The following is a 144,179-nucleotide window of genomic DNA, read 5'->3' on the forward strand; positions in this document are numbered from 1 at the left end:
GGTAGAGATGTGCCGTTGAAGGCCTGGTCATGACGTCATAGGCGGGGCTTACTGATTGTTCAGCTCCCCTGCAAGATTTGTTTATCCCATGGAACCATGGAAGAACCTTGTTTGTCAGAGAGTGCGGCCAACTTGCTCTGTCAAGGGTAAATTTGTCATTTGGAGATGACAAAGATATTTTTCAACCTCCCGTGTACTTATTCTTTCGTCATTTCTTATTTGGTTGTACATGCACACATTTACGTCGGGTGTGGTGCGAGGCCCTTACTGGTTACTAGTAGCGTTTGTTGCGCTGGACTATCTTGAACTGGACTAATTTTAAAGATTAAGCTGGATTGGCTTAAACTAGACTAAGTTGGACTAACTTAGTAAAGCGTTTGGTGCAGTGTTGAACTAAGAAGCTGGATAATAACAAATTCTAATATTATATTATTTAATATATAAATTATTAATATTTTATTATGATCTAGGTGACTGGAAATGACGAGGAGTCTATCGGGAGTGGTTGTTGAGCATGACGAGGACGAGAGAAGATAGTCTTAGCTAGTCCCATGGTTATTGGGAGGTCTCGCTAGGACCTCTTAGTGAAGGGTTTTGTCTATGCTAGTCCCCTTTAGTCTCATTAATGTTAGTCCCAGCATGCAACAAACACAGTATTGAACTAACAACTAATCCAGTCCAGTCCCACTTAGTGAGGGCAAACAAACACCTCTAGTAGTACTACAAAGTCTTATACGTCATGTGAGTCAACGGTGGTCCAAAATTATTAGGTTAAATATGACTTTTCCACAATGCTTGCCCATGCAGCTGTGCTGGGGGTTGTTTGCATGCATGAGCTATCACAACCGTTGAATATATATAATGGGTAGAACTTAATTGTGCATTCACAATCATCAATTGTTGTCTTATCTCAGCAGCATAATCAATGCGTAGAACTCAATTGTACATTCACTATCATCAATTGTTGTGTTATCTCAGCAGCATAATCAATCGACAACCACCACCATAGGGATGTTCTCGTCGCTCTTAACTAGGAATGGACAACAGTTACGACAACGGTAACTAACATCGGTTATTTATCTATAACCGTTTAAGCCTTTACTGCATAACTGTTTATCTGTTCGATAATTATATAAATTGTTATATACATATCCATAACTGTTTATAAACGGTTACTCATACTCATAATCCCATACTTATTTAACCGGTTACCTATTTACCCGTTTTTAACCCGTTTACCATTTTTATCCATTTACTCCTGTTTTACCTATTTACATGTTTTTTTACTCATTTGTAAGTACATTTAATATGCATTACCGTGTTTCAATCTCTTAAGTTTTCATACCACTGCAATAATTGAAATTATAGAGCGAACAATATTTGCAACTACATCCACCTTTACGCTTGGTCCAAGCAATTCAAGATCTTATTAATTGCTGCAAGTTACTTTCTTTCTTTTTTTTCTTTTTTCTGAAACATTCCCCTTAAGCTTACGAAACTTATTTGCCCTTTCCTGTGAAGGTTAGTTGAAGGGAACTTTATATGTGCCCTACAATTTGCACATTATACCTCACAACTTATTGGAATAAGATGGGAATGTCGTGAGTTTGTAGGGTATGCTACAAGTTACTTAAGAAAAGTGAATTAGTAAGAAATCAAATGCTATTGGCCTGGCGTGTAGTCTGGATTATAATAACCATGTTTAATGCCCTTATTCAAGTAAAGTTCTGAACAAGTCATTTGACTCCGTTGGAAGTAACTCTCAACAGCATATCCATGATCGGATTTCGTTTTCTACTTGATCCTCTAAGTTTTATCAAATCATGTAATATTTCGGGATCACACTAAGTATATTTGGATTGAGCTCGATCCCACCAATGCGTAGGCGAAAACCATTCGTAAATTGAAATTATAACGAATGAGATATAAGGAGTGAAGGCAAGGGTAAAATGTTCATTTGAACCAATAAGCGGTTAAACGGGTATCCGTTTATAACCGCAGGTGATACCCATAACCACCTATTTAAATTTCACAGGTAAATAGTTATACCCTTAACCGTTTATTTGTTTAAACGGTTACCCATAACCGTAACCGTGAATTTTAAATGGACGGGTAACTATAATTACCCATACCCATAAGTATTTTTCCTATCTTAACCCACTCACACTTCTACCCACTTATACATAGTGTCTATCAACCATTGATGTATCGGATGCCGTATCTAGTTCAAAGACTAGGATTCACCCACGCACTTATGAGCAATACTATTATGAACAATTCTCTGATGTAAATTTGGACTAACTTTTAAATTCACGTGATAAATCACATACAAATAAAATAACTGTATTTTATGTGTAAAGATGTATGAATTAGTGATAATGTTCTTTAAACTCTCAAATATGGGCTTGATTTGGAATTAATTCTCACAATTGTCTGCATATCTCCCACCTACACCATTATTTGGCAAATGGAACCAAAGTATCAGTGGTATTCGAAGGTGACTCTCATTTCAAATAATGTAATTAACTACTTATGTATAAATCAAATTGTAATCTTATGTGTAAGCTTATTCTTTTGCAATATAGTTGTTATCAAAATTTATGATCACAACAACTAAATATGCTATCCAGTAGTAGAAAATTGTCTGTATGCTAAATAAGAGGTGTAGATGTTCGGGCCAATACTTCAGGTATAGTGGGAAAAGAGAATTAACATTAGGATAGATTATTGGTTTGATATCAAGAGATCAAGATTGTAGGTTGTAGTATCACAAACATGATATTGGAAACCAAATAAACGTTAGAAGACTCCACTTGCATAAGTTAGGAAGTAGACTGATGAACAAAATGATCCCTAACCATTCCACAGAAGAGATAGAGAGAGACATCTAATTAGCATATTTTAATAAAGTATAGTGGAAGACAGAAAGAGATATAAAGCGAAGAAAATAAAGTGACAGTGATGTGAATTTTAACATCCAATTTATGTGATGGGGATTACAAGCATATGGGTGGTAGTCAAAATATAGACCGCAAGATCGAAAGCAAACAACCAAATCAAACTCAGGCCGTATAATCCTCTAACACCCTATGGGAGAAATCTGTATCTTTTATCTCATTGCATCCTCCAATAAGAATGGGAGGATGTTAACAAGTGGCAACCACCTCATTTTCATTTCTAAAGTCTGTTTAGGGCTGGTTGTAATTTAAGTGATTATGAACATGTACTCTCCGATTTCAGGTGTCATGCATACACAGTGAGCTTGAAGAGAAAGGTTTTTTTTTTGGAGGGGGCGGGGTGTTCGAACAATAAATCTATCAAACTCCTATCTTATCCACCATCTATCACCAAGCTAACCCCAATAGTTTTAGAACAAAAAGTATTTTATCCTTCAATATCTTTGTTTTGCTAAATTCCTACATTATCTTCGTGTTATTTTTGTCGGCTTACAATCATATCACACACATATTCTGGATTTAACTGGGATTGTTGTTACATTTCAAAGTGATGAGATAAAGTCAAAATCATAGTTTGCTTTATAAGATTTGCACAATAATGTATTTCAATCTCATATGAATATTCCCAAAAAAAATCTCATATGAATATGTCAATTTTACAAGTTTAAATGTCTGATATATCCTTAAATATTAATTGTTTAGCAACCATTGGAACATAATGCTTGAGTGATAACAATAAAAATTGCTTTAGATTTCCCATTTGATTATATGTATGATTAGATTAAAATAATGTTCTCCTCCTACGCACCAAATTATTTTAAATCTTTTCTTTATAGCTCAGTTGGTCAAAAGCATTTGCCTTTACATCGGAGGTGTTGATTCGAATCTTCTCCTTATAGTTCAAATGAATTTAAATTAAATTATCTTAACGTTTGTTAAAAAAAAACTAAAATATCGCTAAAAAAATGGTATGAACTAACCCAAGTAAGAATAATACTTGTGTTTTTTCATTGGGGGAATACACATATCTCACATTTTACGAATAACATACGGGCCAAACTTCAGGTAGAGTGGGAAAAGAGAATTAACATTAGGATAAATTATTGGTTTGATATCGAGAGGTCGAGATTGTATGTTGTAGATTGTCACAAACATGATATTGGAAACCAAATAAACGTTAGAAGACTCCACTTGCATAAGTTAAGAAGTAGACTGATGAACAAAATGATCCCTAACCATTCCACAGAAGAGATAGAGGGAGACATCTAATTAGCATATTTTTATAAAGTATGAAAGAGATATAAAGCGAAGAAAATAGAGTGACAGAGATTTGAATTTTAATATCCAATTTGTGTGATGGGGATTACATGCATATGGGTGGTAGTCAAAATATACACCTCAAGATCGAAAGCAGACAACTAAATCAAACTCAGGCCGTAATATAATCCTCTAACACCCTATGGGAGAAATCTATATCTTTCATCTCATTGCATCCTCCAATAAGAATGGGAGGATGTTGCCAAGTGGCAACCACCTCATTTTCATTTCTAAAGTCTGTTTAGGGCTGGTTGTAATTTAAGTGATTACGAGCATGTACTTTCCGATTTCAGGTGTCATGCATACATGGTTTGCTTCAAGTGAAGGTTTTTTATTTTATTTTTTTATATTTTTGTGATTCTGGAATATTTCGAACAATAAATCTATCAAACTCATACCTTATCCACCATCTATCACCAGGCTAACCCCAATATTTTGAGAACAAAAAGTATTTTATTTTATCCTTCATTATCTTTGTTGTGCTAAATTCCTACATTATCTTCATGTTATTTTTGTTGGCTTACAATCATATCACATACATATTTTGGATTTAATTGGATTGTTGTTACATTTCAAAGTGATGAGATAAAGTCAACATCATAGTTTGCTTTATAAGATTTGCACAATAATGAAAAAAATATCTCATATGAATATGTCAATATTACAAGTTTAAATGTCTGATATATCCTTAATTAAATATTAATTGTTTAGCATGACACACCCCGACTCAGAGGATCAAGGCGTGCTGGCCGTCACGTGAGCGTGACGTAACCAAAAGTACGACGCGGAAGCAAGATATAACAGAAAATGAAGGAATTCAACCAATCTCTAGTAGAACCACCTACTAGAATAAAAGGATGAGTTATAAGGTAAACACATAAATTCAGAGCATAGGTTTAAGTGCAGTCAAGTAGGACCAAAATAAAAGTACATCACCCGCAGGTGAGTCCTACATGCAGAACGTCTGTCAGAATGCTGAAAAAGACCTTGAGAGCCACCAACCGCTAACTAGAACCTGGAGGGGCGCAAAACAAAGATGAGTGGGTCAGTAAAATCAAAGATTTTCCAAAACATTTCATTTAAAACATTTCTAACCCCTTACCGTAAAACCTGTATACTTTCCCAGAAAAATAGTATATAAACATATATATACACATATCAAACTCAGCTCATATCCATCAACATAACATATCAGAAATAATATGTCATGCCATGCCAAATATAGTCTGAAATGCATCAATATCAATAAGGTGAAACAATAAATCAACCGGAGACCCTACAATGGTCCTATACGGCTGATTCTAAAGCTCAACATCCCACTCAGCCGGAGTCACCACAGTGACCTATACGGCCCTGCCGGAGTCATCAACTGTGACCTGTACGGCACTACACTGCACATCACTCGGAACTACGTATAGTAGTCTGTACGATGAAAGGTGTATAAATACGCTCTAGTGCTTCTCTCATCAATCATCAGCGCGCATAACTAAGGTCACCCACTAGTCAGAATCACATCTAGTGATCTATACGACTAGCATGTCGGAACCCTCACATGGTCTGTACGACATCCACCTACTTGGATCCAAGACGAGCGTGCGGTGTGGTGAATAATAATATAAGCACTAACACCTAAGGTGCAGGTTATGAGCTTTCAATGCAATTCTCATAAAATAACTCATCTGAATAATATAAAAACTCACATGTGCGTCCACCGCGTCAATTAACATATATATGCATCGATTATCAAACTAGATATCTCAACATTTGCATGCATGGCAATTTAAATCATAATTTTCATATAAACGCATTTTCTGGGAAAAACAGTTGTATATAGGTAATACGAAAACAAAACTGCCCACTCACTGATAAGTCGATGGGTCGTAACCCCCGTGACGTCCCTGGATGCGCTCGTCCTCGGGATAAGTGTCACCTATATGCGAAACAACTATAAAAACGTTAATTTAAACATATAACCAACAATTCGAAATAACTTCTCATACGATGCTCAATTTGGGTATATGAATTTACCACATCGACCTACTCGACGTCACGGACGTCGAGTAATTTTTAGAAAAAAATTTGGAGGCCGCACGCGCCCCCACGCGCACCATCTTCAACCTCGGGCTCGCCGGACTGAACTTTCCGGCGGCCGGTTTCCGGCCAAACTTTGAACGTCTTGTTCTCCTTCGTTTCTCAACCATTTTCTTCGTATTTTATACCAAAATGAAGCCCCAAACAAGTAGAATCACGATACACTACTTTTAAGCTTCAAAAACAACTAAATCTCATCGGAAAAATCCAAGCAAAACCGGCCAAACTTAACCCTCGTGATCCCGACGTCCAAATCCTTCAAACGAAGCACTCCGAGCTTCCTTGGGACCTCACTAAGCTCACTATAAGCTTAGAATTCCCTGAAACACAACATTTTACGTGTGCATGAACAGTGACCAAAAATGGGGGTTTCGGATTCATGTGAAATCGAAGGTTCTACGTCCTAAAACCAGTACCAATCAACTCAAAACATCTCAAGGATGAAGATTCTTACCTTGGTTACCTCGATCCACTGAGTTTTGGGGGATTTTGGGTGAGGCCGTACGATATGGGTGTGAGAGAGGGTGCGTCGAGATGGAGGAGAGAGAGAGGGCTACGGGATAGAGAAAGGGAGAGTGTGAGGGTTTAGATGCCCACATTCAATCCACACCATCCATTTTTCCATATCCCTAACCAAATTAACACGAACCAAATTAATAAGCCAACTTATCTTATTTATTTTCTTCCAAAACATATCTAAGATTAGACCAAATATTGTCACACACCCACGTACCTTAATGCCCGTTAAGGGCAATTCCGTCATTTCACGTCCTGAATAAGAAAATCTCGGGACGGGCTGTGACATAGCAACCATTGGAACATCATGCTTGAGTGATAACAATAAAAATTCCTTTAGATTTCCCATTTGATTATATATATGATTAGATTAAAATAATGTTCTACTCCTACGCACCAAATTATTTTAAATTTCTTTTCTTTATAGCTCAATTGGTAAAAAATATTTGTTTTTGCATCTGAGGTGTTGATTCGAATCTTTTCCTCATAGTTCAGATGAATTTAAATTAAATTATTATAGCGTTTGTTAAAAAAAAACTAAAATATCACTAAAAAAATGGTATGAACTAATAACCTAAGTAAGAATAATACTTGTGTTCTCCCATTGGGGGAATACACATATCCTCCAATTGGGGGAAATACACATATCTCACATTTTGTGAATAACATATCTTTTCCTTATAAACTCCATAATCGGAATCTTTCAATTCTTAATCTTCATTTCAAGATCATCCCTATACAAAAATTATTCAAATCGAATGTCATTTAGTCATTCAAATGTGTCAAATAAATGGACTGTTCATTATGAATATGTTACTTTGGTGCTAACACCCTTAATTTATTTCATAAATTTAGATGACTAAACAATCTCTGATTCGAATGATTTTTTATAAGAATGATCCTCAAATGAAGATTAAAAAGTTAAACAGTTTCAATTATAAAATTTGTATAATAGTTAAGAAGAATATGCGTCTTCTCCAAGAACAGTAGTATCACAAATAAAGAAGCCCGAGTGCCCCAAAAATGAAGGGGAAAAATTATTCAAATCGAATGTCATTTAGTCATTCAAATGTGTCAAATAAATACACCATTATTTGTCAAATGGAACCAAAGTATCAGTGGTATTCGAAGGTGACTCTCATTTCAAATAATGTAATTAACTACTTCTGTATAAATCAAATTGTAACCTTATGTGTTAGCTTATTCTTTTGCAATACAGTTGTTAATAAAATTTATGATCACAACAACTAAATATGCTATCCAGTATGAGAAAATTGTTTGTATGCTAAACGAGAGGTGTAGATGTTCGGGCCAATACTTCAGGTAGAGTGGGAAAAGAGAATTAACATTAGGATAGATTATTGGCTTGATATCGAGAGGTCAAGATTGTAGGTTGTAGATTGTCACAAACATGATATTTGAAACCAAATAAACGTTAGAAGACTCCACTTGCATAAGTTAGGAAGTAGACTGATGAACAAAATGATCCCAACCATTCCACAGAAGAAATAGAGAGACATCTAATTAGCATATTTTTTATAAAGTATAGTGAAAGAGATACAAAGCGGAGAAAATAGAGTGACAGAGATGTGAATTTTAAGATCCAATTTATGTGATGGGGATTACATGCATATGGGTGGTAGTCAAAATATAGACCTCAAGATCGAAAGCAAACAACCAAATCAAACTCAGGCCGTATAATCCTCTAACACCCTATGGGAGAAATCTGTATATCTTTCATCTCATTGAATCCTCCAATAAGAATGGGAGGATGTTGCCAAGTGGCAACCACCTCATTTTCATTTCTAAAGTCTGTTTAGGGCTGGTTGTAATTTAAGTGATTACGAGCATGTACTTTCCGATTTCAGGTGTCATGCATACATGGTTTGCTTCAAGCGAAGGTTTTTTATTTTATTTTTTTATATTTTTGTGATTCTGGAATATTTCGAACAATAAATCTATCAAACTCATACCTTATCCACCATCTATCACCAGGCTAACCCCAATAGTTTTAGAACAAAATGTATTTTTTATCCTTCATTATCTTTGTTTTGCTAAATTCCTACATTATCTTCATGTTATTTTTGTTGGCTTACAATCATATCACATACATATTTTGGATTTAACTGGGATTGTTGTTACATTTCAAAGTGATGAAATAATTTCAAAATCATAGTTTGCTTTATAAGATTTGCACAATTACAAGTTTAAATGTCTGATATATCCTTAATAAAATATTAATTGTTTGAGTGATAACAATAAAAATTGCTTTAGATTTCCCATTTGATTATATATATGATTGGATTAAAATAATGTTCTACTTCCTACGCACCAAATTATTTTAAATTTCTCTTCTTTATAGTTCAGTTGGTCAAAAACATTTGTCTTTGCATCTAAGATGTTGATTCGAATCTTCTCCTCATAGTTCAAATGAATTTAAATTAAATTATATTAGCGTTTGTTTAAAAAAAAAAAAACTAAAATATCGCTAAAAAAATGGTATGAACTAACCTAAGTAAGAATAATACTTGTGTTCTCCCATTGGGGGAATACACATATCTCACATTTTGCGAATAACGTATCTTTTCCTTATAAACTCCATAATCGGAATCTTTCAATTCTTAATCTTCATTTCAAGATCATCCCTATACAAAAATTATTCAAATCGAATGTCATTTAGTCATTCAAATGTGCCAAATAAATGGATTGTTCATTATGAATATATTACTTGGTGCTAACACCCTTAATTTATTTCATAAATTTATATGACTAAACGATATCTGATTCAAATAAGTTTTTTATAAGGATGACCCTCAAATAAAGATTAAAAAGTTACAGTTTCAATTATAAAATTTGTATAATAGTTAAGAAGTAGAATATGTCTCTTCTCCAAGAACAGAAGTAGTATCACAAATAAAGAAGCCCGAATGCACCAAAAATGAAGGGGGAAAATTTCTTGTGATTGTGTTGGGCCAGGGCTGAACTAATCCAATTAAAACTACACGTGTCCCGGCCCAAAGGATCAAGCTTATTCCCTCGCTGACTTCCGAGATGCTCAAGGAAAAAGGCCCCCCCCCCCCCGTCTGTTTACCGACCCAGAGACATGCATAAAATATCGCGCAGGTTGCGACGTTGTTTGAAATCTACTTAACCTCGTCATCTTTGTTTATTCAAGAGCTTAATTATAAACGATAATTAAGCTCGAATTAGTGATTAATCAATCTCACAAGTTGAAGTTGCGACCATGACATGTCTATGAGTAGGAGGGGAAATTCGACAAAAAAAAAAAAAAGAGTAGGAGGGAAAAACTTTCGTAATTAGCTGGTTAGGTAACTTTCACAACGTTTGTTGTTAATGTGAAAAATAAAGCTGAAGGAACATTCTCTTTTTGAAAGTGCGTAACAATTAAATTATCCAACTAGTTAGGTTGTCATATTCAAGTTTTAAAAAAAATTAGCCACTTGCCATACCACGCCCATGTGTCAATTGGTCATTTTTATTGTTTTGTTTTTTTAATTTTGGGAATCCTAATTAAATGCTCCTGATATTGTTCACTTTTAACATTAATGATATTTTTACCTTGAAAAGTCACTTATGGTACTATTCACTTACACCTTTATTGTGTCCTTTTGTCTTGAGTTTTATTTTTTTATTTTTAGTTTTCATCTTCTTTGAAAAGTAAATACCAAACAAGATTTCAGTTAAAACAAAAGTGAAAATTAAATGGTTGTCAAATAGTTGCTAGACCCACCTCTTGTCTTATTTATCCAACCACACCATAAAAAGTACAAAAAACCTAATCATCTTTTCCCATCCACTGTTATTCCTAAATATTCCTATGTTTGAAATTTAAAACAAAAATTGAAGAAGGAGAAAAAAGCACAATTCAACAACTACGTAGCGGCAGAACTCATTAGCCAACAACAACCAAACTCACCACCGCACCCCCCGTGGTTCTCCTCGCCATCAACCAAATTTTTTTCCTCCCATTTTCTTCTTCTCTTTCTCTCTTCCCATGATCCAAATATAAAGACCGTGAATATCAAGAACTATATTCAAACTTTTTGAGATTATTGCTAAGAATTGAAGCCCCTCACCATATATGTGACATCCCACATCGTCTAGGGGAGTAGATCTTGTAAGGCTTATATGTATATTCCTATCTCTACCTAGCACGAGGTCTTTTGAGAATTCACTGGCTTTGGAGTTCATAAGAACTATGAAGTTAAGCGAGTTCGTGCGAGAGCAATCCCACGATGGGTGACCCACTGGGACGTTCTCGTGTGAGTTCCCATAAACAAAACCGTGAGGGGGTGGTCGGGTCCCAAAGAAGACAATATCGTGCTACGGCAGAGTCGAGCCTGGGATGTGGTGGGGGTCTGGGGCGGGATGTGACAATTTGGTATCAGAGCCAATCCCAGGCTGGAAGTGTGTCGACGAGGACGTCGGGCCCCTAAGGGGGGGTGGATTGTGACATCCCACATCGCCCAGGGGAGTGGATCCTGTAAGCTTTATATGTATATTCCCATCTTTACCTAGCACGATGCCTTGTCGGAGCTCATTGGCTTCGGAGTTCATCGGAACTCCGAAGTTAAGTGAGTTCGTGCGAGAGCAGTCCGAGAATGGGTGACCCACTGGGAAGTTCTCGTGTGAGTTCCCAAAAACAAAACCGTGATGACGTGGTCGGGGCCCAAAACGGACAATATCATGCTACGGCGGAGTTGAGTCCTGGATATGGTGGGGGCTCGGGCCGAGATGTGACAATATCAGTTGCAAATCTTTCTCTATCAATAATAGAGAATTAGAGATAGATCTGATTTGGAAATACATGTTAAATATGTCGTTAGAATTTGTTCTTATGGTTTTTTATTAGGACTTAAAAGTCATTTTACAAAAAAAATTAAACATGTTTTTAAAATTTTCATAAAAAAAAAACAGGTGAGAAAATATGACATGTGAGTTGCTTGAGCAGCACTCTTCATTAATCTAGTTGTCTGGACTAATCCTGAAATTAAGATCAATAATCTAGCTATTAGAAAATTAGAAATAAACACCACGTGGTAAGCTCATGAGATTCTACAGTATCATTATTCCATCGTGGTAGCGAAATAGTTTTGCTTGTAGTCCTCAAATTACTGTTTTAATTACCTCAAGCTATTTATTTTATTAACAATTAAAAACCTGCAAGTCTTTCTAATTACTTGTTCACCTTAACTTACATAATTTCACCAAGTCAAAACACTAAAATAATCTCGATTGAGAAGAAAAATCAAACTACATACCTTCAGCTGTGTACATCAATATAACTTTACATATGTGACAAGTAGTTTCTCATCTTTGTCAGCCCCATTACTTTTTTATTTTTTTTAAAGAGAATAACCGGTGATTAAGTCATCATAATTTTTTTTTTGAATCAGAAAAACTCATAGAAACATTTTAGAATTTCCTTAATTATCATTGTGTGATTCTAGTACTAAAAATCAAATTCAAAACGAATAGTGTGAAATACGAATTTGAAATTTATCCCAACTGCTGAGCCATTTCGTGATGACTTTTTTTATCAGCTCCATTTTAAAGTTATATGTTTGTTTAGATTATTTGACAAATTGTTTAATCCAAAACAAGTAGCCAAACTAAAACGCAACGACTTTTTCTATGAACAAAACGAAAAAGGTTACGACTTTTTTGGAAACTAGCCAAATTATTCTTCGTTCGATTACATCCAGCTTAACATTTCTACAAATAAAACAAAATAAAATCGATGTTTTCATTTTCTGAATTGTATTATGTCAAGTTAAATAAGCGTTTATCTCATTAAGTGTTTTTTGTATGTATAATTTCCTTTTTTTGAGTCACAAGGAGGCTCAAAGTGACACACCCCGTCCCGAAGGAGGGCATGCTGGCCGTCACGTGAGAGTGACGTAACCATTTGCACAGTACGGAAGCTTTAATTATACAATTTATAAGTTGATACACCCGAAGGTGAGTCCTAATTTTTGTCCAATCTGTCAGAACACCGTCGAATTCCTCGTAGTCACCACACCTTTGTGATTCCTGAACCTGGAGGGGCGCAAAACCAAAATTGAGTGGGTCAGTAAAACAATTCTTTTCCAAGTCCAAACATTTCTCAAAACGTTGTAACCCCTCTCCGTAAAACCTGTATACTTTCCCAGAAATGTAAAATATAAATATACATATATATTCTCAAAACTTCATTTTTACTATCTCAACATTATCTCTTTATCAATCATGCCATGCCATGTCATCTCAACATTTCTCATATTAATTATGCCATGCCACATCATCTCAACAGTAATAAGGTATGAATGCATCAACATAATCATATCAGGTGCAAGAAAGTAATCAACCGTAGGCCCTCTAATAGCCCTATACGGTTGAACCTAGAGCTCAAAATCTATCATTATCACTCTACCGGAGTCACCTCTGTGACCCGTCCGGCCTTCTGCACACAAGTTACGCTCTAGTGCTTCTCATAAATCATCTGTGCACATAATCTAAGGTCACCCACCAGTCGGAATCTCACTAACACTCTCGCGACTGGTCTGTCGTACCCACTCCGCGTGGACTGTACGACTAGCATCTACTTGGATCCAAGGCGAGCGTGCGATGCGGTGAATACTATAAGCACTAAACCATGGTGCAGGATTTGAGCTCAATATATATCATCATCATCATAACAGTAATTAAATACTCATCTGTGCGTCCACCGCACCATTTCATACATATGCATCATAAATCAATTCTTACCTGTGCGTCCACCGCACCAATTCATACATATGCATCATAAATCAATTCTTACCTGTGCGTCCACCGCACCAATTCATACATATGCATCATATATTAATTCATGCATGGCATTTCAACTCACATTTCTATATACTTTTCATATCAATTCTATGCATGGTATTTCACTTCCCGTTTTTCCACATAACTCATATGCATTTCATTTTAAACATAATTTCATGCATTTTCAATTTCTGGGAAAACGTTAAGTATATATATATATATACGGAAAACAAAACTGCCCACTCACCTGGAGTTCGTCCAACAACTCCCTAGCACCACACATCAAGGCGTCATGACGATCGCCGCCTAGAATAGTAATCAAATCCAACCTCAGAATTCATATCGATAGAATACATAACTCATATAAAATATGTCACTACGTTGATCGATCCGGAAGATCTGCCACTCAGATTTTAAATCCATAACTTCCAGAGGTCCACAATATATCTCTAGGATAACATCCTAAAATTTCATTACCATCCAACGGTTGGATCTCCGTCAATTTCCAAAACTAAGTGACGGTTAACATTTTATATTATGGACTTACAATTCCAATTCCGGAAGATCCGTAACTCGGATTCCCAATCCGTAAGTTCCAATAATCCTCAAATATTACGTATTATAACGTATCAAAGTTTGGTGATGATCCAACGGTTGGATCATCAATTCACATTTTCACCTAAATGTGAAAACTATAAAACGTTATTTGAACACCTAACCAACAATCCTCAATAACTTTCTCATACGGTGTTCAATTTAGGTATATGAATATACCACAGTGATCTACTCGATGTCACGGACGTCGACATATTTTTAAAATAATTTTATTTTTATTTTTTATTTTTACTGTAGCACCTTCTTCTTCCTTGGGTCGCCGGACTGGTTTTTCCGGCGGCCGTTTTCTGGGCAGTTTTTCAAATTGCCATAACTTTGTCATTTCTCAACTAAATCAAGTGATTCAAAAACGAAAGTTGTAGCCCTTGAAGAGAAAAAGATAATGGTACCTTGAACAACACCTAGTTCGCCGTGGTTTGGCCGGAAACTGCCTCGAAAGCCTCGGAGGTCGCCGGAAACTGGGTATTTTTCAAATGAGTATAACTTCTTCAATACTCAACGAAATTGAGTGAAACAAAAAGGAAAGTTGTAGTACTTGACGAGACGAAGAGATTGATACCTACCTCGACTCCTAACTCGCCGGAGATTCGCCGGAAAACGCCTCGAAAGCTCCGGCCAAATTTTGAACTTGTCGATCTCCGTGTTCTTACGTCCAAAAACTTCCAACGAAGCACTCCGAGCTTCCTTGGGACCTCACTAAGCTCACTATGAGCTTGGATTGTCCTAAAAATCAACCAATTCAAAGCTCATGAACAGTACACTTTCATGGGGAGTTTAGAATCTAGGTTTTCCGAAGTAAAACTTACCTGAAATGGATACCAACGTGATCGTGAAGTCCTCAGGATTCCAATGGTGGTCTCAAACTTGACGTTGGTATAGATTTAGGGTGGTTTTGGTGGTGGTCCGTGTGAGTTCGAAGGAGAGGGAGAGAGAACTGAGAGTAATCGTGAGGGAGGAGAGAGAGAGAGTGTGAAGGACAGTATACGGGAAATGGGGAGGGAAATAAGGAATGGGGATCCCACGTGGTCCTTTTCCAATCCCCAACTCTAAACCACAAAATTTTAACCTAAAAATCTAAGTTCCATCCTTATTAAATTCCATTTTATTTTCAAAACTTAGGAACTTAGATAATTATCAACTTGAGCTTCACATACTTAGTATTTCTTAAGGGCAATTTCGTCCATTCACAGCCACGAATGTAATATTTTGGAACGGGCTGTGACAATCTCCCCTCCTTATAGAATTTCGTCCCCGAAATTCCAGCAACCAACTAAATCAACCATACTCCAACAATAGCTTCGGGTAAATCTCTCTCATCCGATTCTCTTTCTCCCACATACTTTTCTACTGAATGATTTCCTTCACAAAGCTTTTACTACTTACTCTGTCTTAATTCTCAGGACCTTCTTTTTCCAATCCAAAGTCGTCCTTGGTTCCTTATCAAGTCGAATCCAATTTAATTCTCAATAGTTACACCATAATCCCATGTGACAAATCTGCCACCTAGTGACAACGCATCAAACACAAAATACATTATGTGCCTTAGCCAATTCTGAAGGCATCACAAACTTGTATGCAACTTCGTCGATTCCTTTAATGATCAAAACGGACTGATGTGTTCAAGACTTATCTTGTCTCCCTTTCTGAATCTTACTATTTCTGTTCATGGTGAAATTTCCAAAAATATTAAACCATTTACCTTACACACTTGATTAGTGGCATATCCATCTGTTGATCTCTTTTGCCATTCCTGGTTACTTCAGGTTAACTTAATCACCTGAATACTTTGAGGAGACTCATCCATAGTCTCAGGGTCTACTAAAACTCTTTCTCGATCGAATCTTTCTCTACCCAGAAACATTCCATTCACAAGTCATCAAAAACCGACTCACGTGACACATTTCATGGTCCTTATGGCGTTACTTCGGAAACTGCACAACCAACATACTTAAGAAACTTAGCAGTTCCGTAATCCAATTCTCTTTTCCATAAAACAAATAAGTAGTGTTGCACTGTCTGGGAAAGGTTGTTACTCAACACTGGGGTAAATGTACTAACTTGTTACTTAACAAGTATAACTTCTTCTCGATCTTCCATTCTTAATTTTTCTTCCGTTGGTTTTCAATCCACAAGATGATACTCTTGGCAAACATGCCAGATATTAATCTTACTGTAGTCTTCTCACCAAGTGCTTCAGCTAGAACAAACTTTACGATCACCCTGATCGTACAATCATGTTCATTAAGCAATACAATTCACTTTCGCTACCTCATATCAAATTCCTTCCAAGTAATGGATATTGAAGACTTTTTTTGGATTCGAAAAAAAAAAATCTTGCATTCCCACTAAAATATAATGTCTCCATAACTTCACAGCAAGAATGGTAATCGTGACTTCCAAATCACCAGTAGGGTAATTCATCTTATGAGATTCCATTTATCGTGAAACGTATGCAATCACCCTAACATTTGCATTAGTACATATCCAAGAACATTTAATGTAACATCACCATATACCGATAATTATCGCTATCTTCTGGGAATATTAAAATACGTGCATGAGTGAGGAAATACTTCAGTTGTTGAATCCTTTGCTTACAATTCCTTCCCACTCATACATAACCTCTTTTCTCATCAGTCTCGTTAATGACAACGCAATGACTGAAAAATCTTTCACAACCATCCAAGATAGCCTGGTAAGCTAAGAAATTCCAAATCTCAATTACGACTCGTGGTTGTTCCAAATTTTAATTTCTGTTACCTTTTAAGGATTCACTTGAATACCTTAAGAATATATAACATATCCCAGAAATGCTGCTTGATTCATCCAACATTCGCATTTGCTAAACTTAGCATACAACCAACGTTCTCTCAATCTTTGCTTCATTGACTTAATACGTTTACATACTCTGCTCTGGCTCAGAATATGCCAGAATATCTTCAATGAAAATGATATCTATTTATCAAGGCATTATTGGAATACTTCATCCAATAACTCATAAAACAGCATGAGTATCCATATAGCATCACCAAACTTCATAAAGACTATAACGAGTCCAGAAAACCATCTTATGATCAATGTCACTTATAATATTCAATTGGTAGTAACCAGATCTCAATTCAATCTTTGAATCTTCGCAATTACTTTTGAGCTGGTTAAATAAACATCAGTACATCACCATGGATAACGGTTCTCAATCGTTACCCGACTCCATTGTCTATAATCAATGAACAGTCTCAAGATCCATTTTTCTTCCTCACCAACAAACTGGGGCTCCTCAAAAGTGTTGTACTAGGTTGAATAAAACTTTTATCAACCAATTCCCTCAACTGAATTTCCAATTCCCTTAACTCATCATGAACCAATCTCCAATATAAATTTATACCTGGCAACAAATCAATAGTGAACCTCATATCTCTGCCTGAAGGCAATCCAGGTATACTTTCAGGGAAGACATCAAGAAAAGTCTAACTCTTTCGACATTATTCACACTACTCCAAACAACATCATTTAGCACCACATGAGCTAAGTATTTTTGACAGCCTTTCGAAAACAATCTCTTTGCTCTCACAGCATAAATAATGGCTGAACTTAATCCACTTTGCATACTTACAAAAGTAATCTCTGGTCATCCAGATCGATGGAAAGTACTGGTTTCCCTTAACATTCCGTCTTGTCACAATTATAACCAACCAATCTAATGGAACAGAATTAACTGATACAATATATATTCTATTACTACTAAGCATTCCAAATAAGTACAATACTAACATAAAATAATCTACCGGTTTGCTTGCTTAACGAATCCACGAATGAGTTATTAATATTACGGTCTGCAGCCCGCAATACTGATAAATCATCGTTGTCTCGATAAGTAGGCAACCACTCACAAAGATATAACATTACTATTTTGTCACTCAATGCAAAATACATACACTCGTCTCAACTACATTTATTTACTACTCTCTAGGTAATAACATACATCATAAGAAATATATCAGCCGAAGTCAACTAGAATGACCAATACGGTTGATTCAACTCTTATCTCAATAATACGTCGGCCGGATCCACTCCGCGTGGTCGGCACGGCCGAGCCTATAACTCACCAATTTCTCATGTGTCAGTCAAATCCATTTCTCATGGTCCGTACGGCTGAACATATAACTCATCAAATATCTCTGTACTCACGGTCAATCCGACCAAACTACTAAATCCATAACTCTGCTGAATCGACACTATGATTTCATGGAAAATTGTTGAGTACAACTGATTCTAGGGACGATTCACAACTCTGTGTCCCTTCTGTTCACATAAACACATTCATTAATTTCACATTTCCCAAAGTGTTAATTTTTGTACCTGCAGCACAAGGTACATTTCCTTTACTCGAGACACCTTGTCTCAAATATCTGGGATTACCAGTATATCCATCACTTTTATTCTGACCAGCGACATTAAAACCTCAGCTGGAAAAATTAACTCTAGCTTCACTTCTTTCGAAGCTCTAAATCTTTCTATATCCTTGATATGACGAATCATTAACTTTATCGTCTTCTTTTAATTCCCATTCTTTTCTTATTCTTCTTTATTCTCGTTGCTCATGTTCTCAGAGTCCTCAAGATTCAACAACATCTAGCATACTCCTGATAAGAACTACAATGGATAGTGGTCACCCCAAATACCACTTCCCTTTTTGCCACCCAGCTTAAAACAACATAACACCTCCACCAAATTAACAACAATATCTGGATGGAACGAGGCAAGTCTGAAAACTTTCTATAATATCCCTCGATCATCACCTTCCTTGTCTCATATTTGTAAACTCTTGTTTACTACCATCGATAAATGCCGGAGGGATAAACTTTTCCTTTAAACAAGTCCTTAAACAATTTTAAATCAGCTGTTCCTCCGGTGACAACACATCATACTCCTGTTTCCACCAGGATACAAATTCATACCCAAAACCAGGTAGTCGTCTCGACCCCCTGTCAGAAGGAAATTTCCTTTGACTTGCATAATCTGAAACATCTTTTCCAATTGGTTAATCTGTCACTTTGTTCCCTCAGGTTCATCATTTCTCTTAAGTGATTCAAATTCAACTCATAACCCGTCTTAAAATGTCCATTTTTCTAATATACTGAATCACCATAAGAATAGTTTCCCCCAACCCGCTAAATCAGGGAGACTAAGTTCCTCTAACTACGTGGTTTGCTACGAGGCGGTGTAGTTCTGACAGAATTCACTAGAAACTTCTCAAGATGTCCAAGATTGCAACCATGCTCTGATACCAACTGACACACCCCGTCCCGAAGGAGGGCATGCTGGCCGTCACGTGAGAGTGACGTAACCATTTGCACAGTACGGAAGCTTTAATTATACAATTTATAAGTTGATACACCCGAAGGTGAGTCCTAATTTTTGTCCAATCTGTCAGAACACCGTCGAATTCCTCGTAGTCACCACACCTTTGTGATTCCTGAACCTGGAGGGGCGCAAAACCAAAATTGAGTGGGTCAGTAAAACAATTCTTTTCCAAGTCCAAACATTTCTCAAAACGTTGTAACCCCTCTCCGTAAAACCTGTATACTTTCCCAGAAATGTAAAATATAAATATACATATATATTCTCAAAACTTCATTTTTACTATCTCAACATTATCTCTTTATCAATCATGCCATGCCATGTCATCTCAACATTTCTCATATTAATTATGCCATGCCACATCATCTCAACAGTAATAAGGTATGAATGCATCAACATAATCATATCAGGTGCAAGAAAGTAATCAACCGTAGGCCCTCTAATAGCCCTATACGGTTGAACCTAGAGCTCAAAATCTATCATTATCACTCTACCGGAGTCACCTCTGTGACCCGTCCGGCCTTCTGCACACAAGTTACGCTCTAGTGCTTCTCATAAATCATCTGTGCACATAATCTAAGGTCACCCACCAGTCGGAATCTCACTAACACTCTCGCGACTGGTCTGTCGTACCCACTCCGCGTGGACTGTACGACTAGCATCTACTTGGATCCAAGGCGAGCGTGCGATGCGGTGAATACTATAAGCACTAAACCATGGTGCAGGATTTGAGCTCAATATATATCATCATCATCATAACAGTAATTAAATACTCATCTGTGCGTCCACCGCACCATTTCATACATATGCATCATAAATCAATTCTTACCTGTGCGTCCACCGCACCAATTCATACATATGCATCATAAATCAATTCTTACCTGTGCGTCCACCGCACCAATTCATACATATGCATCATATATTAATTCATGCATGGCATTTCAACTCACATTTCTATATACTTTTCATATCAATTCTATGCATGGTATTTCACTTCCCGTTTTTCCACATAACTCATATGCATTTCATTTTAAACATAATTTCATGCATTTTCAATTTCTGGGAAAACGTTAAGTATATATATATATATACGGAAAACAAAACTGCCCACTCACCTGGAGTTCGTCCAACAACTCCCTAGCACCACACATCAAGGCGTCATGACGATCGCCGCCTAGAATAGTAATCAAATCCAACCTCAGAATTCATATCGATAGAATACATAACTTATATAAAATATGTCACTACGTTGATCGATCCGGAAGATCTGCCACTCAGATTTTAAATCCATAACTTCCAGAGGTCCACAATATATCTCTAGGATAACATCCTAAAATTTCATTACCATCCAACGGTTGGATCTCCGTCAATTTCCAAAACTAAGTGACGGTTAACATTTTATATTATGGACTTACAATTCCAATTCCGGAAGATCCGTAACTCGGATTCCCAATCCGTAAGTTCCAATAATCCTCAAATATTACGTATTATAACGTATCAAAGTTTGGTGATGATCCAACGGTTGGATCATCAATTCACATTTTCACCTAAATGTGAAAACTATAAAACGTTATTTGAACACCTAACCAACAATCCTCAATAACTTTCTCATACGGTGTTCAATTTAGGTATATGAATATACCACAGTGATCTACTCGATGTCACGGACGTCGACATATTTTTAAAATAATTTTATTTTTATTTTTTATTTTTACTGTAGCACCTTCTTCTTCCTTGGGTCGCCGGACTGGTTTTTCCGGCGGCCGTTTTCTGGGCAGTTTTTCAAATTGCCATAACTTTGTCATTTCTCAACGAAATCAAGTGATTCAAAAACGAAAGTTGTAGCCCTTGAAGAGAAAAAGATAATGGTACCTTGAACAACACCTAGTTCGCCGTGGTTTGGCCGGAAACTGCCTCGAAAGCCTCGGAGGTCGCCGGAAACTGGGTATTTTTCAAATGAGTATAACTTCTTCAATACTCAACGAAATTGAGTGAAACAAAAAGGAAAGTTGTAGTACTTGACGAGACGAAGAGATTGATACCTACCTCGACTCCTAACTCGCCGGAGATTCGCCGGAAAACGCCTCGAAAGCTCCGGCCAAATTTTGAACTTGTCGATCTCCGTGTTCTTACGTCCAAAAACTTCCAACGAAGCACTCCGAGCTTCCTTGGGACCTCACTAAGCTCACTATGAGCTTGGATTGTCCTAAAAATCAACCAATTCAAAGCTCATGAACAGTACACTTTCATGGGGAGTTTAGAATCTAGGTTTTCCGAAGTAAAACTTACCTGAAATGGATACCAACGTGATCGTGAAGTCCTCAGGATTCCAATGGTGGTCTCAAACTTGACGTTGGTATAGATTTAGGGTGGTTTTGGTGGTGGTCCGTGTGAGTTCGAAGGAGAGGGAGAGAGAACTGAGAGTAATCGTGAGGGAGGAGAGAGAGAGAGTGTGAAGGACAGTATACGGGAAATGGGGAGGGAAATAAGGAATGGGGATCCCACGTGGTCCTTTTCCAATCCCCAACTCTAAACCACAAAATTTTAACCTAAAAATCTAAGTTCCATCCTTATTAAATTCCATTTTATTTTCAAAACTTAGGAACTTAGATAATTATCAACTTGAGCTTCACATACTTAGTATTTCTTAAGGGCAATTTCGTCCATTCACAGCCACGAATGTAATATTTTGGAACGGGCTGTGACACAAAGGCCGAGCAAAACGCTAAACAAAAAAAACAAAAAATTCATCAACTAAAATGATTTACACAAATAGCAGAATTCCTAGCAACCCTAATTGAATAGTTGGATGAGGAGGTTCATCAAACACAACACATCCAAAGTTCAACAATAAAACTTATTTGAAACTACTTTTAAAATATCTAAAAGGGTTTTTGGTGAAAATATCTTTATAATCAATTCTTAATAAAAATATGAGTGAATCTTGAAAAAACACTCCTAATACTTTAAAACCCAAAAATATTTTTAAAGCATTTTCATTTATTTTAAAAATATTTTCAAACGAAACCAGCCTCATCAAACCATCATCCACCAAATTTCTTTCTGTCTGACTCAGTTCACATTGATCAAACCAAGAGACACGTCAGATGACAAATAATGATGATCCAATTCCATTTTTATTGTTTGGTTTCATTAAAACATCACAAAATAATGATGATCCAATTCCATTTTTATTGTTTGGTTTCATTAAAACATCACATGTATTTTTCTTTTTAATTATAGGAAGTTTAGAGTGCTAAATAAAGAGCTCGTTTATATGTGCTTTTAAAATAATTGAAAACGCTTTTGATGAAAATACTTTCGAAAACTATCCTTAGTAAAAATATTAGTAAATCCTGAAAAATCACTTAAAGTGCTTCATAGGAGAATCACATAACTGGTGCTTCTTGTAGAAATCACTTAAAGTACTTTTGGAACTCAAAAATATTTTTCTTTAAAAACGATTTCAGTCATTTTAAAAGTATATCCAAATGAATCCAAAAATTTTAAAATGCTAATAACAATTCTTAAAAAATATTATATTACAAAACAAGTGATATATAATATATATATATACACACACTTGGTGAGCCATGAATTACAAAACTTTCATAAGCACGTCACGTCATCTGCAACATTCATAAAACAAAGACGAGAGTCACGAGACACATTAATCGGAGCACCCGGAGGAACCTGAAAGCCCGACGGCGTCTATCCACGACAATATTCTCGTTCTCCGGTAATTGCCTCGCCGGAATGTGCTATATCACTCCGGTTCTCCACCTCCCGATTAATTTGGTGAATTTTAATTGCCGCAAATCACAGCCACGCGAATTGAATTTCCCAATTTTCGATTTCTGTTTATGCTCCATGATCCATCACTGATCACTCAGCACCCAAACAATGTCTTAGGGTTCATCAGTTACGTGTTAATTGGATTTAATTGAAAAAAGATTCGATTTTCATGCTTAATTAAGAGTACTGGAACTTGGGTTGATTGAGTTTTCTTCTAATTTGGTGTTATTTTTGAAAATTTTGGAGAAATTGAAGCTGAAATTGTGTTGCTTGATCGTGAAAGTTTGAATTTTCCGGGAATCGGAAAGTTTGGTTCTGTGATTTTTGTGGAAAATGAGCTCAGAGAGACGACAATGAACAAGTCGAGAAAGGTAGGGAAGTATGAGGTGGGGCGGATGGTTGGCGAAGGGACATTCGGCAAGGTTAAGTTTGCGAGGAACTGCGAGACCGGCGAAAGCGTGGCCATGAAGATTTTGGCCAAAAGCACCATTCTCAAGCACAGAATGGTTGATCAGGTGATTCACCTTTTTGTCTTCCCTTAAATAATTGTGTCTTGGATTGCGGATATGAGCGTAGCCACATTGGATAGAACAGATGCGCTCTCCATATGCACCGAGTTCAAATCCCCATATCCGCAGTTGAGATAGGTTTTTTTAGATTAGTGTATATTACAAAAATCGTTGTGTTTATGGAGTAGGCTAACTTCTATTCATGTTTCAGATTAAAAGAGAGATATCAATAATGAAGATTGTCAGGCATCCTAATATAGTAAGGCTGCATGAGGTATGGTTATGACATTCTGAATTAATGCCTCATTTCCGAGGACTTGTGTGAATATTTGGAAATTTGTATGCTATATTTGCGTCTTGGCATCTCCGCTGATGTGCATTTTTTTCTTTGGCCCTGTTCCTCTATGCCTTCTCCCTTCGAAATACTAGGTTTTGGCTGGTCGAGCGAAGATATTTATAATTCTCGAGTTTGTAACTGGAGGAGAATTGTTTGATAAAATTGTAAGGCTACTTCTTCAAGATTCGGACCATCATTATAATCAATACACTTACATTCCTATAGGCGTGTCGTTATTTTAGAAAATTTTAACGTTTAAATTTTTATCTACAGGTTCACCGAGGAAAGCTTCCTGAAAATGAATCCAGGAAATACTTTCAACAGCTTGTGGATGCAGTTGCCCACTGTCACAGTAAGGGTGTGTACCACAGAGACCTGAAGGTGCAAACCAATATTCTGTTGGAGCTAATTTCCACTTGCTTTTGTGGCTTCTATACGGTGCTGTGGTTCTAATGGTTTCCCTTTCTTTTCCTTGTGATGTACATTTACAGCCCGAAAATCTTCTCCTTGATGCTTATGGAAATTTGAAGGTTTCTGATTTTGGACTAAGTGCATTGCCCCTGCAAGTAAGGATGATCTTGTTATGTTAATATTCAATCACGCTTGAGAATTTTAATTTTATGCGTATGATTTTCTTGTACTTTACCCTTTCGTCTTTTCTCCTCATCTATCTCTCTGACCATTGCTCCTGTGTTGCCTAATCCTTGAGCAGGGGGACGGTCTTCTTCGCACCACATGTGGAACCCCAAACTATGTTGCTCCTGAGGTACAATTTCTAGAAACTTCACTGCTGTATTCACCCCTTCCACTTGCTGAGATAGCTATCTTGTCAATTCATAATTTGTGCAAAAAAAAAAAAACAATAATTATAGGAGTCAGCTGGAGAGAACAAAATCTTATGCTAAATATTTTTTGTTACCAATGCCCAACAGGTGCTCGGCGATCAGGGTTACGATGGAGCTGCTGCTGATATTTGGTCATGTGGGGTCATCCTGTATGTTCTGATGGCTGGATACCTCCCATTTGATGAGACAAATCTATATACCCTCTATAGCAAAGTATGTTTCCATTGTTCGACTTAGTAAGAATTATATCAAGTTATACAATGTTTGGAATGTTCATGTCTAACACAATGGTTTCCTTCACTATTTCAAACATTTTGCACAGGAACTTAACTTTTTTCTATTTTGTGCCTTTGAGAGGTCTTGTATATTGTAACTATCCTATTGCATGCCTACTCACATACTTGGAAATGCTGTATCACAGTATCAGCAATGCAACCAAGATAGGCTCCAGAACACATTTATACTTTTATGACCCTTGGGAATGCGGATTTGATCCCTCCTGTCATTCCTTCAATGTTTTTATATATGGACTCTGTGGATATTGCTAGATAGTATGAGATCTAACTCTTTTGTTGTCTTGTCTGTAGATTACTGCAGCAGAGTTCTCCTGTCCATATTGGTTTTCTCCCGAGGCAAATAAATTGATACAAAAGATACTTGATCCCAATCCTAAAACTGTGAGTATATTCAGATATTAGTTATTTTTTTGCCAATTGATTAAAGGTCTATACGATTAACTTCACACTGTATTTTATTGATCAAATTCAGCATCATTATACAAGTATTAATAAAATTAATTCTAATTTTTTGGAAGCCATACGGCGATAGAGTATGTGTTATAATCGAGAGAAAAACTGGTTTCTACAATCAGTTAAAGGAAAAGAAAAGATAAAAAGAAAATCTACATTTTTTGGAGTGTTAAGGATTTTCCTAACTTTGTTTAACTGGTCCATGTTTTAATGCAGCGAATTCGGATTGATGGTATCAGAAATGATCCATGGTTTAAGAAAAATTATGCTCCTGTCAAATATAGAGAAGATGAGGAAGTAAGCTTGGATGATGTTCGTGCAGTCTTTGAGGATATTGAGGTTGGTTAATGCATAGTTGTGTTATACACTTTTTAAGAATTCTTCTAATGCATAGTTGTAAAGTTTTGTGATTTACGTTATGGTGAAGTACAGATTAGTAGGATGCGGTAAACTAGTGATAACCTAATGTCTGCAGAGACTTATTTAATTGGCATAGTTTATGCATTTCTAAGTCTATTTCATAACTAAAGAAGAAAGTATTTCTACACTATTGGTATTATGTCACAGGATCAATATATAGCGGAGCGGTCAGAAATTAAGGATGGTGGTCCTTTGTTAATGAATGCGTTCGAGATGATTACCCTATCCCAAGGGCTAAATCTATCTGCATTGTTTGACCGAAGACAGGTATGGTTGTATACTTTCAGCACTTGTGCTGCCACATATTTGCTCCCTTGCCCAATTATTGGCCTGCCCTTAACTTGTTATTTTGTTAAAACTTATAAAGCTCTTACCTTTTGCAGGATTATGTAAATCGGCAAACCCGGTTTGTTTCCCGCAAACCAGCTCAAGTTATAATTTCAAATGTAGAAGCTGTTGCAGAATCAATGAGTCTCAAAGTCCATACGCGCAATTACAAGGTATTATTGCACCTCGGCTTCAGCCGTCCAACATTGACTAATGTTCTTAGTTGAGGGTTGAGTATGATTGGTTGGGTTACCCTAGTACTTTGTATTGGAAACTAATATGTACTCTGGATGATGCTACCTGAAAATCATTTGGTTCCTTTTTCTCCTTTTATTTAATATCATGTTCTGATTTCGTGTTTGAATTTTTGCACCGCAGACAAGACTTGAAGGAATATCAGCAAATAGGACGGGACAATTTGCAGTTGTCCTCGAGGTAATCTTTAAGATTCTCAGCATAACCACTGTAATTATGTTCCCAAAGGAAGATTGGATTTCAGTACAACTACTATTTAACATGATCGTTATCTTTTGCATATAGGTTTATGAAGTTGCACCATCCCTTTTCATGGTAGATGTTCGGAAGGCCGCAGGAGATACTCTTGAATATCATAAGGTTAGCTTCTAGTGAATTCAATTCTAGTTCGTTGTTGTTTGCCTATCATATTTGGCTGCTACAATATGTGATCGTTTGACGAGTCTCAAGTACTCATAAAAGCATTCCGTGATTCGGATTTTGTTTCTCCTTGTACAATATTTCTTTGAAGATTGCGTGCTCGCATCAGTTAATTTATCTTTCCTGTGATTCTTTACGGTTCGTTTTGCAGTTTTACAAGAATTTCTGTGCCAAATTAGAAGATATTATTTGGAACCCAATAGAGGGTACGGGGTAGTTCGAACCATCTTAGAACAAGGACTTGCTGATCCATTTCCTTGGGTGTGAAGCAAATCAGCGAGCAGACCAACAAAGGAAGGCTATTTCTCTAGGGACATTTTCTGAAGCTAGTGTGTCCTTCACATGTTGTATTTGCTTGTAATTTTGTTCTGTAAGTCTGTCGTTTCGATATTATTAACCCTGAAAACATGAAGAAGAAAAATGTAGCTGATTTCCGTTGAGAGATATCGCCATGTATTTAGTATCTGCCGAACATGATTCGCAGAATGTATAAATCGTGAAGATTGTTCATTTAGTCCACCATTATAGCAGTTTCTTAATGTTTTCAACAAGTTTTCTCTCTTGCATCGACATTTTCACTTTAGAAAGTATGTCCTATCACTAAATGTATATATGTATCTACGTGTCTATTTCTCATCACAGCACGTGTTTATATACAATTGGTGGCACCTGAGAATCTCTCTCTCTAAGTGTCATCTATTGAGTTACGTTGCGATATGGGTATTGACGAGAGCCACCAACATATGATTATGTACACCGACGAGACTCAAAGAATCTCGTCGAGTTATATTGTAATGATTTTAAAGGAAATCCAACCCAAAATTCTGCAAATGAATGTTTTCAAGTAATCACAATGAAAACAGCAACAATCCGAAGGGCTTCCCTGCCTCAATATTAAAGAGCAATCCATGGAAGGACTTTAGAGCTCATAAGTCTTTGTATCAACATCATAGCTGCTTGAGTACATAGGAAGCAGGGACTCCTTGCCGACAAAGTAAATGCTCTTAATCACTTGAGCTACATGCTGCTTGCAGAAACATCGTTACATTAAACTAAAATCTAATATATTCAAGGATGGAACAACTTGTTCCTGCATCTGCATTTCCAAGAGAGGAGATAATAGTTCTCATCTCCCTGATAAGTTGTTGCCTCGAGATTACTGCTCTTGTGGTGTGAAGAAGCAACCAGAGTGGCCGTACAAGGCCTGCAACTCATGCATTTGTTCGCACATTGCGGCGGCCTCGATCCCAGCACCGTCTTCATTTGATTTTTTAATCGTTGATCACCATCTCTCTTCAACATGGACTCAGCTACATTTCAAAGGAGAAAATAATTAGAAGAACCAAGATACATATTCAGTAGGAACAATTATTCACACGCCAAAAAAATTGTAATGATGGAGACGGAGTCCACGACAACTAATTTGAAGGGCTAATAACAATTCTTTTTTAACAGAGCGATGTCTTGACTTAAATGGGTTCGTTTCGGTTACCTGAAATGGAAGGAAAGAATGTGAGAAACAAGATAATGACAGTGATTTTTAACCCATTTGGGCATTTTCTTAAAGAAGCCATCAATGGAAAAGGAAAAGAAGAAGAAGAAGAAGCAGCAGCTATGGTTTATGAGTGTGACTTTGATCACTGGCTGAAGCAATGCATCTTCTGAGTTTTGATGGATGGATGATATTGTTTTTTAAGCTTTATTCTGGAGCAAACTGGCAGTTTATCTGACTTTAGGTTTCAGTGTGAATGACCGAAGTTACAAGTTTTTCTGCCTAAATTGACTTTTCCTTGCCTGCTTTTTCTAATTATTGGTGTACAAATGCCCCTCCACCTTTTCGTCATGCAAATCCTTTTATCCCCATTTGCTTTCTTCTCTGTTAAATAACATATATGAGCTTCAATTTCGTAAAATATTTCAGTAGAACAGTCTGACTACATTATTTGTAAAACAACTCTTGTAAGAAGATTAATATATTCTACCCCATATTAATTATACTAGTGTAAAATATGATATGTCAGCAACCTTGCCGAAATTTCTGTGCTAAATGTTGACCCCATGTGAATGGAAAGTAGCTAAAGATATACAACTCCACATAGAGTTGGAAGATAGTAGGTTTTAAAACCTAAAAGCATTTTCTACAGGGTGTTACCAAGTTTTCTTAAGTTGTAAACTTTGCATTAATTGCCATGCCAACCACCATGATCACATTGATTGATGAGGAACTGTGTACCAACTCAAAAGTGAAGAGCTCATGCTCATGCTTCCAGGAGTTGTACAGATAAACTTACATTTTGCAGTGGTGTGTCATAGAATTTTTTAAGTTTTTTATTTTTTGTGATAGACGACGATCTTCTAGTATGCTCTAGTGTACTTACAGACGACATGGACCATACCATAAATTTTTATTTTAGTGAGGGCGAAAGAGAAACAACAATTTGCTCAAAAGGCCTCATCAATCCATGTGTTTTCTTATAAGATTAAGAATGGCATGAGTGGAATTCTAATATTTTTCTTTTTCTAGAAACAGGGAAGATTCTGTGCACAGAGACAGTCTAACTGCTCAACATCTGAGGCTTCAGAAGAACCACATGCTGAGAGGACGCAGCAATAGTGGGCTATCAAACCCCCTACCACAAATCACGCATTTAAACGTATCTTATAAAAGCATGAGATTATTTTATGTTCTAGTCTTACTGACTGCGTGTGATTTTATTCAATTTGATTGCATTAGTTAAAATAGTCTTACTAAAGTTTCTTTTAGTAAAGATATATTTTAATCTCATTCGATCACACGTGATCCCATCTAATTACGCTAGTTGAACATTCTTACCAAAGTTTCGCTTAGAGATACATAAGGACAAAGAGTCATTCAGATGATAAAAGAATCAACACTGTAGCCATATGCCATTCTTTCACCAGACCAGAAAAGATGGCTGCTTTGCTTGCTTTCACTACCTTGGGTAGCTCAACCACTACTCAGTCACCAGTTGCATCACTCTGACATTTCTACCACCTCACCCCACCGCCATGTCTTCACTGTAAACAACAAAGGAGATACCACCACCACCTCCAAGTTTCCAACTGTTGCCCTCTAAAATCTCATGAAGTGTCATTCATTTAAACGTGAATTCGGTCAATTAACCAGAGCACATGCGCCGTTCGTTTACCCTAAGAGAATCGTAAGTACAGATGTTGGATGTTGCCTCTCTCTCGATCGGGTGGAACTGCGGACGGAGACGAGAAAAAAACAGACGGATGGAGATTCTGTTCCCTCTCTTTTTTTTCTCCCCTCCCTCTCCTGTTACACATTTTTTTTTTTGAAAAACTTTAACGAAAAACCTTTATTACTGTTTATTTTAACGAAAAATCATATTTTTACACTAAAAAATCAATTATGATACTATTCATTTTATCATTTATTTTGTCCTTATTGTTAAAACTCAAAATTTTCAAGTCATTTTTATTAGTTATTCTTTTCTTTCCTTCTCTTTTCTCCCTTTATAAAGATGAAATCGTAAGCGTCCAAACATAAGGAGAGAAAGGGAGAAAAGAAAAATAAAAAGAGAATCCTTATCAAAATAAAGATACAAAAAGCCATATGTGTATAAAATGACATTCATTTCGATGTCTTTTAGGCAAATTAATTAAGGCAGGTGCACCGTCATTTAGTACTACGGTCTAATAATGATCTTTTTAAGTGAAAGACCTTAAGTTCGATTGTGAAATTGAATCACATTATTGCTAGTCTGTTGTGACGCTAAACCAACCCCCTCCTCTCTTTTTTATAGATAATATAATTTGTTCAAAAAAAAAAAAAAGGTAGGTGCGTGTACGCTTAAGAGAATCTGCGTACCAGTGCCGCATGCTGCCTCTCTCAATCGAGTGGAAACACGGATAGAGACGAGAAAAATGGAAATACAAAAGACCCTTTTTGTGCGAGTAGTGGTGGAACCCTTGAACTTTGCCGCTCACCGTAATTTGACTCCGCTTCTAAATAGTTTAGAATATCGCATTGTCCAAGTAGAAGTGTCAATTCATTTTTCTATGAGTTACGTACCATCACTATTCTTTTCCAACACCAAAACCATAAGCCTCAGTTTTTGTTTTTGGTTTTCAATTTTCATAACTTATTAGTGAGGACATAAGATCCAAGAGAGAACCATCAATCACATGTATATAAGAGAAATGCATCCCACATATACAGAGGAAAAAGCTAATTACATTACTAGTAGGTGCAGAGTACAATTCATAAACACGGAGAAACCTGCAAAGCTACGACTTGGTAGGGAAAAATAACAACCCTAAAACAAGGTTGCCATGGCAGAACGACCGGAGTCGCTGCCACCAACGAAGCCCAAAACGCAGGAGGAGAAACCCCATCCTTTGAACCGAACAAAGCATCGAAACACTAGATATGCGCATGAAAAGGGAAAACTAGTCCCGTAAACATGTGCAAGCCCGTAAACATAAACACAAACGAAAACTAAGATCTCAGACAACAGACTTCCATCAGACTGAAAATATGTAAAGCTTCATCAAACACGCCGACTAAGGAATGAGGGACGCAGCTAAAAACACCACGTAAACCATCCAGCGGAACAAAAAAGGACCGAACGCAAGTGGAAACACCTTATATCAGCGGTTGGTGGACTGTATTCTAGGGGAACCATGGCGGTGAAGAGAGGCAACCTCCTGTTGATGAGAGGCTAAACAGTGGAAACAGGCTTTCCTGTTTGAGAAAGCCTGCAAAAAAACGATGATCATCAGGCAAAGTCCCCCTGGAAAACAACCAAGCCGCTGATCTACCAGCAAGGCCACTACCAATGGGCCAAAAATTATGTATGCTGAACGTGGATACGCGTGTGAACTGACTGTGTGAGCTTAACATCTTAGAACTGCCGAATCTAACCCGAATTCCTTTGATTTCTTGATCTTACCCCTACTTCATATCTGCTTCTCTCCTTCGCTTTATAGGCGTATTGTTCTGTTCCTCATTAGGCCAAGATATCACATCTCCACAAGCTGTCGACAAGCAGCTCAATTGATCTGTTGCTGATAGCAGTACAATGTTGGAGATTCAACCCCATCAAGGTCTCGCCCAATTTTTTCAGGGAAGGGAGGCTTTTGTGTGAGATTTCGGAACAGCCAGAAATGGAAAGGACTTGCAAGTTGATCTGCTCTGCGGAAGAAAGGGCAGCAAGGCCAGAGTCAGTGATTGCACACTTCGACACATCTAGCTCACGAAGAAACAGGCAGTTGTTTGCGATTGCCACCAAGCTTGCATCAGTAATCTTCCTGCACCCATCAAGATTCAGTACCTCTAGGGTTTCCCCATGCAGACTAACCAACGACACAACTACTTTATCCGTCAAATTCAAGCATCCGTTAAGATTCACTTTGACAAGCCCTTCCTCCGAGCTCTCGAGAAGTGAGAGAATCCCTGCATCTGTCATTCCATATAGACCACTCAAGTCTATATTATGTAGCTGAGGGCACAACCTTCCTACCATGGCCAGGCTAGCACTACCGAACCCAGGGCAGTTTCGGACGGACAAGGATCGAAGTGATCTGCAACTAGAGGTCATAGGTACTGCTAAACTTACATCCTTGATTCCCATGCACTTCACTAAGGTGAGAGATCTCAGCTTTTCTCCGCATTTTGTGAGGGCATAAATTATTCCCGATTGTGTAACCCTGTTACACTCCTCCAGTTGCAGGCTCTCAAGTGATCCTGCAGCTTTGGCAAAAGCTACCAGCCCGTTGTCGGATACAAAGCAACACTTGCGAAGACACATCTGCTTCAAACTTGTGCATCCCTTGCCAATGGCTTCAAGACTGACATCTGTTGTTCCCCGGCATGATGTGATTGTCAATGAAACCAGATTCTGCAAAGCTTGAGCATTACCCATGACCCAAAAACCTTTCTCGCTAACATTCTGGAGACCACTGAGAACTAAATTGGTAACAGCATTTCCATGATGTCCAATCACGGCAAGAGAGAAATCCGTGATGTTCAAAGCCTGAAGCTTTAACTTCATCAGCACGGAAGAAGCTGATGATAACAGACTAGATACTCCATGATCGCCAACAAGAACGCAGTCCCTGATAGATACGGATTGCAACTTGGAGCAAGACTTTCCAATAGCTTGCAAGCCCTCGTTCCCAATCCTTGAACACGATTCGATATTCAAAGAATTTAAATTTGGGCAGTTCTCTGCGATTGCAATCAAACCCTTGTTGGAAATTGAAGGGCACCCGCAAAGATCAAGCTTCTCCAACAAAGGACATCCTTTAGCTATCTCAATCAGGCCTTCGTCACCAACGGAAGAGATGTTCCACAATGAAAGAGACTTGAGAGAAGGGCATCCCTGAGCAACTGCCGAGAGGCCAAGGTTGGTAACTCCACGGAATGAGTTGCTACCTCGGATCGATAGCTTTCCTAGTCCTCCACGGCTACTGGTTCCAACAGCAATAGCAGCAAGTCTAATATCCGTTGCTTTCTTCCCTTCCAAACACCTTGTGAGGAAACCATCATTTTCCTGTTCTTGATCTTCATCACCAGTGATCATTTCAGCGTCATCAGAATTGTCTACAACAGGGATCTTGCATAGATCAACCTTCCAGATACTGCTTATGAGCATAAGCCACTTCTTAGAGACGGATGCACAAGAGCTCCTCTCTTTACCACCCTTGAGGCGCCTGAAAATCTCAAAGAGGCATTCATCGGGAAGAACGTTGATTGACGGATTCTTAATTTGTTCAAAATCGCTCCTTCCAGAGGCGTATTGGGAACTGATGCGAGCCCGCTTGCTAGGAGGGCAATACACATCCACATGGGAGCCCATTGACAACAGGCAACCCAAATCCATGGGATTTGAGTAAAAAGAACCCCCAGGGTAGAAATCATCGTCACCTGGTAAAACCCAAAAACAAAAACTAAATTCAGCTACAAGTATCCACAAATTCGTTCAAAACCAGTCAACCATAACATCTGATGAAGAAATTCTTCATGCCAAATCTTAAGTCATAACAAAATTACAGGCTTTCCTATTGAATTCAATTTGTAAGGATTACCATTCAATGTAACTTACTATACAATCCTATTGAATCTAAAATACTACTGATTGGGATTTCCCAGCTAATTTTTTCCCCTAAAAACTCATAAAGGTATGAGATTTCTGAACTTAACAAACATCCAAAGCATATATATCACAACATAAGATCTTCAACAACTTTAAGATAATTGAAAATTCAACCAGGCATTAAATCTAAGCATTCTTCAACCACTAAGGAACCAAATATTAAAGCTATAGAACATACAGATCATTACGAATTGGATACAGAGATTAACAAAACCCATAAAAGCAATTGACCAAAATTCACCAAAACTAGATCAAAATCCCACATAACTAAAAGAAAAAAAAGAAAAAAAGAACAGAGACTCACCGCTGTAATTAACGAGGGCAGGCATGGTCGCAGGCTCGTAACAATCCACGAGAATCCAGAGATTTCAAAAGCAAACAAGTCGAAGACGAAAAGCGTTGAGATTAGAGCGATGAGGGCACGGAGCATTTGGGGAAGAACCCTAGGGAGTAGGGAAAAAATGGAGGTGGAGAAGGAGGAGGAGGAAGAGGAAGAAGAGCGTGTTGAAATTGAAATGTGGGAAGGTGTGGGGGAGTCTGGGTATGTATGTGTCATTGGGAGAAGATTATATGGGGAAAAGGGAAATATGGAGGTGTCGCTCTCACCTTCTCTCTTTCTCTCTCTTTCACTCTCTCTCTCTCTCCTCTCGTACATCTGATTCTGCTACATGCATTGTATCCTTCCTCAATACCAGTCACCCCCTGCCCTAACCACTTCCCCCAGCCCAATACCGCCAAACCGGAAACCGGCATTCCTTTTTTTTTTTCTTTCCTTTTTTGTTTTATGACATTTTTATTTTCGATGTTTTTCCTCTAATTTTTTCCCTCTGTATCTTCTTCTTAGTCTCACAAGCTTCACAAAAAATATTTAGATAAAAATACCCCTTAAACAAAAAACTTCAAAAGTAATTCAAAATAATACATCAAGTGTGGCAGGGGTATTTTTGTCATTTTAACAATGTTTTTAAATAATTAATTTTTGTGTACATTTTAAAAATAATAATCAGTCCCTCACAATAGGCTAGCAATAATGTGATTGAATCAGTTGTTCATTAAATATTATTTTCTCTATTTTTAAACACATTCAAAACATTTTAAAAGGCGTGTAATGCTGTTATAAAAAAGGTGTTTCGCACGCAAATAATAATGTGATTAAACTATTTGTCAAATTATTGTTTTTTTTTTTAACAAACGATATTATCTACACAAAGTGGGGTGGGTTTAGCCTCACAATAGGCTAGCAATAATGTGATTCAATCAATTGTTTATTAAATATTATTTTCTCTATTCTTAATATAAATTCAATATAGACCAATTTTATTATGTGGATTTAGCTGCTTTAATTGGTTTATGAGGGATTCCTTCTAGCATGATCTAAGATTATTCATTTACTTCAAATATTTGACTTTCCATTTGTCAATTTACACATATAAATACATTTTAAACGTGTAAGCTGCGCGTAGTACATCGTGATTCAAAAAATGTCTTTCTGCACCCGCGTGAGCGCATGCATGAAGGCTTGTATATATAAATAAAGCCAACAAGCCCAATAAATAGTGTTTTTTGGTGTCACAAGCTTCACCAAAAATAATTGGACAAAAATGCCCCTCAAACAAAAAACTTCAAAAGCAACCTAAAATAATACATCAAATGTGGTAGGGGTATTTTAATCATTTTAACATTGTTTTTTAATAATTAATTTTTTTTTGTACAGTTTTTTAAATTTTTTATAACTAGTACCTTATAATAGGCTAGCAATAATGTGATTCTATCAGTTGTTCATTAAATATTATTTTCTCTATTTTTAAACACTTTCAAAACATCTTCATAGGCATGTAATGTCGGTTATAAAAAATGTCTTTCGCACACGCATAATAATGTGATTAAATTAGTTGTCAAACGATTTTTTTAAAACGATATTATCTACACTAAGGGGTTTCTTCTAACATGATCTAAGATTATTCATTTACTTACAATATTTGACTTTACTTTTGTCAATTCACGCATATAAATACATTTAAAACGTGTAAGTAGCGCATAGCACGTCGTGATTCAAAAAATACTTTCTACATGCGCGTGTGTGAAGGCTAGTTAAAAAAAGAAAGAAAGATGTATTGATTATTTTCACAAAGCGATATTCTATATTATTCTAATGTACGAATATACGAAAAAATAAGATACAAATTTGTGCGCAATGAGACCAGCATGCTAGTTTGTTTAATTGGCCTAATTCACATTTGTTACCTAGTTCTTCGGGTATTTTTTTCACAGACCATTTGTACTCAGAAAAGAGAATCCAACAAGTTTTTCTCAGTTAGAAATATGCCCTAAAAAAGAGAAAAAGAACAAAAAATGGAACTATTAACGGGTTTACAACAACAACTTGTGCAAATGGCAATTTCATATAGCAAAATTAGTATGAGACTAAAATTTAATTAGCAAGTGCTTATGATGGTACATTTGTACGATTAGATGTACATGGACATGGCTAAAAACATGGGTATAGCGAATCTGTGTGCTTTCCTAGGATAAATCTTCCCTAATATGCAACGAGGATAAAGACGCTCCTCTCCTAATTTGGATATAAAAAATACGATTTAGTTGGATTACCACGTATGTGGACATACCTAAATACATGGGTATAGTGAAATTGTGTATTTTCCTAGTTTGGGAATATACTTTATCTATTTCTGTCGTAACGGCTTTACAACGGAGATAGGAAAGCCCCTCTCCTCTTTCGGATACCAAAAATTATGACTTGATTGCATTAGACATTCCAACTATTTGTTATGTTAGGAAAAATTGAACTCAAAACTTTTCTTGCTGCTTACGTTGGTAGAATCGAACTTTAAACATAATGTAATTGCCCACCCTTGGTGAACACACAAGTTAAAAGCAAATTGAGGATTATACACTTATCTATTAATCGCAAATTTGGGGATTTATACATTTATCTATTATTCATTTTCTCAATCATCAAACAAAGCATAATAATGATTCAATTTCTGAATCACACTCTTCAGTATTGTGATATCGGATTAAATTATTTCACCTTAATTACGATTAAAGTACAAGATAAAAAATTTATAAAAAAAAAAAAAAAACTGCAAAAGATCAGGAGTTGGAGAGCAACACAAGGTAACTTAGTGTAAGGAATCACAGGACATGGTATCAATCAGACATCTTGATTGAAGATAGTTTTATTGTGTGATTATATCTTTTTCTCTTTTATTCTATAATGCTAGCCTCTTTTTTCTTGCTCCGAATTGAAAGTTCTTGCAATTTTTTTTTAGAGGTTCTCTTCTTGTTTATGTTCTATCATCTATACGTATTTTATCGACATCTTAATTAATAAATATTGTACTCTCCATAAAACTAAACCTGAATACACTGATACTTGCTTTGGCTCGATTATATGGTTGGAAATTAGTTTAGATTAATTAATATACATTTATACATGTTTTGTTGTTTGTGAAATTGGTACTTGATGATCAGGTTCATTCATCTAGGAATAGGGCGTTTAAATGGACTAAGAGACAAGAGTTGGAATCTTGAGCCAAAAGAGTATGAGTAAAAAATTACATAATAATAAATCACACAGTCTGTCCAAAAATAAATAAATAAATCACACAGAATTGAGAGGAAGGGTGGATGTCTGGTAATTGGAGAACCGTCCCAAGAAACCAATTATACATATAATACAATAAAAGATAAACTTTTGACTGATGACTATGAAGGAGGGAACACAAAAATTCAAAGAGAGGGAAAAAAGCAGCATGAAGTGTTGAACTTTGAGGAGTTATCATCAGCAAAGGGTAAATTTGCTTCTGCCTCTTAATTAAAGGATATAATTTTCTTACATTTTTTTGTTTGTTTGTACATTTCTATTTTTTTTTTCAGTTTATACAGCTAAAATTTATAAATAATCATGAGTGTTGTTGTTAGGGTGGGTGACCAAAGCTAAAGAAACTGAACTGAACACCGAATCGAAACATGAAAAACCAAATTGAAGAAAAATCGAACCAAACAAAAATCTTTTGGTTTGATTTTGATTTCAATGGTTTCCAACTGCAACACGCCGACACCTCCTCGTCCAGATCATCCTCACTATCACTCTGCTTTGTTTGCGACACCTCCTTTACGATGTCTGCGATAGCGCCTCCACCGCGCCGTCTGTGACAACACTTCCTCAATCTTCTGTTTTGTTGTGTCTTCCAGTTTCACAGGGCAAGCAGATAAAAACGAAAGCGTATTTGCTTAAACGGTAATGTTAGGGAGACTAAATTTTAGAGATAAAGTTTGCAAACTAAATGATATATCACCAATAGGAATGAACACGTTTATTAACCTTTAGGTAATAAACTAATTATCAACTTCCATATAATTTAATTTTCAAAATAACGTCTATAAATTTAATTTTCCAAATATTATCCTTTCTTAAATAGTGTAAGCGGATAATCAAAATAATGTTTTAATCATGATTTCTCTTTATTCTTTTTTTTCTATATAAAAATAGCAAGTGAAAAATCAAGGAAAGGTGTTATGTTGCCCAATATGCCACTTCAGCATTAATAAACTCTCATTCAATTTTGAAATGGTTAGGTATTGAAGTGTTGAAGACTTAAAATGGTTAGGTTTTCAATTTTAATAAAAACTCTTGAAACCGAACTCATCCCTAATTCCTCTGGTAAAAAAATGTATGTAGATATTACTTCCTCATGATTAAATCCCTTTTAATTAATTTTTCCTTCCAAAAAACAATTTCATAATTACTTTCCTCTTGGACCACTATAATTTGGACGCAGCATTATTGAGAGTGGTGGCATGTCTAATCAACTACATATATTTAGGTGGGACTGACGTGATAATATCATTCATAATACCAATGCATGAACAAACAATGATTTGAGACACAAAGTTGAATTTTAAGTACAAAGTAATGTTAGAGAGATTAATTATTTAGATTAAATTTTGTATATTATATGACGTGATAGTTGACGATTAGATTATCATTTAAATGTTTGTTAATGTGCTTATTTATTATTAATGACACATTACATGATTTATAAAATTGGTCTAAAAATTGATCTACCTAACATTATTCTTAAGTACACATTCATATTAGAACTAACAGAAAATAGAAACTTCCTGGAGAAAACGAAAAAACAAAACTAGATTATTAGGATGTCAATGTTAAACAAGACATTTTTTTTATCAAACAATGATGTTAGATTAAATTTAATCTTTAACCTACCATTATACGTTACTTAATTGAATATTTTATCTAGTTTGTCATATAAAAAATAAAATTTTAACGAAAAACTCCCGGTGCTGTTCACTTTAATGAAAAATCATATTTTTACATTAAAAAGTCAATCATGATACTATTCATTTTATCCTTTATTTTGTCATTTTCGTTAAAACTCAAAGTTTTCAAATCATTTTCATTAGTTTTCCTTATAAAAAATGAAAATTGATTTCCACACTTTTATCTTCTTCTTTACACTCATTCCGTTGTTATTTATGTTTCTTTTTTTTATTTATTTAATCCAAAGTTAGAAAGAAAAAAAATGCGAAAATGCATTTTCCATGGTTAAAATCCAAAACACTGTAGAAAAAAGGGTAAATGTTCACACGCATTGACAAGTTGCCTTCAAACCACTACAACAATACAAGTCAACCTAGAGTGGTCAAAAATTGTTTCCCAAAGAGAATGAGTCACACATACGTGCTGGTAGACTTGGATAAAACAAATTCCAAGCCAGAAAGGAAATATGGGTGTAGTGAGAGTGACCGATGTCATATTCAACCCGGTTCTCTTGTTTTGGGCAAAGAGGTGTGAGGATGTGCAATGAACTTGATATAAAAATAATTTAGGAAATTGTCTGTAGGTCCAATGCATGGCTAAAAAATAACAACTTTTTCAGACTTCATAGGCTTTTAAAAAATATAATGATCGCTTTCGAAGTCTCTAGAGGTGATGCAAATTCCAAACTTGGTTTTTCTTTCCTCCGGTTTTTCCATTTGTGTTTTTTTCTGATTAAAGTCGATAGGTTTATTCTTTTTCTTTAAGTCTCAGCAAATGTATACGGACTGACCATTTCTTCTTTCATTATTCACCCACCTTTTTCTTTGCTTGGATAATCAGTATTTTCTTCGGGATATGAGAATACATCATTTTCTTTTTTTACACATTTTATTTATTTTATATTATCGAAAATTAAATAGAAACAACGAACGAGATTAAACATGAACGTATATGAAGATAAAAATGATGCGTGATTATCATTTCTTTAATTTTCTTAAGTTGTGAGAGATATACATTAATTAGCCAATGGTATTTTGCTATACATTTCTTAAATTTTGGGTCATGTTTTATTTGTGAATTTCTTATACGAATTAGCTGCTTTTGACTATTATACATTGACAGATATTGCATAAATACATCATATTATCCTTCAAGTTTCGTAGGATTATAAATACTCTAACATTAGCTGTTTAACACGTAAATATGAAGGAAGATAGAACATTTTATAAGAGATTAGTGCTGCTTAACAAATATTAACTACTAGCAACCAATCTAACATTTTTAAACTTTAATAAACGATTTTAATGGTTTTAAGTTATAAGTTGATATCAAGGCAATTGATTTTTGTAAAATGTTGGCCACTTGAATTTAACTAATGAGGTTCGCACGCAGCTGACAGCCAACCAAAACGACATGAATACATGATCACCTGTCAATTAATAAGCTTTTCTCTCCATCCACTTGATTCTTTTTTTTTTTTTTCAGTTTTGGGACACTTCCAAATTAAAACTGGTGGAGTGGCCATTTAAGTATAAGTTGTATAACAACTATTAGCAGCTAATTGTATTATAATTAATATAGATCGAAATATACTCTAAACTAAATAACTAAAGAGAAATCTTTTTCATGTGTTTGCTCCTGTTGTATCCAAGATCAATCTTACAAATTGTGAATCGTCCTGGTAATTAGAGTATTTTTTTTCAACTCCTTACCTTCCACGCACTCTCCTCCATTTCTTCGTGTAGATTAGTATAAAAGGTTAAATCTTATGCTTTGAGCCTTGAGATTTATATTAAAACAAAAGGGCTTTCACTTGGATTAGTTGTTTATAACCAAAAAACAAAAAGTTGGTGATTGTGTTTAATTAGTGACATGAAAATGATCTCATGTAAAAATTAAGCCGAAAATGAGCGTGTGGGCAATCAACTGATTTGGTTTGTTGTGTTAAGTAAGATGAACTAAGTTCGATTATATTATTTGATTTTGATGTGTCTAAATAGTATTACTATATTTTTATGCGCATAGGGCCCCAAATTTGATGGTCCTCGAAATTTTTGGAATTTCTCTTTATTTGTAAGTGAGAGGTCTTATATTCGATTCTCACCAAAGGCGAATTTGAACCACATTATTATGGCTGGTCTATTGTTAGGCTTAACCCGCTTCACCACCCCTTATTGTAGATAATATCGTTTGTTAAAAAATAAAATAAAAAAATCTCATTGTGCACTCTTTATAAGCGTAATTGTTTTCTTTCTACATATAAAAATATGGAGTATAATGATATATTTTCAGTGCTAATGATAACACCCTAAAAACAATATTTTTTCAATTTTATTTGTATAATATTATATATTTAAGTGAAATTTTAATAAAGTTAGAGTTTTGAATTTTTTTTCTTGTTTGGTTGTTTAATATTGAACTGATTTTGATTATTTAGTGAAGGCTATGCTTGTAGTTCTTTTTTACTTATTATAAATGGCATTTATAAATTTACAATCAGTGAGTGCTAAGGTTTGTTTTGGTTTAAGTGTTTGTTTTGTTCTATTTTTTTTCTTAACCATCTTAAAGAAGAGCCTTTTTATAAATTTCGCACATAGCTCCTAAAATCTCAGAATTGATCCTGACATCGACATAATGTTTTAAAGGGTGCAAGCATTTTTGCCTTTCTTTTTCTTTGTTATATTTACAATTACGTCGAAAATGTGCATTGAATACGAGTTGGCTGACCTGATGGCAAGGCTAGAAACATTGGACCCTCTCCCACTTGTTATGCAGACTTGGTAGACAAAGAAGACTAGGGTATTAGTCTAATTCACCAAAAATACCTTGAAATTTCAATGCAAAATTCAGAAGTTCAGAATCTAAACTGTACATGCACCTTCCTCCACCAATGAATTTCCACAAATCTCATCCAGAAAAAGAAGGAAAAAGAAACCCATAAATAATTTTTTGATTTGTTCTTCGAATCGTTCTAGATTTTGCTACCTAAACTAGAGTCAAGTTTGTCTTCAACAGTCCGAACCATTGAATAGTCCGTCTTGTTATCTATTAGAATTATTAAGTAAGAATTTTTTTTTTAATTCAATCATAATCGTTTATTTTTCAAACTACTGAATAGTTTGGACTATTAAAAAAAATTAGAGTTTTAGCAAAACACTCCCGGTACTGTTTACTTTTAACAAAAAAAATCATATTTATACATTTTCCTGGCACTATTCACTAACCTTTAAAAAAGGTTTTTCATTAAAATTGAAGTTTTTTTGGACTTTTCGTTAGTTTTGCTAAAAAATTAAAATCATCAGGTACTAATTTACCTTTCGAGGTAAAAGTTGAATCGAAACGCATGCTTGGTTTTTCTTAGAATGTCCGTGATTTGTATCCGGTCTAATCTCCTAGGAAGAAAAAAAAGAGAATGAAATTTTTTAATTTTTTTTCTAAAAGTTAGGGTTTAACTTTTATGATCAACTTGGCGTATTGTAATTAGATTAGGACTAGTTGTTTACGTACGTACTCATAGTTACCAACTTGCCTACTTGCCGTCTTGAAGCAAGCAACGAGGCAAAAGACTATAAAACCCTAGGTCAGCGTTGGTAATGGTATACCAGGCGCTGCTCTCAATACCCTGCAGAGACAACCATGCACAGCATGCCATCGCCAGCTAATAAACCCTAATCGTGCACTAATTTCTACTAATCAAAGATGTTTTACATTAATATAAAAAGTTTCGGGAATTATCTCGTCCACTTAGCTTGCCCACAAATTCTCTAATGAAAAAGGTTGAGAAAGGTAAAGGTAGTCACACGATTCATGCACCGTAAAATGTCTCAATTTAGTCCACTTTTATTACAATTTAGTAATATTTTTCTTTCTTGACAAGTTAAATTCATGTTTATTTCTTATGGCTCGTTTGAATTTTTTTTTTAAATAACATAAAATGTTTTTAGTAAAAATGATTTTAGAATTAATCTTTAATGAAAATGTAAGTGAATCCTGAAAAAACACTTAAAGTACTTCATGTTCTTTAAGTGCTTTTAGAATCCATAAACATTTTGTGTAAAAGTAATTCCAGTCATTTTAAAAGCACTTCCAAACAAACCCTTAACAATGACGAGTTTGATAACTAATTATGTTTAACCCGTGGTATAGCTTCATATTTTAGGACTGAGAATTTTGTTAAGAATGTGGACATGATCCAGTCTAATGGATTTGTTGGTTGACGATATAGAATATATGTTCTGTGATCTTGGTACTCTAAAGTCTTCATCTTTGACAATTTTCGTCTTAATTAATTTTTTTCTTTTTATTACCACCAAAGTTATCGGATCAAGTGATCTGAGCTTTTAAAATTTCATCTAACGACCCACCTGTTTTGACTTCTTAAAAGTTATAATAATTTGTGGCCGTTGGATGAAATTTCAAAGGTCTGAATCACTTGATCCGATGGTCTTGGTGGAAGAAATCTGGAGAGGATATCTCTTCTCTTTTATTACCAAGTCTTTGCCATAATCCATGCGGACTTTTATGACTTGGAAATACAAACATAAATAAATAGTCATCAAAATACTATGAAATATATGCTACGTACTTGTAATATGGACATTCAAGATATTTGTAGCGGTAGCCTTTTTGGTATTGTCTTTATACATGCATTGTACGAGGGATATATTTATATAATTCAACTTGGTCCTATTGTTTGTTCCTCCTTTTATAGGAGTAGTTGAAGGGATGAAAAAAGATAAAAAAAATTGTGTATGAACCCATTGGGAATTTGATATGTTTTGTAGGGCTTACTTTTCAAAAAAGCAAGACTCTCTCCCTCACACAGAATCAAGTTGGGGGGGGGGGCGCCATAAAGTCATAAAACATGGAACCAAATTATAAGGTGCTACTTAGTGTTTTCTTTAGTTGCCTGCCTGTCTGTGGGTAAGTATAACTTTAGGCACTAAGATACAGTGCTGAAACATATTTTATTGTTAGACTTGATTCAACGGTTCTCGGTCATTTAGATATTAAAAAATTGTGGGTGGGTGAAGGGGGCAAAGAGAGGTAGGGTGAGGTTCTGTAATGGCAGCTTAATTTGGCAGCATGCATCATCCAATCCACGCAGGCTTTTATTTGTATACGAATGTATTTGGCACTAATGGCAGTGTCTGACCTCATGAAATTTATATCTGAATAAAAATGCAAATTAATATTTTCTCTTCAGTGCTCTGTCTTCTCTTCTGGTTTGTTCATAGAAAATGCACGTAATCTATGATTCAAATATATATTCAGTTCACATTTTGGTGAAGTAGTTCTTTGCATTCATATTATTAACTCTTGAATATTCAATAGGGCATTCGTCAGCTGTTGTGTGGAGGCCCGGATGGATGCCAAGTTAGATAATATATTCATGATTTAGCAAACAACAAACCTACACTTGGAACAAGTTTCACTGAATCGGTAATATGCAGATGCTTCTTCCCTTTTGACAGACATTAACCCCACATGTAAGAAGTTAATGTATGTTTTCTTTTTTCTTTTTTAGAAATGGGAAAATTGGTGACAAGCCATAATTATTCACTATTTTTGGGTTTGGAGAGACTATGGGGAGTTTCACTCTGCCCGTGATCACAGTCAAGCAGATTCACCAGTTGGAAGCATCGAACCTAGTAAAATCAATGTGTTTATCTAACCATAAAGAACAAGGTTTATTTATTTATAATACTGTTTGGTTGAAACGGGTTTATAGACACGCAATTGAGTCAACGAGGCTAAGTCATGTCGAGAGTATCCTTCTTCGAAGGATGAAAGTCTAGAATTAGTAGTTAAACGATCTTGAGTTGGCTTCGGTGTGTGGGCGACTCAAATCTTGGTGAGGCACTGAGAGTGGTTCTGACACTTGTAGGAATCTAAATCAACACGATCCATTTAAGTCTAATACATACGGAGTCCGGCCCATGACATGAACTGACGTCCATGGCCGTTAGATCTTTAGTCGATGAATCCTTGACTAAGGATTCAACAACCATGAATATCTCGGTCCATAACTAATTTAGAATTTTAGATACAGAAAGAAATCATGGCTTCTCAACCAACACTTGAAATACCTTATACGAAAGCAAGTCTATTTTATAGGGTGTTACTATTCACACACACAGTTTTACCGTTCACACATCGTCTTAACTTCCGGCCATCAAATTGAACGAATTGAAGAAGATAAATGGGCACAAATTAACAACGGTATGGAGAATGTAAAAATAAGTGTGAATATCACTCTCCATCTTATATTGTTTTCGACATCCATGTCAATACAGATCCAGCAGCCAAAGATCTCGATTCATGCTATGAACCGGTCGATTCTAGAATTTCGAGAAGGAAGTCACGGCTTATCCACAAACACGTGGAAAAAGCTCAGACGATAGCAAGTCTATCTCATATTGTTTTCGGCATCCACATCAACACCAACAAGCCATTGACATTCCATGAATTATTACATGGAAAACAAACCCAGCAAAGCAACGAAGTTTCCTAATATACATGCATCAAAGAGTTTTGGCAAATTCCAAAAACGTCCAACCGGCTGTGAGGTCATAGTTAACTTTAATACAGACCTAACAAGATTGTCAAGAAAGATGGGAAGAAAAAGAGCAAGTGCATGAATGATCCATGTCGTCTTCAGCTGCGGTTGCTTTTCCACCTAGAAATAGAAACGCACGGAAAAAAGAAACGAAACAATTTTCACGCGCTCCATCCCTCCACACCCCTATTCATTTACCTATTGATTTGTTCAATCCAATAGCCGAAAATAAATGGCGGTGCATAGGGGGAGAAAAATAGTGCGAAAATCACTTCCTGAAAGAAAATGGATACATATTTGGGAGAAGGAAAGAAGAACAAATGGACACAAAGATCACCATGAATCTAGGTGTATATTTTGAAACCCTTTTTTTTAACTTTTGTATTCACACAAGCAAAAGCTAACTGCTGCTTCTGTATTCAGTTATGCGTGCCAGACGACATTTTCCACAATTACATGGTTACAAAAGGGAGCGGAAAGGATGAAAATATTACAGTTAAACTTGAAACATATGGTCGTTGTATCGAATTTCCCTCTTTGCCCCGTCCATATAGACACACCTCTCAGATTTACAAAGACAAAAGTATCTTCCTCACGTTAAAAGGCAGATTCTGGTATTCACTCAATCGTACAGACCCTCCTGCTCCCATACTTCCACGAGAAATTCTACCATGTCCTGTTAATACCAACCCAATTAGCGTTACAATAGGATGATGAACTAACTAAATGCAATACAAAAAATCAAGCAGAATTCCCACCAAAGGAAAACGAAGACTTACAGACAAAGGAATGCGTTGCGCGTAAGGTGACTGTCTCTGTTTGGTTCCAACCAATCTTTCATAAGTTGCATTCCAACTGCAAAGGACATAGTTAGTCGACCTCTGGTAGAAAGATCAAGGCAAATTAAAATGCAAAGCATAGTTAAATAAAATATGTCTACTAGATACACCTGCTTACAGGATTTCCGCCATTCATGAGATCATTTAATTCACCAGCTACTTAAAATATGGTAAAAGTTGATGAATCGATTTTATACTATATATTATTCCCTATTCTTGGTATATTTTGGTTATTATTTTGGTGAGATTTTGATGCTTTGCTATGTGTTTTTAATGTAGGACATGCGAACTTGTTTTGAGCATAAAGTAATCAAACGGTAGAATTTTTGAGTGACTCCAATTGAAGCGGGTTCGTGAATCTATCAAGAAGGTTGTGTCAAAATTTCATAAATTTATCCCGAAACATCTGATCGTGGCGAATTAATTTATGCCCAGCGTGCAGTGCTGGCAGATTGGGCTGCAGAGTTTATTTGCGACTTTTGGGTTGGAAGATGATGGATTTTGGACTTGGACTCTTCTTGGAACTTGAAGAGGATGTCCTAATCTTTAATTTGAGTCATTTTAGGCCTGTTTTAGAGCCCTGAAGGTCCAGAAACGTGACTATCTTTTTTATGGGCAGATTTCCTAGTCAGAATAGGAATGTAATTTATAATTATCCTTTTGTTATTTTATTTCCTAGTTTTTAGAAAACCATTTCCATGAGGGTTTTAATTTGTAGTAGTATAAATAAGGCTTTTTAACCATTAGGGTTCTAGGGGGACGCAACATTGAGAGAATTTAGCATTATTTTGGAGAACTTTAGACTTTTTACCTACAAGGTGTTTTCAATCCTTTTCCTAGTTAATATATTTTCTTTAGTTTTTATTATGATTATTTGTAACTAAGTTCTTGTGCTAGGTTTACTTATGATATTATGCATGCATGTTTTGAATTATTAATCATCTTTTTAAACTATCTAAGTGTCTTAGTGATTCGTGACCATTAGGATATTTAAAAAAATAATTTGATGCAATTTTGGTCGGAAGGTTCCCTGAAACTGGCGCTGACTTCTTGTGATTAATGATTAAACACATCTTAAGGGTTGTATGGTTTTTCAAAGGGTTTTCATAAAACTTAATGAGTCTTTCATGTTCATATTTGATCCGAACATCTGGACAGGTTGCATGTTAGATATACGTTTTATGTTGGAGGTTCCAAGTAGAATATATATTAGGAAAAACTAACCTTCAAAATATGCATGGGTAATTCATAAGTGATTGGAAGAACTACATAGGATTGTTAAGATGATGGCTGAACCCTAGTACTTTTCCAAATTTATTTCTCAAAACCTTTTCTTTTTTATTTGATTTATTCTTAATTGGTTACTAGTTGTTTCTCCTAATTTACTTTTATTAAAATTCTTTTTTATTACTTTTAAATTCAAAATCAACCTTTTCCAATCTTTGTTTGCAGATAATTAACTAAGATTAGGGTTTTCATAAATTGTTTTAAATAATCCCTGCGGAAAACGACCTTACTTGAGCTGCTATACTACGATAACCTTGTACTCTTGTAAGTATTTTAAGTGATTTTAACCTCTTTGCGCAGGTACCTAAAAATCCTATCAAAAGTATTAAGCTAAAAGGGATAAATTATATTGTTAGAGAAATAAAAAGAGTAGCTTCAGCAAACTAGTTAAACAACAAAGGTCATTACTTTGATTTAAAGCAGTGAATGCACTTACATTACTCAAAACTAATGGACCCCGATTCAGATTGCAGTCACAACCTAAGTTACAAAAGCACAAGTAACATACCTTACTCTGGTTTCCCGACTTTTTGGAATTTGATTCCTAGGGTTGCCACTTCCGATCCACTCAAGCCTGTTCTGGTTCCATAGAACAAGACCTGTAGTTACGAAATGTTGTAAGTCAATAACCTATACACTTACAAATATGAAAGCTCACAAGAGCATGAATACTGGTTATACCAAATTACAGTCAAGGTAGGTGAACCAAAAGTTCCAGCACCATAAGTAGATAATACATAGCATAGCCATCAAGCGTAAGGTTATATACAGATACAAGATGTAGAAGAACAACTATACTTCACAAATAATAAAAACATACTCTGCAAATTCTAAAATTTACATGACCTAACACACCTGTTAAAGCCAAGGTTTATGTGAAGATAATTGGTTGTGTCAACATTCATTTGTGAAACCTTTGTTTCACCAGTTAATGAATTTGTAACTTAACTATAAAAAAAATTTCCCCTCATGAAACATCTCATCCGAATTCTATTCACATTGCTTCCCAGTTTTTCTCAAGCACCGTTTCTCTCTTAGTCAGGCCTCTGCGTTTAGAAGAAAATTATTAGCATCTCAGTTAGGGCCACACATTTTAGCACCAAAGGTATTTACAAGCATATATTTGCCAAAAAGAAACATAAAAAAATCAGAAATGTCTTTGACTACGAAGTATTATCAAACACAGTTTGAGTTTATGTATAACGACACAGATCCTGTTTTGTTGGTATTAACTCAATATGACAAACCACAAAATACTTACGCACAATTACCAGACCAAAATAAGAATGCTGTAAATAACATACAACGAAAACTTGCCATTATTTACAAAGTCAGATTGGCTGCTTGTGCTACTACCAGCCACACTGGCAAAGTTGAGGGTCTGGTTGGATGTGCTGATGGATGAGATACTTCTCTGGGATTGAACGGCACTATTGTCCAAATCATAAGTACTGCTGCTCCAAAAGTCATCCGAGATGCCCGGTTTCTTAACACTTCGCCCTTGAATTCTCAATCCCTTTGAAGGCTCATCGACAGCAGTAATTGGTGTGGGTTTAGTGCAGCATCCAAAACAACCACTGCTCTGTTAAAACCCAGGTTAAAGCACACTGCAGAATAAACTCCACCAAAACACAAACTAGACACCATCGATTTTTTTAATACAAATTTAGATGCATAACTGTTGAGGTAAAATTACTCAATACTCCAGATGAGCATGCCACTGTTACCAAAAATTCTTCAAATTTTCGAAATCCGTATCATAAATTTCTTGTTTTTGAACTACTTTTTAATCTAAGCTTGCAATAAAGTCCCAAAATTTTCAGAACCCAGATCATAAATTTGTTACTTGACATACTTTCAATCCGAAACTTATTTCACTTAGAAAGTCAAAATCTTTACCACAAGTCTACAACCAAGTCAGAAACAAGTCAAACCTTCCAAAAATAACAGAGTTTGGTTAACAAGTCAAACCTTTCAAAATTAACAGATTCTGGAAGAACCCAAAGGCAAATAACTACCAAAAATAGCAGATAATTTCCCGCGAAGTGTAAGCGAAGACTTACCCCATGCAAGCGAGTAAGTGGCGGATCCAGGCCGCCATGGAGGTGTTGAGCGTCGCCGCCATTGAGTCCCTGCGTCTGGAGCTTTGCCGGTAAAATTCAAAGGCTAGGAATCGGTTTTCATCGGCGAAAGAATTGGTGAGAATTTGGAGGGTTAGGGTTTCCTTTCCGGATTTACAGGGAAGATTGGGAATCGAATTGGTGAGGAAGTGAGAGGGAAATTCCACGTGAAAAAGAAGTGGGGGAATCAGATGTTTTCGATTGGTAGCTTTTGGATCAAGTGTTTTTTGAAAAAGTGAAATTATTTAATTAAATACGTTGCCGGGCGTTGCGGTTTCTTTCTTCCCACTTGTTTTGTTCTCATAACTGTGTGCGCTGTTGTCGACTGTCGGGACGAGAGACCACGTCGTTTTGAGTTAATCCAACTTGAGTGCAAGGAGATGGATGTCCAACTGCTTTTAAACCATTATAAAATTGAGAATTTTAACGAAAAGCTCCTGGTTTACTTTAACGAAAAACCACATTTTTACACTAAAAAATCAATCATGTTACTATTCATTTTACCCTTTATTTTATCATTATCATTAAAACTCAAAGTTCAAAGTTTTCAAGCTCTTTTCATTAGTTTTTCTTATAAAATTTTCTATTATCCGAAGTGGCCAGTTAGGTCTCATTCCTAACACGGTCACAACCACCAACGTGACTCTGAAAGTGAATTGATCTTGAACGTGCATACACACTACCCTAACTAACTGCCTGGATCCGCGTTTGCTCCTTTTTGGTTGTTGAACAATATTAAATGCCTTAATAATAATTGTTGTGATGCATTATTTAGAGCGTTTAGGTATGCGAGTATTATAGAAACATGCATAATTGGCTATTTCAGCTTTTGATTTTTGTCAAATAAGAAACGTATAGAGGGGCCTTTGCCTTTTGGATATGACTTAAGAAAAGGGAGCTGGTACACCTGCCTGCATAATTTCTAAAGTTAAAATATTTTTTTCATTTTCTTCAACTTTAAGTAGGAAAATTTTGGTTCCATATGATCTTTTGAAATGACATACGAAAAGTAGCAACATACAGATTCCAAATTGTCTCACTTTCATAACGTCTGATTCCGAAAAAGGCGTCCTTTACAACTCAAGGCATCCCATTCCGGAATTACATAAATCGAGCAGGTGAAGGTCGCTGCCATTAAAATGTCTTGCACGGCAAGTTTACACATACCAGAAGGCGTGGGAGACACGGACTAAATTATGTAGTAGCAGACTAAACGATAAAATCGAAGAGAAAATAGAGTAGATTATAACAATTTGAATATGTATGACATAACCAAAGAAAAGAACCTAAAAACTTGGATCAAGTTTGCTGTCGTCCTGTTTCAAGTTTTGAAGCTAATTGGTGTTTCTGGACAGCATGGATGCCAGGCGCACCCTCCATCCGAGAATCGTGGTGGGCATAGAGGGCATAGAGGGTTCTGGCTTTTTGGGTATCAGAGAGGCCAAACCTGCCTGCAAGGTGTGACCAGAGTTGTTCTCCTGCTTGGAACTAGTCTCCACAAACCTGAAAATGATGCAAACATTCAACTGGAAAATTCGGAAATCCATTCAATTATCACATCAGATTTCTTTAGGAAATTGATAATTTGCTGTGAGAGAAAGGATAATGCACATATGTCTGATAATATTTGATCAGAACAATGAAAAATTCAAAGCAAAAGCTATTTTCCTATCAACAAAAATTATCATTTTAGATAAGCAGGCATGAAAGACTCGACACAGGGCAATCAAGCTAGATAACATGGTGTAAAAGATGGAAACTACCAGCTCACGAGCAAAAATTAGAGAAGGCAGTAACTAAATCCTTCACTCGATAAACATTGCCAGCATATAGTAGGAATTAGGAAACTGCTTTTTGTGTGCTTAACCACGTGTCTATGCCAAGCCAAGAATCAGTTAGTAAAATTACCCACCGAAATAATGAAATATGTACAAGAAGTTTACAACAGGCAAGCGTCTCCCAGCTTTATGGAAGATTAGGATTGAGCGAGCGAGACAACAAACTCGTCAAACAAGCATTGCTTTTCTCATGATACGGGGTGCTTAGCATTCAAGATTCTATATAAGACTTGTCCTTCAAACTAGGCGCAATAGAAAAAGTTGTCAAATTAAACATACAAAAGCTAAAAATAAAGAGAAGTGAATGCAAGAAGGGAACTTACAGGGAGGACAACGTGCCTTCATACGCCAATGTCGACATGCCCTGTCTTTGCTTATGCTTGGGATTGGCTGTGCAAATCACAAAAACACGCCCACGACGCTTCACAGTCTTACAAAACTCACACATCTTCTTCACAGATGAACGCACCTTCATGGCTACTGATAAAAACAGAGAAACATGTATTTACAAACCATCAAATTCAGCACCCACCAATCCCGCTTGCGACGCGTAACTTGAAACAGAAAATGGTTGCCAAATTGCGAATTGAACAAGCAGCTTGCAGAGCAGTCAGTCACAATTTCAGATTTTGCATCCATCCCAATCCACAATATATTAACAATCTATATTTAACAATAAAGATGCTGACTTTTGGATTGGAAATGTAAAACCCTAAATACCAATTTCTGAAAGGGGAACAATTTATACAAGAAACCCTAGCAGCATATCGAAATGATTACCGTAAAATAATGTAATTAGCAGAGTGGATTAATCATAATTAACAGCTCAACTTCTATACGTAACTGTGTACATCAATGGAGGACAAGTACCTGGTGGCTGACGGCGGCGTTTGGCTGGTAAAAAAATTGCACCGCCTCTCTTATTTTGCAGTGTCAGTGATTGCTTCTTCTTCGTATTCTTCCTTCTGTGTCTTGTCTGCGTGCGAGAGTGTACAACTTCTGTTTCCGCGAACTAAGTATGTTGGGCCTAGTGTGTAGCCCAATTTGTGGTGGACTCAAATCTTTTTCATAAGGCCCATGCTTTACTTGAAAACTCATATTATTTTTTTAGGAAAACTAATGAAAATGATTTGAAAACTTTGAGTTTTAACGATAAAAACAAAATAAAAATGTAAAGTGAATAGTACAGGATTAACTTTTTAGTGTAAAAATGTGGTTTTTCGTTAAAGTGAACAGTACGGGAGCTTTTCGTTAAAGTTCCCTATTTGTTTTTGTTGAAATAAGGGACATTGCCATTTTTTTTTAACAAACGATATTATTATACTAAAGCAATGAGGGATTAGGCTAAGCCTTATAATAAATTAGCAATAATGTGACAAGGCGATAGTATTTTATTGCATAAATGTTAAAATCAAAATTAATCATTCTCTTTATCATCTAAAGACATTTTCTAAAAAAATTCATTTGATTTGGAGACTGTTTAGTCATCAAATAAATATAAAAAAAAAAATTGATAATTAACCATGAGCTACTTGTTACCATAACTGTCGAATAAGAAAATGGAAAAATAGAATCGCTATTGGATTAACTAGCCTTCTGTAATTGATCAGATCCTTATTTTAAGATGTTGGATATAAAACTCACATTATGTTTTTCATTATTAAATATGTGACATGAAAAATCATGAATCTTAACAATTCCAACACCAATATTTAGCAAACATTTAAAAGGTAAGAATCGGCATAATTTCAATTTTCACTCTAAAGTAAACATGTCAAAAATATATTAAATAGTTAAAAAACCTTCCACCATTCCTTCCCCTCTTCTCATCTCACTTCTGAAGCACTCTAGTTTAGAGAGGCATCATGACTCATGAGTAGATGACCATGATCGTTGACTATGGCCAATGTTCTTAAGTTGCTGGCAGAAACAAACAAAACGTGGGAGGCCAAATGATAAAATTAAATAAATCAAAGATAATAAACAAATAATTGACAAGCATGATTAGAACACAAGTTAATTGGTAAAATGTTTTCCGATGGATGGATAAAATTTGCTGGCAAATTACAAACAAATGCGTTTGATTTGCGGAATCTAAAAGAATATTTGTATATGTTAGGGATGTTCCAACATTAACTTGTGAGTATGATTTAACCCTCGACGTCATGGCCACTAATCAAAGTAGTTAGGAGGATTTAACTTCAATTAATTAAAGAATTATCAACGCTGCTGATAGTACCGCCTGCTCATGATCCTTATCTTCTACAACAAAAAAAACATTTACTTTAGCTACTTTTTGGGGTTAAATAATTAAGCTACTTTTAGTTGTGACAAACTGATTTGATTTCAATCAACAATTTTTTGGTTTATTCAAAATACTATCACATGTGGTTCTTATTTACTTTACTCAAATTATATCAAGTCTATTTTATTATTTTATTAATATAACTTAAAAGTATCACGTACGAATCATATCGTTTACTCTTAGAACAAGTAAATTATTATTTTTTTTGGAAGAACCTCGAATGAGAGAATTTTTTCAATATGAAAAAAAAAAGTGAGCAAAAAAAAAAAAAAAAACAGAAAAAGAGGATGGACATAAACCTTATTTTTCTTAAAAAGAAAAATACAAAAAAAGCGAGCGGACATAAACTTTACTCTTCTTGAAAAAGAAAATACAAGTAAAAGAGGGGGAGACATAGGATCAAACATCTCTAAAATAAAACCTAAAAGGTTACCTGCAAGTTAAGCAACAAAACAAAAAGAAAAATCCAAAATTATTAGATAAAAAAAAAATCACACATTAGAAGAGGAGATAAACTTATAATTCGATATGACCAACAAATCTGAATGAATCTTTATAGAAGAAGCATCATGCCAAACAATAGAACACGAGAGAAGTCTAAAATTGCTAATTTGTCAGCAACTGCTTTCCCCTTTAGCAAATGTTTGAGAGTAACAAAAAATCATGTGCTGCCTGCAACTAATAAATACAGTTTTTTTAACAAATAAAATGATACGCTATGTAATTTATACTTTCGTTACCTATAAAAACTTATTGATTTTCTGGTTCCCATATTTGGACAAGCCGAAGGTTCCTAGCTAGCTTTCACCTTTTCCCACCAAATATGCCATATTACAAGAAGTCATTTCAACTAATAAATTAAATTAAACATGTTGGCATCTGATTTGTTGAAAAATATTGCATGGTTGTTCTACTACTTTCTCTTAATCATCATTTTATTAAAGTACATTATGGCAAAGCCACGAAATTATGAGCACATTGTTGCAATTAAAGTACTAATATTAAGATTAATTTAGTTAATGAAAGTTACTTAATTAAAGCAAAAGCAGTGGGTCATTTTATTGACTAAATGGAGGGCCAAGAGCAAGCCATGGACCACTGAGATGAAAGCCTCTCCTCTCGCTTTCGCTTTTGCGGTTTACAGTTTACATAGAAAAATGTTTATAAAGTTAATGAGGTCACTGAGAAAGTTGACGAAGGAAGCATCTAATGTAGAATTTGCAGATGTCATGCTCCTTTTTTACTGCGCTGTTGATGGGTGAATGGACAAATATTGTGATGTGTTTTTGTCATATTCCACTGTTTATTAGTACAATATAATTTTGTCATTAAGTTGGCACTATCGTAACATTTTAATTTATTACTCAAGATGAAATTAATATTTGAATTTTTTTTTTGATAAATTAACTTCGTAACTATTTGAAATGAACCAAATAATTTATTATCACTAGATTCGATGAAGTTTTATTTACTTTATAATTAAATATTGACACGTGATCACTTGAGGATAAAATTGTATCATTAAGTTGGAATCTATAATTGCTAATCCAACCCAAGTGAACCATTAACTAGATGTCTTCCATCATATGATCATCACAACTACTATACATGGCATTTAGATGTCTTCCATCATATGATCATCACAACTACTATACATGGCATCATGTAATTAATAACCATAAAGCGTTAACCAATTAGTAATATAGTACAACATTCATCACTCGTTTGATTATTAAAAAATGTGATCCATGTTATGAACTTCCATTTTTAGGTCATCAGATCATAAAATTACATCGTGAACTAACTAATCAAGTAAGGAATTAGCGTTTGAGCACTACTATACGTGTAATATATATTGTGTTGGAGATGTGAATGATGTGAGCTCTAGTTTGCATAATATTGAACTAACAGATATTCACTAAACTTGTTAGAACATACAATCTAATTCGAAACATCTACGACTCTATTTCCAATTATTGTTCGATCCATACGTTGTACTCACATTTAGCTCATTTGTACACGGTACCTCCATTTTTGACCTGCCACTGACCTTGGTCCCAAAATTGAACCGGGACCATTCTCCATTTCTTGTTGTACACGTGAAGGAATCAATGGTACGTACATATATATTCCTCCAATTTATAATTTTTGAAGTGGATTAATTAAGGTATAATTCAGTGAAACCAAATTGATCCAATATTATTCATCAAGTCAAACAAAACACAGAGGATGTCATGTTGCACGTGTGCCGTATATAAAAGACTCGTGTTGGTGAGAAATCGACTACAACGAGAATGTCACTATGTCGCGTATATTGGCATTTTTTTTAGCTTTTACAATGGAGAAGTAGGATTGGCTCATGCATTAGGGCAGGCTTTTGACAAATGACTTATCCGATCAAAACCATAAGTATATAAAAGACTCGTTGGCGAGAAATCGACTATAACGAAAATGTTACGTGCATGTTAACATTTTTTTAATCTTTTACAATGGAGAAGAAGTAGGATTGGCTCATGCATTCGTGCAGGCTTTTGACAAATGAGTTGTCCAATCGAAACCCTAGGTATATAAAAGATTCGTGTTGGCGAGAAATCGGCTGCAACGGGAATGTCACTGTGTCATGTATATTGACAATTTTTTTATTTTTATTTTTAACAATGGAGAAGAAGTAGGACTGGCTCGTGCCTTTTGAAAAATGACTTGTCCAATCAAAACCCTAATACCTTGTGTTTTCAATTTTCATTGGTGACACCCGAATGAGTAGGTTCAGTGACCAAAACTTTGGATACTTGAGATGTATTAGCTAGTTTGTGGCAAATTGTAATTTAATAACAGGCTAAAACAAATCAGATATTAAATAACGTAGAAAAAGGATGGGGACATATTACATCTGATCTGGGACACACTCCGTGAGCCCCCACAAGGAAAAAACTTCAGTTACCCATCCTGCTTGATTAACCTACAGGGTTTTGCTGTTTTTATATTCATGCGTATGTATTCTTAAGAAAAATCTACACAGTGCTTAAGCTAGAACGTATGACGCTTTAATATACGAATTTGAAACTTTTCATTGATGTATAAAAAGTTGAAATATTAATCGAGCATATAACATGTTAAAGCATAATTGGTCAAACTAATTGGGCTTAATGACATTTTATTTATATGTCCACGTTGATTAGGAATCAATTAATTATGCTAAGATGGAGATTAGGCAATAATTTAATGTTTTCTGTTTAGTTATTCATACGGTTGGCTTTGCTTCCAATCCAAGGTTTCATTAGGCCAAATACGCAAAAGTCATCGTTGAATTGACAAAGGAAGCATCCTGGCACATGGCCGTGTTCACACATGCATGTACTCTCGCATGCGTCCACGCGTGTTATGTCAAACACTTCACATTATTGAAAGCTCCGGTCAAACCCTAGCAGAGTTGTGGACAGGTCCGACCATCCAGCTCACATTATTTGTTGCTGCAAAACAATTACAGCTCACTTAGTTAAAAGCGTTTATTTTGCATTTAAAGTTGTTAGTTTGATTTTTCTCTCTAATGTTGCATGTGTATGTATAAAGGATCGCTTGCGATTCTCCATTATACAAATAAAAAATTATCATATCTGCGTAAATAAAGAATTACAAACGAAGGAACAAAAGAAGTAAACTTTCTGCACCAAGTGTGAAAATGTTTAGCATGTAAGTGGGAATGAATAAAGTCTTCTCTCAAGTCCTAACCACCAACCCCTGTCACACATAGTCACATTGTCGTCATAAAGGCTTTACCTAATGTCAAGGTTTCTTAGTTATCTAGAAGCCATCCAAGTCATTGGATAGAAAACCTTTAACACATAGCAATATGACCACTTGAATTTGTCATCATCATTGTTGGAACTTGGCACACTATTTGTAATTCAACTATTTCTTTTCCATCTTTTGGTTGCTATATATTTGATACCGATAGATGCAAAAGGCTAAGTCTTTGTTGAAATTTCTCCGTTGCCTAGAAAAATCCCAAGAAAATTAAGAATCAAAATATCGAGATTTTCTAACATGTGTCGACATAAGGTATGTTATAATATCTTTAACCGCATGTCAAAACATTCATTTTGTTCAATGCCATTCGTCGAAACATAATAGAACTCTTTCGCAAAATATCAACAAATATGTTGGTATTAACAGGGACTCCACCATGTACCCAATCATGTTACAAGAAGAAACATAAAACGGCAGCAACTAACCAAAACCTGTGGGACCCATCACTGCATACGATTCCGAATATACCTTCCAACCTACTTAACCTCTCATCAGCAAAAGAAAAAAACTAAAATTTGTACAAATTAAAGGGGAAAAAAAAGAAGAAAGATTCGATCTTTACAGAAAATCAACCCCAAAAATATACAGAAAAGATGTGGGAATTGATCAGTAGGAGTAGGCCAACCGGTAACCGCCACGATCCCTGAGAATTCCATTGTACAGAGCCGCCCGGTTTGCGGGCATTGATCCTCTGTATTTCTGGGAAGTTGCAGAAGAAGAAGTTGGAGATTTGGAAAAAGCAGTGGGAATTATCTGGTGCTGCCGTCTAAACTCCTGATTGTCTCCAATCGGATCCACGACGTCCTCTGCAAAGTGCACCCTCTTGTTCTTCTTCCTCCTCTTCTTTCCATCTGCAAACTCACCAGCAAAAGAAAGTCAGCCATATATGAAATTACCCAATTATCCTTGAAACACAGAAAACAGAGTAAAACAGAGGATTGAATGTTAAGCATACCAGAAGATATACAAGATCGTAGAATTTGAGGGGAGGACTGATGGGTAATTTGATCAACTGGGTATCCGTGAGAATTGGGTAGGGACTTCTGGAGGCGGAGGGCGAGGAGGATGACGGTGCCGGAAACCGCCATGGCGGTGGCCAAAACCACCCCTTGAGAGCCCAGCACTGAAGACATGATCTTTTTCTGCAAGAAAACCAAGAAGTAGGAAGAAACAGGAAACCCAATTGGGATTTCGAGGCAGGTAAAAGAAACAGAAAGCAGAAAGAAGTAGAGTTTGGATGAAAGAGGGAGAGACAAGTGTGGGAGAATTAATTGTAGTATAATATAATGGGGGCAGAGGGAGAGAGAAGAGAGAAGAGAGAAGAGGGGAGGGGGGGGGGAGATAAATAGTTATGGTGGTGCAGTGGGAGAACAACATGTGAATATGATATTGAAATCAAACAAATGGGGTTATGTTATTGTTTTAAATTTCTTTAATCAGCCATTGGTCAATAGTCATGAGTTTTTCTTTCTTTTTCTTTGATATTTTTGTCTTCTTTTTTCACTTTAGATTGGTAAAATGTGAATGTCGGCATTTTTATAAATGTGGAATTTTTTTTTCTTTCATAAGACGGGTTTGTTTAGGACTGCTTTCGTATAATTACTTTTGTTCGATATTAAATTATGAGATTGATTACAATATTTACATGTATTCCTGGTTTGAAGTATAAAATAAAAGGAAAACTAATGAAAATGGCTTGAAAACTTTGAGTTTTAATGATAAAGACAAAATAAAGGGTAAAGTGAATAGTATCAAGATTGACTTTTTAGTGTAAAAATGTGATTTTTCGTTAAAGTGAACAGTACCGGGAGCTTTTAGTTAAAGTTCCCTAAAATAAAAGACCAAACTAATGACTTGTCAAAACATAAAAGACCATTTGTAATATGCTAATGCTACGGAGACGATTTATTTAAACCAAATTTTGTAAATTATATAACGTGATTGTTGATGATTTGATAATTAAGTGTCGATTAGTGTGTTTATTTTCTATTGGTAACACAACATATAATTTGTAAATTTGATTTAAAAAGATAATCTACCTAACATTATTTTTTATGATAAAAACCCAAATATAAATGGGCTTCATAGAAAAACATTTGAAGGGTGATTCTTCATGAATTGCTTGACCCAAAACCCACTAGCAGAGCCACGTTAAGGGCTGCTGTGGGCTGTCGTTCAGGTAGCTTCTGGTGGAAAAATAAAATATTACATGTAATTTTGATTGATTTTTGAACGTAGTCCATCATATATTTAGTCACTAATCTGAATTCTCTATGTTTAATTATATAAAATTATATAATATAGTTTACAAACCATTTCTTTTTCTTACATCTTTTTTCTCATCGCATCTTGTACATGTACAAGTTTGAATTTGAACACGTATTTGTTTAATTACAAAAAAAATTGGCTCACCTTGTGAATTTTTTTTAAGCTAGCTGATAATGTAAAAAATACGGTATCAAGTATCAAGTTTCTTTATTTATAAAAATGTAAATTTGTAAGCTAGCCCATCCGGTAAAAAATTCCTAACTCAGCCATTGCCAAAACCATTTAAGTTTTTTTTTTTTTTTTTGCTAGCAATATTTTAGTGATTCTAGAAGCAACTCTAAACATGATCATCAATATTTTGATGTACCATAATTTATCGGAAAAAAGTGCAAACTTAAATACCAAACGACAAACACATTGTTCTCACAAACTAGTCTAACCGACATCTGCTATGTATAATTGAATGTGTCTTTTTATTGGGGGGATAGGGTCTCTCTCTCTCTCTCTCTCTCTCTCTCTCTCTGATGAGTGGTCCGGCAAGTAACTTTTGTTTGTGCACCGCACGGCAATGCCAAATGAAGAAGAAAGTTTCATGGTGACGTCAATTGCTAGTTTGGAAAATGGGAAAGGAGGGGGACTAACTCTTCCACAGCATTACTTTTTCTCACTTTCACAATCTTAGGCAATGTGAGGATTAATATGGAATGGTAGCTGCGTGCAATGCACCCTCTTAACACCAATACCTAACCACATAAAGTTTCGAGTTTCCTACCTACACAAAAGACGTAACGATCAAGATGCTGTTTCCGAAAGAGGCTCGTTTTGTGAATCGAGACTGATGAGTTTGATGTGGTAATCAGGTCAAAATGCTGTATATTTGTTTGACCTAGATGAAATGAAGAGTGGTGGATTCACTGGATTACACTCTTGAATGTAATGGAGCTTGAGATAATGGGGCTCAATTATTAGGTTTTTTTTTTTTCTTTCTTTCTTTCTTTCTCTCTCTCTCTCTCTCTCTTTGATACACGCAGCCGTTGTCATGCATGACATATCAGGCCGTTCCATGCCAAAATATTGGAGTTCTTGATGGTCAGATTTAGTTGAAGATAGGAAAACGACTGAAGGCCAATGGAGTTTTAAAAGTTTTGAGCTTGAAAGCAACTTATATGGCATGAGTAAATTAATTATATAAGACTTCATATAACGGTATTTTTGTGTATTATTGACATAAAAAACCACAATAATTATATAAAATATTACATGTAATTTTGTAGGAAGCTTGCAGCAAGCACATGCATGCCCCAGCAGTTAACATTACTCAGTCAGAATGTTACATGTGTGGCTTGTTAGGTTCCCAAAAGCCAATAAGCAAAAGGCCTTGGACTGTGGTTGGATGTTGGCCAAATTTTAGAAAATGGGATAGAAGAAGACTACATAAACAACATTATGCAGAACATAACTGGTTAGGAATTATTTTATATTTTTATAGTTTGAGTAAGATAAAGAACAAGCATATCTGGCTTGGATTATATTGGCAGCGATTCAAAGGAGGATAAAAAATGGAAGATATGAAACGATAGTACGGGCAACATATTTAACCTAATATAGATGATCGATAAAGATTCAATTACTTTCGTGATAATGAATACGAGTCACTTTTCTTTTAATTTAATGAGAAATTCTTGTAAATGGCTGTCTGTGTGCAATATATGATGGGACTATAAATTTTTTTTTGAATAGGAGTTAAGACAAGTCAAAAGTCTAATACGGTATTATTTCAATTTATGATTTGAAATATATATGTGAGTCGTGAGTATTTCACTCATCACGTGACACTATAACCATAAGAGTAACGAAGGACTACCTTAAAGTGTTAAGTTTTTTCTTCTTGGCAACACCTTTAAAGTGTTAATGTTAATGGTGCCAAAGGCAAATATCAAATCCCAATAATTGCAAAAATGGCCTTTGATAATATGTTCATGTTCTTTTTCCAATAGGGTTTTTGAGAGGGAGAGATGTGAAAGGGTGTTCATGAAGATGGTCTCACTCATCACAACCAATAGTTATCTTCGAAATTTCTTATCAACAAAAGAAGTGATGTTGAAAACTAAAGCAACTTCAACCACAATAAAAGGAAATTTGAGAGGGAAAACAAAAATAAAAATATAACGCAAGGACAAATTTATGAGGAGGTAGGTGGGGAGGAGGGCGAAAGAAAGAGACTAAGAGAGTGAAATTTGAGAAAATACGAGCATCAAAATTTACACTAGATACAAATTATATTTGATCAAATTTATGTTGCAATCACATATGTAGCTAATAAAAATAATAATTGTGATAAAAACATAGCGAATTATCCGATCTACAATAATTTTCTTTTGTAATTGTGTAAGGTAACTTCTTATTATATTAACACATATTTACAATGCATTTAGCATAGTAAAGTGAGAAGAAACCTTTTTACTCCTAAGTAGTGAGGACTGAAGGAAGCAAATCAGATTTCGACCCGAGAATTCGAGCCTTGGTGTCGGGAAAAAATTCTGTTCCGGGCAATTCTGTAACCTCTCCATTTTCAGTAACTGCAATGGGGTAGCTAAGCAAATGCCCTGGCAAGTCACCATCCAATGTGTCACATGAATAAAGGTCCCAATGCTGGTCTGCAATTTGGTTCACCTTTCTTATGCATTCCACATTTTGTGGTTCAAGAAAGATGTCATCAAGCAGGCCCAAGTGTTCATACCACAATGACATTCTGAGGCCATGAATTTGTCCCCGGGCTGGCTTTCCGGTGGATAGATGATAGGGTTGGTAGGCCCCCATGGCAATCTCCGAATCCCTGGCTCCATCCATTGATCTTTGGTTGATGTTTGCGGACCCAATGATTATGTAATCATCATCAACTGCAAATTATGCAACGCATTTCAAACACTTCAATCAGTATATGTTTGTCCTTCGTACAAATCCATGATTCTATTGTGGGGACGTCCACTTTTTCTTTAAGAACGGATGTTTTGAGAAAATCTCACTTATTATCAACTTTGTTCTACTTTGATTCGTTTATTGAAAGAGTTGATAATTTAGAGTTCATAATCACGCTTTAGAGCTTCGATTTCAGGTTTTATGTATTACATTTCAGGCGAATATGAAGTTTGGAACCTAAACTCGAAATGATAAACCAACCCGAGATTAGAATCTAAATTTTAAGCTCTACCTAATGATTCTACACCCTTAGAACAATCAACTATGTTAATAAAAAGGAACAAAACTGAAGAAAATTGAGTAGAAGTGAGCTTTTCTCAATGCGTGTTTTCTTTAAGTTAAATTAAAAGTTAGAATAATTAATTAAGAAGAATGTGATATAAGATTGGCTTACCTATCATCACCTTGGCATGAACATAGATCATGAACCGCCTCGCTTGTTGTGCTCGACTGTAATCTGATCCATGTTCTGGTTTTTCCGGAGGTTCATATTCTCCGGGTAGCTTCTTCTCGTGGTTACCAAGGCAAAAGAATGCCAAATAATCCTTAGGGTTTGCCTCAATCCCCTTGACTTTGAGAGTTTGAACAATGTCCCTATACATCATGTCCATCGTCATCCTCTGCCAATGCAACATTGCCTGAGCGGTTTGGCTTTCCGGAATGCCCTCTGGCCACATTGGCATCACAATGTAAACCGTAAATCTTTCTCCGGCTTCAATCTTACTAACAATCTTTAGTGACAGTTCCTTTGGGATCAGATGCAAAGCACCAACCTCCTCAACTTTTAGGGTAACATAATCTGAATGCCATCCGAAAGAGCTTCCAAGAAAGTACTGATTTTCGATGTAGATAAAAGACTTTGCGCGCCGAATGGCATTGATGTAAGCATCCTGAATGCTTCGGTCAACCACGTGATATTTCCCGGTGACAAGGCCTGCCCTGGCAGCATCTTCGGGGGAGTCAGGGAATCCGAATGCAGCTCCTCCATCGATGGAGTGAAACAGCTGAACATTCCATGTATCATGGTCTTGAGGGGACATAACCGGAGATGGTGGTATAAATGTGTCATCTAGCTCTCTGAGTTCAACAAGCAAGTCCTTCCCACCTTGCTTCCTCCACCTTTGCTCAAAATTGAATAAGACGTCCCACGCAATAGGCCCTTCCAACTGACAACGTATGTCGTGCCAAGGTTCCCTTGGACCACCTTTTGTGAACGAAGCGCCCCCAAAATTAGGCTGATGGAGATCATTCTTGTGTGTTGTGTCTAAAGTCCTGAAAATGGGATGTGAAGGTGTGTCATATCTTCCATCACAAAGATCAATGCCACCAATGAAGCTCACAATCCTCCTCCATTAGGCAATTCGCTGTCCACCACGACAATCTTCTGGTGATGCGTAAACATGGTGGACACCTGTAAATCCTTGACAATGCTATTCCCGTTGTCAGGGTTTCGGGGACACAGCACGCAATGAACTGCTGTGTTGTGGAAGTAGCTTTCAGTGTCTTCATCATGAGTAGCCATCACTCCATCTCTCTTTAGCAACTTCACTGAAGTTCTGTCATCCCACACAAGCATTAGGACTTTCACTCCTTCATCTGCCTTCTTCTTAAGAAGCTCTCCGAGGGTCAAATCGCAACCCGGGATTTGCCTCTTTGGGTCCCTTACTAATGTGATTTTAGTACATACAGACCAACCTGCTATGTATATCAAGCGTTTTGCATTAGAAATGCCATTAAAAATGTCTTCCCAGCATCGGTGCGGTTCATAACACTTGGAACCAGCAAGAGGGATTTTTGGGGTGAAATTTTCAGGGACATGAGCATCTTGATAAAGGGTAACTCTGCAACCATTCCTCTGAGTGAAAAATGTGTATGGAACTCCTTGGAATTCAGGACTTCTTATTCCGCGAGACCAATTCGACTCCTGGTTTACGTTAAAGAAACGCAACTTCACGTGAATTTTCGAACGTCCATGCAGAGGTTTGTTGTGATAGATGATCTTAACCCATCTGTCCACTGTAAGACATATTCTGAAATCACAACAATAAGACATTAGAATCACGAATAAAACAAATATAACTACAATAAACCAATCAAAAGGATTAAAAGGGAAATAAACTTATCTTCCGAAGTGGAGGAAGAAGAAGAAGCCATGTCTGCTAGGGTTTCAAGGAGGAACTTCTACACTCTAGCAGCCTAGATTCCTTGTGCACAAAAATAGGGTTTTGCACTAGAATAGGATTATGCTGTGAGTGCAGGGACCTCCTAATATATAGACACTCATCCCTTTAATCCGGCCTATTAACTGATTAAAGGGATATTCCATATCAATTAGGATTTCATTATAGTCCTAAATGGTAACGAACTCTTTGTCAACTAAATAAGGTTTTTATAATTAATTGCACTAAATAAGGACTCCTAAACCTAACCAAATAAGGCTCCATAATTTTCTCAACCATTAACTCGGATTAACCAAGTTACTGTATGTCAAGAAACAGTGAGCACATGTTCTTTGACACTCACAACTTACATTCTCCCACTTGAGTGTCCAAGAACATGATCCTTATTTGGCTAAGTGGTAGGTGATCACTGAGTCCCACAAAATTTGCAACTATACCTTTAACAACTTGTCACTAGTAGTTTAAATATTGGATTATAGAAAATAACATGTAATTGCTTCTACATGTTTACTCTATTACCACGAATATCAAATTACGAGCACAATGTTGCTTGACATCATTCGTTAAATTCAGGTTGATAAGCAAAAGATCAACTCCTGAACTGAGCCTCATGCAAGCATGGCTCATATTTTCTGTCAATTTATAATATGATAAGAGGACAAGTAAAATACAACATACTATTTACAAAATTAGGACCTCTTAATAAACTTATGAACAAAACTTAAACAAAAACTCTTAAAATATCAGCCACTAACACTTCAAATTTTAAACACAAAAGGTAATCTCTTGCTCCCACTGATTAAAAGAGACAAAATTATATAAATTATTATTACTCCCACTGATTAAGAGAGTAAAAAAAAATTTGTAAATGTCTACAAAATGAAACAGATACCTTTCCAATACTCCTATTAGCAAGACATTAGTCATGGGATCTAAAACATAAAATTTGTGAGCTCAACATCTTTATTCCAGATATCTGTAGGGAAGTGACTCTTATGACTGAAAAACTATACAAAATCATTTGGTCCGTTTTGTTCATCTAACATTTGACAGAAATAGAAAACTTTAACGGAACGTTTTCTGATTGCAACAAAAACATATAATTCCAGAATCCTCTTTGGATAGAATCTGATTATATTAGGTTTTCACAGCTAAAACATAAAATACAAGGGTAAACGTATATAGTTTCAACACTTTTGAGCAGAAGAAGTATATACAATCTTGTCAATTCCATGTTTAACCGTTCATTGATTTATAGTTGGACTGAATAAGAAAACACTTTTGAGCAGATTAATTATCCATCAATAACATATAAATCACAAGTCCAATTTCTTGAACAACAAACAAGAATTAATAAGCAAAACACTTTTGAGCAGAATATACTCATTAACCTTTCTTGAATTTCCTGCAAGATTAGTTGCATATATAAAATATAAACAAGTATGATAATGTATGTTTTATCTACCAAAACTATGACCATTAAAAGCATGCAAAATTGATGAGTGTGAAGCCCATAATACATTATTTCTCCCACTTGGGCAAACACTCAAAATTGCAAGATTAAACATTAGAGACAGTGGTTTTTATATAACAAAATATAGGCTAGTTGAATCAATAAAGATAGTGTAAGCTCTACCAAAATTTCAGATTTAATCATAATTTAAATAAACCAATTTACAATCTTTAATATGATCAAAACACGAAAATTTCTTAAATAAATTAAAGGTTCATTTCATTAGATAAATAACCTTTAATATGCCCAAAACATTAAAATTTCTTAAACAAATTTGTTGAGTCACAAAATAGTTGGTTTGGACATAATAAAACAATCTATATGTATCAAAAATTAGGCTTATATAAGGAACAATATCTCAACATTATTAATCGATCTAAAAGTGACAAGTGATTAGATAAACAAATGGCTACGAAGTTTATTTTAGTGTATGAGAGAAGACTCGTATATGTGTTAAAGATTAGGTCATATATTAAAATGAAACCTAATAAGAGAATCCAAACTCAAAATTTATGTTTTAATTCTAAAACAAAGTAGAATTAAGGTAAACACATAGATATCTCAACAACATCAATTTTTCAACAATAATTTTAATCCAATTTAGAACTCACAGAAAATTAAGGCAAAAGATTGGCAAATTTACCTACTCATTCTCGATTCTGCAAGATTCATCATGGATGTAGTCGAGTTGTGGAGGATCGAACTAACTCCAAATTGCATGATTGTTACACCTTTGGGCAGAAACTAATCATGCAAAGAAAATACCTGCATAGTTAGCCAAAACATAAAATACACAAAATACATATAGCTTCAACAGCTTTGGCCATATGAAAATATGTTAGAAGTACTTTATGATTTGCTATAATACTAATTTATAATTGGTGAGTTATTTCCTAAAATTCCCATTGGGACAAAAGTATTCACCATATAAATTAGAATTCTGATTTTTCAAAATAATCCTTTAGAACAGTATTAAATAACTGTTTTGTTGGATATTCAATGATTCTCAAAAGATTCAATCAGACACAAAATATGTCGTTATTGACATTGAACAATAGAGTTCTCGAAAGAGAAAACATGGTTATTCAGTTATTCGATAGAGACCCAAATGATCAATTAGTAAACTGATGCCACTTTCCAATTTTGTCTCAAAAGACAATTATCATCATAATTCAAATTGATGACCAAACAAAACATTGGTTTAAACAAAACTGTAGACATCGAAATTTCGGTAAATAAATGTTGACCGATAAATCAAAGTGTCAACGCTCATGTATTACATAAATTTTACACGTAGCGTGTGGCTCAACGAAAATTGAAATGAGTTGGAAAAGTCATCAAATAGGACACGTGTCAACACCTGGCAGAAACGACTTATTTCATCTGGGATATTATATTCAAAATTAGGTCTTGGAAAATTCTATAAATACAAGCCCATTTCATTCATTGGGGGGGGGGAATTCATATTACACCTTGAAGCTCTGAAGCTCTGAAACTCCGAAGCTCTCAAGCATTCAAGTTCCCGAAGAATCAAGAAAGCCTTCTTCGTTCTTCGTTCATCGTCCTTCCAAGATCAAGCCCCGACGGCCCTTGGATCAACAATCATCCACCAATTCAAGATCAAGCCCCGACGGCCCTTGAAGAAAGTGTTCTTCGTTCTTCGTTCTTCGTTCATCGTTCTTCCAAGATCAAGCCCCGACGGCCCTTGGATCAACCATCCACCAATTCAAGATCAAGCCCCGACGGCCCTTGAAGAAAGCCTCCATCATTCCTTCTTGAGTTATCACAATCCCACCGGGCGTGCCAATTTGTGAACATGGAAAATTCCTGAAACGAAAGAGACAAGAACGAACGACGTGCACAAACAAATATTTGTGTTTGATGATTTTGGGTTACAATCTCTCTCTATTTTGATCCTCTGATTCGATCTCCGTAAGGTGTTGATTTGTGGGATGTGCGATTGATCCAAGGGCCGTTGAGGCTTGATCTTGATGAACGTTCTTCAAGGGCCGTGGACTTGATCTTGAAGGTGGATTTGAGCGGATCTTCAAAGGGGCTTTTGGGCTTGATCTTTGAAGAACAGTGATGAACGGATCTCCAAGGGCTTTTGGGCTTGATCTTGAAGAACAGTGATGAACGGATCTTCAAGGGCTTTTGGGCTTGATCTTGAAGAACGGTTGGATGTGTGGATTTGTCGACGTTGTTGATCCAAAGGGCCGTTGGAGCTTGATTTTGGATGAACGGATGATGAACCTCCGGCAAGTACCTAGTAATGTCGCCGCCGCGTCTCGATGCCTGTGGTCTGCCTTCTACTGCTGTTGGTTGAGCAAGGGTTTGGGCTACAACACGTGTAATACCTCTCTGGAATAAGGTGAGCCTTTGATGGATTTTGGGCCGCACTTTCTCCAAGCCCAAGAATCGGACGGTTGCGGAGTGTTACTGTGGGCTGATGGGGTTTCAGAATGATATTTTATTTTATTTTATTTTTTTTCGAAGAAACTGTAGTTTAATTTTGTACAAAATTTTCTTAACAAAATAAATTTGTAATGAAATTGACCTTCTTTAATAAAACATTTATTCTTTTGATTTTGATGTGACTGAACTCGAAAAATTGAACATTCGAGCTGCCTACGTACCCCTCCAAAGAAGGGATCAAGTCGAAACGTAGTTCAAATGAGTGATGAATTTAACAATGATTTTGATGATGATTTTGCCGTACACAGTTTATGCTCTTGCGGGCCAGGAGCTTTGGTTCGTGCAGTTTAGGCTCGTGCGAACAAGGAGCATTGTGTCTTGCAGTTTAGGCTCTTACCGACAAGGAGCTTTTGGTGAATTTGTCAAGCAATTTTGGAGAGGCGTTCCTCACAATCTTCATAGCAAGGAGCCTTGATCGAGTGATTGAAGAAGTCTTCGGGCAAGAAATCACGCATCGTGATGGGGATGGACGATCTATACGTCGAAATTTCATCATCTTCAACACGTTCACGTTGCTTTGAAGGTTGACAAGAGCTGTTTTGCCCCCTTTCCGATTGGCGGACTTGTGGAGGAGACGTATGCTTCTTGTGCAATTTCTTCGGAGTGACTTGAGTCAATCCTTCAACTTTGCTTGTCTTGGAGGATGCCCCCAGCGGTTGATGTAGTCCATGACTGGCTCGTCCTTCCACTGCTTTGTGCTTGTTAGCTCTAGCATGCTCACGGATCTCGCATAGTTCCACATCGACTCCAACAGGTTCTGTGGAACTGTTCCCCACAAGTTCAATCGCCTCAAGCTGCTGTTCGAGCGCGATTTGAGCAACAATTGTTTTGCTGAAAAAAAAAATTCCCTCGAGTGTTTCTCCAACTGCCGAAGCTCAAATTCTTGGATCTAAGGTTCAACGAGTTCGAAGGGATAGTGATGAAGGAGCTGTTCGACAAGGATTTGGACGTTCTGCTTCAATCTGCCCGATAACTTTGTAAATTCCACCGTCTACAAGGTCATCCACCGCCCCACGGGCCGTCTTTACGCGCTCAAGGTGATTTACGGCAACCACGAGATCGAAACCCTCCGCCAGATCTGCCGCGAGATCGAAATCCTGCGCAACGTCGATAAACCCAACGTCGTCAAGTGCCACGACTTGTTCGACCACAACGGCGAGATCCAGGTCCTGCTCGAGTACATGGACGGCGGGTCGCTGGAGGGCCAGCACATCGGGAACGAGAAGGCCCTCTCCAATTTGGCCAGGCAAATCCTCAGCGGCCTCGCCTATCTCCACCGGCGGAAGATCGTCCACCGCGATATCTAACCCCCAAATCTAACCCCACCGCTGTAATTACATATTTAATTGCATCGCCTTCCTGCAATTTGCAGTAATTTATCGCTGGAAATTAATTCTGTTTGAAATGGAGCTGGAGCAGCACCGCCCTGCCATGACCTTTGACGAGATCTCCATGGAGCGCAGCAAGAGCTTCGTCAAGGCCCTGCAGGAACTCAAGAACTTGAGGCCTCAGCTTTATTCTGCTGCGGAAAACTGCGAAAAGTCCTATCTTCATAGTGAACAGAAACAAATGCAAACCTCAGATGTCTCAACCATGGATCTGAAAGTTACTTGCCTAAATCAGAAACTTCTTGCATGCAAAACATACATGGATAAAGAAGGGTCCAGGCAGCAGCAGCACAATAACGGAGATGTATTGGTGAAATCACAGCCGTTGGTTAAGGTGTTGCAGTTGATACATGCGCAAGAGCATGGCTCGTTGTTCGAGCGACGGCTTCCAGCCCAGGAAAGCGATAAGTACAAGAGCATTGTCCAGCAGCATGTAGACCTGGAAACTATACAAACAAAGCTCCGCAAGGACGCGTACTCATCCTGCTCTCTCTCATTCTACCGAGACCTGCTCCTCCTCTTCAACAATGCCGTCGTCTTCTTCCCCAAAATCCTCCCTCGAGTCAATGACTGCTCACCAACTCCGCCGCCTTGTCTTGAATGAAACGAAGAAGAAGAATCTCATCACTCGGCCCAACCCGACTCCCTCATCGAGGCCTACTCCGGGATCCGTAAGAATTTCACCTACTTCCGCGTCAACTCGTCAGCGAAACACTCTGTGCTAGAGCTTCAAAAAGCTTGGCTGGGTTCAAAAGTAAGATGGGTCACTGGTGGGCATGTCTCATCGTTCATTCTCCACAACAGTGAGTCCCGCATGGTTATTGTTGACGGACTTGACAGATTGCCATGGAAGGAATCTCCATTGTGACATTGGCAACACAAGTGAAGAAGACCCTACACTTATTCTGATGTGCAACTATTCGAAAATTGCTGGCCAAATCTGCAGTTGTCGCCATTACTTGCAGCTTGGGAGAGGAGCACCGCACAAGCATCGGTTATGGAAATAAGAATACTCGTCGAAGCTCTGCAACTTTCCGCCCACCAGAATCTGACCACACAGCTTGTCGTAGCTCACGTTCAAGAACTAGAAATTCAGCTGGGTAGACTCCACTGGGATACTCCCGTAGATCTTATTGTGGTTGATATCCAGCGAGGTCAAGCTTGTCGGAAACTCCACCTTTGACAGATTAAATTCCAGCCAGTTCCTGGACAGATCCACAATCTGCGTTGTCTTGTTCAGCCCAAATATCACTGACGCGTCACCTTCGAGCTTGTTCCGTGATAAGTCTATGCTGCCCATCCAACTTCCTCCATGCTACCCCCTCGTCTTCATCTCTCGAGTCACGGCGGAACACTGCAAACAAGCTCCTTCTTCCTCCGCGACGGCAGGCAGGCTATGCAACGGGTCTGCAGTGGCTGTGCTCGGTGGCAGTGCAACGGGTGTACAGTAGCTGTGCTCAGTGGTTGTGCTCAGTGGCAGTGCAACGGGTGTGCAATAGCTGTGCTCAGTGGTTGTGCTCAGTGACAATAGTGGTGGAGCGTCTTCCTCTGCACCTCCGCCATGGCCGCTGCCTTTGAATGAGATTGACAAAAACAAAGTTTGTCAATACACACCCAAAGACCTCCTCCGTCTCCTGCCTCGCAGCTGCCAACAACTTCAAAGACCGCTGTCAAACGACTAGCCGGCCGAGAAGCGCTTCCTCAAACTCCAACTCTCCGTCCGTCTTCGTCCGCTCCCTGCAAATTCCTCTACCCACCACCCAAATTTATACAAAAAGAAATACAATTAAAAAAAAAAAAAGGTGGTGGTGCATCTGGCACCACGTGAAAAAAGAGGAATGGTGGATCAAAGATAGGGTACAGTCCCATGGCAGATCAAAAGTTTCTGGTGGTGCATGGGCACCATGTGCAGAAAGAAAAAAAAAAAAAAAAACAAAATGTAAAAAATAATAAAATAATAAAATAATAAAATAATAAAAAAAAAAAAAAAAAAAAAACGATGGAACTTGGTGCATCCAGCACCAAAAAAAAAAAAAAAAAAAAAAAAAAAAACACAAATGCATAGAGAGAAATAGAAGGTCCATTTTATTTATTTTTCTGTGAATTTTACATAAATTTGCATTATACATAAATTTAAAAAAAAAAAAATCAAATCAAATCAAATTTACAAGAGGGGATATTCAAGGACGATCAGGTGGCGCCTCACAACTCGGTAGAGCTCCAGGAAGAGAAGGCGCCAGAGGTTGACTGTTTGAAGCCTCAGCAGTCGGTACAGCCCCAGAAGACGAAGGTAAATGCTGCTGGAACAAACCCACAAACCTCTGATGATCAAGTAAAATCTGACCATCAGATTCCTGCATCTGGTCAATCTTCCTCTTCATGTTTGTCGCATAGCTATGTGCGAGCTTATGCAACTGTTTATTCTCCTGCTTGAGCCCTCTAATCTCCTGTTTGAGACTCATCACTTCAGCCGCCAATGATTCAACTTGACGGGTTCGAGCAAATAGGCGTTGGGCCATATTAGACACAGAACCCGCACACTGCACACTGAGAGCCAGAGAATCCTTAACAGCCAACTCATCAGACCGTTTGGAAAGTAGTCTGTTATCTCTGGGAGTGACAAGGTTTCGGGCCACCACCGCAGCGGTCATATCATTCTTCACCACCGAATCCCCAACGGTAAGAGGACCAGTGGGGGATATGAAGGATGGGCGCCATATGTTGTCTGGAGAAGGCGGGACTGCCTCTTCACCAAGGTTCAAATCAAAACGACGGTCGGAGGGTCCGGACATTTTCAAAGTATTGAAGAAAGAAGAGGTCGGACGAATCAAGATCTTAGAAGTGCAAGAATGGAGTTTTCACAAGTAAAATTCAAGTGTGCTTTGAAACGAACAACGTGCCTCTATAAAAAACCAGCACTCGACGGGATTTCAGAGATCGAAGAGGCGAGCTCAGAATTCGAAGAGGCCATTCAAAAATCGAAGAGGCAAGCTCAGAAATCGGAGAAGCATCTTGCTTTTCCAGACGCGTCGGCACCCGTCACACGCAAACTCAGCTTTGCGAAAATCACGGGCAATTTGTCGAAGCGCCGATCCCAGATATCGAAGAGGCGCCAGTCTTTTTCAGCCACGTCAGCACCCATCACATGCAAACTCAGCTTTGCGGAAATCACGCGTCATCACCTGTCATATGCACACTCAACTTTGCGCAAATCACGGGCAATTTGTCGAAGATTTTCGGTGAAGGAGAAAGCACGTGAAGTTTACTGTTCAATCACGCGTTAGTTGCCGACACGAGTGAAAGAATAGTACCTCTACAGGTATTAAGGGACCTCCTATAAACTGTCCACCTTCACCTTCCATAGCAAGGCAGACATGCAGAGCCTTTCTTCATCTAAAAAAATGCTTTCCCAACGAAACCTCTCGAGTCATTCAGTGTTCCTTATTCCTTGGGGTACCTCTGCAAGCCAATGGCTCCAAAGCAAAAGTATCTCATATCACCAGGGTAGAAAGCAAGAGTATCTCATATCATGCGTTCTCCCTGTCATTTCCTTTGTCCTTGTTCTTACCTACAAAGACAAGGATAAAGAAAACAATATGTCGGAACCTCCACTCAAACGCGGGTAAGGAATCGACTGCTTGGAACCCTTCCCTGATTGCCTACCTAGCACTGCTCTCGAGTACTCGTTTCCCACTATTGCTGTACTTCCAAAGAAGCTGCCACATCTGCCTGGAGAACAGATAAGGCAAGTGAAAATGATACCTTGCAGCATGTGGAGACAAGGTGCAGAAGGAACCAGCAGAGAAAAATGCGGTCTGCACAGTCAACTCCGCAAAAGGAGTCCGAACTGAGGAACTCGAGAAGCTACCATATCTGCCTGAAGAAACAAGCAGAGAAGAATGCAGCATGCACAGTCAACTCGGCAGAAAGAGTCTGAGATGAAGGACTCGTTTTGACCCTCAAATTCTTGGGTCGACTTACTAGGCGTTGTGGGCTACACGTGCCGATTCACCACCCTTGAATCAAATCCTTAAAGATTAAGTCACCAACTGGAAGAAGAGCCCATCAATCTTGAAGATCATACCGTTGACAACTGCTCAGGTGTGAATTAGAAAGATTGAACAGAGCAACAAGTCGTCACCTTCACCTCGTGCCTGCTTGTCATGTGTTCGAGTCAACCTTCAAGAATCAAGCCTCAACGGCCCTTGAAGAAGCTTTCAGCCAAATTCGAAATCAAGCCTCGACGGCCCTGGAAGAAATCACAAGTCCGATTCAAGATCAAGTGTCTACCACCCTTGAATCAAAACCTAGTTCAAGAATAAGCTGTGGAAAATCAACAATTGGAGGAATCCAGAAAATCCTCCAACCCAGTTCAAGATCAAAGCTGTGGAAAGTCAACAAGCGCAACAAAATACGTGCCGATTCATCCACTACCAAAGCCAAAAATCATCTACCACATGAAGCTCCTTGTGGCCCAATTTCAACCTTCAAGATCAAGTCTCGACGGCCCTTGAAGAAATTTGAAACAAAAGTTCAAGAACAAGCCTCAACGGCCCTTGAAGAAATCTCAAGCCCAATTCAAGATCAAGCCTCGACGGCCCTTGAAGAAATCTCCAGCCCAATTCAAGATCAAGCCTCAACGGCCCTTGGATCGACATCTACAGTAAGGGACTTCAAAACGCATCTCCTACACGTGACAATCACATGTATACGACGCGCCTTGAAGTGGGGGCATTTGTAGACATCGAAATTTCGGTAAATAAATGTTGACCGATAAATCAAAGTGTCAACGCTCATGTATTACATAAATTTTACACGTAGCGTGTGGCTCAACGAAAATTGAAATGAGTTGGAAAAGTCATCAAATAGGACACGTGTCAACACCTGGCAGAAACGACTTATTTCATCTGGGATATTATATTCAAAATTAGGTCTTGGAAAATTCTATAAATACAAGCCCATTTCATTCATTGGGGGGGGGGAATTCATATTACACCTTGAAGCTCTGAAGCTCTGAAACTCCGAAGCTCTCAAGCATTCAAGTTCCCGAAGAATCAAGAAAGCCTTCTTCGTTCTTCGTTCATCGTCCTTCCAAGATCAAGCCCCGACGGCCCTTGGATCAACAATCATCCACCAATTCAAGATCAAGCCCCGACGGCCCTTGAAGAAAGTGTTCTTCGTTCTTCGTTCATCGTTCTTCCAAGATCAAGCCCCGACGGCCCTTGGATCAACCATCCACCAATTCAAGATCAAGCCCCGACGGCCCTTGAAGAAAGCCTCCATCGTTCATCATCCGTTCATCCAAGATCAAGCTCCAACGGCCCTTTAGATCAACAACGTCGACAAATCCACACATCCAACCGTTCTTCAAGATCAAGCCCAAAAGCCCTTGAAGATCCGTTCATCACTGTTCTTCAAGATCAAGCCCAAAAGCCCTTGGAGATCCGTTCATCACTGTTCTTCAAAGATCAAGCCCAAAAGCCCCTTTGAAGATCCGCTCAAATCCACCTTCAAGATCAAGTCCACGGCCCTTGAAGAACGTTCATCAAGATCAAGCCTCAACGGCCCTTGGATCAATCGCACATCCCACAAATCAACACCTTACGGAGATCGAATCAGATGATCAAAATAGAGAGAGATTGTAACCCAAAATCATCAAACACAAATATTTGTTTGTGCACGTCGTTCGTTCTTGTCTCTTTCGTTTCAGGAATTTTCCGTGTTCACAAAAACAAACCAATACATCTTTAAATCAAAATTTAATCAGTGTTGTCTATAAAATTCATTAGTATTGAGAATTTGCATAAAACAAGGACATATTGGAACCATAACCTTGTATAATAATCGGTACCAATAGATGTGCACAAATCAGTGAAACAATATCACATAACAAAACTAGTTTTGAAATACCAAAATTCAGCAGTACTACTTTAGTTTGCAAATTCACTAAAAACTCAATTCTCTTTAGATTGTCATGAAAATTTTTAGGTATGTACTAGACATATATGGCTACTATTTCACAAAATTTAATGATTTTTAAAATTTTTAAGTGAGCCAAAATGAATTCGAAAATAGAGGTGCTGCAGAAACTGCATAAAATGTTCAGTACAGACCTGAGATTACAAATTCACCAAATATTCATTGTTCATCCGATATGCATGAAAATTTTCAGACATAAAGAAAACATAAAAAACTGTTAATTCCCAAAATTTCATAATTTTTGAGATTTTACAAGTGTACTAAAAACAAAATCGAAATAAGTTGTGTTGCTGAAACAACAGAAATTCTGCAAAACATACCCGAGATTAAATAATTCACCAAAACTTCAATCTTCCTCCAATGTGCATGAAAATTTCCAGAAATGAGTAGACATATATATTTACTATCACTCAAAATTCCATAGTTTGTTCGATTTTACAAGTGGGCTAAAAATAAAATCTAAATGGAATGTGCTGCAGAAACTGCATAAATTCTTCAGTACAGTCTCGAGATCAAAAATTCACCAATAATTCATTTTCAAACCAATGCTCGTGAAAATTTTCATATTTTAAAAAAAACATCATCTCAATGTATGTCATACTAAAATTTCATGAATTTATGAGTTACATTGATATATCAAAATAATATCACAAACAGACTATTCTGTAGAAATCCGCAGAATTCCAGCAACATGGTATCACTTTTAAAAATTTACCATAAATCCATTTCTTGTCCAAAAACGTGGAAAGATACCAGCGTCTACAATCCATTTAATATTACGACATGACCGAATTTCAAAATATTTGGAGTCATACCCCTATAATATTATAGTTTGGAAGGACTATAATTTAGCATGATTAATTTTGACAAAAGTTTAGCAAGAAATAATTCACACCACAATGAATCAATTTATTAAAAATTTGAAAACCCCAATACGAACCGACTGAAAGCAATTCATAATAATGTAATTAACCACACATCAAAATTATGACAGCAAGCAATCCTTCATAATACAATAATTTGTTTATATATACATAAGTTGCAAATAGTTTCACCAGTATCGGTTCATCGAAAACAAACAGATTGGGAATGCCTTTTATAACATGTTAATTAACAATTGTAACTCAAAATTTGCAAGCATGAAAGCCGATAAAATCTTCTATGATGGCTCACCTAGGAAACCAGTATCCATAAGGTTAATTTGATCCATCAACTCAAAATAATATGAATACAAGCAAACTTACCAAATTTAAAATTTAAAGGCTAGTTTATATGGCAATAAGCGGAAACAAGAAAAAACACCAGAATCATATCAATTAGTCGAACCAATATATATGTATGTGTATATATATATATATATATATATATATATATATATATATATATATATAAAATTTTAGGGTTTATGGGAGACAAAGAAACCTGAGAAAACTCACTTCTTTAGCAAAACAGTAGTCATATATGGGAGAATTTGTAATGAAAAACGCCGAATAGAGCCAAAAGCCGCCGGAAAAATATTTGCGTCTCAAGCTTATGTTAATTAGTTGAACCTATAACCAAGAACCATTAAGCAAACACTCACATGGTTCATCCAAAATAAAATCAATCATCAATTTATCTATCAAGTCGTTTAGTGATAAATAAATGATATTGATTCCTAAAGTTTTACTTCATTTGTTGAAATCAGATACTCCTTCTATTTGATGCCATTCTGATGGAAGCAATTAGCCAATATGCAAAGTACCAGTTTTGATGCGTGCGAAATATGCAGCAAGTTTACAACAAACTCATTCAAGATTGCGGAAGCATTTAACCAAGATCATCCAAGTGTTTTCATTACTCTGAATGGATGTAATTCTCTGCATAAATGTAACAAACACAACTTGAAGAATACCATGAAATTATTCATCATGTAATTGAGTGTAAAAGAAATTGCAGAAGAATTGGTTAGAGTATGGCGGAAGCATTAATTTAACCAGAATCAAATATATACCTTAGTTCCCTTAGTAAAAATAAAGAACCCTAGCCACGTTGGGTAGCTCTGATGGAGTCGCCATGGAACAAACAATTGAATCAGTCTTCTATAAACAAATTTGCTTATACCTTTATATCGGACCCTAAGCTTGTTGTGTGGCTCTGATACCACATGTAAGACATATTCTGAAATCACAACAACAAGACATTAGAATCACGAATAAAACAAATATAACTACAATAAACCAATCAAAACGATTAAAAGGGAAATAAACTTATCTTCCGAAGTGGAGGAAGAAGAAGAAGCCATGACTGCTAGGGTTTCAAGGAGGAACTTCTACACTCTAGCAGCCGAGATTCCTTGTGCACAAAAATAGGGTTTTGCACTAGAATAGGATTATGCTGTGAGTGCAGGGACCTCCTAATATATAGACACTCATCCCTTTAATCCGGCCTATTAACTGATTAAAGGGATATTCCATATCAATTAGGATTTCATTATAGTCCTAAATGGTAACGAACTCTTTGTCAACTAAATAAGGTTTTTATAATTAATTGCACTAAATAAGGACTCCTAAACCTAACCAAATAAGGCTCCATAATTTTCTCAACCATTAACTCGGATTAACCAAGTTACTGTATGTCAAGAAACAGTGAGCACATGTTCTTTGACACTCACAACTTACATCCACTACTTCGCTGTTGAGGAGTTCTGCAGCCGGCATGTGAGCCCTTCCGATCACTTTGGCCCCGAAAGCATTGTCTTCTTTAATGGAGAAAACAACATTTGAAGTCATGTGTGCACAGTAAATATGAAAAGATTCACACCACTGGGGATTTTTCGTTGAGTTTTCAAGCAGTCTAGTTCGTCCAACTCTTACATTTTCCAAATCAATTGTTGCATAGAGTCTGGAACCTTTCCCAAACCCTACTGACTCTCCAACAAACTGCAATGAAATTAAATCATGACATTTACTGAAGTTAGATTTCTCACATTACATTTAGCAAGTCAAAGGAGGTCACACAACCCGTTGAGGATTATTATTATTATTATTTTTTTGTCTGAAATTGTGAAAGTACCAAGATAAAATTCAAATAGAAAGAAGTGCATGCGATATTTTTAGAGTGTCAATATAACAATGCTCTGAAACTAATGGCGAGCTTTTTAAGCACAAATCATATGTTTAGTTAGTAAGATGTCTCAAAATGAAATTTAAGTGGTCAAAGCGCCACATGAGTCAAAATCAGGTAGCATTATTATAATTTATCCTAAAAATCAATAATGCCATGCGAGTCATTTATGGGCATAGATCAAGATGCCATTATTGACTCAAGGTTGAAAATGTCTTGTAATTAGGATGATGGTCCCCTGAAAGTTGGAATACAGATACAGTAAATGTTACTGTAGTTGCAGCCACTTTGCAGGATGAAATCACACAGCCAAACATGGAAGTTCGATTATATCATGGAGAATTTTTCAGAAAAAAATTGTATTCCACAATCAAATTTGATAAGTGATATTTCAAATAAGTGTCTACATATATACTCTTCTTCTTTTTGAAGAAATGATTCGTCGGAATATGCTACTATCACCTCTCATGCAGAAATAAAACTAACGGTAGATACGCCATAATAATTTATTGCACAAGAAAATAATGAGAAATTTTGGATCATGATTGAATTGTTAGAGATAATAATATATGAATCTAAAGCAAAACAAGTTTAAAGGAAAAATAAATTATGACTTGATCATCAAGTTTTGAGAAGGAAAAATTAAAAACTGAAATAACATGAAAAACACAATTCAGAGAGAAAAAGGACAAAGAGATTTATACCTTGCAGAAGAAAATGCAGCAACCACCAGCCATGAGCCTGTCAACCTCGTAGATGGTTGCATGGAGAACTCCATGCAGTAGCACTGGTTTCGCCGCCATATCGATCTCTAGAACTGTATCCGCAAATCGAACACAGGCTAACTAGCAGCTCCGGCGATCAACTAAATCACAAGTATCTTTTATGCTGCTGAACAAAAATGAAGCATTAATTAGCTCGCAAGGAACAAGAAGTTCTAAATTTTGGAACAAAAGGTGAGACCAAGAACATACAAGTCAAACCAAATCACGAAAAATAACAAATGAGATTGTATTGAGTTGTCACTTCCTGAAAATATTTTCTACATATATATACAGACATAATTTTAATATATGGGTATATTGTATGAAACAATTCTGAATTGAAGCATTGTGGAGAAAAATGAAGATAATGTATGCGTATATTTCCGAGTGGTTTCGTTTTATTTTTCTGTTATTTTGGAGTGGTTGCGTTCGAAACAATTGTGAACAGATAATAAAAATACTAAGATATGCAGTGGTGGTGCAGGTAAACAGCCACGCAATAGGATTAGCATGTTATCAAATGGCGGAGATTACGTTAAATTCCTATTTAAAATTCAAAACTTGCTCTAGTTTTGATTACCATTTTGGATAAACATTCTATCCTAACTGTCGCATTCAAATTTTGAGGCTTCTTAACAACAAATAGGTTGCTGAAAAAGGTGATTAGTTTGATGGAAAACGTATTAGGTACGATAATTCTAAAATGTATTAGGTATGATAATTGTACCGCGTGATCATATAAATTATGTGATACAATTCATTGTGTCAACCTATTATCTGAAATTATTCTTGACTTTTTTATGTTTATTGAAATATGATGTATCGAAATTATTTCAATTCCGAGTTTTCTTTGTGTCTAACACATAAAATTTAATTATAAGAAAATATGAGTTCTATGTAAAAATTCGTAATCCAATTAATACTTGAAAAATTAGGAGTCAAATCAACTGACGGAAACATGCCAAGTTGAGGAAACATGAATAAATAAACCTTCTAGTTGATCACAAAGGCCTTTATTTAAGGTGCCAAATTGCAAATTAATTAATTTTCTGCGGCTGATTTTGAGGGCCAATCTGTGATTGTTCTTACAGGGACGTGAGCGAGCCAACCAGCCTTAATTAATTGATTACGTTAGTGAGATACTCATGCATCTGAAAATTCATGAAATTCAGCCTGATTGGCTGCAGGTTGCAACACATTTTCCATATCATTGAGAATTGTTCGCACAAATTAGCTAAGAGCAACTCCAGCGTGGGGAGCCCGAGGGACAGTGGAGGCCCGAGCACCAGGCCTGTGAGGAATTGCCAGCATGTGAGCCCGAAGTGGATCTAACGCAGGGCTGACGTCATCCAGGCGTTAGCCCAATTTTTTATTTTTTTCTGTCAGGTGCGTGCACCTCACCCGCACGTGGGGGCGCGTCACCCAATACGGTTTCAGCGCCTGGGGCCTGCGGCGCAGTTTCAAAAAGTTACCGTTGGGAAGCCACGTGGCTTCCCATTGTCCGTTGGATCTCAACGGCTATATAATGTGGACTGTCCGATTTGCAACGGTAAAAAAAATAAAAAAGTCTTATTTAATATCAACCGTTGGATCTGAGATCAACGGTTGATATTATTCTCCTTTATAAATAAATAGAAAAAGAAAAAATAGTTTTAAAATTAAGAAAAGTTACCGTTGTGCCACGTGGCACAATCTAGAGTGTTAGAATTCAATTTTTTTTTAAAATCCAATGGCAGAGATTAATTAGTTGAATAAAAGTTTTACTTTTCTATAAACACCTTCTCATTATCATCTACCTTACACCACAATTTCATATTTTCTCAACTACTTTCAATCACATTCCTATCTTTCTCTCAAAGTTTCAATCTAATTTTTTTCAACAAAATGACTACTGATGCAGGTACGAATTGGTCGTTTCTTGAAAATGTTGCGTTGTGTACTAGCTAGTTTGAAGTTACTTATAGTTCGCTTACGGGTAATGAGATGCAGTTGCGAGAACTGTGGAGTCTTATTCATACCAATTATCTTGAGAAAATGGGTGGGAAAAGAACCAAAGAATCAATGTCTAGTCGTTAGAATTACTTAGCCAATCGTTTAGTACGTGGAGAGACGCCTAGGCACAAACTAGTACTAATCTTCGAAGTGGGGAAAATTACGTGGATCAGGTAACAATATATTATTTATTTGTTTGTACTATATCCAAATTTACATTATAATTTTTGTTTGTATTATTTATTTGTTTGTACTATACCCAAATTTACATTATAATTTTTGTTTGTATTATTTATTTGTTACCTACTTTCATTATAATGATTTGTTTGTATTATTTATTTGTTACCTACTTTCATTATAATTATTTCTTCTCCCGCATTGTGTAGCAACTTCAAGCACAAGCTTGGTATGATGCCAAAGCCAAAAGCAAAAATAAATCATTTAACCGGTGGGAATGTTGAAATATTGTCAAAGATTGTTCTAAATTCAGAATTGTGCCTGTTGGTCCAGAAGTTTTCATGAACAGCACCCCTTTACACTCTACACCCGATCATGGCTCGCATGTTTATGAAGATGATGCAGAGGAAGTGCCCGAAACGCCCCTCCCTGAACGAGCGTCGGGTTCGACCCGTTATCCAATTAGGCCTTAAGGTAAGAAGGCTTCAAAGAGAAAAGGGAGTGCTTCCAAGAATGATTATGCAAAGTACATGGAAGAACTTGCTCGCCAAGGTGAATTGACTTTGACGCGGGAAATGGCGAAATTTGAGGCTGATAAGGTTAGAAAGGAGGCAAAAGCTGCAGTTGTTGAGAGAGAATTTCAAGCTAATGAAAGAGAAAGAGAGCTACTTAGGCAAGAAAATGAACATGTTAGAGAAGAAAGAATGGCTCAATGAGATCGTGAAATTATGAACACGCCTTTAGAAGGGAAGTCTCCAAATTCTAAATATTTTTGGAAGTCGGAGAAAGCAGACGTGGTGTGAAGGAGGCGTGCAAGAGAAGGGAGAGCAAGAGAAGGGAGAGCAAGAGAAGATGGTCCTAGCACGACAAGATAAGATCATCCTAGCACCATAAATTGGTTAAGTGATGATGAATATAGTAGTTTTTGTAATCGGAGCCCATAATTTTCCAATCACTTTCGGTTGTAATTTATTATTTATTGAATAGAGTACTTTATGTTGTTTCCAATTTGGGAAATTTTATTTAAACCCATTTAACCTCTTTTTACACCCAACTTAAATTTTAAATGTTAATTTTCTATTTTACCCTATTGCATAATTACTATTAAGTACAAAATGAAATTAATAATAAAACTCAAATTTATCAATAAACCCAAACACTATAATTAAACTGTATGATCACTCTTTTTTTTATCCTACGTTCATTTTAGCTAAAACCCTAATAGCTGTCATAGAGAAAAATAAGTTTTTTTTATTGATGGATGGTGATTTTGAAGTTTTGAATCCTCCAACCAAGGTATGACTCAATTTATGAATTTTTTGTTCGTTTGATTTCAATTTATGAATTGGCAAACCATGAGTTGCAATTAGAAAACCATGATCTGACTTCGATACGATCATCAATTTCATTAGCCTTAATTGCAATTAGAAAACTATACGATTCTGCTCAACCTTGGTTGTTTCCAGTTTCTCTCATTGTCAATTCCGGCATCTAGAAATGACTGAAGAGTACGGGGAGGACAACTTAATCACACAAAGTGAAGCCTTTCTCAATCAAGTAGTTCTTCGAAATTGCAAGGACTCTCTAAAGACACTTCAAACTTGTGATGACATGCTCCCTTATGCTGAATAACTCAACATTCCAAAAAGGTGCATGGAATCACTTGCCACAAAAGCATCTATTGATCCTAATTTGTTTGGATGGCCTGTCAAGGAGCATGGTGGCCCCATGCAAAGTCCTGGTGGGAGTGTCTTGTGGAATGGAATAAGTACGGGGGCCAGACCAAAGAAATCAAGTTCAGATTACAGGAGGAGCTTCCTCCCATCAAATTTAGCTTCTAAAAATCAAATGGGTGTAAAAATAAATCTACATATTGAATTGAGTTTATGGGGGTATATTAGGTATTAAATTTGGGTTTAAAGAGATATGAATAGTTTAGTTAAAAATCAAATGGGTGCAAAGAGTAAGTTGGGTGTAGAAATAGGTTAGATGGGTTTAAATAAAATTTTCCTTCCAATTTATTGAATTTAGTACTTTATTTAAAGTGAGAGTAAATTTATTTAATTTGATAAGTTATTTATACTAAGAGAATATTTATTCAAATGACAAAAACATACCAAATAAAATCCACTAAAAATGAACTAAAAAAAACACACCAACTAAAATTAAATAAACACACCAAATAAAAACAAACACACTAAATGAACTTAATTATCTTCAGCTTGTTTTAATGCCTACTGGTGCTCTATCAAATCATTTTGCCGGGCATTGTGCATATATGGTCTTTGAAGTGCATTATATCGTTGAATGACCAATTCATTGTAACGTCTATCCCTTTCTAATGACTCATGTTGCACGGGTTCTTTGGTGGCATCATGAGCACAATATATACGTGTTCTTGAATTGTTTATCGTGTCTGGCTCATATTCATCAACGACATCATAATCATGCCCATCTTCCACAATCATGTTGTGAAGAATGATGCATGTCATCATGATGGATCGAAGTGACTCTACATCAAACATTATGGCAGCACCCCTAACAATCGCCCATCGAGCTTGAAGGATACCAAAACAACGCTCCACATCCTTCCTGCACCCCTCTTGACAACTCGCAAAGTGTTTTTCCTTTGCACTTTGCAGACGTGCCACTGTTTTGACAAACGATGCCCACCTTGGGTAAATGCCGTATGCTAGGTAGTATGGCTTGTCGTACATACGTCTGTTGACCCAGTACGTGACTTTTGGTGCCTTTCCTTGCAGGAAATCGTTGAACATTGGGGATTGGGCAAGGACGTTGAGGTCATTTTGAGCTCCCAGAACCCCAAAAAAGGTGTGCCAAATCCATGTATCAAAAGATGGCATTGCTTCCAAAATGATACTTTTTGATCATTTTATGTCCCTATAAGCGCCTTGCCATGCACTTGGACAGTTTTTCCACGTCCAGTGCATACAATCGATGCTTCCAATCATCCTAGGAAAACCTCGCATCTTGCCCTTCTTTAGAAGCCTTTGCAAGTCCATTTCAGTAGGTTTCCGGAGGTACTCTGTGGTGTAGATAGATTCGATTGCTCCGCAAAACCTCATCAGGGACTCAAGAATGGTTGATTTCCCCATCCTCTCTATCTCATCCACTTGGTCTGTAGATGCTCCATATGCAAGCATCCACAAGGCAACAATAATTTTTTGCTAAGGAAGGAGACCCATAGCACCAAAAGCATCATTCTTTTGCACAAAGTAAGAATCATGGTTGCAAATAACAATCATGATTTTGTTGAACAAATGTTGTTCCATTCTAAAACGATGTCTAAAGTACGTATCAAGGAATGCACTATTACAGATAAAATAATCGTCCAAGAGTTCTGTACCTCGTCGTTGCCTGCTTCTATCAAGGTTTCCAGAACGGCTGGGCCTGCAGATCTAACCCAAAGCTTGGATGACTCGGTGGGAATGTGAGGCTCTACCCGTTCTTGCTTCGTCATTTCTCATTATACGCTTCTCATCCTCTTCCCTCTAAGTTTGGGCAACATGGAGATTGAACATTCCTTCTGATTGGTTAAACAATTCTTCCTCTTGTTGATCGATTTCCCACATCATCCTTGAATAAGAAGACATTGTAAAAATGAAACATAAACTATGAATAATGATAAAGATTTTGGTGAAGAAGGAAGCAGAAACTATGAATAATGATAGAGATCTTGAGAAAATTGGTGTGAGATTTGTAAGGATGGATGGCGGATTATATGGAGGATTCAGAAATGATTAGGTTGTAGATAATGCCACGTGGCATGCCGTTATTTGTTAAAAATATGATGAAAATCTATCTTGAAAAATTGTAAACAGATTATGACACATGGCACTACGTGATTGGTTAATAATTGTATTTTCAGATAATAACACGTGGCGTAACGAGAACGATTAAAAATCTTATCGGAAATCCATCACCAATAATTATCTTTTTCGGATTATGACACATGGTGCAACAAGAACGATTAAAAATCTTATTCAAAATTACAAATAAAATTATTTTGTATTATTTTATAACTTTTTGGATAATGACACGTGACGCAATGAGAACGATTAAAAATCTTATCCGAAATTACAAATAAAATTATTTTGTATTATTTTATAAATAAAAAAAATATTTTATTGCCTGTTGCCAGGGCTATTGAAGTGCAACAGTGGAAATGCAAAAAACAGTTACTGTTCATTAAGGGCAGTTACTGTTCACTGGGTGGATAATATAGTGTATTGCCTGGGGGGTTCCCACGCTGGAACTGCTCTAAAGCAACAGTTGTTTTGTTCATCTTTACGAACCGGTAAGTGAAAAATGTGTACAGAATCATGCGTGTTGGTATTGGATTTACAGGGACACTACTACAAATGGGGATATTACTGTCGGATTAAAAACGATAAGAAACACCACTTACTATCGGATTATTAGGCAAAATCCGACATTAAATCGTGCAATGTCGGATATAAGAACCGACATCAATGCTATTGTCACAAAAAGGGTATTGAGGTCGCTTAGGCACCTTAATCCGCCACCATGAAGCAAAGTAATATAAAATAAAAAGGAACAAAGGAGTTACTTAAAAGCGACATTACCACTGACGTCGCTTATAAGCGACATCGAAATGCGCTAAGATGTCAGTTTAAACCGACATTAAGTAGCAAATAAATAATTAAAATATCACACTTGGTGTCGCTTCCAACTGACATCAATTGAGTTAAAATAATAAAATACTCAAGTTAACGTCGCTTACAAGCGACACTACACATATTAAAAATAATTTTTTTTACAAATCTTCATGTCAGTTTGTAATTGTTATATTTTTTTCAAATCTTCACGTCAGTTTTTAATTAATAACAATTACAAAAATTTATATGAAAATAATTCCAACCAATATATCATTTGTAGGCCAAGTCAACCATTAACAAAAACTCATAACAAACATTTTATATTTCAAATAACATACAAAAACTCATCCGTCATAACAAACACCAAATCTGACATTACAAATACAACATACAAAAAAAACAGAAATAGAAACTACAAATGCTAGCACAAGTGTCATACATAGCTGACAAGAAAGCGAACCACACACTATTCAGCAGAACCAGAGCCCGAATGTGACCCCGTTCCTTCTCGAGATGCTTGTTGAGATCCTCCTTGTGATCCAATAAAACTTATCATGTCCACATCTAATAGAGCACCTGCAAGCATTCCAGAAAAACCTCAAATTGGAACATCCGGGCAAGTCCCATCATGAGAAGCCATCTCGGGTCGATATACAGGCATTTGATATAGCGGTTGCTGCATGTATGACATGGGTGGCTGCTGCTGCATGTAAGCTATGGGTGGTTGCTGCATGTATGCCATGGGCTGTGTCGGATACATCGGATATGGAGGTTGCTGATTATAGCCTGTATACGGATATACAGGTGCACCAGGAGGCTGATTTTGCGGTGACTGTTGGGTTCCTTGTGGGTATGGATATGGAGGAGGAGGCTGACCCTGGCCTGATTGTTGAGTTCCCGGGCTATACGGTGGTATCGGCTGAATTTTTTGCAGTATCAACTTAACCAACTGATTCTGTTCCTGCTGTTGGCTGCGTATTTCTGCAAGCATAAATTCTAGATGTCACATCCCGGCCTGGGCCCCCACCACATCCGAACCCCACCACCGTAGCACGATATTGTCCGTTTTGGGCCTCGACTATGCCCTCACGATTTTGTTTCTGGGAACTCACACGAGAACTTCCCAGTGAGTCACCCATCATGGGATTGCTCTCTCGCGCTACTCGCTTAACTTCGGAGTTCCGATGGAACTCGAAGCCAGTGAACTCCCAAAAGGCCTCGTGCTAGGTAGGGATGAGAATATACATTTAAGGATCACTCCCCTGGGCGATATGGGATGTCATAATCTACCCCCCTTAGGGGCTCGACGTCCTCCTCGGCACACCACGACCAGGGGTTAGCTCTGATACCAAATGTCACATCCCGGCCCGGGCCCGCTCCACCACTGTAGCACGATATTGTCCGTTTTGGGCCCCGACTACGCCCTCATGGTTTTATTTCTAGGAATTCACACGAGAACTTCCCAGTGGGTCACCCATCATGGGATTGCTCTCGCGCACTACTCGCTTAACTTCGGAGTTCCGTTGGAACTCGAAGCCAGTGAGCTCCCAAAAAGCATCGTGCTAGGTAGGGATGAGAATATACATTTAAGGATCACTCCCCTAGGCGATGTGGGATGTCACACTAGATCTGCCATCCTTTTAACATGAGCTTCTTCCTTCCTTCTCAATTCATTGTTCTCGGTCAACAACACTGCCATTAAACTCTTGGATGATCTTCTGGAAGAATTAGAAGAAGTTGAGGAAGTTGCATACGACACCATATCCGGAGTCACCCCATGTCCATACCCTCATACTCTATTATGACACTCAGGACCCATTGTCTCCACATAAACCTAGGCCCTAAGCTCATCACCATTTTCATGCCCAGACTTAATCATAGTTTGAATATTCCCCTCCATAGTTGCCTTGCAATAAAAATTTTAAAAATAAGAATTCAACTATAGATAATAAAATTTAATAACAATGATTTACTACAAAGAAAAAATCAATTACCCTAGTGCGCTCCGATGTTTCATCAATCCAAGTGCGATCCTTTCGAGTATGATAGTGACGAAAAAACGAAACAGGATCCGCCTCCTTCCCATGCTTTTTCCACTATAATTATAAGTCAACAAAAAAAAAAGGAACAATTTTCACCAACCATCAAATTATATATAAATTTCTACCAATAATATATTAAATTTAAAAATATCTACAATTCTTGAAAATGAACAACCCTTACAAGTTCTGCCCTAACTCTTGCAAAAGACTTTGCACCCGTTGTGTGGTTCATCGTTTTCAACTGCCGATTATACCTATTTTTTGCAGCAATCTCCTAAAAAAAATTGATTTATTAAACACATTACAAACTTTAATAAAATAAATAATAAAGAGTTTACCTTCGTTTTTTCTTTGTTCCAGTAGGAGACCAATTCAGCCCACTATTGAGGATCCACATTATGAGGAGTTTTCCGGTACTCCTCAACTGGTTTACCAGTATAATGTTTTTTTTTTCAAATTATTTCTATACTCCTTATGCGCATGCTTCGCAATATGAAGTGTCATGTGCCGGATCATTGGAATTTTCGCCATATCCTCTTCTTGAAAAATAATAGTTTCCTGTACGCATAAAAAAAATCAAGCAAATTAATTATTACTACAAACATTGACTTACTATACTCTCTTCTAGTAACAAAAAAATAATTCAACCTTTATTCTAATCCAAAAACCTTCTCTGCGATCTTCCTTGATTTGACGCCAATCACTCACCAACGGCATATGTCTAGAATCTCTTATCTCTACCGCTACATGTTTTGAAAATGCACTAGAATTATCACTAATGCATTTTCCCGATGCATCAAAACAACAAACTTGTTCCTTCCAGTTAGGAATCGAGGGTCCCCGTCCTCGTTGAGTTGTTCCTTATAAACAAAGAAAAAACAATTAAAAACCATGGACCAAAACAAAAAAACTGAAACTAAAAACCATAATAAATTAAAAATGAACAACCTTCGACTTCTTCCTCTTTGAATTGGGGTTCGTCAGCTTGTTCATCTTCAAAATGATCCATAGCAAAACAATTTGCAAGAAGTAAAAAACTAAAAAGTGAAATGAGAGAAGAAGTGGAAAAACGGACGAAATTGGGAGGGAGATGGACAAACTGAATTTTGGGAAGAAAAGAAAGCTCGGGCGAAACGGGGGGGGGGGGGGAAAGAATGGGTTTAAATATGGATGCTAAGTTGGCGTCGGTTAAAACCGACATTAAATCACTGACGTCGCTTTAAAACCCACTGGCGTCAAAATAACTAAATCATAATGTCGGTTTAAACCTATAACACCACTGATACATTTACTAATAAAATTAAACCCACCTACTTTCTGACAAAATTTAATGAACCAAACGTTGCGTCGATTTAGTTACACTTGGTGTCGGTTCAAACCGACACCATCACTGGCACATTTACTGCTACAATTAAATCCACACACTTTTGACAAAATTTAATGAACCAGCGTCACTTTAGTTTAACTTGGTGTCGGTTTAAACCGACACCACCACTGACACATTTATTGCCTCCACACGCTTCTGACAAAATTTAATGAACCAACGTCGCTTTAGCTAAACTTGGTGTCAGTTTAAACCGACACCATCACTGACACATTTACTGCTGCATCTAATCAAACAACAACTTTCTGACATAGTTATTTGAAATTTACATGGCGTCGCTTTAGTTAATCTTTATGTTGCTTAAAACCGACACTATTGTCTAACAAGCTTTAATGATGTGGCCGTTGCGTCGGTTTAGTTAAATTTAGTGTTGGTTTAAACCGACATTACAACTGACACACTTTACTGCCACATTAAATCAAACAACCACTTTCTGACCCACTTTACTTACGAAGTGACTAATTGAAAGTGGTTTTCCCAAGTCCACTTCACGTCGGTTTTAGCCGACACTATCTCACCCATGCCATTGCCTAAAAGCAATAGCAAAATAGTTTTTTTTTTAAAATAAAAAAAAAAGTTTAACCCATAAAAAATAAATATCGAGTTTTTTTTTTTTTTGGTTATCTCATATAACATTTTAAGATTTTAATAAATAAAATTGAACTTAAACCATATACGTAATAGAAAACAAAAATATTGTCTAATTAATACTTAAAACATATAAAACAGTTAATATATTTATTCCAAGTCATCATCTGTCGTGTCGTCGTCAGCATTGGCATTATTAGCGAACTAGGTAGGCAACGGTAATGATTCATGAAAAGGAGTCTCTTCCATGCCAACCTTTGTATGGAAATTTTCATGGTTAAGTATCTGATCATCCATATTTGGTACCGCATAATCTTCAATTGCATCACTATTCTCTAATACCTCAAACAAATCCCTTAGCTGCATTCGAACAACTACGTGCTAATCTTTTTCAATTGTGTCATCGACGTAAAATGCTTGTAATGCTTGTGATGCTAATATGAAAGGATCCTCTTTAAATCCTAATCGATCGAAGTTCACCATAGTAAATCCATATTGATCAGTCTTCATTCCTCGTGGACTTTCACTATTAACCCATTCACACTTAAATAACATCACAGCTCGACCCCTATCTCCTGGCTCAGCATGACCATAATATTTAACCTTGAACATATCTACAACTCTACTATAACAATTCATTTGCCCAATTGCACCAGGAACATTTGCAGGTACAAAGACACCATAATTTTGATTCTTATGCTTGTCATCCACAGATTTTATATGAAATCTGAACCCATGAACAATGTGACTTTTATATCTACTCACAACCCTACTAGGATAATTAGCTAGCCAACACAAGTCTTGAGATATCAACGTGTCATTAGGATGACATCTTGAATTCATATGTAATAAAAATGATGATAAAAGTTGACATGATAACTATAATCATGTTATAATTAAAATGTAAAAATATAAATAAATAATGTGATTGTTGTATCAACTCACATGTTGCTTGAACCATTATGGAAATTCTTTCTTGCTTAGCTCCTGAATTTGTCGCATAGTTAACCTTTCTCGACGATGTTTCATTTTCAAGAATTCCTCATGTTGCCTGTGCATTTATGTCCAAATTTAGATAATTAATTTTTCAAAGTTAAGAAAACCAATAAAACATTAAGACATAAGATTAAACGTTCTTACCTTCTAAATGGATGAACTTCATCAAAATTATTTAGAATGTATCTATGGCATTGATCAAGAACATTTAGATCGAGCTCCACTTTTTCTCCTAAACCCATATAACATCATTTGGAGTAAAAAATTGATAACCCACTAGACACTCCACATCCAATACCATCTTCATTTCGGCCTCTACGGGTGCGGCAAGACTCGACATCTCTAAGATACATAGAATAGAAGGACAAGTACTCATCCACCAAATATGCTTCAGCAATAGAACCTTCAGGACAACCCTTATTACGAAAATAACGCTTCAACGTTTGCAATTACCTACAATTATAAACGAAACCCAAATTATTATAATTATAAATTAAAGCTATGACTACAATTGTAAAAAATTTATAAAAATTTATTAATTACAGTTCAATTGGATACATCCATCTATATTGAACAGGCCTTGTAAGAGCTGCTTCATCTGCCAAGTGAACTGGAAGGTGCACCATTATATGAAAAAATGCAGGAGGGAATATTTTTTCAAGGTGACCTAATGTCAAGGCAATTCTTGAATTCAGTTGCTTGAATCCTTCCTTAGACTCCTTCTTACTACACAACTGTCTGAAAATTGCACTCAACTTTAATAATACCATAGTAACAGCTTTAGGCAAAACTGGACGTATTGCAAGCGGGAATAACTACTGCATTAAAACATGGCAATCGTGACTTTTCAACCCATGTATTTTTCGTTTATTCACGTGCACACATCGCGATAAATTTGAAGAATATCCATCGAGAACCCGAATGGTAGACAACACTTTGCAAAATGCAATTTTTTCTTCTCTTTTCAACGTGAACAATGCTGGAGGTTGAAATGTTATATTTCCTTCTCTACGTGGGTGTTGACTACGTCTCATGTTCAAGACTTCAAGATCTGCATGTGCAGCCAATCCATCTTTAGACTTTTCTATATCTAGCAATGTTCCCACCACATTGTCACATATATTCTTCTCGATATGCATAACATCAAGATTGTGTCTAATCAACAGATGCCTCCAATAAGGTAGTTCATAAAAAATAGATTTCTTCTTCCACTGACTGTTACTACTTATACTGCCTGAAGTTCTTTTTCTGCATTGCCCAACAGAAGCATTTTTCTTTGGTTTTCCAAAAGTAAATCTTAATGTAGAAAGTTCTTCGAGACACTGTAAACCAGTCCACTGCATTGGTGCACTACGATGTTCTCGACGACCATTAAAATTTATGGTTTGCCTTCGAAACCTATGATTATCTTTAAGAAAACGTCGATGCCCCATATAACAAATCTTACGACTCGCCGGCAAGCAAATAGATTCTTTATCATGCATGCAATGTGGACAAGCTTTATAGCCATGTGTACTCCATCCTGACAACATTCCATAAGCTGGAAAATCACTTATAGTCCATAAGACAGCAGCCTTCATTGTAAACTTGTGGTTGAAATATGCATCATAAGTGAGAGTGCCCACCTCCCACAACTCATTCAACTCGTCAATCAATGGACACATGTATACATCAATCTCTTTACCAGGATTGCGCGGTCCTGGTATTAATAGAGACAACAACATATTTGGTTGCTTCATGCACATCCAGGGCGGCAAATTGTAAACAGAAAGCACCACATGCCATGTGCTATGGTTATGCCTCATTTTCCCATAATGATTAAATCCATCACTGGCCAACCCTAATATGACATTTCGAATTTCTGACGCAAAATCCGGATATAAATTATCCAAATGCTTCCATGCTGGAGAATCTAAAGCATGCCTCATAAACTTATCCTTAGGACATTCAGTTGCGTGTCACCTCATATGTTCAGCCTATGCTTCGACATAAAAAATCGTGGTTTTAAAGGAAAATACCACATAACCTTAGCTGCAATCTTTTTTCTCGAGCTATCCTCTGCGTTGGTAATTTTATATCTTGATTCACCATAAACTGAGCACACGGTCAACTCCAATAGATCATGCAATCATTGGGACATGCATCAATTTTCACATACGTTAGACCCAAGTCATTTATAAGTTTTTTTTGCCTTATAACAGGATTCAGGCAAACAATCCCCTTCAGGCAACATTCTTTTAATTAACTCCAGTAAAGTGGTGAAGATCTCGTCTGACATTCCCGCTAAACATTTGATCTGATACAGTCTTACAACTGCTTCTAATTTCTTAAACTCTTTACATCCTGGCCACAAATCTTGATCTGCCTCTTTAAGCAACCTAAATAAAGTCTCCACCTCTTCTGGATGCCTTTCCCCAATAGGGGGTTCAGTAGACGGCCCAACACCTTCTTCTGTTAATGGTTGGACAAATACATCATTAAGAAAATCATGCATACCAGCCACCTCATCTCCTGTTTCTTCTTCTCCGATTGCCACATTTTGCTCTCAAATGTTTTTCTCACCATGATGTCGCTACCACGCGTTTTTATAATCTTTATCCATATCATACAATATGAGATGTTCAACAACAGTGTTCCTAACAAAAGTATATCGATTACAACATCTTTTGCAAGGACATCTAAACTTATCAGGGCCAACACCATTTGCAACTGCTTGGTCCAAAAACAAATTAATTCCAACTGTATAAGCTTCCAAATTTCGAGCTATCGTCAACCAACTCCTGTACATGTTTTACCGCTTTACGAGGGCAAAATATTACGTTGACACTAAGATGACTACAATCTTTCAATCCCTATCATGTAGGCATAACTATTAGAATTTTCAATTTCTATCTTTCAACCCTCGAACTCTATCACGATTGCAATTTTTTAATTTTCAACACCTATTATAGTAAAAACAAATTAAAATAACAACAAAAATTTATCAAAATTATGCTTATCTAATCCATTATAGTAAATAACAACCAAAAGTTATCAAAGTTATCAAAATAACAATTAGAGTGCAAAACAAATTAATTTAACATAATATATTCTTATATTACTAAATATTATAAGTTTATGTTATATTTAATATGTCAATTTCACATAAATGCTTATAAATATTATTCATTTCCATTTTCTCATAACAATTCAAGTGACAAAATTAATTAATTCGACTAAATATTTATTAATTTAACAAAAATAGTATAAATTTATCTAAGTACTTAAATTAGAACTTTTAAATAAATAAACTTGTGTATTATACAATTTAAAAATTAAAGAATTTAGTGATAGAAACTTGAATTATGGAAGAATTCCATCGTCGATCAAATCTTTATGTACTCAACCAGCTCAAATAAATTCCCTACAAAAATAAATTGTAAATAAAAATTAAACATAAGTGGAGAAAATAAAAATATTAGAAGCAAGAAAAACTTACTGTTGTGAAGAAGGAAGAAATGAAGTTGGAAGAACAAATAAGAAAGGTGCAAGAGAGAACACATGGAGGGTTTGAAATTGGAAGAACGAATAAGAAAAATGCAAGAGAGGAAGAAGACAACAAGGGGGAAAAGTATATAAAGACAATTATTTTGTCGCTTACAATCGACACCAGATTTTAAAATATTTAAAAAAACTAAAATTTATGTCGCTGAGAACCAACGCAGACTTTAAAATATTTTAAAAATAAGAACAAGTTTGTGTGGCGTCGAAATAAGGACAAGTTTGCGTCGGTTAAAACCGACGTGTCCCTGACAGTCGTAACAGGCGGCCTCGAAATAGGCCAAGTTTGCGTCGGTTTAAACCGACATGAGCCTGATCAGTGCACTTGGATGTGGCATTGAAATAAGGAAGCTTTTGCAACACTGATTGAAAAGCTCTCCTAATTTATGTCGCTTAAAAGCGACACTAGTTTAAAAAAATATTAAAATGTATGTTTACGTCGGTTTAAAAGCGACACCAGTATTTAAAAATATTAAAATGTAATATTAAAATGTATGTTTACGTCGGTTTAAAAGCGACACCATTATTTAAAAATATTAAAATGTATGTTTATGTCGGTTTAAAAGCGACACCAGTACTTTGTGACGCTTATAAGCGACAGTAAATCTGACGTCATGTTCAGTTAGTGTTGCAAATGTCTTGTCCGCCACTATATTAAATTAAACCGACACCACCTATTGACATTATAAGACCATTTTGTAGACTTGTATTGAACTCAAGATGCTTCCACAGTTCCTCTCCGTTGGGTTTCAATAACTCTGACAAGCGGGAGAGAGCGCAGAGTATACAAACTGCACTGATATCCAGTTCGCAAAAGTGATCCACTGAGCCACTCAAGAGTCGAACAAAACAAGAGAAGCTATCTGCTTCTGCATTTACCTGTAGAACGAAACCATCCTGCAGCTTTACTTCTTTTTACACTTGGACAATATGTGCAAGTTATGTCAGACATTTATAAGACAAAGACATTTAAATGTTTCCAGGAGATTCTCTTACCTTATTTTGCTCAGTCGTGTCAGTACTAAGGACATAGTATATTGGCGCCAAGACCTCATTCATGCCTTGCACATAACGGATTGCTGGATTTAATTTGCAAGTAGCAGAAGAATGCTTCTCATTGATTCCTTAAAAGGGAAACGCAGCAAAGATCCAGTTAGTGACCCTGTCAGTTATCTATTTGCCGGACGTGTGAGACAAACACACGCAAGGAGCTAACTTAAGAAAAATATTTTATTTTGTGGGAATCGTATACCCTGTGTTTCCCACTGAATGATAAATCCCCTGAGAAGAATTTCAGATCCGGGTGTGTTCGTTGCAAATCACGGTCTATCTGTTCTACAATCTCTGTATGCTATAAATAAACATGTAGCAGGATAAACGTCACCTAATCATACCGAAGGCAGCCAAGATACAGCCTTATAATGAAAAAGGCATTTTACCAGAAAGTATTGATGCCAAACCCTAGCCTTACCAAGGCTTAAAGGGTGATCTTCCTCGGAAATTTCACATCGCTTCAGCGGTGCATCAACATTGCCGTCAGCAGGCCGATCGCAATAACTGAAATCACCAAATTTTCTCGTGGTGATTTGCGACTGCCTAGATTCAAGATTTTGATTAGTGCATAATAAACACTAACAAGATTATTGCTTCTGATGAATAGCTATTTTTCTGTAAAATATAAACCTACGTAAATAAATTGCTACTATACAGTTTGTTCACTAGGAAACTTGGCGAGCATCTTACAGGACTCAGGAGGAGCTCTTCTTTAAGCTTGGCATATTTTTGTCGGTTTTCGATCCGTTCTTTTCCCCATAAATCCCAGGAAGGAGGTAGATAACCCAAGAGCAGCTGTGTGCATGAAATGTAAGGACAATGATTAAATATATACACGCATCTAAATTATCAGTCAACAAGTTACTTGTCATCGCTAGCCTTTTGTTGTTCAAAGGTTTGAAAATTCAATACACACACACACACTGATATACACTAGAAACCAAAACAACACATTCACCTCAGAAACCTAGACTGAGGAACCCTTTCCTAAGTAATACTTGTGGTCTGAACTCTTAAGATTTGTTAATCTAGTAAGAAAAAACAACAGTAACAAAGTTTACATTGCAGAAGCAGCTAGTGAAACAAAGTCAGTACCTTCCACGTCATTGCATGCAAAACTCCTCTGTGGAGCCAAAAATAATCACAAGGCGACACGTGGATTTTTGGACAAAAATGACAAAAATACCCTTGAGGTGTAACAAGTTTCTACGCGCGAGCAGTAGACAATCATTATCAACCAAGTAAAAAATGCTCCAAAAACGGTAACCAATTCCAAATTATCTCATCCATCCTCATTTTAGATAATTACTTCATAACCTATAAATTGTTCCATATAAATAGAGATTAATTGGCTAATTAATGAATTAATTCCTAAATTCATTAATCAACCAATTAAATCACCAATCACACCCAAAAAATACCTCTTTTGGCCGATTACCCACTCCCCAAAGGAACCAGCCATCTCCTTTTATTTCCTACCTTTTCTACCATATCTTTCCTTTTTATGATAATAATTAGCTAAGATAAATAGAGAATTATTAGCTAATTATTTCATAAAATCCCAATTACCACAAAATATCCCCAAATATGCACTAATTGGCCGGCCATCTATTGCTAGAAAAGGAATTGGCCATACTTTGCCTATTCATCCCATTAATTAGCTAATTCATTTGGTAATAATCCTATTTTGCCAAATTAATTAGTCAATTAATCACATAACTCCTAAAATCATATTAAATCAAGAACCCTATCCCTATAAATAGGCTCCCATTCTCACCAAAAACCTAGGTCCTCACTCTGGCTAAAATTCTCCAAAGCTCTCAAACACTTTTCTCTCAAAATTCTAACTTTGGTATCGGAGGTTCTTCGGCCAAAGTCCCCCCCATTCATCGTGGGCGCGTGAGGCTCTTGGCCTTGACCTAAGGTGTTAATTGTTTTGTAGGTGCAATTTTGTCCAAGATCAAGGAGGAAGAAATTTGCATCCACAAATTGGTGTTTTCATTGAGAGTTGAGATCCATACTTGTAGAAGACTCTCGCATAAAAAGGCTAAATATGATCATAGAAGCGGCATCATCGCTGCGGGGCTCCACTATGGCAACCATCGCGGTGGCCACCACGGTCACCACCACCTGTGGTGAGGTCTATGGCACCACTACCACGGCCCGAGCTATGCCATCCAAGGCTCACGGCACCAAGGCCACGGCCCAAGCAATGTCACTCCAAGCCCAACGCGAACTCAATGTGTTGCCAAGCCAAGCCCAAGCCTCGCACCCATGTGCATCACACTCCGAGCAGTCTGCTCTCACTGAGCAGCCCACTCTCATGGCCCAACCTGCTCCCGCCGAACAACCCACTCTTATGGCCCAGCTTGCTCTCGTGGCCCAGCCTGCTCCTGACAAGCAGCCCACTCCCGTGGCCCAGCCTACTTCCGCCGAGTAACCCATTCTCGTGGCCCAGCCTGCTCTCGTGGCCCAGCCTACTCTCGCGACCCAGTCTGCTCCCATGGCTTTCCAAGCAGCCCAAGTCGGCCCAAGACTATCTCAACCATCCGGACCTACCATCAAGCCGGGGGCATTCTCACCATATTTTTTCACGGATTTGACTTTTCCCAACTCAAATCTCAAGCCCGGAGTCTACCACCCTTCCACTGCCCAAAGAGGCACATTCCTTTATGCTCTCCCAATCCAAATGGCGAACAACACTTGTCTTAACAAGTCGTAGAGTTGACGAGCGCCCTTGCACAACAGACAACCTTGGTGAATCAACTTTTGCAATGTACCAGGATCCAAAGTGCCCCAGACGAGGTATCCCGAAGTAGGACAAGGGCAGGCGAACCTTTCTAGCAGCGTCTCGCCAAGCAGCCACTCGAGCAGCCACGAGTCGAGCGTTCAGGCAGTGTACACTCCCGATTGGGCTCCCGAGATAAGGTATACTCTCGTTTTAACACACGGAGGAGCGTGTACTCTCGACTAGGCCCACGAGTGAGCATACACTCACGGTTAGGGTCACATTTCGATAGTCAACATGAGCAACCTTCCGGGCAAAATGTTCATTCGCGGCTAAGCCCGCAAGGAGCATCATCCACCTCACATTGGAGTAGGCAGCACAACGGACAGAGAGAAGCAGTCATTCAATCCAGCTCAAGTTAAACAAGCAGCCTGCGAAGAACTCACTCGTCTACTAGGAACGCACCACATGCACTGTATCCGCGGTATAGACGAGCCAAACACATGGAAGAGCAGCCTAGACCAGCAAGTTATGGTTTGGGGTAGCCGAAAGCTCCGCTACCTCAACAAAGGCAAATTCAGAAAGAATTAGAGAGACTCTTGACCAATCGATTGCATGATTTCCAACGTAACGAGGTCACCGACGAGGCACTATGACAGAACATAACCAACATAAGCAGGTCACCCTTCACGAACGAGATCAAGCAGGCAGAGCCTCCACGCGAGTTCAACATGCCACATTTCACATCTTTCAAAGGGGATGAAGACCCGAAGAGACACTTAAAAGCGCTATCAAAACGCAATGATCCTTTATCGAAACAACGATGATCTCATGTGCAACATATTCACCACCACTCTACAAGGCAAGGCATAAGATTGGTTCTACACCCTGCCGCCATAATCCATCAGGAATTTCTACGAACTTTCTTTGGTTTTCACCAAAGAATATTCATCCTATCACTCGATGAAAAAGAAGTTCGACCATTTGTTTGACGTCAAGAAGAACCCAAAAGAATCAATTCGTGACTATGTGAGGAGATTCAAAGCAGAGAAGGTAAGGATAGTCGGATGCAACGACTCGATAGTTAGAGCAGCCTTCCAAAAAGGCCTTCTAGCAGACCACCCGCTATTCGAAAAATTGATCATGAAAGAAGATCTAACTTTGGCAGACTTTTTTGCTTTGGCAGAGAAGCATGCACTTTGGGATGAGGCTCGCCAATGCACATTCAAGGACTTGAAGAAGTACCCAACATCACCTCCCTAGAAGCAGCGGAGGACTTATTCTCATGTTTGACGGTATCTAAAGTAGCAATAAGCTCTACCATCATGCGAGAAGAGCTGGGGGCCCGACTACCTGTATTCTACAGTTCAAAAGCTCTCCTCGATGCTATTAAAAATTCAAAAGCTAACTTTGGCGATAATTGTTGTAACCCAAAAGCTTAAGTTTTACCTTCAAAAGCACGCGGTCATCATCATGACGTACTATTCCGTCGAATCCAAACCCGCGACGATAAAGGCGTAGACCCTAGCAGATGCAAAGTTTTCTGACGAACGCAACAACTCGGCCCAAAAGACACGCCAAAGGCAGCCGAGCACACTTTAGCCACACCTGCTCCCTCAATGGAGATTTCTGGAGTTTACATGTAGACGGCGTATCCAACGACGAAGGCTCGTGAGCAGTTGTGGTTCTTGCCACCCCATGGATTTTTGGGCAAAAAGGACAAAAATACCCTTGAGGTGTACTAAGTTTCTACGCGCAAGCAGTAGACAATCATCCTTAACCAAGTTAAAAATGCTCCAAAAAAGGTAACCAATTCCAAATTATCTCATCCATCCTCATTTTAGGTAATTACTTCATAACCTATAAATTGTTCCATATAAATAGAGATTAATTGGCTAATTAATGAATTAATTCCTAAATTCATTAATCAACCAATTAAATCACCAATCACACCCAAAAAATACCTCTTTTGGCCGGTTACCCACTCCCTCAAAGGAACCGGCCATCTCCTTTTATTTCCTACATTTTCCACCATATCTTTCCTTTTTATGATAATAATTAGCTAAGATAAATAGGGAACTATTAGCTAATTATTTCATAAAATCCCAATTACCACAAAATATCCCCAAATATGCACTAAATGGCCGGCCATCTATTGCTAGAAAAGGAATTGGCCATACTTTGCCTATTCATCCCATTAATTAGCTAATTCATTTGGTAATAATCATATTTTGCCAAATTAATTAGTCAATTAATCACATAACTCCCAAAATCATATTAAATCAAGAACCCTATCCCTATCAATAGGCTCCCATTCTCACCAAAAACCTAGGTCCTCACTCTTGCTAAAATTCTACAAAGCTCTCAAACACTTTTCTCTCAAAATTCTAACTTTGGCATCGGAGGTTCTTCAGCCAAAGCCCCCACCATTCATCGTGGGCGTGTGAGGCTCTTTGCCTTGACCTAAGATGTTAATTGTTTTGTAGGTGCAATTTTGTCTAAGATCAAGGAGGAAGAAATTTGCATCCACATCCTCCATCCGGAAGCCCTGAGCGAGCGGTTCTCTGTAACTTTTCCAAATTTATCTCTAGCTGAGAAAGCTAATTGGAAAAGAAAAATAGATAAAAATCCTAAAGCAGAAAATTACCTGGACAAAGAATAAAAGAAGAATACAAACAACAAATTGTAATGCCCGATATGTGTTAAAACTCAGAATCCAGCGAGGGAAAACTGTTATAGAGAGATAGAGAGAGAGAGAGAGAGAGAGAGAGAGAGAGAGAGAAGGAGAAATATAATTATGGTTATTCATTCATTCAATAGAACCATACATAAGGTATTTATACATAAATATCTTATCCCAAATATATATGCCAGTTCAACATAATACAAATAACTAATCACTACACATCATAAACTTAACAGCTAAGTAAGAATCTAATATGGTGGTGGTTTTGATACATTGCTGCTATGTGAGGATGTACTCTTAACACACCCCCTCAAGCTGAAGGAAGGTGATCGAACTGATAGCTAGGAAGTAAGAGCAGCAAATTGATCAGTAGCCAAAGACTTGGTGAAAACATCTGCAATTTGTTGAAGTGAAGCAACATGTTATACACCAATATGACCAAGTAAAACTTTCTCTCGGATGTAGTGATAGTCTATTTGAACATGCTTGGTTCGAGCATGGAAAACAAGATTGAATGCAAGAGCAATGGCACTTTTGTTATCACAATAGATGATCGGTGTCTTGAGCAAAGGGAAGGATATATCTTGCAGAATCTTGCACACTCATATTAACTCAGTAGCAGTATTTGCAAGAGGCCTATACTTAGCCTCTGTTGATAATCTAGCAATTATGGCTTGTTTCTTAGCACTCCAAGAGATTAGATTAGGACCTAAGAACACACAATATCCACTGGTGGATCTCCTATCCACAAGGCAACCTGCCCAATCTGCATCGGACCAAGTAGTGAGACATTGAGTGCCTTTAGTGAACCAAAGTCCTGAATCAACAGTGCCTTTAAGATATCTTAGGATGCGTTTGACTACCTGTAGATGAATGGTTATTAGAGAATGCATATATTGGCAAACTTGAGAGACAACAAAGGCTAAATCAGGCTTGGTCCAAGTTAGATATTGTAAAGCACCAGCTGTGGACCTATAATGAGTGAGATTAGATAATATTGTGCCTAAGTGATCCAGTTTGGAAATAGACACATGTGTTGCACAAGGTTTAGCTCCAAGCATATCTGTCTTTCTAAGCAAGTCTAATGCATACTTAGATTGATGCATAAGCAAGCCCTTTGATGATCTTTGAACTTCAATGCCTAAAAAATAGTGAATATCTCCCAGATCCTTAACTGGGAACAAAGCTTGTAGTTTGGATATGATAGATTGATACTCAATAGTTGAACTTCCAGTGATGATTATATCATCAACATAGACCAATATAAAAGTAATAGAAGTATCCTTTTTAATAAAGAGACTGGTATCAGAATATGATGAACTGAATCCCAGAGAAAGAATATCATTGTAGAAAGCTTCATACCAAGCTCGAGGAGCCTGTTTAAAACCATAGAGTGATTTCCCAAGCTTGCAAACATGATGAGGTTTGGAAGGATCTACAAAACCAAGGGCTAAATCATATATACATCTTCCTTTAAATGACCATGGAGGAAGGCATTACTTACATCCAGTTGATGTATAAACCAATCATAGTTAATAGCAATGGAGAGTAAGATCCTGATAGTAGTAGGCTTTGCAACTGGACTAAAGGTTTCTGAGAAGTCAAAGCCTTCCTATTAGTGAAAACCTTTGGCAACAAGTCTTGTCTTCTACATTTCAATGGTACCATCTGGTTTTTGATTAACTTGGAAAACCCATTTGTAGCCTATAAGATTGTAATTTGAATTATTAGGAACCAATTCCCCAGTTCTAGTGGACTACAATGCTTGAAACTCAGATTCCATAGCTTCCATCCAATGACAGTGCTTAGAGGCTTGGAGAAAAGTCGATGGAGTAGTGGGTAACTTGGTAAGAGAATCAATTGAAGATAGGAGTTGGTGTTTAGTAGCAGTGAACACCTTAGGTTTATGAATACTTGCCTTTGTTCTTGTAATCATAGGGTGATTATTGACAAGAGTTGGAGGATGGAATGATGATGACTGAGATGAATCTGATGTATATAAGGTAGAGAGAGATGTTTATGTGCTAGAAGATGTAGCTGGAGAGTGAATAAAATCTCGATCATGAGAAGATGTATTTTGTTGCTTAGAATTGGAAGTTGCAATTTTTGTTTGTTTCTCAGAATGTGACACTGGTAATGGAAGAGAAAGAGAAATAGGAGGATTAGATTACTGCTGTGAACATGATTGCTGAGATGAAACCAGAGAAGAAATATGCTTTTAAGGAAATAAGGACTCATCAAACACCTATAATCACTGTGATTCAAGCTATAACCTATAATCTATTGGTGATAGGATCCAAACACCTATAATCACTGTGATTCAAGCTATAACCTAGAAAAACACATTGTTTACTCTTTAAGTCCTGTAACTAGGGATGCAACTCGGGTGGGTTGGGCGGCTTTGAAGGTCAACCCAACCTTAACCCAACTTTTACAATTCGGGTTCGGGTTAGGGATGGGTTTTAATTGGGTTCATTTGGGGTTCGGGTTTAATCGGGTTCACCTTAAACTTGGGCGAGTTCGGGTTGCCTAACTTTTTTAAGTTTTAATCGGGTTCATCCAAAGTTTGAATTAAAATACAAGATATACCAAAGCTAGTACCAAAAGAAAAAAAAATAAAAGAACACTTTATTGTCCCAAGCTAGTATCCAGCTCAAGCCTTGTCATTTGAAACTCCTGTAGAAAAATCGAAGTGTGGCTACTAGAAAAACAATTGCTTTCTGCAACTCCATGCACTTTTCTACCATAATCCATTAAAAGTCACTCGTGAATCCTCCACGAAAGTGCAAAGGTCATTGAGAAGTATGTTGCACAGCTGAACCCAATCGGGTTTGGTTAATCGGGTTGGGTCGAGTTGGGTTGGGTTGGGTTGGACAAATAATCAACCCAACCCAACCTAACCCAATCAATGAACAGGTTGAAATCGAGTTGGGTTTGGGCGGGTTATAACTAAAAAAAACCCACTTGTTCGGCTTTAAAGTCGAGTTGAACATGGACGGGTTCGGGTTAGCACAACCCAAGTTGCACCTCTAGTTATAACTATGGGTAGCAAGCACATCCAAAAGTCTTCAGTGTGTGATACTTAGGATAAGCATGAAACATGAGTTCCCATTGACTAATCACAGAAGATTGAGAATGCAACCGATTAATGAGATAGATAGCAGTTTGAAAAGCTTCAACGCAAAACTTTGCATGTAAACCACTCTGAGAAAACAATGTTCTGCCTATTTCAACAACATGTCGATACTTTCTCTCTGCACACCCATTTTGCTCAGGAGTGTGAGGGCAACTCAACTGATGGGTGATGCATTGATTATTAAGAAAACCTTGGAATGACCTATTCAAGAATTCATCCCCTGAATCTGATCTTATACTATGAACTTTGAAGTCAAGAAGAGTTTGAATCTTTAAAAGAAATGTCTTGAGAGTAGAGAATACATCAGACTTGAAATATAGATGATAAAGCCAACTATATTTAGTATAATCATCCACTATTATTAGATAAAATCTGTAACTAGTACATGAAGATATAGGAGAGGGACCCTATACATCAGTGTGGAGAAGCTGAAGTGGTCTAATGGAAGTACAAGGTAAAGATGAAAATGGGAGCCTAGAAGCTTTCCCAAATTGACATGCAGTGCACACTGACAAGTTATTAACAAAACCAATTACAGGGAGATTATTTTTATGCATAACAAAATGTAAAACTCCCCTAGAAGGGTGTCCAAGTCTTCGATGCCAAATATGGATGTCAACCTTAGCAATCATTAGAGCAGTAGGAGAGATTACAATCCCAGTAACACCATTGGAAGCATTCCAGTAGAAGGGGTACAAGCCTCACTCATTGGGGCCCTGGAAAAACATATTGCCAGTTCTTAGGTCCTTGACATAGAACCTAAAATGATCAAATGTCAGGGAACTCTAATTGTCATAGATAAACTTGTAAACAGATAACAAGTTATGTGATGCCTGATGAACTAAAAGAATATCATTCAATTGAAAAGAAGCATTTTTTGTGTGAATGAGGGCAAAACAGGTATGAGAAATTCATAGACCTTTTCCATCACCAACAAATAGTTGATCACTTCCAGAATAAGGACTGGCAGCGTTGAGTGTAGAGGGATCAGGTGTGACGTGATGAGATGCACCACTATCAGTGAACGAATAGTTAGAAGGTGCATAAGAAGTCATGATAGACATTGTTGTGAGAGCTTGAGTGAAAGTGTTTGTTGAGGTAGATGCAAATTGAGAGAGACGATTGCATATGAAAGCCAAGTGACCATATTGAAGGCATAGCTGGCATTGCACAGAACGACCATAGAAAGAGAATTGACCAAAGTTTTGGCGAGAAGAACCAGCACCAAGGACACCACTGGAATTGTTGTTGTTCCAATTGTTAGGTTTGTTTCCCCCAAAATTACAATTCTGATTAGACCAATTTCGATTACTGGAATTGTTGTTGTTTCAGTTACCTCTGTTTGAGATGCATCCAGAATTGGCAGATTAAGCAGCATAAGCATGAAATGGTGCAGTTGATGAGGAAGAACCTCTGGTTTTATGTTTTTGGAGCGAGATTTCTTTGCTCAATAAGAGACTAAGAAGTTCATCAGCAGTCACAGATTCATTGCAAGTCTCAATAAAGTCAACAAATGACTTTGATATTCATCAAGAAGTCCAGATAAGATGTACTCAACAAGATCAGATTCAGACAGTGGTACGCCAGCAGCAGCAAGTTTATCAGAGATATCTTTAATTGAATTTAGAAAGTCGGTCATGGAAGAATCACCTTTCTAAATAGTTTAAATCTTCGATTGAAAATTGTTAAAACGTATGCGGGAAGCACCACAGAAACGCTGTTTAAAATATTGCCAAAGAGAGCGAGAGTCTTCCATGCCAATGGTCAAGGGAAGAAGATCTTCAGAAAGCGTAGAGGTGATCCAAATGCTTAAAAGAATAATTTAGCACACACTCGCCAGTGGAATTTCGAACAAATTTAGGAAGACACAGGTCCTCGCCATTGACGAGTCCAAGAAGGTTGAAACGCTTCAGGACATGGATAAAGAGACTGCGCCAAGTGATATAGTTCTGACAATTGAGCTTCGTCAGAAACATTTCAGCGACATTTGCAATAGAAATCGATCTATGAGGGAGATTTGCTGGGGAATTAGGGTTTGCAGGAGGTTGAGAAGTAGAATTGGAGGAGTATGTAGTAGTCGTCATATCAAGATTTGTTAGATTGAGATCAGAGAAACAACGATTTGTTTGGGAGGTAATAAAATTCAAGAAACGCTAGGAAGTTTCAAGAAGAGAGGGAAGCGCCGGATCAGAGTTGGTTAGACAATGGTGATGATACCATGTTGAAACTTAGAATTTAGAGAGAGAAAATTGTGATATAGAGAGAATGAGAGAATTCTAGAGAAAGAGAGAAATATAATTGTGGTTATTCATTCATTCACTAAAACCATACATAAATATCCTATCCCAAATATATGTGCCAGTTCAACATAATACAAGTAACTAATCACTACACATCACAAGCTTAACAACTAAGTAAGAATCTAATCTAGTGGTGGCTTTGATACGTTGCTGCTATGTGAGGATGTACTCTTAACAATATGATCTATATGGTTTCTACATAAATGTAGGTAACAATGATCAATAAACTAGCAACATTGTCTTGTTTTTTTATTGCAACTCAAACAAAATCCACCAAGGCAAAGGTTCCGAGTGTGTGGTACTACTATTTTCCTTCATCCTAAATATCGGGTTACATATTCTAAAGTTACACCTTCCATGGAGAAGTGGGCATAGCCACATGTTAACTATAGTTAATATATTTATCTATGCATCCGAGTTCAAATTCCCTTCTCAGCACTTAGATTAGTTTTAAGTAAAATGTCCCTTATAAACCATAAAAAAAATATAAAAAAAAATACACCAGTAATGTAACTAGTAACAAAAAAATAAAAAATAAAAAATAAAATGCAATCTTTTTCTCTGTTCTTTCACTCATCAAATTCTCGCCTAATACTCAAGATCAGACCTTTTATCATCCGCGGCAATGGCCGCCAACAACGACACCGAGCCTGACACCTCCATTTCGGGTCTCTGCCGGACCCTCAAATTCGATTCCCTATCCACCTTCTCATCATCAAAATCCTCATCGTCTTCGTCATTCTCTTTCTCTGCCGGATCCGTACCCGTTTGGCTGAATCGTCTCCAGCTCCTCGCCCGACTAGAACACCAAGTCGGACCCACCATTTTCTTCCTCTTTGTCTTCGAATCCCACGACCAGGCTGCCAAGCCGGTCCGGGAAAACGCGCTTGGCCTTTTCCAGGAGTTTGAGCTTGCCCTTGAGCATGGCGGACTCCGAGTTCACACCGAGTCAAGGGGAATGAGGAGGGTAGGGGGGGTGTCGGGAGTGACGAGTCGTAACTGAACTCGGTGCTGACTCAGTTCGCGGGTTTTGAAAGAATGGTAGTTACCGTTGAATGGTAGGCTGTACGTGGGCCACGTCATGAATGTAGCTTTGGACCCAGATAGGACAGGAAGTTTGGGCTATTTCATTACGATTAAAGGGCACAAGTGGTAGGCCCAAATCTATCTTTTTATCCTATATGGGTCCAAATTTCTCTGTCCAGTTTTGGGTAGGCCCAAATCTGTCTTTTTATCCTCCATGGGCACAAATGGTAGGCCCAAATCTTTGTTTTTATCCTATATGGGTCCATATCTTTTAAAAAGTTGATAAAAGTAATTCTTAAAGTTTAGGCTAATGGTCTGTTCCTCCGTCTAACTATCAAGTTGATTACTATTTTTTCTCATAACAAATGAGGTTATTTTTTGTTTATATGAATGTTGAATTGATGTCATGTGGGTCATGTTTTTAGTGTGATATAGAGATACAAGCTTGAGAATTCGGTTGAAATGATTCATTTTATTGTTTCCAATATTTTATTCAAATATTAACAATACATCAATCAAATTGATTGATGTATTGTTAATATTTGAATAATCAATAATTCAACATTGAGATTTGTCAAATTATTATTTTAGTCAATTAAATTATTTATATATTTATTTTTTTATCATTGTTAAGGAAAGAGGTGGGAGTTCGAAAGTATTACAATATTTTAGAGGAAGGGGAGTTTCGAAGCTGAACAGATTAGTGAAAACTCAACATCTCTTCCACTAAGATATTGAACCACATGCTTTTTTAGTTAATTTCCAATTTCCGTTCTCCTTCGCCATTTGTAGACACAAATGAATACATTGATGTTCTTGTTCCCACCAATTCTTTCTGCTATTAGTTGTGACACGAGGTGAAAAAGAAAATATCTAACGATCCTTGCTTACCATTCAAGAAAGAAAAGTAATGTAAAACAAAAGAAGATAAATTTGAAAGATATTTGGTGTAGTCTTGCTTAACAAGAAAGGGAAAAGAAAGTATGTGGGACTCTAAAACAGTGTATTTTTCTTAGCATTCATCACCTAATTTAATTTTATAAGTAATAAATTAAGGGTGAAAAAAGATTTAATCATGCATCGTTGATAATTCGTTTACAAAAATGTGGTGACAGCCCAGCTGGGGACCATATATATAGAGAAAACAAGACAATTTCAAAGATATAAAGAAATTTGAGCAAAGAAATATTTATGATCAAACCAACCACGTACTAAATGGCTTTTATTTGAAGTCTCCATCGATCACTTTCATACTTTGTAGTTTGCTTTTGAGGCCAGCACCATATTATATATTTATCTCATAATTTTCATATATCCTTGGAAACTTATGATTATTTACAATCTTTCCGTAGGAAAATTGATAAACAAATTGTACACAGTAACTAATTACAAATTTACATAATGCATGAATGCATGTCTCATTAGGGCTAACAAGATGAGCGGGTCCTATTTATAGGATGTATTATTTGAAAAATGATGCACGAGTTATAATTTTTTTTTAAATGCTATATATACTACCACATAACGGTATTTCAAATACGCTGAAAAATCTTTTACGTAAGAGTTTGACGTTAGAAGCTCAATCGATTCATAGAAAAGTTCATGACATTGATGATGTTTCTTTCTTAATCAACTGCAACATATATGTTTGACGGATAACTAATGATGTTAAATAAATTTGATAGAAAAGTTCATGACACTGGTCGTACAAAACATTGATGATGTTTCTTTCTTAATCAACTGCAACATATATGTTTGACGGATAACTAATGATGTTAACTAAATTTCTGTTTTGGGAAATATTGTTAAGGCAGACGATCATGTGTGCATGGCATCTTATGAACAACCTTTACCGAAAAAAAAGAGAGTAGAAAGTGACGGTAATGCAACAGCCGACAGAGTTAATTAATTACGATGAAAAATATTGAGAAATAAGAATAGCAGAAAATTACAACACTCGACATAATATATTAATATATCCCCGTGAAGAAGAAAAAATATGTACATAATTAATAATGACATAAATTAGGGCTGGCTTCGATAATAATTCCGTTTTGTTTATTTAGTTATTTGTTGTGATTGGGATACAAAATAGAGAGCTATATATACTTACAGGGAAAATGACAAACAAAAGAAGAGTGGAGGAAGGATTTGGGTAAGATATAGAACAATAGAAGAAATGTGTGAGTGGAAGGTATAAAAAACGAAAAATCTAAAATCAAAACTATTTTAAGTTTGCACTTTCCAGTTTTTTTTTATGTCATTTCGTTCTTCTTTATTCTTCTCCTCCTTCCTATCAATCATTTTTCCGCACATATTTTTTCCATGTCTCAAAAACCAAAAATATAAGAGTAATGTTATTCATATCATGTTTTTATACCACATTTAGCCAAATTATTTGAAAAATTTGCAAAACCCAAGGAAAGGAAGGAGAAAGACTCCTTGTATACCACAATCATCATTTAATTAACTAGTTTTTCTTAATTATTAGTTTATTAAATAATGAACTAAATTTAAAAATCTGATTAATTCAAATGATATGGATATTCACATCAAATGCCACCTAAGATGGTATGAAAATGTGGTACAAAAACGTGATATGAATAACACTACTCAAAATATAAACTAAAAATAAAAAACGAAATAGTTATCAAACCGACCGTTAATTTTCAAAAAAAAAAAAAGATAATCATGATATGTCACAGCCCGTCCCGAATATTTAATTTTCGATGATGTGAAATGACAGTTTTTCCCTTGAACGTTTTGTGGTGTTGTGTGTTTTGGTTTCAATTTGAATGCTAGGGTTATAGTAAGAACTAACCTTAGCTTAAATTTGGAACTTGGATTAAAGGTTAGTGTATAAGTGATTTGGTTGACTTTGTAAGGACCACACACACATACCATTTTCTCTCTCTTCTCTCCCGTGCCCTCTCTCTCTCTCTCTTCTTGTACGGACAAACACCAATGACCTCTCAAACCTCACAGATCGAGGAAGAAAATGGTACCATTGTGTTCGTCAGGACCCTACGAGTTCAAAGGTATCAATTTCAGGTTAGGAAACCTTCGATTTCACGTGGAAACCCTAGCCCCGATTTTGGTCACTATTCATGTGGACGTAAATATGTTGGTTTCAGGGATTTTCAAGCTCATAGAGAGCTTTAGGAGGTCCTAAGGAGGCTCGGAGTGGTTTGTTGGATAAATTTGGATGTCGGGAAAGCTAGTTTTGAAGTTGGTCGGTTTTCTCAAAGTTCTTCGGCAAGAATCCGTGGATAACATGTCCTAAAACAGGTATAACGTGATTCTACATGTTGTTAGCTTTCCAATGGTTCAAATTTCATGAAAAATGGTGCAAAAATGAAGGAGTTAGGACGATTTTAGCATTCTTCCATAAACCGGCGACTCGCCGGAGAAGACAGAGAATATTTCGTCAGTTTTGACGGAATATGCTGACGCCATCAGTTAGTTTGGACGGTTACCGTTGGGTTTTAACGGAATATTCCTAACGCCGTTGTTGTTCCGTTACACATGCCAGGCATGTGGCCGGCGCGTTTTGCCGTGCGCTCGCCGGCACGTGGCGGTGTGTGAGGCACTGAAAAATTAATCTAAAAATTTGGGGATGATCCTGAGGTTGTGTAGGTCACTGTGGTATATTCATATACCCAATTTGAGCTATGTATGAGAAGTTATTAGCTAGTTTTGTCTATATGCTTTAAAATAACGTTTTTATAGTTAATTCGCATATATGTGAGACTTATCCCGAGGACAAGCGTATCCACGGACGACTCGGGGGTTACGACCCGTCGACATACCAGTGAGTGGGCTTTTGGTTTTCAATATATATTTATATACTTGATATTTTCCCCGAAATATGTGTTTAAATAATAATATGCCACAAATGTCATGCATATAAGTTTATAATTCATACATGATTGGTATGTAATGCTTTATATATATATATATATATATATATATATATATATATATATAAATGTGGTGCTGTGGACGCTCATGTAAGCTCAGGTAAGTTGTGTTTGATTATGTGAATTATCAATGATCCAATATGTGATTGAATAATGTTGAGCTCAAAAAACTGCACTTAGGGTGATTGTGATTTAGCCATAGATATGGCACATGCCTGTTTATTATGTCACCTCCCACACCATATGTTCATATTAGATCCAATTTAGGTGCACAGTCTTATCGTACAGACCTTATTTATGGTTCCGACTCGTAGGTGACTAGTGATTTATCGCCCAACTATTATGTAAGAGTAGTATTGAGCATGATTGTATTACACCCATTATTGTCGTATAGACCTTTTTGTTTGGTTCCGACTCTTGTGCAGTATATTGCCGTATAGATCATAGTAGTGACTTCGGCTAGAGTGACTTTTGAGCTATGAATTCAGCCGTACAGACTACCACAGGGGTTCCAGCTCACATGTTATATTTCTATGAAATTATTCTTACCTGAATTGCTTACTCTATTATATCTTGGCATGACATACATTTGAATATGATTATGTGAAGTATAAATTGAATTGATATGATTTCATATATATTTATGTATATGCTTATATCTTGATTCTGGGAAAAAATTATACATGTTTTATAGCGAGGGGTTAGATATGTTGTTAAATGAAATGGTTTTGTAAAACATTTGTTTTTGCCCACTCACGTTTTCTGTTTTGCGCCCCTCCAGGTTTTAAGTAAGCTTGTTGTTGGTGGCTTGAGGGCGTCGGCAGTTCTGACCTATCCAAATAATAGTAGGACATTTCTGGTACTGTATATCTAGGACTTGTCCTACTAGACTGCACCTAGACTTATTATGCTCTGATTAGGAGTGTTTACTTTTGTAACTAACTCCTATCACTTCCTGTTTAGTAGTGCACTCTAGCAATTCGGTTTTTAATTATTCGTATATTTTCTATCTCTATTGCTTCCGCACTGTGCACATGCTACGTTACTCCCACGTGACGGCCAACATGCCTTGATCTCAGTCGGGGTGTGTCATGATACATACAAGGAGAACATGCCAAAAATTAGGGTAATCAACAAGCACAGAGAAACATATAGAGCCTAATAAAGGTATGTATAGAATCATTCCAATGCTGGCTAATTAGAATTTTTTTATTAGAAATGATACTACTAATCTAAACTTCATTAAGGGAAGAGAGAATTGAACTCATCATGACGTAGTGGATTGATGATAAAGGCCTTATATAGGCTAACACACCAAGACAATCCACCACTTACGATTAATCAAAACTTTAATTAACTTATTTATAATGATTTATTCGAGTGGGGAAGACATAATTGCAAAGAGAAAAATTAATAAACAAACAAACTGAATAAATAACCAAGAAATTAATCAATTACGTGATCAAGAAGAACATAAATGAATAGTGATCTATTATTCTCAATTTGACACATAAATATCCAAACCGTTTATGCAGTTGATGGCCAAAAACAATTGGACACTAATGGATTACAATTATTACACTTAACCCTTTTAATGACTACATAATTAAATATATTATTTTTCCCATTACCTATGTGTATATATAATATATAGAGAGATTATTTAGATGGGTATATATAACACTATACTTAATTTTACCAAACAAACACAAATAGCTAGTAATTAAATAAGAGTAGTACTACTACAACTAAATTTTTTCCTCCCCTTGATGAATGCCAAATGATAAATCAGGACTTAGGCAATTTCTGTTAAGCAGCTCTTCTATCATCTGCAACGCAATTTTCTCTTCTTTATCAATCTCCGCCATGAGTTCGGGCGCCCTCTCTGATGATGTTGCAATCGAAGCCGACTGATCTGAATTCGACATTAGCTGTGATGGTACAACACTGTGATCATCAGCATTATTAGTATCAACATTACTATTATTCTTCTTCTTGCCAAGCTGAATAGTCATGACCCAATTGGAGTTATCAGAGCGTTGACCTGCCCGCTTTTGCCACACTCCAATGTGAGAGCTCTCATTGTCGAGCCTCAAGCAGGTCATGGATGGGGACGGTATCTTGCTGCATTTCCTTAGCTTGGCATGCAATATTTCCGACAAACCCTTCGGTCCGGATGGTGAATCCAAGTCACCACTACTAGTTTTTGGGTGATCGGATGATCCTACTGTGGCACGAGTACTCTTACTCTGAGTTGTAATAGATGTTGGGAAATTGGTCTTGGCATTTCGTCCGCTCATCAGAACGGCAGCTTCGTCGTATGCTCGGGCTGCTTCTTCGGCTGTCCCAAATGTGCCTAGCCACACCCTTCTCTTCCTGCAGTAGTCACCATGATCACACGCGTATGTACGTATTATATGTAGATGATATATACATGTATGTATGTATGTTGGTGAGGGTTGAGAAGAAATAACCAAATGGTATATATATGTTGGTGAGGGTTGCTTACAGTATTGGGTGGCGGATTTCTGAGACCCAAGAGCCCCAGTGACGCTGCCTGACGCCTCTGTACTTCTTTGATTGCACCATTTTGTTTGTTTATCTAACTTTGAGAGAGAGAGAGAGAGAGGAATGAAAGGGCGATTGAGAGGTGAGCGAAGTTCAGAAAAGTTAACGTATGGAAATTTGAGCTTTGCATACGATGATAGATATAGGTAGAAATAAAAAGAGTAGGAGGAGAGGCTATACGCAATGGTGTCGGCGAACTAAGCCCAGTATATATGTACGTTCTGCAGTGCTTTCTGTAATTAATTTGTCAACTACAACCTCCACAATACAGTAGCCTCTCATAAATACTCAGTTCCCTCCTCACTTGTCCACCGGCTGCTCTCTCTCTCTCTCTCTCTCTCTCTCCCAAGACTAAAACGACTTGCACATTGACATATTTTTCTTTACATGTAGTAGTATACATGAATTATTTTGATGTTGTTTTTGTATGTTTATTAAAATTTGGGTATCGGAAATGTCCACTAATAAATAAAAATATGTAATGCAATGGCTCAATAATAGGATTCAAATCAACTAGCTCACACACATTTTCTTTCTTTTTCTTTCCTGATTCATGACTTCCCTCAATTCAACTAAGTAAATGCCAATAATTCGATTAAGTACAGTTTCTTAGGACATTTTCAACAAATAATTGCCTGAATGAATAATATGTAAACAGTAATCATAAAATATCTAAATATATATTGTCCAAATTCCATGTTCATAGTTAATATCATGTCTCTCTAGCGAAGTAGCTAGTTTATTGTATCTTTTCCGTCACTTCATATATATACTACTGGTACATATTATTTAGACTCTGACTTTGACACTGCGTAGACTTGGGGCTTATTGTAATATCTTCCTCCACTATTAATTTCATATAAAGATTTTAACTAATGATGCTTTTATTTTCATGAAATGAACTCCTTGAACCTCCTATTGCATGAATGAACTACATAAAACATACGGAAAACTTCTATTCATACTCACTTTTACTTCTCACACATCCTTATTAATTTTTTTATCATTAATTTTTTTCACTTCATTTGATTCGATAAAAAAAATTTGATAAAAACGTGTTAAAAACAAAAATATTTATATGAATAACACTATCTAATAAATATATATATATACACAAGCGCAACAAAAGATATTTATCTCCACGTTTGTTGACTGAAAAAAATGAAATTGAACGACTGGAAGTGAATAAATATTCAGAAAGACATCGACGCATCAGTGAACAGTCATGATGAACTTTCAACAATAAAAGGTCGATGGATGCATGCCTTGAAATGATGGGAAATAGATTCCAGATTAGGACTTAACATTCAGTCCATCCACCATATCTGCATATCGAACAAAAATCGATGTCGATGCTATATTAACTAACTTGTACCCTCTCTGCCAGTCTGCTTCCGTGTGTGTTGTTACTAGTTAGTTACACTGATGAGTCTCGGATTTTCATCTTTGAAACTGACAGCTAACCAAGTCCAGGCGACAACTGCACGCAGTGTGCAGTGTCTGGATAACTAATTGTATTGTTGTACATAGTACAATTACTATAGTTGTACTGACCCAAAAAAAAAAAAAACAATAAATTTACTACAGTTGTGTGTCAGTCATATACGTTCAAATGGAAAGTTTGAATTGATCAAAAAATTCAAAATAATTTCTGATTACAGTATGTACGATGGACATATAGGTTATGAGGATTCTTAAAATCTTCACAGAGAGGATCTCGATGAGATCCAAATCCTTTTTTAAGGGTTTACTTGATACTCTATTTTTTCTCCAAAAATAGACATCTCGACTAGAGGTGATAGAGTTTACTCGTATATTGTAGGAAGAAGATGATAGGGCTCTTGCGGGATCATGTTTACTGTATAAAATTCTCGTATTTCGGAACAAAATAAGGGAAGTAAAAAAAAAATTATATATATATATATATAAGAAATTCTATATAGTAAATATATAGTTCCAACGATGATTCAATACCTATTTGTACAAAAAATACCTGCTACATAAAATTGGTACTTGTATACAGTATACCACAATCATCTCCTAAAAGGTATTTAAAAAGTCTCGACCGAATAATAACTGGCACTCTTCCTGGGGAGTGTGGTACTGCAACCCTTGCCGACTGCCGAGCGCACGAGTTAAGAGCAACTCCACCCATGTGGATTACTCGGGGGACAGGGGAGAAGAAAGGGCTTGAGGCCCGGTGGAAAATGCTCTAGCCATGGAGAGCCCGAGTGAGGGTGGGAGCCCGAGCACAAGGCCCGTGAGGAATCCACCAGCCTGCAGCCCGAGGGCCAGGCATTATTTAATTTTTTTTGTGTCAAGCGCGTGTCCCTCACTCGCGAGTGGGGGCGCGTCGCCCGACCAGATTTCAGGCGCTAAGGCCCGGGCGCAGAGAATTGGCAGGTGACCGTTGGGAAGCCACGTGGCTTCCCACGGTCCGTTCGATCTGAAGGGGTTTAAATAGGAGCCGTCCGATGCAACTGATTTCAAATTTAAAAAAAAAAAAAATAGTTTAAAATTAAGAAAGTTACCGTTGTGACACGTGGCACAATCTGGAGTGTTGGAATTCAATTTTTTTTTAAATCCAACGACAGAGATTAATTATTTGAATAAAAATTTAAAAAAATTATAAAAAATCCAAAAAAATTGTAAAAAATATGAAGAAAAAATTTTGTAAAAAATCTGAAATCCATCGCTAAATAATTGTTTTTTTTTAATAAAATGACACGTGGAGTAACGAGAACGATTTAAAAAATCTTATCTGAAATTACAAATAATTTTATTTTGTATTATTTAAACAAACAAACAAAAAATAATATCTTATTGCCTATTGCCAGGGGGAGGGCTCCAAGGGTGGAGATGCAAATGAAAATTACTGTTGATTAATGGTAGTTACTATTCATTAAAGGCAGTTACTGTTCAATAGAGTGGATTCAATAGTGGATTACCAGAGGGAAATGCTCTATAGGTGGATTTGCTCTTAAGTGGCCAGCAACAGAGGGCATACGCAAATAGTCCAATACTACAGAGAGGATGGAGCCGTACGGAATTGAGGTGGACGTAAGATAAAAAGATGTTCACATACGGGGGAGATGTCAATTCCAAATGTCACATTAACTCATTAAATGGCCGATTAAAGTTCTTCACCCATTGGGTTAGGTTTCATATTTAAGATTTTGGAAGTCGAACGTGGCACAAACAGTGATAATACCTAGATCTAAAGGACCACGAGTAATTGGGAAATAATAAAAAAAGTTAAATTAGTACATAAACAGATTAAAAATTAAGAAAAACTAATAAAATAGCTCGAAAATTTTGAATTTTAACGATAAAGACAAAATAAATAGTAAAGTGAATAGTACCATGATTAATTTTTTAGTGTAAAAATGTGGTTTTTCGTTAAAATAAACAATACCGAAAACTTTTTATTAAAGTTTTCTAAAAATTAATGTATGATCGTGATAGATCTACAAATTGAAATGAAATCACACGATGAAGATCACTTTATAACTCATCACTACTAGTCCTTGGTTTCCTTGCATCTTTGGCTTACATATGTTCAGGTTCCACGATCAAACTAAAAAATGGTGGATGTATAGAGGGTGATGGGGAGAAGTACTATAGAGATCCTTAATTCGGAACTCTTATTTGTAATTAAAAAATTAATAATATAAAAACGGTGGTTACGTTTTGATTTTCTATTACACACATGAAGTATGGTACGAAATAATGTTTCAGCTTTTATTTTAAGGAAAACTAATGAAAAGAGCTTGAAAACTTTGAGTTTTAATGATAATGACAAAATAAAGGGTAAAGTGAATAGTACCAGGATTGACTTTTTAGTGTAAAAATGTGGTTTTTCGTTAAAGTGAACAGTACCAGGTGTTTTTCGTTAAAGTTCCCTTTATTTTATGGAGAATTTTGATATGTGAACCATGTATTATATATGATCATAATCGCTCTCTCTCTCTTTCTCTCTCTCTCTCTCTCTCTCTCTCTCTCTCTCTCTCTCTCTATATATATATATATATATATATATTTTTCGTTAAAGTGAACAGTACCAGGTGTTTTTCGTTAAAGTTCTCTTTATTTTATGGAGAATTTTGATATGTGAACCATGTATTATATATGATCATAATCTCTCTCTCTCTCTCTCTCTCTCTCTCTCTCTCTCTCTCTCTCTCTCTATATATATATATATATATATATATATATGCATGAAGAAAGTTAACTTTTTACCGTAAAATCAATTGATAGTATGAGGATTAGCCTAACTACTTATAAACACATGTAAGGTTCCTTAGTTTTTTTATAAGGAATTCATGCTCTCGACGAGCCCTTCACGTGTGCCAAATTTTCAAGCTCAATATATAGACAATACAAATCAGGTGATGCGGAACACTTGTTAGCGGGGAAATATTACAACTGTATTTGTACAATGCCTTTGTACCACACACGTGTTAACCACACATTCTAACTAACACTAGTGTTGACCACACATTCTAACACTAACTACCAAAACTATTACAAAGTATCCCAACAAAAATCAAAACTAAGTTTTATCTTTTACAACTGAATTTTCCTGAATACATGTGGCCTATAAAGTCATTGATACTATGAAAAGTAACCCAAATATATAAGCATGCGAGGCCATTCTTTTATGGATGTGACATACATACTTTCAACAATGCACTACACACACACATACAATACACACACACACACAGAGTGGCAGATCCACTAAGGTAACTACTGGTCCCAAGATCCTATGGAAGTTGGAAAAATGGTTGGGAAGGTACTCGGAGGACACTATGGCCGTCTGGTTTGTGACTCGAGGACACCCACTAGTGTTCAATTAATGAAATACCTAAATGGGTATCGGCATAATTCGGCAGCAATCCTCAACAGCTTGCTTGGGTTGTTGTCAAGTTGTTTTCTTCTTCATTATTTTAATGATCTAACCAAAACGACATCGTCTTGAACTACGCCTTTAAAAAAAATCTAACACTACACATCCGAGCCTTCAAGGCTTTATTGACCCTCCATTCTTATTCCATGTTAGTATACACACTGTTAGTCAAGTGCCAACTTAAAAATAGTGTTTGTTAGGTACTAAACTAACTTATTTGTATTGATTCGTTGATTAAAGTGTTCTTTCTCTCAATGGGATTGATCCAAAACATGATAATGAGAATCATTTTCTTAGCTTTGTTTTCTCTCTCTGCTAAAGTTTAGATTCTATGGTTTTCTAAAGCTCTTCAATAGAAATTTTCAACGTAAGCTTTCATGGTATAACACCACTGCGCACCACCACCACCTGTTCCCGGCGCACCACGTCGTCAGAAATTTTTAAAAGCTTTTACACTAAGATCTCAAGATAATGGAATTCGGATCCCCACTGTATATACATATTGTTTTGTAACCTGAAAAATGAAATGAAAATAATTAGGTACGTAGGTAGGATATATAACTGCGTGCTTCCTGAACGCATGCATTGATGGGACATGATCACGAGGCCTTATGAAGATAATGATGGTGAAACATATAACTTTCGAATATATTAGAGTGAACGTAAAAGTAAAATTTGATAAAATTTTGATTTTAAACATACATAGAAGGAAATTCCATGTGCTCAGTGTACGTGGTCACTGGACCTTCAACGTGTACTTCCATATGGTATGACCCTTTCAAATACTTTTTCTGTTCGATCTTCGTATCCATGCATTTAAACTGTTGTAATATAGTCCAAAGATATCACATATATTTTCACGTCATGGCATGATCCATGCCAGCAACAGCTTAGTGTGTTGTTGTTTTTTTTTTTTTTTTTTTTTTTTTGATAAACAGGAGATTCACTACCCGGGCAAAGATGCCAAAAGGTTACAAGAAAGCCTACAAAGAGGCAAACAAACACAAGCACAGCTACAAAGAAAAGTGGTGCAAGAAGGTAGGCAGGGAACATGACGCCGCATCTAATGCTAGAGCGTCCCTTCACACACAACCAATAGCAAAAAGATCAAGGGGGGCAAGAAAGCCCATCGTTACACAAAACATGAATCAGAGAAGATGGGGGTCTGTCAACCCATATGAAGTCACATGCTTCCCTACACTGCCGCGACGCCAAAAGGTCCGCAGCTGAGTTGGCCAGTCTTGGGATCCAAGACCAACGACAATCTTGGAAAACTGATTCCATTCTATAGCATTTCCTTAGAATGGGAAAAGCCTCCCAACTGCCCTTCCTTGCTGGATCTTTAAGGCAGGAAATTGATTCAAGTGAGTCTGATTCCACAATAATAGATTCCCAACCCTTTCTAGCCCCCAGCTCACACCCATGTAAAATTGCCAAGGCCTCCGCCATTGCAACACCATTTGCCCTGATACGGTACCTGCAAGCCGCCATGAAACAACCCTCATTGTTTCTTGCCACCACCCCCGTGTAACCCTCCCCCGAACTTGCTACCCAACTTGCATCAACATTAATCTTAATAGCACCCGGATTCGGCGAAGACCACCGGACTTCCACCTCCCCAATTCTTGGATTAGGCAGCGCCTCTTCCCCGTTTCTTGGACAGGGCATCGGTCTAGTACACGGTGTAGGAATGGAATCTTTAAAAGCTGATACAGAGAGAGAAATAGCAGCCAAAACCCTCTTTGGGTTGAGATTCAAATTATTGAACAGGAAATCACATCTGGATTTCCAAATATGCCAACAAGTAAAGGCAATATAAGATAAAAGCTTAATCCGTACCTCCCTTGACCCATTAGCCGACTCAAACATCAGGAGAAGCTAATCAGCCCAGTTTAAAGCATGCTGCCTATGTGCTCTGATACTCAACATACCCCCGAACCAGACCCCTTCCACTTAAGGACATTTAAGAAGCATGTGGTCAACTGATTCATCTTGTGCCTTACAAATTGGGCACAGCGGAGAATGAGAAGACCGACGTTAGTATAAGTTCGCCATTATAGCTATAGCCCCGTGCATAGTTTTCCACAAGAAGTTTCGGATTTTCGACGGTGTCTCCAGCTTCTAGATGATCTTCCAGAGCGCCTCGGGGCAGTTGGTGGCCAAACTGGGCAGAGGGATCCTCCCACTGCTACGGGTCAAGCACCAATAGCCCAACTACTTTTTTCCTTTCCTCAGCCCAGATCTTCTTTAAGCAACCCCCCCAAACCTATACCTTGATCTAGCTCTTTAATTCACAAAACCACCATCTTTTTCTTTTCCTTTCTCTCTCCGCTTTCATCATTTCCTCTGACTTAATTTTTAGATCCGTCTGTTTCAATCCCCACACCTACTCTGTACGTCATTTTCGATTTTTATTTCCTCTTTCCCTAGTCCTGCTCTGGGTCAAATCTTTCTCTGAGGGACGGCTTGGCAGGGATGATAGGAGGGCGAAAAAGCAGACCTATTTCCACCAGACACAAAGGTATAAACAATTCTAAGGAGGATAAAAGAACAATCATGAGGAGGGGTGGATCCACCAATAAATTCAAACCACTAGACCCAAGGAAGAGAGTAAAGGCAAGGTATCTGAGGAAACGATCTACACCAACAATAACAGCGAACTACCTAAGAAGTCATAAAGGGGGCATTTATGAAGAGGTAAGTCTTAATAACCCGGGTAAAGTGATGATGGATTTATTTACAAAGAATTTGAGAGGCCGAGAGAAAGACACAAAAACACCAAGGAAGAACCTGGCCAAAAAAGCAAAAGCATACTGGTGGTTTTCTGTGATAGTGTCTATCTATGAAGATTCCCAACTATTGAAATAGATGGTTGGAGCAGAAGTGGAGGATCTTGTGGTACATTTAGAGAAAAGTATGGACCTATCAAATATGGAAAAAGGAATCAAGCTCGTGGGCACTGTTCTGATCAAGAAAATCCTCAACAAATGGGGCATTCGCAACATTCTCAGAGCTTCTTGGAAAGAGATGGGGGAGGTTGACATTAAGTGGGTCAAAGATAATACTTTATCACTGTGAATGATGAAAGTACGGCTACCATGATAGTCGACCAGATCCCATGGGCGGTTATGAAGAAAAATTTCTCGGTCAAGAGATGGCCAAAGGAGTTGGCCTTAAAGGAAATCAACATGAATGCAATCTCATTCTGGGTGCAAATTAGGGGAGTCCCTCCCTATATGAACTCTGAGATGAATATAAGGTGTTTGGTCAAATATTGGGAAAGTTGAAGCTGTAGAGGACCCAGAAAAGGCAAAGGGCTTTTTGAGAGTCAAAGTGGAGGTGGATTCTTTGAAACCTTTAACCACAGGGTGTTGGCTCCCAAGGGACAACAATAATGAATCATGGATTGAGTTCAGATATGAGAGGCTACAGGATTTCTGCTATCGTTGTGGGAGAATTGGACACTCCAACACGGAGTGTACTTTTGAGCCCGTGAAGGGTGGTATGGCAGGATACGGAGAATGGACCAAAACGCCCTGAAACCACTGGCGATTAACATAGGGGAACGAAGACATGCGAGAGCTTTTAGAGTAGGGAAAAGAATCTCAAGTCAACATCAACAGAAACAAGGCAAGGGGGGTCCGAGTGTGATACAAGCAACCGAATAGGGGGACCAAATGCATATCAGGCAGCAGCAGAAGAAGGGGAAAAGCCTGAAAACGTGGAGTAGAATGCAAAGAACTAGGGAGAGACAAACTTTCAACCCAGCCCAATGGATCAGGGAGGGAAATGGGCCGATGGCTATCCATCACCTGGTCATGGGTTTTAAACCCATGGATAATCAAGCTGAACAAGGAGGAATCAAATCAATCTGGATTGAGGAGATCCAGGAAGGGATAGGAACTTCAAATGATGAAGGAACAATAGTGCCGCTCATGCACTCCCAACGCGAACTACCAACAATGGTGCGTCCTTCATACACGAAATTTATGGAATGAATGAGCTTCACGTTCTCGAGTGCTGAAGGAGATGGAAGTAAAACTAAGAGAGTGTTGGAAGCAGCGATCAATGAGGTAGATGTGGGCTGTTCACCTATAAAGAAATCAAAATATACTGAGGAGAAAATTAGGGCCAAGGAAAGAAAAATCAGGGGAGGAGAAAGGTTAAGGGGTTTGACTAAAGAAGAACACAGATTGAATAAGGATAAGGTGAGAGATGGGGATGAGGGGCTACTGGAAGTTCTGATTGAGTACAAGGCCAGGTGGAATTACATAGAAGAGAAACACAAATGCATCGATGACTAAGGAAGTGGGATCCTTTTCCCAAGGCGGTGACGACTGGCCTTCAATAGCCGCAAGAGAGCCATGATACACCTTTTCTGGAACTGCCATGGTCTAGGGTCTGACACGGTAGTTCGAGCCCTACATGGGCTAATTAGAGAACATAGACCCTATATGATTTTTCTATCGGAAACAAAGATGAAAAATCATAGAATTGCTGGGGTGAGAATGATGATGGGTTATCTTAAGGGTTTTGATATTACTCCCATTGGTAGAGCTGGTGGCCTTAGCCTTTAGTGGAATAACCAGGTGCATGTGGTTATTATTGAATCGTCAAAGCACTTCATTGATGCTCGATGCTCTCTTGTTGATTCTGAAGTGGAGTTCAGGTTTACAGGATTTTATAGTACGTCCTACATATTAGAAAAATAGGTCTTTTTGAGGGGGCTAATTCATAAATTTTGGCCGGATTGCACTCCTTGGATTTGCGGTGGAGATTACAACGAATTCCTGTGGGATCATGAGAAGTCGGGGGAGCAGAAGTTAGATACAACCATTCAAGGTATTTGGAGGAGTTTATGAGTAAACTGGAGGTTGTGGATTTGGAGGCTAGTGGCCAAAAGTTCACATGGAGAGGGACCCGAAATGGACAACTGGTGGAAGCACGTTTAGACAGGGCTCTGGTAAACGAAGCCTGGCTGTCTCATTGGCCAAACTCTTTGGTTATAAATGGAACGACTATGGGATCTGACCACTGTCCGGTAGTGGTGCGATGTGAGCCAAAGCCAGAAAGGATAAAGAAGTTGTTCCGGTTCAAGGCGTTTTGGACGAAGGAGGCTGAATGTAAAGAGATTGTGAAAGGTGATTGGAACCTAGGTAGAGTGGGAAACCCTTTACAGAATTGGAATGCCAAAATTCATGAATGCCGCATCACCCTCTCTAGATGGAGTAATGCTAAATTTAAACAGATGAGATGGCAAATCAGGGATATGATGAGTCAGTTGGGGCTGCTACAACAGAATTGGGGCAGGAATTCTACGGAGATTCAAGTCTTATCCAAAAAAGTGGACTCGTTATGGAGTCAGGAGGAGTGCTACTGGCAACAGAGATCGAGGGTTCAATGGCTGAATGAGGGAGATGCTAATACCAAATTCTTTCACCAATCTACTCTGCAAAGAAGAAGAAGACATAAGGTGGTCTCCTTAAAAGATAACAGTGGAAATTGGGTGAAGAACCCTGGGCAGGTTCGGCGTATGTTTGACGATTATTTCAAGGAGCTTAGTGTGTTGTTTGTACATGTCTACTAATTTCACCATGAGTATTTGTTTCATCCCGGCGGGAAGCAGGAATTCTAAATTTTCAAATCAAAAGGATTTTTTTTTTGAGAAAAAAGCGATAGCATTTCCATTAAATCAAAATATTTTCTAAAAGAAGATCCAGAATCAGGTCCAGGGGGACACGTGTTGAGAGTTGTCCCACATCGGTGAGGGACAAGGTTTGCTATATGCTTATATGGTCTCGGGCTACTTCCCATATTGTCAATTGATTTTATGGTGAAACTTCAATTTCATCAACACAATCCTAAGTACAATTGGAATTTGAAAAAAGAGCATAGCGTGCTAGTTGGTGGGCACAACCATTTGCTTGGCGATGGACATCGATAGAAATAACTTCAATGATTGAGGCAAGAAAAGCCTTTGAATCCTCAATAATATGCCCAATGATAGATGTTTGTACCATACTTAATAAATCTCGAAACTACCAAACACTGGTCAACTTCATACATTTAGGAACCTACTGAGGGATTCATGCTGAAGCACCCCCACCGAAACACAAGAGTTTCCCTTTACCTAGGAATCCAATCATATCATGACATGTGTCAACTTCAAAATAAAGCTCCTAGAATCCCACATCGACCACGGACGAAACCAGATACTCTCCTCAACTATAAAAGAAGACCATTCTCCTACAATTAAGGACAAATGTCATTACTGTACTTAAACTCATCATTAGAACCCACTAATGATGATTATGCTTGAACCTATGTATTGTGTAAACTCTTCACTATCAATGAGAACTCTTCTACCCCGTGGACGTAGCCAAACTTAGGGTGAACCACGTACATCTTGTGTTTGCTTCCCTATCTCTATCTCTTTACATATTATCCTCACTAGGTAACTAGAGCAACCAAGCGAAAGTCACAAACTTGACACTTTATGTTGTTCTAAAGTCTCACTGATTTTGTGCATCAACATTTGACGCCGTTTGTAGGAACGACAATTATTCATACTCTCTCTAGTTTTGTCAAGTTGGTTTCCATTATTCATACACTCTTATTTGATCAGGCATCCCTCTCCAACATGGGAAGCGAAGGAAGCCACTGCACGTAAAACGACACCATTTTGTGCTTAGTGTGAGATGGCGAATGAATGAAAGAAAGAAGTTTACTCTTCAAGTTAAGGTCAAAGAGCTTAAGGCTCAGAACAACAAGATAGTAATGAAGAATAAGATCATCCAAGAATAGTATGAGAAACTCTTCAAGATGCTTTACGAGTGTAGACAGACTCAAACTCACGAACCCATCACCTCTGTGGATGTTAACCATCATCTGGGTGTTCCCCAACATGGAAGGTCACCAGTATTCAACATGGATACTCCTAATGAGAAGCAAACCAAATGTGTTGGTTAACACGAGATTTCTCTCAACCCGCTGCTTCAACCCGAAGCATGAGAAGTGGAATGATCGAAGGCTGTTTATCACGATTGTCAGACTTCTTGAGGCAGCATCGAGAAAACCCCATCCACATAAGCTCAATGATCAAATACCCAATGGTTATTGAAGGGCTGAGCCCCCTACCACAACGTAGACAAACCCCCAATCCAGGAAAGAAATGGCAAGCCTTTGAAGGACAAGTAGGTGTAGGAGACTCGAGAGACTTTCAACATACACGTCCCGAAAATGAGTACGGTGAATCCAGGGAAAGGCAACCGTTCTTTAACCAAACTTTCCTACTTTCAAAAGATTAAGAAAACTTACGAAGAAGAGTTTTAGTGGTGCCTGACTTCATTCAAGACCCCCTTATCTTGCAGCTCCTCAAAGAAGTGAACATGATGAATGTCGATCGTTAGGCCAAAACACTTGACTGGAATCAGCTAAGGCTAAGCCCTTTAACAAAGAGGATCATTTGCATCCATTTATAAGGAAAAACTAAACAGAAGCTTCGCATACAATCGTATACTTGGAGGGATGATTCAATTGAGCATATCTACATCTTCAAATCTACCATGGCATACTGAAGACACAATGATGAGGAACGATATCTCATATTCCCCTCAACTATCTCTGGTGGAGCTCTCAATTGGTATTGTCGCCTTCAACCTAATACTGTGGATTCATTCGATGAGATAAGAAGACTCTTTATGGTTCAACACATTTTCCATGTTGATCGCTTACACTTTGCTGATGAGTTATACACCATTCATCAGAAATCGGACGAGTCAAAGTCATTGCATGAATATGTTAATCGCTTCAACCACGAGTACTCTCGTTACGCTGAGGCAGATGATAAAACAACACTCATGGCCTTCACGGTAAGCATGCATAAATGCTTCTTCAAGTAGATGATCAATTTTAACACTTGGAAGACTTACTCTGAGGTGATGATGCAAGCTTAAAATCATGCATTTGTCGAGGTAATGATATACCAAGGGAACCCTCTTATGGTTAACCCCTATCAACAAGTAGGGAGTAGAAGTCAAGTTCTACCAAGTGAGGAGGTTTTGGTCATTCAGACACTCATTGCATCATCCCTTGCCTCACTTAGCTACTCGCTAAGTCACCAAACGTATTCATCTCTTGGTAAAAGGAATGATCTTTACTCTCAGCAAGCTCATTACTAAAAGAGGGATAAAGGTTCATATCAAGACAACCAGGGGTGAACGTACCTTCAATTATTATGACCATGGGGTCAAGCCTTGCTCTTTCAAATTGGGGGGACTAGGTGCTGAATCAAATGTTATAATAAGAAGGCACACACATTACAAATGTTTTGACCCTTAACTATTTGAGATCTTTCGTAACACAAGCCATTCAACAAATATTTAATGAAGAGGGAATTCAGACAACTTCGTCTGAGTTTTTTTACATTCCTAGCACTGGAACACTTGGTCTACGCTGACTTATCTCTATACCTAACTCAGAGTTTCAACATGCGTAATTTGACACCAAGTAAGTGAAACTAAGTGTTACAATCAACATGGTTCACATATCCAAAGCATAAATTCCCTCATGCACAGCAAAACATTCATAAGCATCACTCATTTCAATCAACATAAACATCATACATTTCAACACATTCATACATAAGCCAACTGAGCGTCGAATAGGTGTCAACATATTTTTTGTCATACAACACTTGCTACAATGTGCCTCGACACCTTACCCTTATTCTCACCAACCAAGTGATGAAGGAACTCACATTCGTATCACCAACAAAGTGATGAAAGGTCCAACCGCGTACGCTAATATCATTTGAAAACTTGCCACTCTTATCACCAACCAGGTGATGAAGGAACTCACATTTGTATCACCAATCAGGTAATGAAGAGTACAACTAGTACTATTAATAAACATTTTTGTCTTGGCAACTCACTATTCTTCCCACCAACTAGGTGAGTAGTAGTACAACTTGTACATGTGAACTTTTAGCATTCACAAATAATCAAAAACCCTCAAGCCTTACAACTCAAACGGGTGATAAGCAAGCTTAACTCAACCCAACTGGGGAGCGCTTACGCCCAACAAAGGTTATAGTTACCAACAAAGTCTTATTATAAGCCAACAAAGGCTTCAGTACATGGTATACAAAGATCAAGCCCTTCAACCCCCTTGCATCTGCTCCAGACAATTCCTCTCTGTAATAATACAAACACTACAACACGTAAAAAACTTCACACACTCTTGATCAAGATTGTACGAAGCAAAATCAATTTATATAGTTCATCCGAACCTTCAACTACTACAATATGTAGTTTGCCTTGCACACTCTTACTCAAGAGTGTGGAAGCAAAATCTATGTATGTGGTATTTCCAACATTTTCTTGTCCCTAGTTAAAAAAAGGGTAAAAAAAAAAATTATGCCAAAAATAATAATAAATTTCAGAAATTATTTAATTAATTGTTAATTATTAATTATTAATTAACTAATTATTAATTAAGCAATTAATTAATTATTAATTATAACATGTGGAGGCCAACAAAGCTTCAACACATAGGAGGCAACTACAAATGTCAAAAGTTTCACACATTCTTGATCAAGTTAGTGTGAAGCAAAATCAATTTATCGTGCTTTAGGAATAGCTTCAACTATCATGCTATATGCCTAAGCAAAAAGTTTCACCTACAAAGCTTCAACAAAAAAGATTCACCCACAAAGCTTTAACAAAAAAGCTTCACCACAAATCTTCAATAAAAACCCTTCACCTACAAAGCTTCAACCAAAAACCTTCACCCACAAAACGTCAACCAAAACCTTCACCTACAAAGCCTCAACCAAAAAGCTTCACCTACAAAGCCTTAACCAAAGAGCTTTACCTACAAAGCCTCAACCAAAAAGCTTCTCCTACAAACCTTCAACCAAAAAGTTTTGCCTACAAAGCTTCAACTTAAAGCTTCACCTATAAAGCTTCAACCTAAAGCTTCACCTACAAAGCTTCAACCCAAAAACTTCACCTACAAAGCTTCAACAAAAAAACTTCACCTACAAAACTTCAACGACTCAAGATATGTGACAAAAGAAAAAAGCTTCAACATTACAACATGTTAAAAGCTTCACACACTCTGGATCAAGACAGTGTGAAACAAAATCAAGTTATGGTGTCCTACAACTAGCTTTAACCACTCAAGCTATGTGCCCAAAGAAAAAACTTCAACCACTCAAGCAATGTGCCGAAAGTAAAAAGCTTCAACACTACAACATGTAAAAAGCTTCACACACTCTTGATTAAGACAGTGTGAAGCACAATCAATTTATGGGGTCCTATGACTAACTTTAACCATTCAAGCTATGTACATAAAGGAAAAGACGTCAACCACATTTTTTTTCTTCTCACAAAAACAAAAAGAAGGAATTGGGCTTCAGAAAAAAATATATATCCTTGGGCTACATCTAAAAAAAGAGGGGAGAATTTTTGAAGTCATTTTCCTTCAATGACTCAAGAATATCCTTCGGCCATCATCTTCACTTGGAAACTTAGGGGACTCCCACTATATGCTACTACACTTCGATACTCAGAAGTTTCGTGATTACTCAGTTACTTGGATTTGTAAAGTCCCAATTCGAGAAGATTTCCTCACTCGGGAACTTAAAGGAGCACTGTTTGTACTATACTTGACCAATCCCGAAACTACCAAGCACCAGTCAACTTCATACCTTCAGAAACTCACTGAGGGATTCATGCTGAGGCACCCATGCCGAAGTACAAGAATTTCCCTTCATCCAAGAGGCCAATCACATCATGACGCGTATCAAAGTCAGAATAAAGCTCCTAGAGTCCCACATCAACCACGGACGAAAGCTGGAGACTCTCCTTAACTATAAAAGAAGACCATTCTCCTATAATTAAGGACGAATGTCATTACTGTACTTAAATTCATCATTAGAATCCACTAATGATGATTATACTTGAACCTATGTATTGTGTAAACTCTTCACTGTTAATGAGAACTCCTTTACCCCGTGGACGTAGGCAAACTTAGGGTAAACCACGTACATCTTGTGTTTGCTTCCCTATCTCTATCTCTTTACATATTGTCCTCACTAGGTGATTGAAGCAATGTAGCGAAGGTCACAAACTTGACACTTTACATTGTTCCAAAGTCTAACTGGTTTTGTGCATCAACAATAGACAAATTGATTGAGGATTCATTAAGTGTTGCCGCAATTTGGAAAGAATCACTTTCTAAAATGAAGTTTTGAAAACCCCTTAGAGTCGCCAGCAAAATACCCTTTCTAACAGCCAATGCATCACTAACCAGAAGAGAGCCAATATGATTAAAAGTTTTTGCCAAACACACCTTGATCATTTCGAATCAACACCCCAATACCTCCCCGTTTGGACCGATCATTCCACGAACCATCAATGTTGATTTTAAAGATTATCAGATAACGAACTTTTCAGATTATTACGCTTGCACAATAAAATTATGCAACATTAATAGAAAAGGAGGAAAGTATTATGCATTTGGAGTAGGAAGAATCGTAGTCTAAATGTGATATGACTGCTTAGGCATATTATGCCTATTGCCCTAATTGAACTTTCCCTTGCCCTTGTTCTTGTTGTTATAAGGTTTGAATCCTTATATAGTTGGATTGACCAAAATTAAATGGGTGCCCATATGAAGAGGTGTTACTGGACTGAAAGTTAGACCCTAATTAGTATTGGCTTCATAATAACTTCTTATGCAAGTAATTAGGATTAAACTTCTTCAAAGAGATAACATTTTCTCTACCTCTTATGACACATCTGAAAGTGTTATATTCAGGAGGTAGTCCAATAAGAGCCAAAATGACAATGTCTTCATCCTCAAATACACTCCTACAGTAGAAAGATAGTCTCTAGCCTTTTTAATTCTCTGCAAATACTGGGACAAGAGTTTGAGCCTTTTTTTTAATTGTTTGTATATCAAACTTTGTTTGAAATAAACTTGTCCTAGAGACTGTAGAGAAATGTCCCTTAAGACGGGTCCAAAGATCTTGAGAACTAGTACTCCCAATTACACTGTACACAGCAACAGGTGACAAAGTGGCAGTAATTAACTGTATAAGTGCATGACCATGCATCTTCCATACTTTATATTCATCATTTTCAACATTAGCATACTAATTTCTAGGACTAGTTTCAGATGCACCGGACAAAGGAAATGTAAAAGGAGCAGGACATTGGTTAGACACATCAACAAAACTCATCCACACAACACTGTACTCCTAACAAGAACATGGATCGTTTTCAACTTTCTAGGGTTTGCACCACCAAATTAACGCGACTTAAGGAGGCACTTTAGTTCAAGCCATAGCTAGCCAAACAGAAATGGATGGTCGAAGGACCACCTCCACCTTATCACTTGGTCATTCGAAGTCTCTCTCCCCTCCATTAATTATGTCCATTTTCTTAACTCTTCATCTACTGCGTCGGTCTTGATATATATTACATATGGATAATTAGTATGCATATTGCCTACTATATATATAAGAACAAAAAAATTGTTATTTTCCATTAAATTTATAAGTAATTCAAGATAAAAAAAATATCGATTATATATATATATATATATAGTAAATGACATTTGCAAGAAAAGTTAGGTCATCCACTTAGGAAAAAGACCTGATCGATCAGTTGTGTTTTCGAAGGTGGGTCCGATGTCAAGAATATATTGATCCCAAAACTCCAATGTGATATTGTTGATCCTAAAAACTACCAAGCCTACGTGGTGCGCAGACCAAGTAATTAATAAGCTAATTACGTCATTCGGTTGTGTGTGGGGCTTGCCAACTCGTCGACCGAGCTCGGCCGGGGAGTAAAATATGTTGATGTTGCGTCGGGCGTGCTGCTGACTCCTTGATCTTGTGACTGCGACTGAGGAAGGAACACGTCTCGACCTTCGGGTTCTAGAGCTTGAAGACAAGGCTACTAGTTTTGCGAAGTTCAATATCATATTCGGCTTTCAATGTGCTTAATGCAATAACCTAGTAACACCTTACTTCGCCAAGAATGCTGATGAGATGACCTCTACCATCAAGGACTTGAAAATCCTTGTCGACCAAGACTTGGATAAGTAACCAGTCGGTCTCGAAGCAGTACTGTTTATCCAAACTGAAAGTGCTCATCGGTCGGCTGATTCTACGGCTCCAGTGCTGTTTATCCAAACTAAAGATGTCGCCGGTTGCCTTCACAGTACTGTTTATCGAAACTGAAGATGTGTTGGCGGAAAAAGAAAATAAAAATCTCAAGATTGTTGAGAGGTTTCGCATAGAGCGAGAGTTTGCGCAGGGCAGTTTGTGTGTTGAATTGGAGGAGCTCTAAACGATGCATTGAGTCTTGTATTTATAGGGTTGGATATCTGCTTGGCATGGCCTGATGGTGTTTGTAGAGTCCAATTAACAATCCAACAATAGGGAACATCATCCTGTATTCAAACTTTATCTCAAGTTCTGCGTCATATCTCTCAATTTCTTAAAGATAATGTTGAAAACTTCAAAACTGTAAAGCCTTCCACGTGATTAAGGCTTCAAAGCTTTCCTGAAGACTCATGCACTAATGAAATTGCATCACTTTAGACCTAGACTCACACGTCTACATGCAACTCCATCCTTTGACTATTCATTCTCATCTTTATTTTCCGTATTATCTTATCTGACAATCATTCAATTTGCATGCAAATTGTTGTTTTGATCAGATAGAAAACAAAAGGAATATTCTTTCATTCTTTACCAATTCTTATATCTTCAAACCCCATCTGATCACACCACATCACCATTCCTTATCTTTCGGTATTCATCAGATACCATCATTACCGAGATAACCTGCATGCATGGTTCGGTTCCAAGAAATTCGGCCCTTATCCACCTTTGCCCTCTTTATCTCCATTTCCAACTACTAATTATCTTACACATGAAACGCATGGAAAATAGTCTCTTAACCCGCCACGTTAACTTTCAAACCAATCATCATGTAAGTGTAACAATTCGAACTGGAATTGACCTCCTTTGCTTCCACAAATATATTTCATAAGATAATTACTACGAAAATCCAATGGTAAAATATGAAAGCCAATGGTCTAGAAACCACTTATTTAACGGTCTCGATTGCTCGGGCCGATATTGTAAAATCGGGTCCAAACAGATACGTAGCTATAAAACATATAGTATATATGAAACGACATTTTTGATACCATGAGAGCTTCCATGAGTGAAGTCAGAGTAAAACCCTGGTAGGCTTAATTAGTCGCGATTAAGACAAAGAAAACTCTTTTTTCATTAGTCTCAATCAAACAGATCTTACGTATATACATACAAATAATGGGCTAATTTCAAATTTTCCAAGTTTAAATGAAAAAAAGGAGGCCTTAGGTTCAATACTTTATAAGCTGTGAATCTACTTGATCATGATCAAGGATGAAGTGAAATTTCCAACTCGTCCCATCCAGACCTAAAAAGATGTAGATAACCGTAATTCGCCACCAATTGTCTCCCTTTAAAAAAAAAAAAAAAAAAGACTACTTGATTAAGCTTAAGACAAAGTAATTAATGCACTAGTAGAATATCTGCCTGTCTCTTGATTTCATTAAAGGCTGATTTTAGTGTCCAAAATCTGTAGCCACCATGCAGCCACTAATACATGGTCAGTGTTCACTCTCGAAGGCAAAGTTTCTATAGTTGTATTACGCACTGCGTACTAATCTGTGGCATAATGAACCGTATATATCGGTGTCCAAGTTGTCAAGTATGTTCTAAAAACTAGGATCCAATTTCCCCAAATGATAATCCCATTGATAATTAAAAATAAAATTTGCCTCTTCTTTTTTTTCAGAATAATTTATAAATTAAGCGAGAAGTGTGTGAATGCAGTTTTACTATGTTGTAGCGAGAAGTGTGTGAATGCAGTTTTTCTATGTTGTAGCACACTCACAAAGAAGTGAAATGGTTAATCGGTCTATGTGGTAGCGGTGAAGTGTGTGAATGCAGTTTTTCTATGTTGTAGCACACTCACAAAGAAGTGAAATGGTTAATCGGTCTATGTGGTAGCGGTGGCACCTTTTTATTTATTTATTTATTTTGTAACACAAGGGGGTGGGTCACTTCAGAAACAAACTTAAAGAGTTATTACAGATAATTCGAGTATGACTCCTATCATATCATCAAATAACCGAATTCTAATTCAATAAGAACAATTCTCAGGATAATAGTAGCACAACTTCACGATGAGTTGTCGCATAGAACAACCGCATTCAAAACACTTCTCGTTTCAAGGGGACTAGGTTTGTAGGATTGTTCATTGTTTGCCCCAAAGGTTAGGTTATTATGAGAATGATTTCTGGCCGATTTCGTAGGAGACTGATGTAGTATAGTCGCGGAAGTGCTTGAATTGTTGGATCGGTTGCAGGCCCATATTCGAATCAATTGCTGGACCTGTTTCGTTAGATGAAAGCATTACGTCATATATTAAATATATAGGAGCAAGTCCACCCCTAAGGACTTTACGTCAGTACCTAGAGTATTTATCCACTCAAGTGAACAGTAATAGACTGGAGTGAACAGTAATAGGTCAAGGCATCTCCACCCCTAAAAAAATGCGCTGACATCCAACGCATTTATTTGGTGAGTGTTTTTTTTTTTTTAAGTTTATTTCAGATAAGATTTTTAACCAATTTCGGATAAAATTTCAAATAAACTTAAAAAATATACACACTAAAATAAAATTACATACTCATCAAATAAACTTAAAAAAAACACACTAAATAAATGTGGTGTAAGGTGGAAGATGAGGGTTAGGTATTTATAGAAAGAAAAAAAATAACTTTTTTTAAATTTTACTGTATTTTTTTATATATTTTAATTAATTTTAATGTAGTTAATTAATCTAGACCGTTGGATTTGAAAAATATTCAAATCCAAGAGCCCAGGATCGGCCACATGGCCATGCGCCAGCAAATGGCCCGACTTCTTGGTCAGCCTGTTTTGTGTTGGCCCAGAGACCAGCATGGGCTGGGTGCCAGGTAGTTGCGCGGGCTGGAGGACATGGACAGGGTGCTGGGCTGCTATTTGGATTGAGTGCTGGGCAAAGTCCACTCCGGTGGACTTGCTCTAAGGGAATTGTTATTGGTATTTAAAACATTTCATTTTGCACTTCAAATTTTTTATAATTAGTAAGAAAATTACACTTATAAGAAGTATAGAATGACCAAAATTGAAGTGTTAATAACAGTTCACATATATAAACTTATTTATTTATTCAATTAGGATTTAGGAATATCCTGAAAATGTTCCCTATAGATGCTAAAGCATTGACGTGAGATTTCTGCTAAGATATCATAAAATATTTGCTTAAGTTGACCAAAATTGGAGTAGTTGGGCTAAATTCCAATGACCAGAATGATATCAAACAAATGCTAATTAGTAAATAAATTAGTGATTTAAACGTTAGCTTTATTCCATTTTTGGGTACTTTATATGGTTTTTACTTTTTACCAGTCACCGTTATTATTATAAAAAAAATTAAAATAAAAAAAGTCACTTTCATTATGATTCAATGATATTATTCTTCATTTGTAAGTATGTGGTTTTAAGTTCGACATATTACATATACCAAACGATTTTTTGTGACTTACTGTGTGGTTTAGTTCCAATTTTCACCTGATAATGTAAATGTATTGTTGTAAAGAAGAGTTATCATGGTTGGGAACAAACAATTTTGCGAAGTGGCCAATTTTCACTAACTGTCACTAGCCTAGACTGGACTAACTATTAGTCCAATCCGCTGTTTGTTATCATCCGGGACTAGTGTTAATGAGACTAGCCCGAACTCGCCTACACTAAAGGTTCTTAGTGAGAGTCCCCGAAAACCATGGGACTAGCTAAGACCTCTCCTTACTCTCTGTTTCACTCTCTCTTTCCTTTCTCCTTGCCCTGAACTCAAACTCAAAATCAGGCAGATTCATCACTCACTGCGTCGCGCATCCCGTGTTTATCATTGCAGTCGAGAGGCAACAATTCTCCTCTGCTCAGATCCTCGACTTGCTCGACCTCCGCTCGACCGTGCCTTCATCTGCCATGACACCGTCGCCAAATTCCATGACGCCCACTAAAACTCAGATACGGATATGCCAAAACCCATAAAACAAAAATCAATTACAAAACCCATATTGTATTCTTCAAAAATGCTTGAGTTGTGAAAAGGGTGGAGTTTGATGATAATAGTGAAAATGAATGGAGTTTGATGGTCTGCAATTTCAACATCCAAAAGATGCCTTTTTCTGATAATAGTGAAAATGAATGGAGTTTGACGATGAAGGGGAAAGTAGAGTGAAAGTGAGAGGGAGTTGGAGGGGCAGGAGAAAAAGATGCAGAGCTTTTGGGAGTGGGAGAGTTTTCTAGAAAAGGGAAGAAAAAAAGAAAAAAAATGTAAAAGATAAGATTTAATTATTATTTTTATTATTTTAGTTATTTAGTATCATACTGCACCAAACGCTTCACTAAGTTAGTCCAGCTTAGTCTAGCTTAAGCCAGTCCAACTTAGTCCCTGCAGCTAGTCCAGTCCGAGACAGTCCGGTGCAACAAACGCACACTTAAGGTTGTAGGAAGATGCCTTATATTAGCGAGATTGTCTCACTTTCTCAAATCTCTTCATAATCTCTTTGATTGAGTTTAGTATAGTAAGTTCTGAAATATTTCAATGAATCTTCTCGGCCCTCGAAAAAGATGGATAACCGTGACTTGTCACCAGTTGTCCCCCTTTTAAAAAAAATAAAAATTTAGTATAGTAAGTTGTAATAGGAAAAATAAACAATTGAGGATAGGAGAAAAAAATGCAAACACAAAAACATAAAAATAAAAATAATAAAATAATAAAAAATGATAAAAAATTGGAACGAGCCGGCTTTGAATTGCGTGGGTAAGCTCGTGACATACATGGGATGGGATCTCTAGGGAACCCAAGGGAGAATATGCCCAAGGCTCTCCCACTTCTTTCCATTATCTCGGTTTTCCTCTTCTTGCTTGTAACTTTGACCTCGTATTTTTTACAAATAGTTCAGATTATGATGTTTTATAAAGTGAAATTATATCACGTCATCATATAATGAAGAATGATTTTTTACATACAGAGAGTCTAACAATGTTTTTTCTACAATCCTATAATGTTATATAGATTGTTTAACGCGTTTTGTCACGAAATCAAAACTATATGCAAATTGAACTTCGATCAAATATCTTGTGTTAAATTAGATTTGTTAAGAAAGATGGGTCGACCAAAATCAATACGATAATCAAACAAACTTCTCATAAACAAGGTTGTATCCTCTTTGCTGAGTTAATGAAGATCGTATCAAAATTTTCAAAGATCAAACTAAATTACGAGATAGGAAAATTCAAACTTGATTGGATAGAAAAGTCTAGAAATCATTTATACGTTACATTGATTTAAATTAAGTTAACTTGTTTGATTAACATTATTCATATCCTATTAGTCAGTATCTGATTTCTTGACATGTCTATGTGTAACTATTTACTTTTAGCTGTATGATTTTTTTTTTATCAAAACCTATATGAGTTCAATACGCGACATCGGTTCAAAAATGTACATATAGTAGAATATACCATGGAGAATAAAAAGGACCAAAAAAATAAAAAGAAAAAGCGAAGCCTCCACCACAATTTTCAACTTCCATGACTTCGAAGCTATAAACTCAAGAGTCGGGACTCAGAAGTGAAGAATATCCCGGAGAGAGATCCGAATCTCGTCCACGAAGCCGAAAATTCCAAGGATAAAAGTTGCCAGCATTTAATTATGACGTACGAAATTGGACATGTCCATTGAGTTGTTTGTCGACTAGAACACGCTGGCAGTGGCATGGCACGATTTACTCACTGACTACCAGTCACGTGGATCTTTTTTCCCCAATTCAATCTTTGTCTTTGCTCAACGAGATAAGGCATATCTCTTGGAATTATACCATGCGTCATAAATTAGCAAAACAAGCCCCACCAAAAACAAGGCCCTACCATATATAATAAAATGAGTGTTTTAAAGCGGCCAACTATTTATGTTATAATACGTGGATTACAAATTTTTTTTCTTATGACAATGGTACAAACTTGTTTATTTAAAAAAATAAATATTATTTATGCATTAATAATTGGTGCAAAAAATTTAATCTCATCTAAATATGTTTAGTCGTTTATTTTTATTATACGTGTATTAGTAACAACATCTTACTGAATGGCACATTGAAAATTTTCTTTACTTTTATATATTTGGCTTGGGTTCTCGGGTCTTCCACAAATCATCGACTCGGCTTACTTCTTTTTTTCTTCTTTTGTAGGGAAAAATCTTCGTGGCTATGTCACCTTCTTGATAAATGATTGGAGACCACTTGAGTGTTGAGATGATGGGTCCTTGATATTGCATCACAAAATTTGAATTAATGGCATTTTGCTATATTTATGCTCAACAAAATGGGAATCTGTTTTAAATTTGATAAGATTTCACGAATAAGATCTTAAATTTTGTGGAATTGCCTCTAAGAAGGTGAAAAAGAGGTCAAAATTGACACATAAAATGGTGCTTTATACGAGCTTTGTAGGGTGTAGATCAAAATAAAGGTGATTAATTTTTAAGAAAACATACTTGTTGATCCGTAGATTATGAGATGTTGGTTATATATGAACTAGCGATTAACTAGCAATTTTTCAGTACCACCTTGTTGGTACCTAAGGTTTGAAGCCCTATCAACTCCCGAATTGAGACTCTCTTAAGATCTCATTACAGAGCCTAAAGATTTAACAATTCGAACCAGTCAATTTAAATTTGTAATTTTCATTAATCCATTTCACTTGCTCGCCTCAAACACAGTATCTTTCTTTAACGTCCTTATGTCTTCCTTGAACGATCTGAATTGCTCAATCCGTGTATTGCGGGTTGTGAGATTGGAGAGGATCCAAATCCTCAACTCCCACCTACTGGGCCCCACACTCGGACTCGGATCACTCGCTCCGGCTACACTCCTTGAGCCAGATGATAAATAAATAAATAATAAATCAGGCATCTATCTCGCATGCTGTGAACTGAGAAAATGAAAAGGGAATAATACTCATTGAAAACTAAAGGATATTCCAACATTAGCCCTCCGAATATTCCCTCCTTACCGTTATATCCCCTCACTTTACCCTCCACTACCACCCTCCCATTTTCCCCATTTTCCCGAGAAAATTCCAATCCTTTTCTCTCTAACCAAAGAGAAAAATATTGTCAGATGAAGTTCGGTAAGAGCCTGAGCAACCAGATCGACGAGACCCTGCCGGAATGGCGGGACAAGTTCTTGTCCTACAAGGAGCTCAAGAAGAGGTTGAAGCTCATCGAACCCAAAGCCGCCGACCGCCCCGCCAAGCGCCCCAGAATTGACCCCTCCGCCGCCGATTTTAACGACGGCGGCGATAAGGAGGACATTTCCGCGGCGGAGATCAATTTCATTCAGTTGTTGGAGGACGAGCTCGAGAAATTTAACTCCTTCTTCGTCGAGAAGGAGGAAGAGTACATTATTAGATTGAAGGTATTGTCTTCTAATTTAAATTTTTTCTCCAGTTGTTTGGTTCCTGAGAAAATTTTCAGCTTTCATTTCTCCGGAACCAAACAGAGTCTTAGGCTAATTAAGTAACATGATTCTATATTTATCGCTGATTTTCTAAATTTTGAAATGTAATTTGCTGGATTTATCTCTAAATTTGGAGTTCAACACTTTAATTTGCTAGTTTATTTTCTTAATTTCGACTCTAATTTTCCAAAACGACACCTTTTACTCGTTGTGTGCATTGCGCACACGGAATCTTTATTCCTCGTTCATTTTCGAATGGCCGTTAGCCGTTATACTTTATGGCGCCTTGCCGTTACACTTGTGAACCGCAAATATAATCATGCGTGTGAGAGGCTGCCATCTGTCACCTTCAACGGGTTCGCACCTCACTTTGTATGGCTGAGGTGCTAGGCTGCGGTATCTCCGTTAAGAAACACCGTCTGGTGCCGGAAATGAAATTAGTGCTAACTTGCGTCATTTTTCTTGGTGGGCAACTTAACGGTGATGGGAACGTTACTATGACAGTATCCCAAGCAAACTACGCATTTTCACGCATCTAAACGTTTTCACATGTCAAAGCATAATTAGCTTGGGATTCGCAATAAACGCATCTCGTGGTGAGATCAAATCATCCACCTCTTTGTGGCCTAGTCAAGTTTTGACTACAATAAAGTTAAGAAAAGTTAAGTTTATAAATACGTGTCAATGCACCCATTTTAGGTGCAGAACATTTGATTTCTCTCGTGGCATGAAAGTCCTTGTGTCGCGGGTCGTTAGTTAGTTACTACAATGCAATGTTGAAATTGCAAATTTTCTTATTTTTCGATCAGGAGATGAATGTGTTGTGTGTGAATGCAGGAGATACAAGACAGAGTAGCGAAAGCAAAGCCTTACAGCGACGAGATTATTAAGATCCGCAAGGAGATTGTGGACTTCCATGGAGAGATGGTTTTGTTGGAGAATTACAGCGCCCTCAACTATACAGGTATTGTATTGCTGAGCTTTTGATCTTGTACTTGTTTGCTTTAGATTCCGCAATCTTAAACTGATTAAAAGTATACGCCGCTCGTTGTCGTTGCGTATGCTTAATTTATTGACATGAGAACCCTTTAACAAACTATTCAAAATCGAGGAATTTACTATTATCATAAGCCATATCGAACTTGAAATGTTTTGTCAAGATTAGTAAAACATCCATCGAAAGATTATCTATATGCTTGGTTAACATTGATTGTTAATTATTATATGAGATCCTCATTGTTTAGCATTAAATCTTTGAGTTCTCAATGACGTTTGTAAGAAAGTAAAGATTTTCGTTTGGGTACTAATGATGAGTGTTTAGGTATCTTAAATTTGACAAGTTACATGACGAACAGCTAATCTAGGAATGTATTTTAAAGTTCTCAAATACTTCTTGTTGAACAGACTTTCATCAAAAGAAAAATATTATACGCGGATGAATACTAGTTATATGTAACTTTACGGGACTGCTGCCTTGATTCTTCATGCGTTTAATTTCTGAATGGAATTCTATATTTTTCCAAGCGAAGAGACTGCTGTAGGGTTTGATGCCTTGTTAGAATCGATGTAGATGTTCCTCTAAATTTATTTTGGAGGTTCTGACCTGCATTCGATAGAAATATTTCTTGGTTTAACGAGCTCAATCTTAATTAACAGGATTGGTAAAGATACTGAAGAAGTACGATAAACGAACAGGTGCTCTTATGCGCTTGCCCTTTATCCAGAAGGTCTTGCAACAGCCTTTCTTCACCACCGACTTGCTCTACAAGCTCGTGAAGGAGTGTGAGATAACGCTTGACCAGCTCTTTTCCATGAACGAACATCCCATATCAACTGAAGGATCTTATGGAGATGACGGCCGCAATCCTTCAACTTCTGCCCCTACCAAGAGTGATGGCATTAGCAGAGTATCCAGAGAACTTTCAGAGATAGAGTATATGGAGAGCTTGTACATGAAAAGTACAATATCGGCATTGCGCGCGTTGAAGGAAATTCGGAGCGGAAGCTCAACGGTTAGCGCCTTCTCGTTGCCGCCGCTGCAAACCAGCGGATTGGAAGACGCATGGAAAAAAGCCCCTGTTCTGGAACAAGTTGCTAAGTAGCTAGATTGACAGGTTATGGAAATTAAATTTGGGGGACTAGTATGTTGCCCTTTTTATTTTTGTTTCTGTTAATTAATTTTTAAAATTTCAAATGCATCTGCTATGCATGCTTTTTATATACTAACACAGATGTAAAGTGCAAAATGTTAGCTGGACTTAGTTCAGACTGTTCAGTAGTATAATTAAGTTCTGTAAAATAAACTATTTGGCTTAATATAAGTATAATGTTCCCCAACCTACAAAATCTTTAGATATTTGGTTTTAGTATCTATCTGTTGACATATCAATTTTGTCATTCGTTTATATCGTACGTATGGATGACTAAATGGTGCGATTGTTAAACGAAAAATGTTTCTCATTCAAATCTCAAGATTCATTTGCATGTTTTCTTAGTACTTGCCTATTATCGACTTATTGTTTTTATTTCAGATCACGTAGCGATTAGTTCATTATCGACTCTTTTTAGAAAATTGTTATTAGTATCTAAAAAGGTTATCGTGTATTGATTTTGTTTATATAAAAAAGAAATGCATGATGTCTTATTTAGAGTGTTAATAACAACTCTT

General features: G+C 37.0%; 10 protein-coding genes, 3 long non-coding RNA genes and 1 pseudogene across 24 annotated transcripts; 3 read left to right on the top strand and 11 right to left on the bottom strand.

The window, feature by feature from the left end:
* Positions 1–12,751: 12,751 nt before the first annotated feature.
* On the bottom strand, positions 12,752–22,355 carry LOC126604110 (uncharacterized). 5 transcript variants are annotated; one of them, XR_007616489.1, is made up of 4 exons: positions 21,711–22,352; positions 21,537–21,605; positions 20,780–20,838; positions 12,752–12,941 (listed from the first exon to the last, which is right to left on the bottom strand). It is a non-coding gene; the product is annotated as an uncharacterized LOC126604110 (long non-coding RNA). The 5 variants fall into 5 exon arrangements; XR_007616491.1 differs by lacking the exon at positions 12,752–12,941 and adding an exon at positions 20,343–20,493 and having other exon boundaries at positions 20,546–20,838; positions 21,711–22,355; XR_007616488.1 differs by lacking the exon at positions 12,752–12,941 and having other exon boundaries at positions 20,343–20,838; positions 21,537–21,630; positions 21,711–22,353.
* Positions 13,499–16,589, bottom strand: LOC126604109 (uncharacterized). 3 transcript variants are annotated; one of them, XR_007616485.1, is made up of 4 exons: positions 14,867–16,589; positions 14,693–14,761; positions 13,702–13,994; positions 13,499–13,649 (listed from the first exon to the last, which is right to left on the bottom strand). It is a non-coding gene; the product is annotated as an uncharacterized LOC126604109 (long non-coding RNA). The 3 variants fall into 3 exon arrangements; XR_007616483.1 differs by having other exon boundaries at positions 13,499–13,994; XR_007616484.1 differs by having other exon boundaries at positions 13,499–13,994; positions 14,863–16,589.
* A 914-nt stretch (positions 22,356–23,269) lies between the features above and the next one.
* LOC126604107 (CBL-interacting serine/threonine-protein kinase 24-like) lies at positions 23,270–27,872 on the top strand. Of its 4 annotated transcripts, none has more exons than XM_050271219.1 (15): positions 23,270–23,403; positions 23,706–23,974; positions 24,180–24,242; positions 24,398–24,469; positions 24,579–24,686; positions 24,797–24,871; positions 25,015–25,071; positions 25,238–25,363; positions 25,738–25,827; positions 26,116–26,238; positions 26,467–26,586; positions 26,703–26,819; positions 27,025–27,081; positions 27,187–27,261; positions 27,473–27,872. In XM_050271219.1, the coding sequence occupies exons 2-15, from the start codon at positions 23,813–23,815 to the stop codon at positions 27,536–27,538; spliced, it is 1,311 nt and encodes a 436-aa protein (XP_050127176.1). In that variant the 5' UTR covers positions 23,270–23,403; positions 23,706–23,812; the 3' UTR covers positions 27,539–27,872. The 4 variants fall into 4 exon arrangements, with proteins under 4 accessions (XP_050127176.1, XP_050127179.1, XP_050127177.1 ...); XM_050271222.1 differs by having other exon boundaries at positions 25,018–25,071; XM_050271220.1 differs by having other exon boundaries at positions 23,715–23,974.
* A 303-nt stretch (positions 27,873–28,175) lies between these two features.
* Positions 28,176–29,188, bottom strand: LOC126604111 (uncharacterized). The gene is made up of 2 exons (XR_007616492.1): positions 28,814–29,188; positions 28,176–28,631 (listed from the first exon to the last, which is right to left on the bottom strand). It is a non-coding gene; the product is annotated as an uncharacterized LOC126604111 (long non-coding RNA).
* Positions 29,189–31,523: 2,335 nt separating this feature from the next.
* On the bottom strand, positions 31,524–35,026 carry LOC126604141 (EIN3-binding F-box protein 1-like). The gene is made up of 2 exons (XM_050271259.1): positions 34,771–35,026; positions 31,524–34,237 (listed from the first exon to the last, which is right to left on the bottom strand). The coding sequence occupies exons 1-2, from the start codon at positions 34,793–34,795 to the stop codon at positions 32,319–32,321; spliced, it is 1,944 nt and encodes a 647-aa protein (XP_050127216.1). The 5' UTR covers positions 34,796–35,026; the 3' UTR covers positions 31,524–32,318.
* An 11,640-nt stretch (positions 35,027–46,666) lies between these two features.
* Positions 46,667–50,956, bottom strand: LOC126604399 (uncharacterized). Its single transcript, XM_050271641.1, has 5 exons — positions 50,523–50,956; positions 49,777–50,036; positions 48,968–49,058; positions 47,113–47,188; positions 46,667–47,009 (listed from the first exon to the last, which is right to left on the bottom strand). The coding sequence occupies exons 1-5, from the start codon at positions 50,582–50,584 to the stop codon at positions 46,956–46,958; spliced, it is 543 nt and encodes a 180-aa protein (XP_050127598.1). The 5' UTR covers positions 50,585–50,956; the 3' UTR covers positions 46,667–46,955.
* A 641-nt stretch (positions 50,957–51,597) lies between these two features.
* On the bottom strand, positions 51,598–53,453 carry LOC126604400 (uncharacterized). Of its 3 annotated transcripts, none has more exons than XM_050271642.1 (3): positions 53,288–53,453; positions 52,741–52,897; positions 51,598–52,082 (listed from the first exon to the last, which is right to left on the bottom strand). In XM_050271642.1, exons 2-3 carry the CDS (start codon positions 52,890–52,892, stop codon positions 51,914–51,916), a joined length of 321 nt encoding a protein of 106 aa, XP_050127599.1. In that variant the 5' UTR covers positions 52,893–52,897; positions 53,288–53,453; the 3' UTR covers positions 51,598–51,913. The 3 variants fall into 3 exon arrangements, with proteins under 3 accessions (XP_050127599.1, XP_050127600.1, XP_050127601.1); XM_050271643.1 differs by having other exon boundaries at positions 52,741–52,894; positions 53,288–53,431; XM_050271644.1 differs by having other exon boundaries at positions 52,741–53,015; positions 53,288–53,406.
* Positions 53,454–58,868: 5,415 nt separating this feature from the next.
* On the bottom strand, positions 58,869–59,873 carry LOC126606056 (uncharacterized). The gene is made up of 2 exons (XM_050273524.1): positions 59,485–59,873; positions 58,869–59,380 (listed from the first exon to the last, which is right to left on the bottom strand). Exons 1-2 carry the CDS (start codon positions 59,660–59,662, stop codon positions 59,136–59,138), a joined length of 423 nt encoding a protein of 140 aa, XP_050129481.1. The 5' UTR covers positions 59,663–59,873; the 3' UTR covers positions 58,869–59,135.
* Positions 59,874–63,057: 3,184 nt separating this feature from the next.
* Positions 63,058–65,788, bottom strand: LOC126601409 (phospholipase D alpha 1-like; annotated as a pseudogene).
* Positions 65,789–69,741: 3,953 nt separating this feature from the next.
* Positions 69,742–71,251, top strand: LOC126602676 (mitogen-activated protein kinase kinase 5-like). Its single transcript, XM_050269585.1, has 2 exons — positions 69,742–69,786; positions 70,943–71,251. The coding sequence occupies exons 1-2, from the start codon at positions 69,742–69,744 to the stop codon at positions 71,249–71,251; spliced, it is 354 nt and encodes a 117-aa protein (XP_050125542.1).
* A 7,476-nt stretch (positions 71,252–78,727) lies between these two features.
* Positions 78,728–81,650, bottom strand: LOC126601410 (phospholipase D alpha 1-like). The gene is made up of 3 exons (XM_050268119.1): positions 81,391–81,650; positions 81,121–81,307; positions 78,728–80,232 (listed from the first exon to the last, which is right to left on the bottom strand). The coding sequence occupies exons 2-3, from the start codon at positions 81,217–81,219 to the stop codon at positions 79,900–79,902; spliced, it is 432 nt and encodes a 143-aa protein (XP_050124076.1). The 5' UTR covers positions 81,220–81,307; positions 81,391–81,650; the 3' UTR covers positions 78,728–79,899.
* Positions 81,651–90,460: 8,810 nt separating this feature from the next.
* LOC126602677 (uncharacterized) lies at positions 90,461–91,040 on the bottom strand. The gene is made up of 3 exons (XM_050269586.1): positions 90,980–91,040; positions 90,680–90,891; positions 90,461–90,589 (listed from the first exon to the last, which is right to left on the bottom strand). Exons 1-3 carry the CDS (start codon positions 91,038–91,040, stop codon positions 90,461–90,463), a joined length of 402 nt encoding a protein of 133 aa, XP_050125543.1.
* A 23,822-nt stretch (positions 91,041–114,862) lies between these two features.
* On the bottom strand, positions 114,863–116,178 carry LOC126601991 (ethylene-responsive transcription factor WIN1-like). The gene is made up of 2 exons (XM_050268761.1): positions 115,898–116,178; positions 114,863–115,764 (listed from the first exon to the last, which is right to left on the bottom strand). The coding sequence occupies exons 1-2, from the start codon at positions 115,975–115,977 to the stop codon at positions 115,137–115,139; spliced, it is 708 nt and encodes a 235-aa protein (XP_050124718.1). The 5' UTR covers positions 115,978–116,178; the 3' UTR covers positions 114,863–115,136.
* A 24,824-nt stretch (positions 116,179–141,002) lies between these two features.
* On the top strand, positions 141,003–143,857 carry LOC126605839 (SPX domain-containing protein 1-like). The gene is made up of 3 exons (XM_050273290.1): positions 141,003–141,469; positions 142,349–142,475; positions 143,168–143,857. The coding sequence occupies exons 1-3, from the start codon at positions 141,173–141,175 to the stop codon at positions 143,611–143,613; spliced, it is 870 nt and encodes a 289-aa protein (XP_050129247.1). The 5' UTR covers positions 141,003–141,172; the 3' UTR covers positions 143,614–143,857.
* Positions 143,858–144,179: the final 322 nt, after the last annotated feature.

Source organism: Malus sylvestris, chromosome 15 (assembly GCF_916048215.2).
Source record: "Malus sylvestris chromosome 15, drMalSylv7.2, whole genome shotgun sequence".
NCBI lineage: Eukaryota > Viridiplantae > Streptophyta > Magnoliopsida > Rosales > Rosaceae > Malus > Malus sylvestris.

What these genes read in the sequence shown, in the direction of transcription:
- LOC126606056 (XM_050273524.1), bottom strand. Translation starts at nt 59,662, where the DNA reads ATGTCTTCAGTGCTGGGCTCTCAAGGGGTGGTTTTGGCCACCGCCATG. An exon ending in ACGATCTTGTATATCTTCTG is followed by an intron (nt 59,381 to 59,484) that starts GTATGCTTAACA and finishes GTGAGTTTGCAG; the next exon opens with ATGGAAAGAAGAGGAGGAAG.
- LOC126604141 (XM_050271259.1), bottom strand. Translation starts at nt 34,795, where the DNA reads ATGCCTGCCCTCGTTAATTACAGCG. An exon ending in TGCCCTCGTTAATTACAGCG is followed by an intron (nt 34,238 to 34,770) that starts GTGAGTCTCTGT and finishes GGGTTTTACCAG; the next exon opens with GTGACGATGATTTCTACCCT.
- LOC126601410 (XM_050268119.1), bottom strand. Translation starts at nt 81,219, where the DNA reads ATGGCGGCGAAACCAGTGCTACTGCATGGAGTTCTCCATGCAACCATC. An exon ending in GCTGCATTTTCTTCTGCAAG is followed by an intron (nt 80,233 to 81,120) that starts GTATAAATCTCT and finishes ATTTCATTGCAG; the next exon opens with TTTGTTGGAGAGTCAGTAGG.
- LOC126604400 (XM_050271642.1), bottom strand. Translation starts at nt 52,892, where the DNA reads ATGAAGGTGCGTTCATCTGTGAAGAAGATGTGTGAGTTTTGTAAGACT. An exon ending in GAAGGCACGTTGTCCTCCCT is followed by an intron (nt 52,083 to 52,740) that starts GTAAGTTCCCTT and finishes CATCATTTTCAG; the next exon opens with GTTTGTGGAGACTAGTTCCA.
- LOC126604399 (XM_050271641.1), bottom strand. Translation starts at nt 50,584, where the DNA reads ATGGCGGCGACGCTCAACACCTCCATGGCGGCCTGGATCCGCCACTTA. An exon ending in ATCTGACTTTGTAAATAATG is followed by an intron (nt 49,059 to 49,776) that starts GCAAGTTTTCGT and finishes TCGTAACTACAG; the next exon opens with GTCTTGTTCTATGGAACCAG. An exon ending in AGTCGGGAAACCAGAGTAAG is followed by an intron (nt 47,189 to 48,967) that starts GTATGTTACTTG and finishes TGTCCTTTGCAG; the next exon opens with TTGGAATGCAACTTATGAAA.
- LOC126601991 (XM_050268761.1), bottom strand. Translation starts at nt 115,977, where the DNA reads ATGGTGCAATCAAAGAAGTACAGAGGCGTCAGGCAGCGTCACTGGGGC. An exon ending in GAAATCCGCCACCCAATACT is followed by an intron (nt 115,765 to 115,897) that starts GTAAGCAACCCT and finishes TGACTACTGCAG; the next exon opens with GAAGAGAAGGGTGTGGCTAG.
- LOC126604107 (XM_050271219.1), top strand. Translation starts at nt 23,813, where the DNA reads ATGAACAAGTCGAGAAAGGTAGGGAAGTATGAGGTGGGGCGGATGGTT. An exon ending in ATATAGTAAGGCTGCATGAG is followed by an intron (nt 24,243 to 24,397) that starts GTATGGTTATGA and finishes TCGAAATACTAG; the next exon opens with GTTTTGGCTGGTCGAGCGAA. An exon ending in CAAACTATGTTGCTCCTGAG is followed by an intron (nt 25,072 to 25,237) that starts GTACAATTTCTA and finishes AATGCCCAACAG; the next exon opens with GTGCTCGGCGATCAGGGTTA.
- LOC126605839 (XM_050273290.1), top strand. Translation starts at nt 141,173, where the DNA reads ATGAAGTTCGGTAAGAGCCTGAGCAACCAGATCGACGAGACCCTGCCG. An exon ending in AGTACATTATTAGATTGAAG is followed by an intron (nt 141,470 to 142,348) that starts GTATTGTCTTCT and finishes GTGTGAATGCAG; the next exon opens with GAGATACAAGACAGAGTAGC. An exon ending in CAGCGCCCTCAACTATACAG is followed by an intron (nt 142,476 to 143,167) that starts GTATTGTATTGC and finishes CTTAATTAACAG; the next exon opens with GATTGGTAAAGATACTGAAG.
- LOC126602676 (XM_050269585.1), top strand. Translation starts at nt 69,742, where the DNA reads ATGTCGCCGCCGCGTCTCGATGCCTGTGGTCTGCCTTCTACTGCT. An exon ending in GTGGTCTGCCTTCTACTGCT is followed by an intron (nt 69,787 to 70,942) that starts GTTGGTTGAGCA and finishes ACCGTCTACAAG; the next exon opens with GTCATCCACCGCCCCACGGG.
- LOC126602677 (XM_050269586.1), bottom strand. Translation starts at nt 91,040, where the DNA reads ATGGATCATTTTGAAGATGAACAAGCTGACGAACCCCAATTCAAAGAG. An exon ending in CAAAGAGGAAGAAGTCGAAG is followed by an intron (nt 90,892 to 90,979) that starts GTTGTTCATTTT and finishes TTTGTTTATAAG; the next exon opens with GAACAACTCAACGAGGACGG. An exon ending in GTTTTTGGATTAGAATAAAG is followed by an intron (nt 90,590 to 90,679) that starts GTTGAATTATTT and finishes TTATGCGTACAG; the next exon opens with GAAACTATTATTTTTCAAGA.